Source organism: Mya arenaria, chromosome 4 (genome assembly GCF_026914265.1).
Source record: "Mya arenaria isolate MELC-2E11 chromosome 4, ASM2691426v1".
NCBI classification, from domain to species: Eukaryota; Metazoa; Mollusca; class Bivalvia; order Myida; family Myidae; genus Mya; species Mya arenaria.
This window is the reverse complement of record NC_069125.1, coordinates 71,715,936-71,860,114: the sequence shown is the minus strand read 5'-3', so window position 1 is coordinate 71,860,114 and position 144,179 is coordinate 71,715,936. Positions and strand designations below refer to the sequence as shown.

Genomic DNA, 144,179 nt, shown 5'->3' with positions numbered 1-144,179 from the left:
TTGTGGCCGTTCTCCATCACAAATTAATTTGATGCCATGTTCCATTTGACTACATATGTGCAGACTGAGTGCCCATAACGTTTCAGTTTCAGGCTTGAGTGTGATTCCTATTATTCCACCGGCTCCATGTGCATACCTCATAAAGGTCGTTTATATCGCTCCATATCGCGTTCCCTGTTTCGGGTATGTGACGCATTATGTGTTCACCTTTTAAGATTTTTTCTCGGACTGGTTTCAGACGCGATTCCATCGATTTCAAATAATAGTGACCACAGCGGGCATAATTAACGTTACCCGCCGCAAAAATAGTTTAGAATCATACACTTGATCCTAGCTTGATGTAAGCACCAATCACATTCCCTTTCAGCACGGATACACATTGTCATGATCAGTACAACTTTTACATGACAGTCGACCCATAACTGTTGCACGCTGTTTTGCTTTCTCGCACTGCAAAGAATTTCGCCTACGAAATATAATCACTTGCTTTATAATACATGGGCACCCTTTTTTAACTTTTAATATCCATTTCAAAGAAAACCATTTTATGTCAAAATTTTGAAGAAGGGTAGTGATAATGGATTAATAATTATGAACTTTTAGTATTTCCCATAAAATAGCATGTCAATCATATGTAATCATGTCCTACTGTTTTAATGTATAAATTGTCCGTTGGCGGCCATCTTGGACGCCATCTTGAATTCAAAGGGTTGCCCACCGATGCCAGAGTAGCATTATTCAGATTCTGTTATAGTAAGTCACGCTATTAAGAAAATATATTGTGTATAGACGCCAATGCACTGTTCACACCGGGTACAAATTGTCCGTTGGCGCCCATCTTGGACGCCATTTTGAATTCCAAGAGTTGCATCCTGATGCCAGAGTGGCATCATTTAGATCCTGTTATGGTACAGTCATGCCATTAAGAAAATGCAAAAACAGTTTGTATATATGCCAATGCACTGATCACTCCGGGTACAAATTGTCCGTTGGCGGCCATTTTGGACGCCATCTTGAATTCCAAGATATGACCACCGATGCCAGAGTGGCATTATTTAGATTCTGTTATGGTGCAGTCATGCCATTAAGAAAATTCAAAAACATTTTGTATATATGCCAATGCACTGATCACTCCGGGTACAAATTGTCCGTTGGCGGCCATCTTGGACGCCATCTTGAATTCCAAGATATGCCCACCGATGCCAGAGTGGCATCATTTAGATTCTGTTATGGTGCAGTCATGCCAGTAAGAAAATGCAAAAACATTTTGTATATACGCCAATGCACGGTTCACTCCGGGTTCTGCTGGACTATTAGCTATGAGGTGACCATTTTTCTGGAAAAGATTACGAGTGGATTGAGATAAGGGAGGTTGAACTTTGGTTTCACCAAATGACTTTGGATTGGGTGTATTTGTCTGACACACAGTGCTTGCAAAAGGCAAATGACCAGAAGTAGCTTTGGACTGAACCTGTGAGGTAGGGGTTCTAATTTATTTATGATGGAAACCTTGTTGGACAATGAATAGTCATCGGCCAGACGAGCAGCTTCTTCCAAAAGTTTTAGTTGCTTCTCATCCAAGAATGACATAACATCTGAATGTACGCCACGCTTGAATTAATTAACTTACATAAGTTTTGTCAATTGTCTTAAACGAAAAGCATGTGCCAAATAACTGTTCTTTAACTCAAGCAAATTACACACGGATCTGGCCAATACCCTTCCCATTATTTCTGAATTTCTGCCGATTACATGTGCAGGGTGGTCAAATACATAGTAATAAAGAAGAGAAGTTGGAGTATGAACGCCATTACAAATTTGCAAAATCTGAGGTATATATTGATGGATAATGATAAAGGATATATGTTCTTCTATCTAACATACAATGCTACTGGGTATATTTTAATTATTTAACTAATTTCACTGCTAGATCAGTGCAGGCATAAGGGAGAAAAACGCACTGAATTATTTATGTATTGTATACATGTGTTGTATCTAAATTCCCTCCCCTGTAGTATATTATGTATATAATTATTATGCTATATTGTTCCAAGGATGTCAAACCCGGACTGCGTGGAGTTTTCCAGTTTATAGGAGTTTTACTTTCATATCCGTATTTTATACGTGTTTTTCTGCTAATATACCCAAAATATTACATACTCTTACATGAACTTATTTCGGAAAAAATGAACACGAGTGTACGACAAGTACAAACAGAAGCTCGTGTGAGCTTATTAACCGACTAAACATACAGTTTATAGTTTAAGAATTGTATAAGAGTTGCAATGGCAAAAAATAGTGGTGACTACAAATAATAATATTATACTTCTATAAAATTATACATTAGATTCATAAAAAAGTGTTTATGATAAAACGGACAGATTAAAAACAACAACCAAACAAACAAGAGCATTTTAGTAGCACAGCTATATGAAATATTTCTTAAATAAAATATATAAGAGGAGCATGCATGATATTAAAGTACCAATCAAAGATGACAATTAAAAAGAAAGAAAGAAAACAAATGTCAAAAGTGCTATTACAATTATTACAAAAATATTCAAAATATGGTTCATTCTAAAAAGGCCACGTTCTGGGTATAATGATATATACTAGATTGGCACAAACCATTGATTAATATACCATTGCAACACATATTGAGTTCTACTTACAACAGACGTGCGGAAACAAAATAAAGGCAAAACTAGTAAAGAATCCGTCGATTGCAAGTTTCAGCCAAACATAAACAACGACATGAATTAAGAACATACAGCAGTAGCATCTCAATCGTGCAAGAATAAGCAACTAGCTACATACAATTAATCACAAGATGATACACAATGGCACAAGAGGATGGACAATGAAACGCACATGATCACTATACAAGAACAACAAAGAAACAAACAAACAAAAGAAAAGGACGCACAGAGTGATAAAACCACATATCAAGATTCTAGAGCCATAGTATTCATTCTACGAACATGTAAGGTATGCATATTTGCTTTAACAAGTAATTCAGTGGAATTGGATGAATAATCATTATACACAAATATAATAGCTCTCTCCTGAATCTTCTCCATTTTCTTAGTATTTTCCTCAGTCCATAATTGCCAAGCTAGTGAACAGAAGTTTAAATTTGACAGTACAATAGTATAACATATAGTAAGCCTATTTAATCTATTTTGGTTGTGAACAATTCTCTTAAGAATGTTGACTTGCTGCGCAGCCTTCTTACAAATATTACCTTTGTAAGTATCCAACTTCAACTTCCACTTCTAACGGTTTGACAACTTCATGACAAGTGATATGTGTGCTTCCAAGATTGAAAACAGAAGACCTGCTGGTAGTTTTCTTGCCCACATCAATAACCTGAAATTTGTCAGTGTTGGCCTGCATACAGTTAAATTGGAACCAGTCAACAAGAATCATCTTGTCATCCTGTAGCACATTGACAAGTTCGTAAAACAGAGGAGAGTGGAAAGAGATGGTGTTATCATCTGCATAGTTAAATAGGGTGCAGCTATGAATAAAATAGAAAATAGCATTGATAAAAACATTTAAAAGCAATGGTCCCAAGGTAGATACTTGGGGAACACCCTTTTGAATGTCAGAACATGAACTAACTATATTTCCTATCTTATTGTTTTTTGTTTTCTATCAGTCAAGTAAGTCTCTAATAATTTGGTTGAGTTGTTAAACATTCCGAATGCAGTCAGTTTATGATGTAAAATATTATGAGGTAGGCAGTCAAATGCTTTAGACAAGTCCATGAGGTTGGCAGCAACAAATTAATTACTTTCTAGAGCAATTTAAGTTCCCTGTTTTCAACGAGTCTTAACAATGTAGCTTGGCAACAAAAATTCTGCTCTCATCCTGTAGCACATTGAAAAGTTCGTCGAACCGAAGAGAGTCGAGGGAGATGTTGTTATCATCTGTATAGTTGAAAAGGGTGCCTCTATGGATAAAATAGAAAACAGCATTGATAATACCAAAAAAGCAATGGGGACACCCTTTTTAATGTCAGCCCATGAACTAACTATATTTCCTATCTTAATTTGTTGTTTTTTATCAGATAAGTAAAAGCTTTATAATTTGGTTGAGTTGTCAGAAAATCCGTATACAGTCAGTTTACGGTGCAAAATTTTATGAGGTAGGCAGTCAAATGCTTTAGAAAAGTTCTTGAGGATGGCAGCAACAAATGCATTATTTTCTAAAGCAATTTAAGTTCCCTGTTTTCAATGAGTCTTAACAATGTAGTTTGGCAACCATGGTTCTTTCTAAAAGCACATAAAAATTCATGAAAATATTACTAAAGTATGCAGACAGTTGCTCACTTCATACTTTCTCAAATATTTTGGAAGGAATAGGCAAGATGTTGACCGGTCTGAAGTTATATTTATCCAGAGGGGTCTTTGTTCTTATAAATTGGAGTAATTTGTATGTGTTTAAGTTTTTCAGGGAAGATACCAGTACTTATGGATGTGTAAATGAGACAGGTCAAGTGTTGGACAATAGCCTCTTTACCAGCTCTCAACTGTTATCTTATCTACCTCAGTGGCCTTCTTCGAGTCAAATTTGTTATTTATTTTTTAAATGGTGTTATCATCTGTAGGTTTTAAAATCAAATTGTGGCAGAGCTATAGCATTTATCTTGTCTTGTATTTTAGACAAACTATGGCTATTACCAGAGTTAAAAACAAAATCATCTAATTATTTGAATTATTAAAAATCATTAAACATCTCTGCAACATCAATATTTAGTAACAATGTTTTCTTATTCATTTAACATGATTTTGTTTTGGTTGCCCTTCGATTATTTTTGGATAAGTAGGGTTTGGTAGTTCCTTTATACTCGATGTCTGAAAACTATACTGGCCACCAACTGTAGTCCTGTTTTAGTTGCGCTTCATAGAATACCCTTGTCAAATCGATATAATAGAAATAAACAAGATCAAGGAGTTTAAAGCTTGCACGTGTATTGTGCGCATCTGTGTTCTGTCGCAAACCACCGTGCCTCTGTTACTTATGAGTACGATTCTAGTGCTGAGACGGGGTTATTCATGAAAAGTATTATGATGAAGTCAAATATGAAAATAAGTGATAGAAGTGGGTGAATAATTGAAAAATGAAAGGATACTTATACAATGTGAAATAAAAAAATAAAAACAAATGTCTACATAGACAATAGACATGGCGACATATATACAAAATATGTTACGCACTAGTCAACTTCATGGTGCGCAGTTTTCAGAACAATCCGCGTAAATCTGTGGAGGAGTTCGCTCCACAAACTCACATATATATATTTAGAGTCGTTGAAGAGTTATGCGTTGTTATATTCAACTCTTCAACGACTTAGCCATTGTATACGAACGATATGAGGGCAATTAGAACCCTTGATGGCTGTAATGTGTACCAATATCTAAGAAAACCCCGTCTAAATCATTGTAGAAATTGTACTTCGCTCCATATTCGCAACGGCCGCTCGCTCGACTCTCTAACCAGCTGGCCGCCCGTGCGACAATATGTTTTCTATCGAATTTTAATTGCGGAGGTAAAATAATAGTTATAAAAGTGGTTTTCACTAATATCTCCCAATCCTCCCACCCCTACCCCCTCCAAAAAATAAATAAGAATTTGGGTAATATACGTAGGTACAAAGTAGATGATTTTCTCTCTATCACGAAATGTACTGATAAAGCCAAGATTAAAGTTGAAAACGAAAACAAAGATTAACTTTTTGCAAACTGTGACTGCTTATGAAGTTACGAATAATAAATCCTTTATTAAAACATGGCCCAGCGTGTTATAATGTATAATAATATTATACATAGAGTATTCAGTAAAAAAACATATATAATTGAAATCATCCCTTGGTAGCAAAATTATGTTTAAAAAACATGTAAGAGCTCAATTATATAAATTATATAAATTTCCTATTTTCGTTTTCTTTGTGACATTGTTTGCTAGTAACTGCGATGGGGACATACTGAGGTGATATTTTAAATTGATACTGATAAAATTGCCATTCTTATTTCCTATTGATTAAAAACAATTTGAAGGAGGTTTACCAACGTTTTATTAACATACATTTTTAAATGCTCCATTAAGTATGCTGCAGATGCATCTCGTAATGCCAAGGCTGGGCTGTTTGCAATATTTTGTATATTATTGTATGCTTCATCATAGTTTATATATTGTTTTGAAAAGTATAATAATAATAATAATAATAATAATAATAATAATAATAATAATAATAATAAAAATAATAATAATAATAATAACGATGATGATGATGATAATAAACAGTTCATAAATCATCTTTAAAGGTTTCCTACATATTTTTGAAAATAATGAAAACCGATGAAATCTATGAAATATTTTCATAAAAATATTGTTTTGTACAATATTTTTATTTTTTGATAAAGGCGTGTCACACGGTGTCTTACTTATGCTCATGTAATCATTATCATGTCAGGGCACATTACGTTGTTTATCAGTACAGATAGAGTATCAAAATCCAAAATATCATGTCATGTCATGTGTGCTTTGTGCATTGTTAGCAAAACATTTGCTTAAGCAATTACACATTTTTTCGCAGTATATTCAAATACTTTTTTATTGATAAGAGAACGTACGAATGTTTTAAAACGATATATATATATACAATTTATTTATCATGTCATGTCTTCATTGTTAAATATTACCAAAATGTTTACTTGTGTAACTTACATATTTCAACGCAGTATGTTCAAATCCTCTTTTTTTGATAATATACATATAAATACTTTAGCCTTGGTATTGTCAAGCCAGATTTTCAGCATGTTACTAGTAGTATAGGGGCTGTCGGATCTGCTTCTGCCAAACCCGGTGTTCATATACATAGTATCTTATTCAAGAAAACGTTTTTAATACATTTGGTAAAAAAGCACACACAAATTTTACATTATAACGATCCAGAATCTCTGCCAAATCATAAAATTATGGCACGCATAGTATAAAATTTCGCTTTGGACAAATATATTATAAACGAAAGCTGGTTGGTACCTAATGGTGTCTACAGATAATCTTAGGATCACTTTCATTCCTAGGACAGATTTTCAAGAGTGCATTACTACAGATGAAAATCTCTCCTAGGTACGAAACCGCTCCCAGGAATCTGTATGAGCCGGTTCAAAGGTATTAAGAGAGTATGTTCGTCTAACGTAGTATTGCTGTTAGAAATCTGTTATGAGTAAGAAGCAGATGCAAAATATAAACATATATTTTTGCAAATTTTCTTTTCATTAAGAAATAACTATTGCATTAAAAGCTGAAACAGCAAGAATCAATGCCTGAACAATGCATGGTATATTACGGAACACAGCATAACGTGACATTTTATAACATGAAATATGGATTGGTTTGTAATCAGTAACCAATACGAGACCTGGTGTACCACGTGCGTGAGTGATCCAATCAACGCTCGACTAGCTGTCCGCGTAGGTATATCGATTTACGGGAATGGCCGACAGAAAATCGCAGCTCTGATGCGCGCTGGAGTCCATCGACGAAAAATATTGATAAAAATTAGCGACATTTCCTGATAGACTTGGAAAATATTTATTAAGGATATTCAAATACATCAGGTATGTGCTTTTCATAGTTAATTGTTCACAAGAATCGAAAATTTAGCGAAAAAACAACAGAAAATAGTATTTTGTCAACGCAATAATGTTTTATGATTAAAGTAAATTGGAATCGATTTGTTCAGGTACAGAGAGAAAGATAAGAAGAAATCAATGTCTTAATTAGCTCACAGTCACATGTTGTCATTTTAAAAAAGCTTCAGTTTTGTCCACGCTTGTGGTGGGGTTCGCTCCAAAATACCCTGAACCCGACTGAATGCCTTAAAAATCTGGTTAACATTGTTCATCCGGCATTGTTTTAACTGGCACCTATAGCATGTCATTTTTATTCAGGGTTATTAGCATACTCTTCTGTGAAATAAATTAAACAACATTTAGTTTAAACAAAACAAAACGAACCGTATATTTTTATGTGTTTTGGTTGTTGTTGTTGGTTCAATCATGTAAAGCAGGATGTTGATAGTAAGAACATTGCATCTAAATTATTAAATGAAACTAATTGTATGTTGTTTTTTTATATAAATTAAGCATGTTTTGCCAAAGTATACTCCATTATGTATCGCATTCTCGCATATGCGTTGAAGATGTGGTAATCTGTAAGTGAGTTTGATTCATCGCTTAAACAAACCTCCGTTACCACATGTATATACACTTAAAGCAAGTATAATTAGAAAATAATTACAGTTATGTGAGGCTGCTCATAACCACTCGTTCAGGCTGTCAGCAGCCGTTGATTAGTGAGCTCTTCATCTTGGTGACACCACGTCCGACCTTTGTTATCTAGCAATTATAAACCAGGACCTAGCTGCTCTAAAATGAAACTAAAACATGAAATAATTGTAACTTGTTTATTCGTTTGTTTTTCTTAATTTCCTAGTGTGTGTTTTTTTTTCTCAACAATCAATACAAGGACAGTTGCGACAGTTTGTTTCCGTTCGATTGTGATAGTGAAACAAGGTAACAAAATGTGCGTTGGTTCACATGATTTAAATGAAGAATCCGAGTAAAATAAATAATAAGCACATGCATTTTACATCTCTGGATTGTCCATCATCTACTGGGCTTATCAGCTGGTGAAATTCACTCTACTCCGTCAAATCATCTTTAGAGATTTCTTGATTTTATGTAAAATCGAGATCCATTGACAGATATTTTAACGTGTGTCTATGTGGTATCAGTAGGTTATTATTTACAATACAAATATTCATGTTTCATACGTGACTTCAGCAGCTGAGTGCGGACGGAAACCATGTACTTGTAATACATGTCATAAACTGAAAATCGTTTTATTGTACACAAGTTATGTTTGTGTTTCTATTATTTATAAAAAAAATCAGTATTTACTGTATGCAAACATCACTGCCATTGTTCATAGCAGTTTTATGACCGAGTGTAAGTGCCAACACATGGCATCATTCAGTCCAAAGCTCAAAAGTCAATATATACTTCGTATATTTACCTTGCAGTAAAAATATTCATTAAGATGTTAATTGCAAGAGAACGTGTTAGACTATTTTTGATAGTTTAATCATATAGCAATGGTACGTGTGGTACTGTTCATATTTTAGTAAAAATATTGGTTCAACTTTAAATGGGTCTCTTTCAAATAATAAAAATCAATAAAATAGTCCCTGCTTAATTGCCGTAAAAAAAATTTTTCTGTAATTTAATAGTTTATCAAAACGCTGCTAAACGGTGTTTTGTGTTTCTTCTTGTGGCTCAGTGAATATGTTTAATGTATTTTTGCACTTCATTTACTTTCGATTTTCATATCGTAAAATCTCTAACAAACCATACCAAATTATTCGAGCTGTTTTGGCCCCGAAGCAGCAATGACAAGCTAGTATACAAATTGGATTGTACAGTACTGTTTGTACATAGATTTATTTCCTGATGTCTATACCAAACGATCTACTGATATCGAAGATAAAATTCTCACTGTTTGAAGATTCATATTTTTTTAAAGTCGTTCGAGGCTTTCATAACTGAGGAAGGAATGACCTATTATTATTCATCATATATATTTTGCTGTTTATGACATGGTATATTAAGTCGGCTATATTTTGCTGGTATATTTAGTCGGTCACATTTTGCTGGTATATTTAGTCGGCCATATTTTGCTGGTATATTTAGTTGGCCATATTTTGCTGGTATATTTAGTCGGCCATATTTTGCTGTTATATTTAGTCGGCCATATTTTGCTGGTATATTTAGTCAGCCATATTTTGCTGTTATATTTAGACGGTCACATTTTGCTGGTATATTTAGATGGACATACTTTGCTGGTATATTTAGTCGGCCATACATATTTTGCTGGTATATTTAGTCGGTCACATTTTGCTGGTATATTTATTTGGCCATATTTTGCTGGTATATTTAGATGGACATATTTTACTGGTATATTTAGTCGGCCATATTTTGCTGGTATATTTAGATGGACATATTTTGCTGGTATATGACATGGTATATTTACATGGACATAATTATTTTGCTGGTATATAACATGGTATATTAAGATGAAAAAAAATGCTGATCTAATATGACAGGGTATATTTAGATGGACATAATTTGCTGGTATATGCCGATGATATGGCATGGTATCAGCAAAGGTAGATTTTGAAGAGGCCACTTTAAATTGTAAATCCACTTATGGCCTATTAACTTACGGACTATTTGCCATAGAATTACAATGACATTCTCGATAATAGGCCATGAATATTTATGTACAAACTAATTGAACACTTGGGCTTATTGGTTTCGATCTTTTCGTGGCATGATAAATACCTCTGATCATCGGAGACACTGAACCATGTCGCAGTCACTTAATTCAACTTCGGTTGGCACACACACACTTTAACAAATCATTTCTGCACGAATGTGTACGTGTTTATAAGATCACTCTTGTATAGTTTGCAGATGTGAATGTTCTTCTCATATTATTCTACATGAAGGCAATCATCAAAGTTCCGAAGGTTTATAAGCAACTAATAAAGATAGAGGAGTCACTTTAATCATACTTTACCTGGATTCCTGAAAGACACGCACAACTGTCGATTTCGACGAAAACGTTCTTTTGATTACGGAAACATTCCAGCGAAATGAAACCCAGTTCCATGTAATGACTATAGACATATTTCCGCAGTCTCAGTTTGATTTTACGCTTATCAAAACGTTTTTGACATACATTGAGTCAATGCAGGATATTTAATTTGTTCATTTTTCTCTCTCTGTTTTTTAACGGTATGTGCTTGCGGGTATGTTTTCAAATGGACACTTGACTCTTAAATGGTAAAATGCTTCTTACATCAGACCAATGTGTTCACATTTAAAGACCGAATTTCCTTCTAAACAACATTAATACTTTTTTCGCCTGAGAAAACCGAGATGCGTGATCTGCATAACCAGGGTTTGATTGGCAGGAATCTCGAGTGAGGCTGACAGGCGGGCGGTATTAGGAGGGGGAGAATGTGATTACATCGTCCAGGGAAGCTCCACAGAGACACAATGAGATATTATCGCCAAATAATGACTACGCATTGATTTTTGTCAATGTTAGGTGCATTTATAATGGGATATCTAAGAGCATGCCTGCGCATATGTTTAAATTATGAATAACATCATATTTGCCCACTTGATGTGCATGATCGTTTATGGAACCATACATGACGTTGCTGTATCGAAGACTTGAGGAGATATTGTGAAAACACAATGCCACAAACCACCTCAGTGCTATTATAAGCCTTCACAATTGTCCACATGCGCTGGTATACGTTGAAAAGGCTGGAACAAAAAGCTCTTTGTATGCATTTGTACCAACAATGATTAATCATGTATCTTAAATTATGTTGAGGACAATTGATTCTCCTATATCTGTTCTAATGTTAGCACGATTCATCCGGCGGCTTTGAATGGGGTTCTAAAGAAATAAAAACGCTTACAATATATGTAAAAAGGTTTGTCAATTTGTCTTTCAAACGAGTGTTTTTGGCATTGGATGAAAAAACGCAATTAACATTATCCTTTTCAGTCAAATTGAGTCTCATTGTTAAACTATAAATGCATTTAAACAAATGCAAATAGTCCCTTCGAAACAGACTTTAAAAACATTCTATTGCAAAACAATGCAAACCGAGCCTTGTCTGGTACTAGAGCGATGCCAGTCATTCCCCGGTCGGCAGGGAATAATAAAGGAATTTTCTGGTTGATTAAAGTAGCGGAAAACTGATCCCGACATTGATAATGTCATGTGGGAAATGATGGAAAACAACTCATTTAAGCATGAGTGATGGTGCTGGCAGAACAACTTGTTCGGACAGCTTCATAAGGAAATAGGAAAGTTTGCATGGTGTCTTTTGAAAAAACAAATAAAGATTTTTTCAAACAAAATATACAACTGAAGATGAAACACATCATTTAGGTATGGCATGACTGTATTTCTCTATTGAATCCTCCCTGGGCTGATCTTTGCATACTTATCCACCTAGACGGTGACCATTTGTTCCAAGTATTCGGTAAACAATAGCATTCTTCCGATAAATTAGAGATAAACAATCAATCCGCCCTTATAAATAATCAAAGATGCACGAACGTTCAATATAATAGACCGCTGAATCTGAGAGCAGGTTCAGAATATATACACGCAATATAGGGAATGCATTTTGTGGCTAATGTAATTAAAAAACACACGAAAAACACGAATTCTAGGTTTGCGATAGCCGTTCAAGCAAAGTAAACCTCTAATCCATTTATCACTACTTACTAACAACGCTCTGTACATCAATTAATCATGTCGGAAACGATAACTACAAAAGTACCGGTTTGAAACATTGTGTTTACATAAATGTTACATTGCTTTCTCACGCTACGTTGTGTATATTTACAGGGTACGGAAAATGGCGAACGTTACGGATCTGGAAGAAGTGGTGAAGACCTGGGCGTGGACGGCCTTTGTGCGCACCCGCAGCGACCAGTATAAAAAACTGAAGCTGGACGACATTAGCATGGACGTCAACTGGGCTCGCGTCCGCTTCACACCGACCACGCCGGAGTACGCGGACAGCCGGATGGTGGACAGCCCGACCTCAAAGGTTGTGTTCACTTCGACGTTCGTGAACAATACTAATAAGGAGCAGGAGCACTCGTTCACCACGGAGCGGACCACCGTCTGCACCGCAACCACCAGCATTACTAAGGGCTACAGCAAGGGCTTCAACATGGAGCTCAAATTGGGGCTTCCGGAGGAAGTGGCGGCGGCAACTGTCGGCTTCGGGCGCGAGCTGAACGTGGAGAACACGGAGGAGCAAACTGTGGAGAAAACCATCTCGTGGTCTGTGAACAGCAACATCAGCGTGGCGGAGATGAGCAAGGCGATCGCCAGAATGGAAGTGAAGGAGAAGGAATACACCGGGGAGTTTAAGCTGACAGTGCGTGTAAAGGGTGTAGTTGTTGTGTCCATTTTGAACGTGCGAGATAACAACAGTTTCATCCACTCGTGTGAGGGAGACATATCGCAGATACTCGCGGACGCCAAGCGCGGCGGCTACACGATCAGCGGACGGGCGGCGGTGTTCGAGGTGGCAGGCAAGACCAAGTTCCGGTTTGGGGTGGAGCAGCAGGTCAGCCTTGACCAGGAACCGCTTTGATGTGGTTTTTACCACAAGCTGGTAAATGCTGTTATTCCACACGGTAAATGGTGTGGCTGATGTGTGATACTGAAAGTTTTAACTGTTTAATACGTTGTGTGCCTATACATTGTTTTGTAGACATTGACTTGACACTTATGCCATAAACCGCAGAGCACAGAGACAATACTTTTATGCTGTGATAATTTAAATCTACTAAAGGGACATAATCTACGCATGTGAAGCATACCGGTGTCTGTGAATTCTTACTGGGTTATTCCGTCTACATTTATAGACCACTTTCTTCTTTCTTGAAATTGGTGCAACATAATTCAATATATTTTTTGTAATCTTATATCAAACGATAAACTCGTTGATTTTTTTATTGATAAAATTGATATAATAGTATAAAATCATATACACTGCTAACAATTTAATACAGAAAGGGCAATTGATAAGGGTAAACTACTCGAATATAACAATGGATTCCAATACTTGAGTTGTCTCCTTTGAGAGAAGAACACTTAACATTTTATCAAGTTGAACGAATCATGTGTAAGCAAATATAAATCTGCTAATCAATAAAGAAGACAGACATAATGATGTGAATAAAAGACACATAAAATACAAAGCTACCTTGATATAGACATTCAGCAGTAACAGTACCACACCATTTCAACTTATGATAGAATAAACAAAGGTAATTAGTCAATAAAATGTCTATAAAAAAAGATGTGTTGATTGTTCAACCTAACCTATACACACTCGAGCTGAAAAAAATGAAAGATTATTATTACTAAACACAAACAAGTAATATACATTGCACATATTGTAAAATCACACAGGTAATTTAACTCGGAAATTGATATGAGAAAAAAAGAAACTTACTATGTTGAGTAACTGTATTTCTTTAACAAGTAACTGACAATTTGATCTTAAATATGTGTTTGAAATGGATTATTGCTAGTGTTTTCTAAAGAATATAAGCTTAAAAACATGTTCAAGAGAAAGCATTAATTAATCCATATGTCTTAATCCGTACTGTTTACATTTCACTTTTAACATTTTACAATAATTTTGAGGGTTATAAAATATCAAAATTTATTAGATAAACTCAGTAATAAACATCAACAATTGATTCAGAAAGTATAGAATATTTAAAAAAAAGACTACTGAAACATATCAGTCAAATATAAAATAATTAGCTCTATTAAAAATAACAATAATACAGATCATCATGTTTCCTGTATTGTGATTTCAAGGTAATCAAGACTAAATACAAATGTGATGACTCCAATTGGTCAGTTTTCAGGACTGTCATCCGGGGCTTGGTCAAGCCCGTTTCTCAGCATCACCGCCCACGAAGTCAGGTCACGCTTTACCATCTTCAGTATTATCATCCCCTTCTTGTACTTTTCAAATGGAAATATATATATATAGGATTTTACATGAGTTGCTAGTGTGATTCTATATAATGAACATATAAAACAAGTTTAGGAAAAGTTATAAAGGGTGCCTTTGGCGGTTATGTTATTATTCCGTATTAAGTTCCACAACATATTGTATTAAATGGCAAGGAATGTAAGATTCTTTTATAAAGATATAATTCAGTTTTTGTTAAAAAAAATGATACTAAATTAGTAGAGTAAAATGATGTCAATGTCAGCATATATTACTAATACACTAGTGGAATATAAGAAAATATGTAATGGTTTATTACACTTAAAGCAAGGAACGTCATGTGATAAAAAATGTTATGTATCAATTTTATTAGTTTTTAGAGAAAAACAGTAGACAAACAATAATTAGGATTTATTTTTGTATTATTAATTCTACAAATGTAAAAAAAAACTATTATGGTCACAAGCCAAATGACACCTGAAAATAGCCATTATAATATTTGACCTGCTCATTTAATGAATTAAGATTTACAATCAATAGATACAAGTGTTGACTAAGACTAAAGGATGCAAACCTCAACTGTGGACTTATCAGGGTCTATCTCTCCAGGTAGTTTGTTCACCTTGTAGAAATACTTGGTGGTCTTGCTGCCTGCAGTCACATCAGCTGATAGTTCCAAACTCCTTTAAAAGTCATTCACAGTTTAAACACAACTTAACTTTAAGTTAATCAAGAATAACCATAAACAACACTACAGTTAGTGTATGATATTTAAAGTTAAAAGAAATAACAGCGTTTAGATGCTATTACTTTTATACTTTTCAAAGATTTCTCTTACCAAAATAAATCAACAAGTAGTGTGGTTTTTGTATGCAATTTAGAGAAAGATTAAAGAATATTTATTTACACATTGTTTGTACAAGTGTTTAAAGGCATACAGGTTGATGTCAAAATTTATATATTTTTTTATAAATATGATGCATTTTCATACTTAGCTCATATGATTTGAATGACCAAAACAAACAAAGCATTTGATTATGGTACCGATATTTTTTATTAACCTTTATAAATTATTATTTTTTATTATTAGCTGTGTGGGCACAAATTACCAGTTAAAAAAAGCACCAAAATATTGATAATATTTTTTATCTGTACCCAAATCATATGCTCTCTTTATAACATGTATGTCTTTACATTTTATGCTATTATGAGTTTGTGATATAATTATCATTATTATTATTATTATACATGTATGTACAGTGTACAAGATATTTTACATTAAATGACTTACATGGACTCATATTTCACATCTGCATTTGACTTGCCAGCCTTCGGCTTTGGTTTGGCAAAGATCCCTGACTGAACTTGGAAGCCTGGAATCTCCATCTTAACTGTTGCTGTGGTCAGATCATCTGCCTCTTCAGTGTTCACTAAATATTACAGCAAAAACATTTACTGATGTGTCATAGAGATAACATAAGGATTACAAATTATTGGATGCCCTTATTGACTTAAATGTTGTTGTTTTTCATACTACTGTTTGCAAATGGACTAAGCATTTTAAGGTTTTGAAAGCATGAATGATCATGTTTTTAACGCTGCCAGAATCAAACAAGTGAATTTATATATTGTGAATCATTTATAGCCATTCAATCGAATCAGCAAATCAAAGAACTACCATCATCAGCATCTGTAAGTTTAAGTGCCTGAGGATAATATTTTGCTAAGTTCTTTTGCAAATAGATACTAAGTAGGACAATGTAAAGACTATGTTGCAATGATACCTGTTAAATTTCAAGAGCATCATGATCAATTGAAGTGATAGAAACGGATATAAATGTACACCTAAGTAACCCTGACAGTCATGACTTCATTGACTAGTATGGCAAAACAGTTTAAGGCACACCATGACATTTCAATTATTCAAATGCGTTTGACATGCTGTTGTATATACTATGGTAATGATCTGAACAAGTCAATAGACCTGTCAAAATATACAGGGAATTATATCAGGTATATTAAAACTGTTGTGTGCTCTCGTTGTATACATCTGTCATAACTCAACCTAATACTAAATTATGACGAAAAGACAGAAAAATGTTGAAAAGGCTATTTGCCGTGTTTTTAATATATTTCTGTATACTAATTAAAACAGTAATTTCTTGTTGATTGTCAAAATACCTGAAGAAGGAGTTTTCATTTCCGCATCTTCCGCCATCTTGAAAGGGAGCATACAACAGTTTTATCTGCATAACTGGTATTATCATTTTTATAATATATAATTATAATTTGCGCATCATAGCCTCTAAAGTTTCATTTATGTCATGAGAAATACGTAAGACAGATTCGATACAATACATGTACAATATGCAAGATCAACGCACATTGATAAACGAGTAGAAGCTGTTTATTTCAAAAGGCTAACATAAGGCTATGACAAATATAAGTAATTCCTCACACACCGTCGCCACATGTACTGTATTCGTTTAAGAAAAAGCAATATTATTCTTATTTTTTTTAATTTCAGGAAACGGTTTCGTCGTTTTCTCCACGCGTTGTCTTATTTAAAAAAAAAAAAAAAAAAATAAATACTTTGGTAACTAAATACTCCTGCTCTCATGAAAGAGAAAGGATAAGGACGGATGCGTAAAGGAGAGTATATAAAAGATGGGTAGAGAGAGAGAGTGGGGGAGGGGGAGAGGGTGGGGGAGAGAGAGAGAGAGAGAGAGAGAGAGGGAGAGAGAGAGAGAGAGAGAGAGAGAGGGTGGGGGAGAGAGAGAGAGAGAGAGAGAGGGTGGGGGAGAGAGAGAGAGAGAGAGAGAGAGAGAGAGGGAGAGGGAGAGGGAGAGGGAGAGAGAGAGAGAGAGAGAGAGAGAGAGAGAGGAGGGGGGGGGGGGGTCACAGCGTATGTGAGTGCATGCGTGTGTCCGTTTTTTGCATCAGTCTATTTTATTCAATGACAATGAAAACCACATGTAAACTCGATGTTATTTAAACGTTTCATAACTTTTGAAACAAGGAAAGTGCATGGTAAATTTAGAAAACAAAAAGTGTACTTGTTATTCACACTTCTTGATTATGTTGTTTGTTTTCCTTTACAATAAAGCAAATAATGTTACGTTTCGTGCACCGCCGCGCATTCGTATCAAGTTTTCTTTTCTTCTTTCAGCATTAAATATAATTTCTCACGGTACTGTTTAAAGTATTTTTTAAAAATATTATGAGATGGGCGGATGGATGAATGAATGGATAGATATTTTTATTTCTCCATAAATTAAGTGATTAACGTATACAATAATAGTTAACACAACAATTTATCTTCAAACATCGTTATGATATTTGTGTAACACATACTGTATAACCAAATACAGTAATAGCTGAATACAGCAACAACACGTAATGGCTATATGATATGTTAATGCAGACATGACAACGACTTTGACATGCACATGGAACATTAAGTCATTAATATATAAAACCAAAGTTCAAAACAAGTCAATATAGAGGAAAATATAATTAATTCAAACGTACAGACAAATAAACACAAGTATGAACTCAAGTATGAACTCAAGTATGAACACTAGTATGAACACAAGTATGAACACAAGAATGACCACAAGTATGACCATAAGAATGACCACAAGTGTGAACACTAGTATGACCACAAGTATGAACAAAAGTATGAACACAAGTATGAACACAAGTATGAACACAAGTATGAACACTAGTATGAACACAAGTATGAACACAAGTATGAACACTAGTATGAACTCAAGTATGAACTCAAGTATGAACTCAAGTATGAACTCAAGTATGTCCTCAAGTATGAACACAAGTATGAACACAAGTATGAACACAAGTATGAACTCAAGTATGAACACATGTATGAACTCAAGTATGAACACAAGTATGAACACAAGTATGAACTCAAGTATGAACACAAGTATGAACACTAGTATGAACACAAGTATGAACACAAGTATGAACACAAGTATGAACACAAGTATGAACACAAGTATGAGCACAAGTATGAACACTAGTATGAACACTAGTACGAACACAAGTATGAACACAAGAATGAACACAAGTATGAACACATGAATGAACTCTAGTATGAACACAAGTACGAACACAAGTATGAATACAAGTATGAACACAAGTATGAACACAGGTATGAACACAAGTATGAACACAAGTATGAACACAAGTATGAACTCAAGTATGAACGCAAGAATGAACTCAAGTATGAACACAAGTATGTACACATGAATGAACACAAGTATGAACACAAGTATGAACTATAGTATGAACACAAGTTTGAACACAAGTATGAACACAAGAATGACTCAAGTATGAACACAAGTATGTACACATGAATGAACTCAAGTATGAACACAAGTATGAACACATGAATGAACACAAGTGTGAACATAAGTATGAACTGAAGTATGAACACAAGTATGAACACAAGTATGAACTCAAGCATGAACACAAGTATGAACACAAGTATGAACTCAATTATGAACACAAGTATGAACTCAAGTATGAACTCAAGTATGAACACAAGTACGAACTCAAGTATGAACACAAGTATGAACACAAGTATGAACACAAGTATGAACACAGGTATGAACACAAGTATGAACACAAGTATGAACACTAGTATGAATTCAAGTATGAACACTAGTATGAACACTAGTATGAACTCAAGTATGAACACAAGTATGAACACAAGTATGAACACAAGTATGAACTCAAGTATGAACACAAGTATGAACACAAGTATGACCACAAGTATGAACTCAAGTATGAACACAAGTACGAACTCAAGTATGAACACAAGTATGAACACAAGTATGAACACAAGTATGAACACAAGTATGAACACAGGTATGAACACAAGTATGAACACAAGTATGAACACTAGTATGAACTCAAGTATGAACACAAGTATGAACACATGTATGAACACAAGTATGAACACAAGTATAAACACATGTATGAACACAAGTATGAACACAAGTATGAACACAAGTATGAACACAAGTATGAACTCAAGTATGAACACAAGTATGAACACAAGTATAAACACAAGTATGAACTCAAGTATGAACACAAGTATGAACACAAGTATGAACACTAGTATGAACACAAGTATGAACACAAGTATGAACACAAGTATGAACTCAAGTATGAACTCAAGTATGAACACAAGTATGAACACAAGTATGAACACCAGTATGAACTCAAGTATGAACACAAGTATGAACACATGAATGAACACAAGTGTGAACACAAGTATGAACTCAAGTATGAACACAAGTATGAACACAAGTATGAACACAAGTATGAACTCAAGCATGAACACAAGTATGAACACAAGTATGAACTCAATTATGAACACAAGTATGAACTCAAGTATGAACTCAAGTATGAACACAAGTACGAACTCAAGTATGAACACAAGTATGAACACAAGTATGAACACAAGTATGAACACAGGTATGAACACAAGTATGAACACAAGTATGAACACTAGTATGAACTCAAGTATGAACACTAGTATGAACACTAGTATGAACACAAGTATGAACACAAGTATGAACACAAGTATGAACTCAAGTATGAACACAAGTATGAACACAAGTATGACCACAAGTATGAACTCAAGTATGAACACAAGTACGAACTCAAGTATGAACACAAGTATGAACACAAGTATGAACACAAGTATGAACACAGGTATGAACACAAGTATGAACACAAGTATGAACACTAGTATGAACTCAAGTATGAACACAAGTATGAACACATGTATGAACACAAGTATGAACACAAGTATAAACACATGTATGAACACAAGTATGAACACAAGTATGAACACAAGTATGAACACAAGTATGAACTCAAGTATGAACACAAGTATGAACACAAGTATAAACACAAGTATGAACTCAAGTATGAACACAAGTATGAACACAAGTATGAACACTAGTATGAAAACAAGTATGAACACAAGTATGAACACTAGTATGACCTCAAGTATGAACTCAAGTATGAACACAAGTAAGAACACAAGTATGAACACCAGTATGAACTCAAGTATGAACACAAGTATGAACACAAGTATGAACACAAGTATGAGCACAAGTATGAACACTATTATGAACACAAGTACGAACACTAGTATGAACTTAAGTATGTCCTCAAGTATGAACACAAGTATGAACACTAGTATGAACTCAAGTATGAACTCAAGTATGAACACAAGTATGAACACAAGTATGAACACCAGTATGAACTCAAGTATGAACACAAGTATGAACACAAGTATGAACACAAGTATGAGCACAAGTATGAACACTAGTATGAACACAAGTACGAACACTAGTATGAACTCAAGTATGTCCTCAAGTATGAACACAAGTATGAACACAAGTATGAACACAAGTATGAACTCAAGTATGAACACAAGTATGAACACAAGTATGAACTCAAGTATGAACTCAAGTATGAACACAAGTATGAACACAAGTATGAACACCAGTATGAACTCAAGTATGAACACAAGTATGAACACAAGTATGAACACAAGTATGAGCACAAGTATGAACACTAGTATGAACACAAGTACGAACACTAGTATGAACTCAAGTATGTCCTCAAGTATGAACACAAGTATGAACACTAGTATGAACTCAAGTATGAACTCAAGTATGAACACAAGTATGAACACAAGTATGAACACCAGTATGAACACAAGTATGAACACATGAATGAACTCAAGTATGAACTCAATTATGAACACAAGTATGAACACAAGTATGAACACATAAATGAACACAAGTATGAACACAAGTATGAACACAAGTATGAACACAAGTATGAACACAAGTATGAACACATGAATGAACTCAAGTATGAACTCAATTATGAACACAAGTATGAACACAAGTATGAACACAAGCATGAACACAAGTATGAACACAAGTATGAACACAAGAATGAACACAAGTATGAACACAAGTACGAACACAAGCATGAACACAAGTATGAACACATGGATGAACTCAAGTATGAACTCAATTATGAACACAAGTATGAACACAAGCATGAACACAAGTATGAACACAAGCATGAACACAAGAATGAACACTTGAACACAAGCATGAACACAAACATGCATGAACACAAGTATGAACACAGGTATGAACACAAGTATGAACACACGTATGAACACAAAAACCGACGCAAATACGGACACAAAAATAAACACATGCATGAACACAAGTATGAACACAAGTATGAACACAACGCACAGAGTACTTCGACCAAGATTTTGTTCCAAATCACCCCCCTGATTCTTCATTGCCCAGGGTCCGGCACTATAGAGAATAAATTCGAGTATTCGATATTTTTTTTCATATTATTCACCAAGTGTTATATAATGTCTGTCTGTGGGGTCATCATTATATGAAATTCTAAATGAACTAAACGATATATAACGATCTTCTTTAAAGTAAGCGTTGACCGTGTATACGAATACATATTTCAAATTGTACACACGTTCATACTGATCCTCCTGCAACTTTGCTCCGGTGACTATGGCCGCGACTACATGGGCTAGGCTCAGGTGGGCCATACTGTGCCCTATAACTATTGAAGCGTCATTGTGTCAGAGTCTTTAACACATTTAAGAGATAATATCACCTGACAAGGGGATACTGAGTCCCAGTTACGAGATTGGAAAATATATATGTATAAGTCCAGGGGCGTAGCTAGGCCTATATACGTTGTAGGCCCGATGCTTCTTTGTGTGTTTGGAGACTTTAAAATGCTTATCACACATACTTAATTAAATTTGCAATGATTGCAATATAATCAAGCACTACACTCTAGTTTAAATAAACATCAAACTTGCTTTGGTTAAAAAAACACACACTTTTGAGTTGTTCAAAGTGTTTGAGTAGCTTTTATAGCGTATTTGGGATCATGACAGCAGTTCAATTTTGTCATGTTTCAAAAAAGTTGCAGGCTCAGGCCAACAAGGCCTATACGTAGCTACGCCACTGAAGTCATACCATAATGTATGGCAAATGAGGTATATAAAATATGCATATATTTAAACATTGTTTGATTGGTGAATTGAAGAGTTATAATAATAACTCCTTATTAGGACAAACTTAGTCCTAATTTTGAGCTAATTTCTCCTTATAACAAGATATTATATTATAACTAGGAGACACCAAGACATAATTAGCAGATACTTCCTCGCAATTAGGAGATACCTACACCTTATTAGGAGGAACTATCTCGAATTTAAGAGATATTTAATTCTTTTTAGGAGATACGAAGTTTAAAGTTGGAGATAATGCTAGTAGGTCCTAGTAGCGAGATAGATGATTCAGGGCTCAATATCTGCTGATTACGAGATAAAATTTCGTAATTAGAACTTAGACTATTGAAATTAGGAGATAGTTTCACGTAATTAGGAGATGAAACCTCTCAATATGGAGTAAGAATCCCCAATCTTATAATTAGGACTAAGTATCTACCTATTAAGTGATAATTCATTAAAAAATATTATAGACTGACACGAGGATTAAACCTATATTGATGTTCAAAATAGTTCTTTTGTTCTTCATGTACCTATTTATAGGTGGTGATATTCCGTTACAATATTTGCTTAAAATAATTAAGCATTAACTTAAATAATACATTAAGTACGGATTTACTTTGACAAATGGTGACTATTATATATTTGATGGTCAGATGAATGGTGTGGGTGGGGCACGATGAGCAAATACATGTGACCATATACGTAATTGACGAGGGACTGTGGACAAATACTCATGTTTGCTTACATTGTACCTTGTTCCAACAAAGATTTGGACCAAATAACAAGCTAATTGTCACAACTACGGGTGGAATTTATTAACGATATCTAAAATACCAAATGCTTTTGATATATTTAATATTGAAGGGTAATTGACGCTATTGAACTATTAGGCGTAGTGCCGACTGCATTGATACCATTGACTATGGGAATATAGCTGGTGGAAAATATTAGAGTGCAACATGTTTAAACACTCTTTCTAAATATTATTTTTTCATTCCTTCTGTGAAGGTTTTCACGGTCAAACTAAACGCAAGGTTTGAATATGTCTAGATCAGTTTTTGCGAGCATATATTACATCAAGATACCACCGTTTATATACTAAGTATTGTATGACCGACGAATACAAAAGTTCAATCGTTAGGGCTTCAAAGGAACGAGTGTCACGCCTCTTTTCGCCAGTTTCAAAAGGTTAATGAATAATGAGTCAGCCAGTCTCGGATGAGGCGTGCTGGTGATACAATCGAATAGCGATGTACGGACAATCGGACGGACGGATTTTTGTTCGCACATTTATAAAGTTTTTCAATTAAATATCAAAGTATGTAATTTTTGGCATATAAAGATGATTTTAAGCACACTGATTTTCTTTAAAATATGTTCCACAAATTAAAAGGAGTTTCGATCATTTGACAAACATGACTCAGTGTTGTTTTGCAGTAAAGACATTATTTTGTGTTTCAAATTCAGACTCAAATTGTATTGCTCAGCCGCACAGTCAGCTACTTATTTTAATAGCAGCGATATGGTCGCTACACATCACAGGCCACAGTAAGGAGGTTTGGTTCTAATGTCTTATCGAAGCTTAAACTTTTGTTGCTTCAAAAACTTTTAAATTGCTTTCTAATCTATATAAATAGTCATACTTTTACAGGTTACATTCTGTATTCGTGAGTATTACGGCAACAGTATCATAACTATAGTAAGATATAAATAATAAAACTGATGTGAGAACAACACTTAACGTATCCATGCACCAGGAATTGGGACTCTTTAAATAAACGCAAAACATCTATACAAATGAAATTGACAGCGTTTTAAAACAAATACATGTTATTTCTTTATTAACTATACATACATTATTTTGAAACATACTATTTGCCAACATTTTGCTAATAGACGCTGTGTTATTTTACTTGGCCTTAGTGATGAAACGATGGCGGGTTATGTTGTTTTGTAAAAGTGGGGACATATTTGTGAATTTATTTGAATTTAACAATATGAGTAATGGACTATAATGGTTATAAAGCCGCGGCAACTACAAAAACGCAAGGGTAAACATTATTGGCAAAGGAGAATAGAAAGTACTTTTGGCAAAGGTTAGCACAGGAGTCTTATAAAGGGTAACAGTTATAACATTTATCTACATTTGAAAAGAGATATTGACATTTTGCCTGTATTTCAAACAGGAGGGAGTCTTCAGATGAGCATTCTTTTGACAGCGGAGCACAGCGGTTGACCGATCACTTGCAAGTGACACGCGAGGGAGTAAAACACTTCACACTCATTAATGAGTATTGTTTTCCTATGAATATCAATAAGTGATTTATGTAATATCAATCACAAGTGACACTACAATTACAAGGACTGTTTTGTTTCAAGCTGGAGTTGGTTGCCCTAGGAAAGTTTAAACTGTGTCCAGTTCAATGATTGAGCGATGATTGGTTGAGCACATGTGCACCATGGGGACCAGAAAGGATGGACAAAGTACGTAAATAAACTGGAAAGTAAATAAACTAAAGAGGACTTAATATCATCTAGGGCATCGTTAGGGTATCGTTATCTCAATAACCTGGACAATAATTGTTGATTGTAAGATGATCTGACTAATATCAATATCAGTGGCTGGTTAATAAAGATATGAGGACATCTGTGGCGCTGAAAAACCTTCAAGTGTTAGCCCTCAACTACAAGTGACGGGTCACCGTCGTGTCGAAGTGAAGAAAAAAATTCTCAGTCTGACCTGTCTTACATGTTTATATTCAGTGTTTAAAAGAGGTGGGAAAGTTTGGCGTTTAGCTCTATTGCTAGTATTTTCTATCCACCCGAGGCCAGGTGGATATGATGCCGCCGACGACTCGCCCGGCACGCGCTCACGTCCACGACGTGGAAGGCGACTACGTATTTCTGAGTGCTGACGGCGGCCTGGCGGACACGGAGTCTGACACTTGCCAGCAACATGATAGGCAGGTTCGTACCACTTCTGTAGTTGGTTCAACTCGTATATTAGCCATATTATAATATTTAAATGCAGTACAGTTGTTGAACATCTTCTCGCGTGCATGCTGATTAACTATTTGTCACATAATTCATGAATTATGATGTGACTGTAAAATAATATATTGTTCTTAACTGAACACTTTCCCACGAACAAAACTAAACCTGTTGAAGCTTGTGCTCACAAAGGAACCCCGGGAGCGACCGCAGATATGTTAATGTTCCATTGTTCCTAGGCTGTTAGGTACCAATATAGGTTGAAGTTAATTGCCAGAAAATGACATAAAATTACATGGATCAGGAGTTTAAAGCACTTTAAAACTTTGACTCTATGTATAATTGAAATTATTATGAAACTTTCCTTTGCAAAAGTCTTTACTTTGTACATAATGCTTTAAAATTAAGTTGTGGTATTTTAAAATTAAGTATTGAATATTAATTAGTCGATTTATGAACACTTTGGCCTTTCTTTCGGTTATTGTCGGAGTTTAAATACATTGAATGATTTCGAATTAATGTTGTAAAATAGCGGGCGGCTGAAACTTCATATTTGTTTGGTGCATTTAATCAAATATTAATATAATTATTGATACATGGCATGTTCGCAAACAGGAAAAGTTGGAATAAGTTTTGCTTTGATAAATTTTCTTTATACTACAAAAACCAACGTTCGATTGTGTGTTTGTTAATAGGCCGAGATCTTTGTTATTATAAGTCCCAATTGCTTCAGAGTGAAGATGCAAAACAAATATTTACCCACTTAATCGCTCAAATAATGAAAGTTAAAAAGTTACTTCCCACGAGAATAGTAAGTCTTCAAATTTCGATTGTCTCCCTTAGGGCGACAACATTGCTTTACTCCCATGGTACCAGTTCAATGCTTTTATAGATATTACATGTACTTTAATTTGAGACTTTTCCCTCCTTTATGGATTTTCACCTGCGTACGTGCATAAATAAACAAATGTTATTTAAAGTGCTGACAATAATAAATCAATTACTAACTAGACTCGTGTCATGGGTCGGTTTGCTGTCGTTTAGGGCAATTTTCATGACGTTTACATACATAAAATATAATAACATAATACGAATAAATTGCATAACTAGATAAAAAGTCAATACTCTTTTCTTTGTAGTTAAAACAAATGCGAAGATTGCCAATACGTATATGTCCATAATACATCATGATAGTTTTGGTTAGATTTCATCTGCAGCCGCGGCGTTTGTAGAAACATACTGGTTACTGAGTCAGAACTGTCACCTCAAAATGAATATTATGTTAAATGGACTTAAGAATAAAAAAGTCATGACTTTGTATAACATGAACATATTTCGAATAACTAAAATAACCGGATAAACCCTACCCTGGATAGCTTGTTTGACGGTGGCCTCAGCCTGAGGCCCGGGTATTTCAAAACACAATGATTATATCGCAATAATATCTCATATAAAACCACATAAATAGAAATAAAAGTATAGTAAACTATAAAGAAAGTTATTTTTATAGTTTCTACAAGTACAAATGTTTGGCATTTATAGGCTGTTTACATACGTATACTGATGCTTGTAAATAACATTAGATGACACATAGAACTTTTATGTGTTTGTTTTTGAATTCTTATCATATGTCTTACATTTTCGGCATTTCTTATTTTACAAGATAACCTGTGAGACTATATTATAAGAGAAAGAATTTTTTACCGGGCGACAACTAGTAACACTTAAAAAAGATAGGCGTAGGAAAGGTTGAGTTCTCAGCAAACAGCTGAATGTGGGATAACTTGTTTTTTTAGGCCAGTTCCAATCCAAGAGTCATTCAGTCCCATATGTACGTAGACTAGTCAACGTTCTTGTGACCACGGCCTATGTGCATTAAATTAATGACATTCTCTGGCCTTTGCAAACTCTTTCATTTCAATAAAAGTTCTAAATGTGTTTAAGCCCACTTAGCAAAATCGGCACTTGAAATAAATAATTTGACACATATTGTTACTGTCATCAAATGGTTCTCCTCAAGCTAAAGGACATGGCGACCCAGGAGAGCATTTCGGAATATAATTGAAGATCCCATTGATAATCGCTGTGACCTGTCACACTGAAAAGTCGTACATTTAATTGGAAATTGAAAGTATACTGACCGACACCGATAAAATGAAATCTTTAGAAAATCCGTCGTTTAAGTAATTACTATAATAAGTGTTTCTTTTCCCTAAATTAAATCAATATACTGGGTGACGTTATAGTAAAGGCGTAGGTCGTACTTTCTAATTTCAACATCTAAATATAGTGACCAAATATTTGTATCTGGTTTATGCGTTATTTGATCATATCTTGTCAAGTCTGTATAAATAGTGCACTACTATAGTATTGCCTTACTAATGTCGCCCATCTCTATTCCCATTGGCTAACACGTAAGCACAAACACTGATTTATAGGATAATGCGGTATTAATCACAATTGTAAACATATTCTGTTTTCCTAATTTTAACATCATGTCAAGACCTGATATAATTATATAAACTATTTTTGGTATGCCTTAAACAAATAAATGTTTAAAACAGAAAAATAACGCTTCTCAATTGCCATGGCCTGAATTCATTGAATATAGACAGAGCTATTAAGACATTTATTACTATAACAATACAACTGTTTTGGTCGTTGTAAGGCTGATCAAGTCTTGTATACATTCATTCTCACCAACAGATATTTGTCAAATGCAGTTTATCAAACCAGTCACCAGACGTCTTCCCCCTGCCAGACTCCTTTATAAACATTGTCAGAACTGATGCAGAATTTACCTTTGTCTATTGGAATCAGACGCTTGTTTCAGGAGCAATTAGCACACAGGTGGCTTAATGGAAATTCCATCAGACCGAACGTGTATCAGTCATTCGCCTTTTTACCACTACCGTGATACGATATAATATTTTTATAATTGCTCAACTGGTATTTGTTGGAATAAGAATGAAGCAGAATAATTTTCATTTGTCAAATTAGTTCATGATATTCGAAGTATTTGGAGCATGTATTGAACATGTATTGACGACCATTATATCGCAATTAGGGGCCATGAGTCAGAGCCCGGCGTTCAATAGCCAGTGGTTTTCTAAATCGACAAATCTGAGCATTGTGATTTCTGAATGAGTCAAGTAATCCCGTTGGCTTAAACCATCGGTTTATCTTTCTTTACGCATTTCTGAATATTGGACTGAAATTTTTCATTAAACACTTTAAAGTCCGTTTTTACTCTGCTTAACAAACATTCATCATATAAATTACCAGATTACAACTCTGTTACCAGGATACTATCGGCAGTTTTCACAGGGAATATTAGGGAATTCAAATAATTTTCGTAAATTTAAAAATAGATGCTTAATTTATATTGAAAAAAAAAGAGAAGAAAACACTTGAGAAAAACGAAACTGGACAAGAAGAGCGGAACTTGTATCTCTGAGCGATTTACCTGTGTACAGGTTTTCAAAATCTATGTAGTAAATCATTTCTGGATTTGGAGTAGCAGGGAACAGGTGTATGGGTTTGAACACTGTGATAGCGCCCTTGATTGAGGAATTTAACTGGGTATCAGTCTTTACAGGAATTTATTTCAAAGTGTTTCCTTAAAACCTGGAATTTGGCTGTAAAACGTTTCAGGTATGTATATTTTCACTTTAGTGATTGACAATATCATGCAACGCAATATATATATTACCTCTACTGAGAAAAATAGTTTTAACTTAATTGACTGTTGTAACAAATATTTTTGTGTTATAAATTTTAGAAAACAAATTACTTCTATACATCAGCTAACTCACCATCTACTTCAGATTGCCTTTGAATTAAAGTACTTTCTACAAGTTTTGAAAAATCTGCGTCACTTGTTATAAGGTCTTAAGCATTTGTTTGTGGCCTTTTACGTTTGGACATTTTGGAAATATATATTCTGAATCAACTAAATCAGTGTGTTTTCAAGTGATGTCGGCAGTTGGTTCACATGTTAGTCCACCTTAATGGCCGCCAAGGAGTCTTTTGATGTGTTTTGACTCTGGCAGTCTCGAGGCAGGGATACATATGAACTATCAAAATAATAAAACAAGTATCACTGTTGCTGGGTCACATGTGTTCCCCATAACTCTGATTAAAGCTACCATCTGACGAACCCTTTTTAACTATCAGAATCTCTCCCCATAACTCTGATTAAAGCTACCATCTGACGAACCCTTTTTAACTATCAGAATCTCTCCCCATAACTCTGATTAAAGCTACCATCTGACGAACCCTTTTTAATTGGCTTATGTGCTAAAACTGTTGTACTATGGAGCTGAATCTGTCCACATACTGACCGTGTAACATTCTTCTTCTAATCATTGTAATCAATCAAATGATTGAACGCAATAGTAATCAATATGAAATAGCCAAATATTTATCAGGAACATTATAAAAGTCAATATTTATATTTTTCCTCTCTGATTAAACCTTCGATAATTGAAATTACCGTGCCAAAGTAGTTCTAATACATCCATTATGACTGACAGTGTTATTTAGCTGGTAAGATTCAACTATTAATTTAAAATCTCTTTACAATGTATGCAATTTTATTCAAATTTTGTTTTTGATATAAATGACTTGGATTTTATTTCCTTGCATGGTGTCTTATTGTAAACCCGTTAGTTACGTGAATGGATTTACAAATCAGTCTCTATGGAAACACATCCATTCAACAAAATTTAAACTCAATTAATTTTTAGCACGTCTTTTGACATGGATACAAAAGGATTCAACAGAGGCGCAAAATTTAAGGAGGTACTGTCAGTTTTATGCTCATCCGTTTGTGATTTATTGAGATATGCAGCAATGAACGCCGTAAAAGCAGGACCTTTCCTCAAGAGCTGGGGGCTTGTTTCATTTAAGGGTCTCAGTCGTTACTTCGATAGTCTTAAATCTGAATAAACTGCACAAATGGCAACAAGTTGATTTTATTATTTCCATAACTTTGAATTCATTTTAAATAGTGGCTAAAGTTCATTTCACACCAGTGTGTGGAACAATAATGAAAATATGTCAGTAAGATAATATTCTTTTACAACTAAAATCAGGTTTAAAAGACCTTTATTGAAGAGGGTTCCTAGTTCCTTTGCTGCGAGTGGCTGTTGCAGTGTGACAGTGTTCAAGGCTTGGTGTGAGTGTCCACCCTGTATTGTTCAGTTTTCTCGTCCCTTTGTCTGTTTCTTTTGTCTGGTATAAATGCACTATAGTTCGTCATACTAGGGAAACGATTAATGTTACACCGCATTGTATCAGCCGTAAAGTTAATGGTTTCATTAAAGCGATCTTTCATATTAGCTGTTATCAGATTTATTATCAAGTAGGCCTTGAAAGGAAGGGATAAACTTGGGCTATAATATACCCGACTCTATCTTCAACATAATCTTTCAATCTTGATGAAACTTCATTTATCATTGTCTCATATTATGTCTCCGATTTTGACAGATATTGCAGAAAATGTTCACCTTTTTGTATAATACTTAACTCAATGTTAACGGTGTTTTTCAAATCATATTATAAACGTTTAGATAATTAAATACGAATGATTTCCTCCTTTAATAAGCATGTTTATACGAGATAAAAGAATCGAATTGCGACGGGAATGAAATTCAGGCGGATCTTAGTCAACAAACAACGACCTCCCAATGCAAACACGGCTGTTCTTTTCCCTATTTTTGTCTGCTTTTGAGTATTGGTGTCAAGTTGAACTCATATTATTATGAAAGATAAGCGTCTTATTAAAAAATTCTTGCCTTTAATTTTGGTATAATGGCGTAGGAGTGCCTGATATTTTGGAATTGACTTTCGCACTTCAGAAGACTTTGCGGTCTCGAAAATGTACTCATTAAAGTAATGAGAAGTGAACTTCATTCCGTATTTTAGGCTATATAAATGTATTGGTATTTTATTTCAGTTTTTGTTCTAAAGGATATCACATCATTCTTCGAAAAATAGGTCTATGATGTGATCGTTAACCTTTGCTTTGACGACAGTAACTGGACCCTTTTCAACCAGTTGATCCATCATGAGACTGTAATCTCCCGAGATTTACCAGACTTGTGACATTGACTGACCTTCTTGTATTTGTCTCCATGACCATTTTTTCACGAACACATTTTTATCTCATTTCTCATCAAGTCTTTAAATGGTCTGATATGATGTCCAACTTCGATTGCGATCTGAGAACATTTCCTACAATCGGACAATTTATCATCCCGAGCTAGCCTTTGGTAAATGAAACAGTGTTAGATTACAAGAAATGCCGAGAACCTTGATTCTTTGTGGGCTTTTTGTGAGCCATTGTGCAATTCCAATGTAATTTTGTTCCGCTTACGTCTATTGTTATTAGCATAAGATATCAGAGCTACAGAGGTCTTTGTTGATTTATGGTACAGAATCACGACATTCTGCAAGCAAATCAAGCATCTCCATTTCTTGAATAAACTTGAATAAAACTGCATAACACAAACACGCAGCATTCTATTAAATAACACGTAGGTGGTCAACAAATAATGCTCCAGTCAATTGTAACCAAGATCCCCCCCCCCCCCTATGGAGGAAATGGACCGTGTTTTTACCTTTCAGGTGGCCCCGCAGTGCCGTGTTAATGCAGTAGTTTTGTCGTCGCGCAAAAACAGTGGGGAATAGGGCCTAACCTAGGGCCCCTGGGTGCGGGGGGCATATGACGGTAATTTTACCAGCAGTTTGTCCCCACAGGACGGGGATTTTACCCGGGCTTGGCTGGACCGAAAGTCAATGTCCCCGCTATTCCCCGGACCTGGGGGCGGGGAGGCGTGGTTACAATTGACTGGTGCATAAAGGGTAGTTTGCAAATTTAAATGATTTTAAAGGGTTATGGTACTTATTCGAAACATATCAACAAAGCAATATTTGTTTGATTACTTTGAACAAAACAAAAAAGTCACTAGTTTTATGCACTAGGCTGATGGAAATTGTTCTTCAGAAATAAGTTCGAACACTGCGAACGTAAATCATGAATGGCTTCAGTTTATCTTGTCACGCATATTGCAATTATGTGGAAGTGTGTGTGGCTGTGAGGTGGGTGTCGTGTGTGCCATGGTTGACCGGATAGGAAACCCGAGTAGGTCCCCGGCATCCTGCAGGCGATGTAGTGTGGTAGGCATGGCGGGTATCGGGTGATAAGGGGGCTAACAGAACGGACACAAGATAGTGTGACATTTCCTCCCTCGGTATGCATTTCTACCAGTGATGAAGTATCAGAGAGAGACGTGTTCCGTGTTGTGCGGTGTCAACACGCGTGTCTTTGTTATCATACAGACTACCATGGTTGTTGTTTCGGCTTTGTTGGCTAAGCGATTGTCCCATGACTTTTGTGACATATACATTAATCAAATCTGACAACATAATGACATCGGTAAACAAAGTTACAGAAACAATAGCAATAAAAATCTAACAATTAACGTTTTACAATAAGTTGAAATGACTTGGCTCATGTTGGTTATTGTTTTATTGACTGTCCAGCGGTAATGGAAGTGATTTGCATCCCGATAACGACATCGGACGAGGAAAACAAATTACATTTACTATCCAATATTGTTTTTACAAGACAGATAAGGATCGGGTCATCCCGCGTATAATGCTATGGCCTCAACTGGTGACAAGGTCCGGGGTGGGTGACGCACTTAACAATACGGCCAGCAAAGAGCGCGCCCGCGGGCCACTTAGTAGTCACTTAGTTTGAAAACTTTTATGAGTTTACGCCAAACGTTTGAAGTCACGCATTTTAAATTGTTCAAATGCTTTATTGGCAATGTCATAACTGGTCAAGTGTAGTTGGTCAGTTGGCTGATTCTCATGGTCATTTTCATCGTTTGAAGTGCCCACAATGGAATGTAGATAAATCAGTTGGGTTAATCAGCCGCGGAACTGTAATTGAACTTCTATTATTTACGTGAACAACTGGAATTAAAGATTCATAGTGTGGACCTTATCTGTAGCGTACATGTGTTAGTCAACCAGGGACACCTTCCCCGGTGCCCGGGCTTAGCACCTAAGTATATTGTTTACCAAAGTTTGACATGGCTTATTCAAAACTTAAAAGGAGACGAAGCGAGAGGGTGAGTGTTTTGCAGTTATCTGAAAGTGTACTGTTTAACTTGTTTTCATATGTTCACTTATCCTTGAGATAGTTGGTAACATTTATATCTCGATGTTAATATAGCTATCAGTTAATGTGTGCCATTTAAGTCAGTGAGCTGTGTATGTTTGTTGCGACCTCTTCTGTGTCCAGGTGTAGGGACACAAAACTTGGCCACATTTTATCTAGTAAGAAATCTCTTACTTTTGTACATATATCCCGCCATATACGTACGAGTATTGATACAGTGACTGTCACGCACACGGGGTGACAGGTGTAGTTCAGTGTTCAGTTTATCACTTGAACTGTTGGATTAAATTCGCAGGTATGATGTAAGTTTTTAATGGTATTACACTACCAAATAGTGCTACAGTTACTAACACCTGACACCAGTGGGTTCACCGGGTGGTCTAACGTCTCTGATGCAATAACTTGTACATCGCATAATAGGTCAGAAGTGTTTTCCGCGGTGGTTACTTGCGTATCTGCTACGTATTGCTTTCATGATAAGCGCAGACTGTATATCCTAAGCAATGGCTTCAGAATATATTATAGTTGATAACATAAAAAATATAACCATCATTTTATGAGAGCGGAATGTTTCTTTTTTCTCATTGCGATATGAAGATGATGTTAACAGTGTACGAATGCCAATTTTTCATCAACAGCAATGTGAGATCTACTGTTTATATCCAATAATGCGAGTGCTTTAGGGATGCAGAACCTGTTGTGTACACCAGAATGTTGATGTGCGTCATTGGCACGAATGTTCGGGTGTCAGGCTGCTAAAGTACCTGCACCGCCATGGGCACTTACCGCTGTATCAGACGTATAGATTGATTCTCTAATACACCTTGTATGTTTAACATCTCAATAAAGTTTGGAATTAGTTCAAAATCGCGTTCATGTCGATTTACATTTCATGGTTTGTTTGCAGTGTATACCGAGCATTATTCTCGTACGCGCGTTCACCGTATCATTTAAATCGATTTTACCAAAGATTTATTGCCTCATTTACATAAAGGCTCCAAGATAAAGGTTTGCGTTCGCAGGACCTCTTGGTTTGTTTAGAAATTCATTTAATCTTTATGATATGCTTTCTATTTATAACGCTTAATCAGTTTTGGAGGAAACCTGACATATTTCCGTTTCGCATTTTAATTACGTAGGCGTTTGACCACAGTTCTATTGCATTATTATCAAATAGAATCTATATATGTAATGGAAATGGTTTCAAAACCACAACTTTCTAAACTTAATGCCTCATCTGATGTTGGTTCTTTGTGGCGGTCTATTAGAATCCACATGAACATTTCGGACATGTTCCAGTAACTAGTAAAACATATTAAAAGAAAAATGCAACGGCAAGAGACTTGGAATCATGACAACATATCCATATACATGTATTACAATGTAGTTTGCAGTTTGTTACATTTTGGGACATGATATGTCGATAGTATTTACATTTGAAAACTACTCCTGTATAATTGTTGGCAAGATTTGGACGTTATCGTGGGAATCAACACCCCTGACCTGACAGGTATGGGAGAGAGGTATCAGGCGACGGTAAACAGCGGAGGGGAACATTGTTCTGGTGGAATAAGCTGCTCGTACAAGATCAACTCCGTAATATAGATTAGCCACTGAGCTGCTAAACTGATTAATAATAATGTTCAATGGAATTTAATCATTGGGCAATCGTCGATGGGTCGATGAGCCTTTTTAAAGGTCAATAAAAAATCCTCGAGTGATTACTCAAAATACACTAATCTCTATTTGCTCGCGAAACAAAAGGCTACCGGATTAACAATAGAGAAGATTACCATCTGCAAAATCGTAAATAAGTTCAGTTTTGATGAAGAGATAGGATTGTTTTTGAAATCAGTTCTTTCGCAGATCGCCCCATTGTTTGCTGGTTTAGTTGTTAGTTGTATGAGGTATCTGGATGTGGCGGGTGCTAAACTTGGTGATCTGCCTTATCGTAGATATACTTCTGAACGTTATAGTACATGACCTAAGTGAAGTTAGGTTGGTCACCAAAATGTACCATTGTGTTTAATTTGGTTATATCTAATGTTAATGGAAGCTGAAATTAGTTTTAATATCCCCTATGACGATTTTGGATTTTTGATTTAATGTCTTGGAATACCAGCACAAATCAATATAGTTTGGACCTTTCCGGACATTGTTTCTGACTGGATCCCAGGTACATTATTTGTTATATTCACATTTTCATGGTTTCAAGTGTTACAAGTGAGGTTTATTAATTAAGTTCGTCATCAAAAGTGTCGCTTGGATATGAATGCATTTAGACATATTCCAGAAACTAGGTTGGCCAGAAGCCAGGAAGAGATTAGTTTGGTCAGCCGCTCACAGATCAAAACGGATTATCTCCTCAAATCAAAACTTGCCTTTGTCTTTAACTTAATCTTCTTTGGATTACTTATATAATCTTTTAATATTTACATACTTAAATACGTAAACTCGTATTTGACAAGTTGACATTCGAAAATAATAATTTGCAAATTGTAAGTCTTTAGGACAGAGTGTCTAGGCTATAGCGCATGCTATGCCATTCATTTTCCAGAAACTGCATTACCGATATTGGATCTTGGATGCTGGTAACATTATAATATAAAGGACGCCCAGTGGCAACAGGTTTCTCGGCTTAATTAATAAGGACAGAACAGAGAGAGTGAGACACGCATAAGCATCAGAACAAACGATTGAGCATGATAACAGATGGGGTTGTTAGCTCTTTAGGGGTGGAGATGTACCGATGGGACTCGGGCCTCCTGCATAATTGATGCGGAGCTGTCACAACCGGATGAGACATCGGGCCTTTTGGAAGCGTTCAGGTCTGCTGGCATTATATGGAGTTTGCAGTCTGCTTGTCTTGTATATCAAAATTTCAAATGTCTGTGGATGAGTCAGGTGGTTATGGGCTTTTTCCACTGTCTGAGACTGATGGTCAAATACTTATGTTATTGTGTTGAAGGTGATGGACAGTGCATAGGCCGGGAACAGGCCATTTTAGTTCCTGTTGTTGTTGATGGTAACGCTTTTGTTAGAAGCCTCTTGTGTTTGGAACTCTAGACGAACGTATAAATGGCTGCTCTATATTCCAAAGAGGACATATTGTCAAAGGATTGTAAAACTAAAACTAGAAGGAGAAGAGACAGGCGATTAAAATCTGGAGCGACAGATGTAAGTTTAAGTGATACTTCACACCATTTTTTTTTTATCTAGTTCAGTGAAACGGTCCTAATTTAAATCTGCATAAAATGATATCATTACGTTATGAATCTTTATTTATTTATGGAAACCATCGAATTTAAGAAAGAAACTCTAAACCATTGCACATGAATCCTTTAGACTAATATTCATGAAGTTAAATTGGCGAATATCTTCTTACCAGTTTATGAGAGTCCCATTTTAATATTGTTATTCAACAATTATTTACATAACAAGTGTGGTTTCAAAGTTAAGTCTTATTTTTTAAGACTTAAACCATATTGCAGCCGTATTTTGAAACGCCGCATTTTTGATTTTTCAGAAACTACATGTATATGTTACTTATCCACGATTAATAATACCAAAAAATGTTAAATATTTCCTAATTGAAAATCCAACTCTTCCATTCATGTTTGATCGCTTTAATGTATTAACATTAGCAATGCATAGGATCATTAATAATGTTTATTTTAACATTGACGGGCTACTTTAAGTCCCCAAACGTAAAAAATAGACCAATTGAGATTCGAATATAGCTACAATTAATAAATGGGCCATCGGTTTTCGATCTCTAGTAAAAGACGGGGTTGTCCCGGGTTAGCTGTGCCATGTTTGTACGAGGTTTTCATTCCCGTTCAAAGGATGTGTTTAAATCAGGTCTAGCTTTAGAATATTACTTCAATATTTATATAGAGAACGATACAAACATGGAAGTTTCTCACACTTGAAGTGCAGTTGAAGTCTGTAGAGTTGTGAAGTACCATAAGTTCTAGAAGATGGATGGAGTTCCTGCATGTGTTTGTGGAGAACTAATTCCTGAGCTAATTCATTAGCAGTACGTGGATCAGTTTGTCTAATGTTGGGAACAGCTGACTGTTTCTAAACAAATGAGGTAATTCTGTTTTACGTGATGGATGTGAAATGATTCAAGGCAGAAGTCGGTATTTTGCCATTTTTATGCAGCGTTTTGTTGACGTGTATGTCGGTAATTCCATGAGTATGAGTTCCAGTTAAGTGAACAGAAGCACTATAGTGGTTTATGTATTGTTTAAGTATAGCTTTGTTTCCTTTAACCAACATGTATAAACGTTATTATGTGCCTCTTTCAATCGCATGTGTCCTTTTAAGTGTATTTTTTAATTACACTCAGGTCGAAGAAAGAGTTTATTGTAACAATATTTTATATGAAACACAATTCCTTATCTGTAACACTTTCAATGAAATGCCTTAATTGGCAATTACCCGGAGAAAATGAGATTGTATTGTATGTTACCACTTCACAAAAACTTTAAAGATTGCAAAAATGGTAACTAATTCCTTTCTTACACGCAAATTCATCATTATGAAGCAATTTAGCTGCGGACAGGTCCAGATAGAAGGTGTTTAAGAAAACGACCTACTAGGCTTCATCGACAATCGATTAATTCATGTGTATTGTATAACGTTTATGGTGACCATATGTTTATTTACGGGAATGGATAGCTTCGTCATGATCAATGTTTCTAAAGATTTAGGTTATTTCATTTAAATTTTAATTAACACATATTTAAGAAAATGTGTGTACATAGCTTGGTCCTGTGAAATCCATGGTCACAGTGACGTTGGCAGTTTCTGTTAGGGTTTAGCATCACGATAAGTGAATATTTGAAGTCATCCGGGGTTATCTCTGTGGCTGGGTGACGGACTTACTCCACAAGAAGTAGTTACCGGGTATTGCCTCCACTAAGGCACGGGGCGCAATTGCCAGAACGGCACACCGGGCTCCGTCCACGCTGTTAACATTTGATATGAGGAGGAATTTGTCATGATAGTCGGCTCTTAGCTTATGGCTCAACCGAAGACAAAACTTCTGAATTATTGACTTCTGAATAATCTATGTCTTGACAGCACGCAGTCACAGTGGTTTGGGGATAGGTGAGCGGTTCATGAAATTTAATTTTAGGTTTTACTAAGATACCATAAATCGCCCAACTATCTTCTTACCTCTGCGTACTCAGTAGGTATTCCTCAAGAGGTTTGAAACTCTGTAAACAATACACATTTCAAATAACACTGTTCGGCTCCGGTCAAATTTCACATTTTGAAAGGGACACACGACTGGTAACAACTGGGCTTTGCTGTTACTTCATAAAACTTTTAACCCTCAATTAGCCCCATTGCTTAAAATTGATGATTCAGCTGGCAACTTCCCGAGACCAAAGGTAACCCGCAGATATGTCCATTTATAAAGACAATGGCTGAAACAATCGGGCAGAATGTACATGGCCTTATTGGGTAGCAGGTCATCAATACCAGTCAATGTTAAAGTGACCGAGACTGGAACTTATTCAGATCAAGTATGATGTCTCATGCAATAAATCATTGGTGTTCAGGTAATTTGAGTTTCATTTCGTGATCTTTAAAGGCGCACAATATAAGATGCTGCAATTTTTATTATAAGGCATTATAACGTTGAACTCATTTGACTTTCATGATAACAAACCCCATATGATTTGTGTACTGGTATTTTTTTTATCTATACACAAATCATGCTTTTTGTTTTGATCATAAAGTTAATGGGTTAAACATACATTATAATGCAAAAAAAGACAACTTGTGTTGTGCGTAATTGCTTAAATGGTTTTTGATATTTTAGGAATTGCGTGTATATTTACAGACTGGCGGTATGAATCAGCGGTTACATATTTGAGATCACCACTGGTCAAATGTTTGCTTTTTGAATTATTCTCTTTGATTGACTTTTATGAGCACCTATTGAACACGTTCAAAGCTTGTTTCCGTCCCGATCAAACACTCGGCATTCTTGTGTGTACTACTAATTATATTCGTTAAACATCTGTTCCTCTTCGATCATGTAAAATATTACATTTATATCGATTTCATTCTAACGATTAATTAAGGGAGTTAAAAGAGCAATAATGCCTCTGTTTGTTTCATGTTATAACAAACAATTCTATTTTGATGGTATATGATGTACAGGGTTGAAAAGCTTTAAGATGGATTTTTCACGATAAAATGTAAAAAATGAATCTTGTCTACCGAAATTGGCAAACCAACAGATGGAATAGAAGCAAATTATCTTTGTGTACCTGATTTATCACATAGAAGTAGTTGATATCTTTCGGAATCAAACTAACGTTACCTATCAGTCTATGACGTTTGCAATTCTCAGTTTTGCTGGCCGGGATAGTAGAAACTACAGATTTAGATACTTGAACATAAGGGTATTCATGTTCTTCATGTTCTTGAGAAACTACTCAATGTTTGTTTATCAGCAGGCAAACGTTTTGGAAGGAGTTTGAGAGTACATTCACGACATTATCACATGAAAGGATTGTATATCTTTATGATCTTGTGACGAGTTTTTGCCTGTACAATGCACTTTGAACGCTATCGCAGGCATAGAAAGATTGACAAATAGTTTTATAGACCATCTTTAAGGGTTTATCTGCTGTAATGGTGACATAAAGACACTTACAGCGACTATTAAGACATTTGACTTACAGATAACGCCGTCAAATCCCAATTTTGAATGCATTGTTAAACTTTGTTCGTTATTGACTACATAAATGATTCATGAAATTTCGAGGTGATGGTTTGGACAGGCTACCTTTAAACTATTAGTTTATTGACACCATGTTAAAACGTTTCGAACAAAATAACTCAGGTAAATTTCATCTGTTCATTCATATACCTGTGTAAGTGCAGTTTTTATTTATTAATAGCATCATGTTTTTTATTTTCAGATGGCGGGCGAGTCGGTTGCAGACATTGAGATACCGATCTGGGTCCGGGGGACGCAGAAGTGGGTGACGGGTCTTACCAAGAGGACCACGTGTGACGACGTCATATACGCCCTCCTCTACCAGGACGGACTCCACGAACACGTCAACACGTCGGCGTACGCAATCTTTGAAAAATGGCGAGAAGTTGAGCGCCCGCTGCAAGGTCGGACGAAAATTGTGAAAGTGTGGCGCACATGGGGCGCCGACCAAGCCAATGTGTATCTGACCATGAGAAAGTTTGATGAACTGGAATACAGTGGTGAATTTTCCCTCACTCGACGGAGAAAAAAGTCCCGGCATCGAACACGCGAACGTGAACGTACTCGGGACCGTGAAAAAGAACGTCGATCACGCGACCACCATCATCGTCATGGTTACTGTCAAAACGCGAGCGAGCGACTCCGCTCGATGGAGACGCTTGTCAAACTAGTCATTTCACAGGAACGCAAATTGAAAGATATGATTGAACATGGAGATGACACGGAGAAATTAATCGATAAATATGAGTCAAGATTGCATAAACATCGATTAAAAAATAACGGCGAAGAGTATGTAAAAGATGCATATCTCGACGATAACGGTGATGAAATGGACGAACTTTTCTCTAATGCAAATGTGGAAGAGCTAGAATTGTATGTCAGTTTTTGTGATAAGATTTTAGCGCTCGAGGACATGATACAAAATGAACATGCAAAGATTGAAGATTTAGCATACCAAATACAAACGTGTTCAAATCAACAGGAATGTAGCTCAGGATCTCCAACTATTACCGAGGATATTTCAAGAGTGCAAGTGGAACTTACTCGTGCAAAATCATGCGCAATTATGCAGCATTACAAAGACCAGGATTTACAACGTGAACTTCAGTTTTATGACGAAAAGATGGCACATAAAAGTGACATGTGTAAACGGCTGCAGCAAGAACTTGATGAGATTGAATCCATTGCTCATATTCATTCAAGTGGATCTCTGGACAATTGTGGGGAAGCGGGAAGCCAGAACCCGCTGCCACTTCCGGAACGCACAAGCCGCGTTCAATCGGCCCCTTGTAGCCCGTGTTCCCCGCCTCCGCCATTGCCGGAGCGGTTACGGCCCCGGACACTTCAGCTCCCGCCACCCTCATCATCTAAACCGCCAGTGACTTCCGTGCAGCAACCAAAGTGCCAAATTGAACATGCCCCGGAGCGCAAACCAATCCTGAAACAGAGCGCTCCAGAACGCAAAAACGGATATAATACTCAACATAAATCAAACTCAAACAGTGAAACCAAAGTGAGATTCAAAACTGATGATATAATAGACAAGTATTACTGGGAGGACTCGAGCCTCTCGGAAGGAATCAGCATGGATCACTCAGATCTCTCAGATTGTAAGGACTTGTTCGAGTACCCGAGTCGGCGAGACGAGTACTCGAATGTAAAGTCCGGTACTCCCAACCGGCCCTACCTCACAGTGAAAGTGGAGGATCAAGATTCGAACTCGGATACCGGCCTCAGCAGTATGCACAGTGATGACTCCGCAGTGTACCATTTAGAAACATTGGTGTAATATCGTAAATAAAGGGATATAACTCCAGTTTATACATGTGTGTACACTACTTCAGATTTACTGTTCTTGGTCTTATCTAGTGCTAAATGACCAAAATATATAAAACATTTGAAATCCTATACATACAAAAATGTTTTGTTTTACTGTGTTGAATCAATAATAAGATAAACTATTATCTCGAGAGATTCTCACCAACATAATACTAGTATAGCATTATGATAAAGTCTATTTTGTAAAATAACTTTGGCGCACACCCGATGTTCCATCAAACTTGAGTATTAATTTATAATAGCTTTTATAATAAAGCTGGACTAAAACCGGATGTTTCCCAATACTTAACAGTTTCAACTTCTGAAACTGTAGTAAAAACAAGAGCATTGTGAGTACCTAACTGTCAATGTTCATATGTGTTACAGAGTTGGGAAATGGAATCATCTCTAACATCATTAAAGCTATAGAGAGGAGCCTTGAATTGAACATTGTTTTAGGTACATGTAGCATGTGTACTAAGGTTCATGTGAATATCTTCCAAGACTCGAGCGCTTAAAGCATAATCAAAATACCTTAACCTTTTTTCTTTAAATACATAGGTAGGCAAAAACTAACTATGCAACAATAACCTGGCAGAACAACTGAAAACATTATTTACATTATGTTTATATAAATCAATTTAAAATTCAAATGTAAAAGCACCATATAAAATGAGAACCAGTATTAGGCAGTACCACGGGGGACAGATGAAACATAACAACCATCTAATTGCACTAATTCTTACAGTATGAATAATTACAATACCAGATGAAGAACAACCCAACATTGGAGCAGTATCACTACATTGAGTCTCATAGAAAAATGTGCAACACCGATACATATACTAGTAGACTAGTTAGGAAAACTGCAACTGATTTCAATGACAAATATAGCAGGCACAACACGTAGTCTTTCTAATCCATGCTACTGTAAGCAAGGAGGCTGTCACAGAGAAGTTTTACTAACATGGATCCTAGCGTGATGAAGTATTTCAAGTCAGTTAATTCTGTGAATGGCAACATAAATTTTTTATGATAACCTGATACTACTAATTCTTTATGGCTGCTCTTAGTTTAGCAGATCGACTCCTTGGATTGCTTGCCATTTCATCTTCACTTGGCAGTCTCACTTTCTTGAACAAAGGTTGCCATCTTTTCAAGGTTAACTCCTGTAACTCATCAGCACTATCAGCCGGCCTAGCTAACCTGACCTTCTGCTTTAAAGATAAACTTTTCTCTTCATCCAAGTCAATCTCATGGAAGTGTCGTTTCACAATGCGGTCCTCCAGGGAGTGGAATGAGATGGCCACACACACGCCGCCCAGCTTCAGGAAGTGGTGAGCCATCTCAAGTGCACAGTTCAGCTCATTAAGCTCGTTATTGACAAAGATTCTAAGCGCCTGGAAGATTCGTGTGGCTGGATGGCTGTACCGGCCCAGCTTGTCCAAGCCACTGGACCTACAACACACAAAATACAATCAGGTCAACCGAACAAAATATACACTTTTTAAAATCATTATCACCTAGTCTTTCAAGGTAGAACTAGAGCTATCACAGTAGTGATGGCTATCCCCCACATGCTGCCTTTATACAGGATGTTTATGACTGACTCTTGAAATAAAAGTCTTAATAATAATGTGAGATGTTTAAAGAATATATGTATATTGTGATTTGCCACAAGACAAACCTCAAAAATTAATATATCCACTGTGTTAAACTGAGGTTCAAGGGCATATAACTCAAAAGAGAAGGCCGGGGTCAATGAAAAATATAACTAAGTAAAGTCAAGAATATAAACGAGGCCCTACTACCCATCATGGTGGTAATGTACACCAAGTTTCAGAAACACTCGACCAACTCCAATATACAAGAATCTTTGTTTTTTAAATTCGGGTATATGATAACAATAAACATAAGCTCAACGAACTATTTTGAATTTTTCGAATTTTTCCAACATGCTTTAGTAAAGAAAAATCACCAGGCACTTCTACACTAATACGAGTTTATAAACTTGTATTCTCGTACATAATGATGGTTATGTGCATCAAGTATCACAGTGATCATTCTTAAACTGTGGATGTAATTTACTCCACAAACTTATGCTAACAGACCAACCGACCAAGCAACCCCTACAAACAAATTAACTCTGTTCGTAAGGGTAGAAATATGTTTCTGCTTGAACTTTGGTGTAAGGTATTCATCTTATCATTCAGAAGATATCAACAAACTTATGGACTTTGAAAAAAGACAAAGAGCTCATTAATTCCTGTAAAGACACCATACACATGAACCTTGATAGCTCTGCCTCACCCAAGGTTTTCCACAATGTCTGCAAGTTGTTTGGTGGTGTTGATGCGGCCATATGCAGCCCGGGCCTGGATAATCCCGTGGGCTATCCTGTGGGCACGTGGTTCTTCCGCATACTTTCTGAAGATGGCCGCCAGGTCACTTTCGTCGAGACTGTTCACAACATCTGCTGCACTAGGCTGGTCTGGTAACCTGCAGCCACATTAGGTATTAGAACTGAAGCTCACTTTAACATTCAATGTTGACTTCCAAATGAATGTTAAGACCTGGCCACAATAGGTATTTGGTTACTTAATGATAATCTCTACATTGTTCTAATAAAGATGTGTTATTGACCTTGGTTAAAGGGGTCAAAATTAAAATTAAAATGATCGCTCTCTTGAAAAAGCACTGATTCTAAATAACTGTTCGAGTGTATGCCCAATTGACAAGTAAAAGGTCATTAGCTAGCACCCTGGGAGAACACCCATCCCGGGGTGCCAACCATATTTGATATTGTCAAAGATAGCTTAACTTACGACAAGTTAATGATTTGCTGATGGATGCTGTTGATATTTTCCACTTTGCACGATTAAATATGATAGACTGTGTGTTTCAAATGTATAACTGTATTGATAACAAACTGTATCCGCCCTGTATATCCTTGCCTTAAAATATTTATTTTTAATGAATAGCTGACAGTTACAATTTTAAAAGAGATTGACTTCTGAATAATTGTCTACTTCATTGGAAAAGTCTGATTATAAAATTTCATATTAAAAAACCCCAATGTAATTCTCAAGCTTATAAATAAAATAAAGATATTTACTTTTACCTGTAAAGTTTAAAAACCCCAACCATGTTTATTACCTCAGAAGTGACTAATTAGAAGAATTACATTCATAAAGTATCAAATCAAATCTTTTTCCTTGTATTAAATCAAGAATGAACAAAAATAATATTGACTTACACAATGTAGCAAAGTTTGCTCCCCTTGTTTCAAGCATATAGATATTTTAGTTAAGATATTGTAACAATATGAAATTTTTCACTCAGCAATAATCTGCCATTTTTGTTGTTGTAGGTGGAAAAGACACCTTAATGTATTTTTATAGAGGGTCACCAGAAGCTTCCTGTGATGCAAAACAAGAAATCATTCCCATTTTCATGTTGTTGTTGTATGTCAATCAAGATGTCTTGTTGTATGTCAATCAAGATGTCTTGTTGAATGTCTTGTTGTATTATTGTCGAAGGTGGCCCTGGGAAGCTCCCTGTGAAGTTTCATTGAAATTGGCCTTATGGTTTCAGAGACTATATCTCTTAGGGCTATTCCAGTTAAACATATGTCCCACCCCAGGACGGCAAAATAAAGAAATTCTGTAGGGGGTAGGTCTTTTTCTTAATTTGCTACTGTAGGGGGTGGTGATAAGTCCAATTTCGCTTCTATAGGGGGGCGTCATTTTCTTTTTTGCTTCTGACCGTATCTGCTCATTTATATTCACTGCCTGATGGTGAAATACCGGTTTTTTTTATCCATATAACATATTTTACCGAACGTCGTGTACAGAATTGGTTTGGATACAAATTTTCGCGATATTACGAGTCGGTTCCGCGGTACCGGAAATCAGAAGAAGTTGCGTCCCTTGACAACAAGATGGCGGAGGCGCCAGAATTTGTAAAGTCGTGGTCGAAGACCAACCTACAAAATTGGCTAGAAACCAATAGTTGCGCCGCATGTGTGGATACGTTTCGTGGTAAGTATACCAAATTACAGTGTTCGACACTAACGGGGTCCCGGGATCCCGAGGACACCAGTTTTTCAGGAGGGACACCTGAACTTCGAAGTCCGGTATTCCGTCGGGACACTTAAATTTCTGACTGATAAACGCTAAATATCAATAAATAAGTAGCATTTAATTAAAACGCTAAATATCAATAAATAAGTAGCATTTAATTAATTTATTACTTAAATTCGGGCTCCCTAAATTTCTTGACAGCACATGTCAAAACAATATTATTAATTATCATTATCGGACTCATCAAAGCGAAAGTATAGCTGACTATTTGACTATAGTTACGTCATGAATCTATAAATAAACAGGTCATTTCACAGACGCATGCAGGTTAACGCTTCCGTTTTGTTGTTTACATTTTAAACAAGGTCAGAGCTGACAGAGATTTATTGCGACCTTTGAGTATTTACAGTAACATTTACGACACAAAAGAACTGCATCCTACATTCAGCATTCTTTGTTAATTGGCATTCAACTTATCAATATTCTTTGTTAATTTTAAAGACATATATTTTATGCCTTGATAAAAAATAATAGAAATAAAATTTGCAGGGTTTTATTCATTAATTCAATAAATTTATAAAATTTTATGACTTTTTGGCGCGAAAATTAACATGTATACACAACTTTTGGTCGTCTGCTCTTCCAGTATGCACTACGACTGTTGGGCAGTCTGATTGATTTATCAACAGCTCTACTAAATATTGATTGGAGTTTTCACAAGCCAGATGTAATATTCCTACAGTTTCTTAATGAAAAGCACCGACATTTGACAAGACCCTGAACCATGATGTATTTTATGCGTATTTTCCAAAAATCTAAAAATAGTAACAACATCAAGTTTTTGTTTACATTGTATCCATCTCTGTTTTTGACTGAAAACAAAAGGGACTTAGACATTCTCCCGCTTTTGAACCCAATCTACCAACTTAGAGACTAAAATATACCTCACTGCCATTCAGTGCTACTAACCTGTCATTACATGCTGCTGAAAACATGTATAATAATTATGGTGGTTTATACTTGCATTACAAATTGAAAAGTAAAAGGATGTTGAATTTAATATTAAAACAGGCTCAACAATGAAAAAATGTAAAAAGTGGAAGTGACTCCTAATTTCAGGAAGGGACACCTGATTTCAAATGTTGGTGTCCCTTCGGGATCCCTTGGAAAAATGGTTAGTGTCGACCCCTGAAATTGACAACAGTTGTCTAGAATTTTATTAGAAATCATAATTTGTACGTATTGCGTAAATGTTATAAATCCGAATGTTTCGTCCCCTTAACATTTCGACCACAAGGTATTTTTAGGTTGTATATAATTACATGGGTGAAAGTTTCAGCCTCATGTGGCTTAATATGCACTTATAGCAACATATGAAGATACAAGAGAACCGTGGTGTGTAGGTTATAGTCCATATAATGGAAAATAACCAAATTTATTAATGGAAAATAACAAAATTTATTACAAGCAAAGCCCAGTAATAAGTTTTGTTATTTTCCATTACATGAGCTGTAACCGACTTATAGTTCACCCTAGTTTCTAAGCCAATCATCGAACAAGGCCGTATACATCGTGCCCATTGGCTGCTCGAAGTTCATTTGGCGCGCGCCATGTCTGTTGACCTAGTTATAATAATTAACTTATTGGGTGCAGATGTGATCTTATATGAAACCTATTCGAGCAAAGATTTGAAAATCTCTGGGTGATGATTGGCTTAGAAACTAGGGTGAGCTATAAGGTCCTATATAGCTCACCTGATCAAAGAGTTACAAAAGAGTAATTGCAAATAATCTTTGCATATAGACGTATAAAAAATAAACTTCTCAAGGGGGTCCGAATTTGCTCAGAAAATATTCTAAAGGGGGTTCTTTTCTCATCAAATAAACTTCTGAAGGGGGATGGTCCATTTTGAAAGTGCCTTCCTGGGGTGGGACATATGTTTTACTGGAATAGCCCTTAAGCAATTGAAGTTGGACAAAGACCAATTCTTAAAACTCAGCTTGTGCACTTTGTGCTCAAGTGAATTAAAAAAAATAGGCCATTGTTTGATAAAATTAGTACAGTATAAGGGTTCTGTAACATTACTTATCAGCGTCCATGCGCATGTCCAGGGGCCCATCAAGACTGAGGGCGAATCCCCGCTGCCCTGTGTCCATCTGCATTGAGGAGGCGCCTAAGTCCATGAGGAGGCCATCCAGGGATCCCCCTTCCACACCCTGGGACTCAAGAAGCCTTGGCAGGTCTGAAAACCGACCCTCTAGTGCTGTCAACCGATCTGGGCTAAACAAACCATAAAGCTTAAATGACATGGTGTTTGCAAAAAGCATATTTTCGTATTTTAGACCACTATGAAAAAATAGAACCAATAGAGAAAAACAAATATTTTCCTAACCAACTGGAATAGACACATACATCTGATCTATTAAATTAAGATAGTTAAGTAAAACATTTAACTTTTAGTACAATAAAAACTGATTTCGAAATACATGTATACTAAGTGCATGTATAAAGAAGACCTTTTGTCTACCGGTACACAGGAATAATACTGTATTACAATACTACTACTACAATCATTGTTTTATATCTACTACATCAGATCCCTAATGTACATGCAATGTGTATTTACAAATGCTGTTGAAGTTGGGAGGCAAGCTGGTATGCCAGTGGGTCCCGGTCCAGAGCCAGGATGCTGGAGCCCTCAAGCCCCTCGAGAATGGCCCGACTATGTCCACCGGCTCCAAATGTCAAGTCTGCTATACGCTGAAGTTAATATGAAAATATCAGTGAATAATACAGCTATCATAATTTATACTTACATTGTATATAAATATCTTATTGTGAAATTAAAAATGAGTTCAAAGGCTTTAATCATTTACAAACCTGTCAAACGAATATAATAGTTTCAAAGTTAGTTATGTAATATTTACTTCATTTTATCACATGACATCAAACAAAGTCTGACTAAGACATGTTTATTCTTCATGAATTGATCAACAAGCAGTTTGTTTTATAATTGGTTGTACTTTCACTTTATGTATAACTAACTGTGTGCCATGCAATAAGGATTACACAACACAAGTATTTGCCTTGGAACCTCACACACTGCCACACATATAAGACTATTACCCTGCAGCCATGTTGAAGGAAAATCTGGACCACCTCTGTCTTCATGACTGGCATATGAAATGCTCCTCGAACATCAGGTCTGCTCCTGGTGTCTGTACAAACATAAATACAGGGAGTATGTTTTTTGTATACTAAACAACGTAACACACACATATACATACTCAAAAATCAAGTTGAAAACCTACACAAGGTGTCAGGAATGAGATGTTCAAGAAAAAAAAGCAGGTTATCAAAATCATAAAACAGAGATAAAACAGCATAGGTTAACTAGTTAAAACAGAAACTAAAGTGCTGAAGAGAGAAAACCAACGTCACTCTGCTTTTATTGGGCCATAATTCAACAACCTCTTAAGCCAAAGTTATGGTCTTTGCTGCATAACACACATTGTTTCTATGAACAAGTTTTATACAATAAAGCATATCTTCAATGTATTTTCATATTAAAATGGCACAGCTATGACATATATGATAATACAGTAATACATCAATGTTTTTTTTCAACAATTAAGGAAGCTGTTAAGACTAGAGATTGCTTCTTTGAAAAAGCGCTTGTCTCCCCTATTGTGTGGTCATAGCTGAGAAAAAATAAATGATGGACATGAAATTTGTAATTTTGGACTGGAGACGAACCAACAGTGAAGTTTGGTTTATTCACCTGTATTAAACAGTGAAGAGAAAAGTGTTGTTGATTAATCTTGGAAAATGCAAACGAAGTTTGCATTGTATGAAGTTCCTGGGCGCAAGCGTAATTCAATTATTGATCAGTAACCATTTTTCAGCTGAAGGTCATCATGACCTTGACCTTTGACCTCACAACATCAATAGGGATCATCTACATAACCAACTTGCATACCAAGTATAAAGTTCTTGGGTGCAAGTGTTCTTTAGTTACTGAGCGGTAACCGTTTCTTCACCTCAAGGTCACGGCAACCTTGACCTTTGACCTACTGATCCCAAAATCAATAGAGGTCATCTACTAGTCATGACCAACTAGCATACCAAGTATGAAGTTCCTGGGTGAAAGCGTTCTTTATTTATTGAGAGGAAACAAAGTGTGACGTACACACTGACGGACTGACTGACTGACTAACAGACTGATAAAAAAATCACTAGGGGTCATCTACTAGTCATGACCAACTTGCATTACAAGTATGAAGTTCCTGGGTGCAAGCGTTCTTTAGTTACTGAGCGTTAACCGTTTCTTTACCTCAAGGTGACGGCGACCTTGACCTTTGACCTAGTGATCTCAAAATCAATAAGGTTCATCTACTAGTCATGACCAACTAGCAAAAAAAGTATGAAGTTCCTGGGTGCAAGTATTCTTTAGATATTGAGCGGAAACCGTTTCTTCACCTCAAGGTCACGGTGACCTTGACCTTTGACCTTGTGATCTCAAAATCAATAGGAGTCATCTACTAGTCATGACCAACTAGCATACCAAGTATTAAGTTCCTGGGTACAAGCGTTCATTAGTTATTGAGCAGAAACCATTTTTAAACTTAAGGTCACCGCCAACATATCGTTTTTTACCTGAAGGTAGCCTTGACCTTTTCATCTCAAAATCAATAGGGGTCATCTTCTAGTCATAAAAAACTAGCATACCAAGTATAAAGTTCCTGGACCCAAAGGATCTTTAGTTATTGAGTGGAAATCATTTCTTCACCTCAGGCGACCTTGACCTTTGACCTAGTGACCCCAAAATCAATAGGGGTCATCTACTAGTCACGACCAACAAGCATACCAAGTATGAAGTTCCTGGGTCTAAGCGTTCTATAGTTATTGAGCGGAAACAAAGTGTGACATACTGACTGACTGACGGACTGACTGACTGACGGACATGGCAAAAACAATTTGTCTACCCATGAATGGGGGAGACATAATTAATAAGAAATTAATATTACTACAGTTGAACACCATTAATCTGAAGTCGTATGGGGCCAACAAATTACTTCGGATAGCGGTGTTTCGGATTGACGGTGTTCAACTGTACTTACTGTGGAGATCGTTCATTTGGACTGCTGTCTGACAGATGAAATGCTTTTGGAGATGTTGAAAGTGTCTGGAACACAATTTCTTCACCAACAACCTTTGGATGAACTCTGATCTCATTACTACAGGATCTCTGAAAAAGGTATGTTGAGGCGTGTTACCTGGCAGGCTGGGACCAGTAACAAATCCTACTCCCAGGTGTTACTGAGTATTTATGACACAATTTTTATACATTCACATATAATTTTAATAAATAGACCTCCACTGGCATTTTTTTTCTAAATTAAAATTTCTGTTTGAGGTGATACTGTCTATTGATTGTAATTTAAAATGCCTTTTTCATAACCTGTACAACCTGTCATCAACAGTTGAATTTGAAAATAGGTGAGCTATTTAGGTTATATTGGAAAATCTCATTTTGTTCAACATGCATTTGGCATTTGGTGAAATGGAATAGATTATAGATGTTGTGTCAATGAGATTAACATTAGAAACAAGTGTTATGAAAATCATTGAAGGCATGTGTTCTGATATTTAATGTTTAGCTTAAGTAATATGATACTCCCGCCTTTAGAGTTTAACTATACTGGTATACTGCTAGGCACACAGTTGTCTTGCTGTGTTCTTGGTGTACATATGTAGATGAATATATGGAATACAAAATTAAGTTGTATTGTATCTTCCATAAACACCAAACATTAAAACAGCATGTAACAGAAATAGAGTGGATATGACAGTGTAACAGACAGACATTGAGGGGAAAGACAGGCCTAAGGGGCCAAACAGTTTTCCTTAAAAAAATGTGCCTGGTTTGGGGCTCAAACCCACAACTGCCTGAACACTAGAACAGGGCTCGAACAAACTGAGCAAACCAGGCATCTGGTTCTTACCAACACACACTGCATATTTCCCCTTTTAACCTTTTAGGTCGATCAAGGCAATCTTGCCTTTACTTCCGACACCAGTAAAATATTCCTGGGAGAAAAAGTGCACACAGTGTGGGACTCCAACCTACAACTGATGGAACACTAGCACATCACTCTAACCAACTGAGCTAACCGGATGGCTGGTTCTTACCCACACACGCTACCCACTTTTAGAATCAGTAACAACCAGGTAGGTGGTGCTTGGCGATACAGGATCCCAGTGGATTAGATGTGAATTCCACATGAAAAGTAAAATCCACTCAAAACTCCTTTTAATGAGTTCTGGATTTTAATTCACCTAAATTTTATTTTATTTTGATTATCCTACATTCTTCAAGAGTTTCTATAACTTTGTCACTTTTTGATCAATTTCATTACAGTATGAAATTTCAAATTTTAATGAAGCATATTCACAATGTTTTTTGTAAAGTTTCTTTAGCTTTGTCAATGTTTTTGATTATCTTTTTTATAGGTCTGAGATTTTATAAAAAACCTTTATAAAGAAAATTCTTATGTGAACGAAAAAATAGATGTAAAAAAGAATTATGACTGGAGCACACTTTCAAGTAGATTTCAAGTATATTCATGGTTCAGTACCAGTCAATTGTAACCACGCCCCCCCCCCAGGTCCAGGGAATAGCGGAGACGTTTACTTTCGGTCCAGCCAAGCCTGGGTAAAATCTCCGTACTGGGGGGACGAAATGCTGGTAAAATCCCCGCCAAATGCCCCCGCACGCAAGGGACCCTAGGTAGGAACCATTCCCCGCTATTTTTGATGCAAAGACAAAACCACCGCATTCAACTGGCACTGCGGGGCTACCTGGAAGGTAACAACACGGCCCATTTTGCCGGCTATCAGTATCATACCCATCAAAGAGGTAGGGGTTAAAAAGTCTTTAAAGTATGGATTAAAAAGTCTTTGGGTTGAAAAGTCTTCGTATCGAGAAGGGGTTAAAAAATCTTGGGGTTGGAAAGTCCTGCTCCAGGTAGTAGCCCCTGTGGTTGCTTATTTTAATATAAGTAGTGTGTAACCGCATGTAGGACTTATTACGCGAGCATCACGATACATTCTTAATTTCATGAAGCGGACAGTTCAGTCAAGACTGCAAATGAAAAGGTAGGACGAAAAATGGATTAAGAATAATGTTGAGAACGATATGTACGAAATGCAAGGTATAAGTCACCAGGATGAGGAAAGTTCATTCCTCATGAGCGCCCGTTAAGTTCTTGTTTATATTGACACCGGCTCAGCGCCACCTTGCGGCAACGGAAGCAAATCGATTGTCTCGAAAATTCATTGTTTTGTAAATAAAAATTTCATTGGAAATGAGTCATATGCAATAATATTCCTTGTCTACAATGGCTTCATCAAAACTGTGTTTTTGCTTTCGCGTTCTCACCATCATAACAGCCTGTTTGCTATGGGTAAGATTTCTTCTAAGTGAAATTTATGTTAAAATATGTGACTGTCCTTGTACAGGTTTATTGTCTGTGCCTTTGCAAGTGTGATCGTTTTGGGTGTGTATCCCCCTACCTCATTGAGTACCAAAGACTCCATCATTTCCTACCTGAATCAGTGATCAACAATAATGGCGTCCCGAGGATCCCAAATTTTAAGTAGGGACTCTTCCTCTCAGGCAAAACATGAAGTCCAAATAATTGTACGTTGACAGATTTTTTTTTTAAAGATTATTGATACGGCAAATCCTTCATGTATAAATTGTTTGGTACCAAAAATGGGTAGTTATTCCGATCAAGATTCCGGGATTAAGCATATTGCGTCTATAAAATATCATAAAAACAATGAATATTACCAAATAATGTTATTTTGTATTAGTTCAGTACACAAAAAATAAATATCTAACATATAATTATGAGTTTGTCAAATCATAATAAAATACACATGAAGGACACGTGCAAGGCTACAGTTCAGTTTTACAACAATCAGAAACCTTGGCCATACAATTGTGTTTACAAGGTCTATCTCGAAGCTTGTTGAAGGTGGCTGAGTTATTACGATTTGGTCGAGTTGTTCCGCTTGGCATAATTGTTGTCTGTGCAGGGGTGTAGAGATGGGCAGGAAGCCGGTAAAATAAACCGGTTACTTTAGCATCTTCAGCTGCTATTTTCCCCGCATCAACGAAAATAAAATCTGTTATTTTTGTCATGTTTTTATGTCCACATCTGTTTAAAACCCCAATTGTTGGTATTGTTTTTATTTTGGTTTCTGCGTTCGGACAACAAAACAGCAATAGCTTGATACGTGATGTCATTAGTCGCATCCCCCTCTGGGATGTTTTCAAGTGCTAGGTTTGGGTTTCCCAGCGTTCCCAATACAATAACATTACCTCGATACATCACCTCATTTAGTCATTAGTCGCATCCCCCTCTGGGGATATTGTGAAATTAATGATTCGTGAAGCAATGGAGGGTGAAAAAACATTCATTTTTTTTCCAGACACCAAAAAGCGTAGTAAGTTTGCAACGTGAGCATGTCTGGCCATCTGCTAGTCTTATTACCATTATTACGCAACATTCTTTTTTGTATATGCGTGTTACCCGGGTGTAAACAAAATGAAACAAGGTTGCGGTGATGTCACTGCTAAAAATAATCCTTAATTGATGAATTTTACATGTACCTTAGGTGAAATTTTGTACGCTTTAAACGTAGATATTTCTTTTGGTTGTTAAAATGGAATAAGTTAGCTGCAGGTGAAATAACTAGAACCACAGAAAATGAAGTTAGATGTTTAATTTTCAGAGGATCAGAGTGATTCAGTGGCTGAAAGTATATATAAATATATATATATATATATATATAATTGGTAGAGAAGAAATTACATATACGATTTGGAGGGAATTGCTAGCAAATGGCAAAGCCTGGAATGTTATAATATTATCCTGAATCTGAATTTGACAGTTATTTGTTTTATTAGTTAGCCCTCAATGGTGTAGGGGGGGGGGGGGGGGGGGATAGTACTCAGATTCAGTATCATATGCAAGTACATTTATGTTAAGGTTCCCTGTTATAAAATAAACATACACCAGAAGACTAGATATTTTGATTAAAAAAGACTTAAATTCATCCCACAAGGGGCATTGCCCCTTAATCCTAACTGGGGGAGGACACCCAGAGCCCCCGCCTACTTTTGGGATATTCCCTTTTGGGATACATTGCCATAAACATAAAATCAGATTTGAAAAAAATAAAAAAATACCCTATACTGTTTCATATTACAGTATAGGGTATTTTTTATTTTTTTAAAATCTCATTTTATGTTTATGGCAATGTATTATATTGATAATATACATGTTCAAGTATGTATAAATTATAATTTTGGCTAGTTGAAATTATTTATTGTGACTTTAATGAGCCTTTGTCATCAAGCCACTGTGGTCAAAACAGCAAAGCAAGTTGCCAAAGTTTACCATGACAATTTGGTATATTGAGTAAATAATTAATTCTTTATGTTTTTCACTGTAATTGACACAATTTGATTTCATTATCTGGAGTTGAAAAAACCCTCTAGTGTCGAAGGTCTTGGCCAGGTATGGTTGTGTTGCCCTAAACACAGGTATATTTTTTAGGCCCAATTTGATTTTACAAATTATACAACTTTGGCATACTGATTATGCTTACTATATGGGTTTATTCCATGGAGAAAGGCATTATATTGCCAGCTATTTAATGACCCCCCCCCCCCCCCCCCCCCCCCTCAGTATTTGCTGGTATCAGAATCTCTTATGCCACAGTGGTGTAGGGAAAACAGTCATAAACAGTCATACCAGTGGTTTACATGTATAACAATTTGTCAGCTGATTTTCAGCATGTCTGTAACATGTATTTATTATAAATTGCTAACATTATGAATTATTTCTTTTCAGTTGATAGGCGTTGCCATCCTAGGACTTTCGATATATCTTCGTGTGGATTACTGGATCAACCAGTATGTTTTGGCAGATGATGCCCTACAGGCATACACAACATCTGTGTATGTGTTTATTGGCGTGGGAGTCCTCATCTTCATCTTCACCATAGTGGGCATCTTTGCTGCAGCTAGGCCTGACAAGATGGCTCTCATTGTGGTAAGATACATGTTGTATGTACATGTATAATCATGATAATGTATGCAAAAGTCAATAATGGTTAAAAGAAAGTTGCATATAACTACTGTTCTTCCTTAACAATACATAAAAGGGAATACAGGCTTGCTAATCAAGGCAACTGTGTCAGTAAAAAGAAAAGATAAATGGATTTTCCTGCAACTGTTATACCTGATTCAATTATGTATCCCCTTCAGACCCTTTTGTCTGAAGTGAGATATATTGCTTTTGGCATGATTGTCTGTCATTCTGTCGGCCCATAACAGAATATTGTATTGTGGACCAAAACATTTTAGCCAGTTATAAAACTACAGGAATGTTGAGCATCATATGAAGTGTGCACCTGTTTGTGTGTGGCTGCACCCAGTAACTTATTATTAAGTTTTTGGGGCTTGACTTAGTTAAAAATTGGCCAACAGAGCATGGAGTCTAGCGTCACATGTAACTCGAAAAGTAAACTGGCCAGAGTGAATACAATTTACAGGAATTCTAACCAGCAATCAAAGTTTTGCCGCTTGGGTTTGTGTTTAGCTTCCCTCAAATGGTGCAGAGTTATGTGAAACATGGCATAAAGAGCATACATGTACAATCTTGAGGCACTTTATGACATGTAGAGCATGAACTCTTATGTTGTGCATAGCTCAAAAGTATGACAGCCAGAGTCATGAAAGTTGACAGGATTGTTAACCAGCATGTGAAAATGTCTGGAGTGCTGTTTATGGTCATGCATGACAGAGTTATGGTCCTTGATATATGAAAAAAGTGTATCTAAATGATATTTGAGGTCAAGTCATACGCATTCACAAAGAACTTAGTACCGTAAATGACTGGGTATTAGACGCACTTTTTTCCCTCAGATTTTGATGCAAAAAAATGCCTGCGTATAATACCCAGTAACAATTTTTTGAACTTTTTTTCTGAGGTCAATTTCAAGCCGAGAGTTTGTTTAGATTTATGTAGAAAGGGATGTTACTCGCGTCATATTGATCGAGTATATACGGGTTAAAACGGCAGTTGAAGATCGGGATACGGTATATCGTAAGACGTTTATAATTTCAACAAAAATATTTTTCGATTAAAGTTACCGTAATTCACCTAAGAGTTCGGACACTCTAAATATTTGGACACCCATAATTATTTCCCAAAATAATTTATTTTTGCGTACCTAATTTTCGGACACCCAAAGGACATTAATCATAACTTTCATAGTTACCAAGTTTCACAGACGAAGATTATTGATTTTTATCTTTACAATGCCTGGCTAGATTACCTAACCGTATACACCTCTGTGTCAATTTAATTAGTTACTACCCATCCTAAACGATGTATTGCCTGTTGAAAAGGAAGTGTGATATATTAATTTGAGGATTAAACAAACAACAAGGGCAATCAAGGGATTAAGAAAACATCGACATGGCATGTTTGTAAAACGATCTGCCAATAAGCTTTCAAACTTGTACCACACTTATAGACTCTATGAAGCAATAATCGTACAGTTATACATTAATCCTGCATAGCAATGTCCATGCTCTCCACGAGATCCTCGTGGGTATAACTGTAAGTTATGTGACGTCACACAGTGTGACTCTTTGATCTGAAGCCGATAGAATGTGTTTATTCAGTTCAGTGCATGTATAAAATGGTGTTTTAATTAACTTCATGAAGGATTTACACTTATAGGCGTAATAAATAAGTTTATGACCATTGATTACTACGGATAAATTAATAAGTGGTAAAAAGCAAACATGAAGAAAAAAGGCAGGTTAAACAAACATGGAAATAAAATGTAAAAATGATAATTTTCTATGTATTCAGAGAGCGAAAAAAATAATTAATTTATGGTGTCCGAACTCTTGTGAATTACGGTATTCAATATTATTTTGAATAATAAATTGAATTAAACAATAATCAAACTTACATATAAAAAAGCAAAGATGGGCACCGTCAAAATATTTTTTTGCATAACATAACTTTTCATTCTCGACAGTATGGTTGTATGGTTTTAAAGATAACCATCGCCATTTTCACGAATTTTTTTTTTTTTGTCACTATCAACAAACATGGTGGCTGAAAATGCCGGACGATTTTGACATTTTTTCTATGCGTTTTTTAACCAAAAACATAGATTAAAAGTTTTTTTCTCGGATTTTTCACAGATTTTTTTCCCTGCGTCTAATACCCCCTATCGTCTTATACCCAGTCATTTACGGTATGTCTGTTATGTTAGTTTGCTTGTGAGGTTGCACACTGTTTCTTAAACATCATTTTTTTACTTCAAATCTTTAGTTCACATAAAACTATTGCAAAATAATGGATTTCTTTTTATATTTGAAGGGTGAAAGTCTGATATTACCCTTTTTATAACCCCTTTTTTTCATTGTACAACTGGTTATTTAAAATCACATTCATTTACTATGGACAGAATAATTACCCTTTATTTATGACAAATGCGGGTACATTCCTGTTTCTAATGCTTTCACTTTAAGATAACATTTCTTCAAAAGAGTCTGGGGTTTTCCCAAGCATTTCAAACTGAGGTTGTCAAAATAGGGATGTCTTGAACTAAATGAATGTTTATTTTGAGAGTCCTAGGATTGCCCAGCATGTTCTAGTAAAACAAGGCTGAAAACTTCCCAATTAAAAAAAAATGTATGTTGTTTGTTGAACAGTACCTAGGATTTCTACCATTGTTGCTGGCTGGGATGCTGTCTGGAGGTGTGCTGGCTTACGTCTACAGGGAGGAGGTCAGATATTTACTAGTAATATTAAATTGTTCAGCGGGATTGGGGTTCACTGGTATGATTGACAGTCATTTTCTCTTTTTGTGGTTTCGAGTTTCAGAAAATTAGGAATTGTAAACAATCTAAAATCATAAACAATCATCTGTCAAGCAATTTCAATCAATTTTCCATTTCATATGTAATCAAAATCAACAGTATATCGAAATGTTCAAACTTAGGTGGTGCAAAAGAATAATAAGCTGCATTTAAATTTATTAAGAGTACTTAAAAAATGAATGATTTTTTTTATTCTGTATAAAATATTTTTTGAATAACCTAGAACCATATTTAATTAATCTTTGAGAGAATACAGCCACATAGCAATAACTGATCATGAAATCTGTTATCGTGTATCTTAATCATACATGATGGATTTTGGAGAATTCTTGGTCATTGTTTTATCCCGACAGTACATCATGGTTTAATGTGCAGTTACATGTATGTTCATAGATGTGCTCACAACTTTCAGATAGAGAACACAGTGAAGAACTCTGACCTGCTGCCCACACTTATCAAGGAAAAGTACAGTGTAGTGTCACGTGTCACACACTCCATTGACTACATGCAGAAAGAGGTTAATACTAACATGTATACATTATATATGACAACATACACACTTGAAAATGCGCTCACTAATATGTAGTGTTGTATGACTAATAATAATCATGAGTCTTGTATTACTTTGAGTACATAAGAACTAGCTAAAATACGAAATTTTCTCCCTTGTTATAACACATTTATGTAATTATGTATTAATCTTTAAATAAATGTACTTAGAAAAGACATTTCTCCATATGCATTGTAAAATACAAGGGGACATCCTTGAGCGCCATATGACTTCTGGATTGATGGTCTGTGTTAATTGACTTCGCTGTTTTAATTACATCAAAGAGATGTTGAATTCGCTTCTCATGTAAACAATAATTATTGTCACACACTTGCTTCGAACAGCCATTATCATTGTTAATCTGCAAAAGCCATATGAAACTTAGAATAAATGAACCTAGTCATGCCCTAATTATAGGATATCAACAGTGACCTGCTCGATTAACTGCAGAGACTGACTTCTGAGTTCGCTGCTTTCGTCATTTTAAGAAAATGTGATGAAAAAATTGTTATCGTCTTTTGTCGCAATTGTCACAATGGTGATTGCCACACTGTACATTCTTAGTGTGAGACCCTTTTTTGTGACCAAAACAATGATTCATCAGACTGCTTTCCGCCAGGTATCAGTCAGCAGAGGAATTACGATCGCAGTGTTCCTTGTAAGAACCGCTGCAAAAACTCTATATGAAGCTTAGGACTGGGACTGATAGAGATTTCAAACTTTTAGAAGCCCTGATTGTTATATAGAGCTGTTTCTACCATAATGATTATTTACCAGTTATATCTCTGGCTATTTTACTGTATTTCTTTTAGACAATATTTTCATATGCAAAAGTTTCTGTACAGCAATCATACACAGTACTTTCAAAGTCACTTAATTTACTTGAATTATTAACTCATCTGTTTGTCTAAGAAAAGGTATTGTCATAGCCTTTGTGGCATTGTTGGCGATATTCAAATGAACACATGTTGCCAGAGACAAAAAACACAAATACGAGGGTTGTCCGGAAAGTTTTGAGACTGTGTCTATATTTCAAAATGTTTTTACTATAAATCAACAAATGATTAACAGCTATATAGACTATTCACGAGTTTCCTTTTGAAAAATAAAATTAAATAATCTCATAATAAGGAAGGAAATGGTTGTCAAGACAACCCAGCTAGCGCTTCACGGAGCACTTTAAAATTGATGTTTTCTGAAAATTGTTCACAATTTATATATACTACTCCGTCTGAATAATAGACGTCAAAACCTCACGTCAAAACATATGATGACAGTATGACGTCAACTGCATCACTGCGCAACTTATTGACGCAATCTAATTGTAGACATGGTTGAAACGATCAGCTGAAGTAGAGAGGTTTTTCGAAGATGTCGGAAAAAAATCCAACGTTAACGTCACGCGCTGTGATCGAACACTGTGTTCGCAGCGGGATAACTCCTACAAATACTTATATGATTCTAATACGGGATAAATCAAAGCCAACATGTTCAAGGCCATTGGTATTTCGCTGGAATGGACGTTTCAGTGACGGGCATGGAAATGTGTGCGATTTAAAGTGGAGCGGCAGACGTTCAGTTGTGAGTGAAAGTGACGTAAATTCAGTGCGGGACATGTTACAAGAAGACCGGCAGAGGACAGTGAGGGAAATTGGCGAATCCGTTCAGCTAAAAAGGACAGTTGTTCATAATATCATAAAAAAGTGGTACGGACAGATATTCAAGCAATGGGTTGATTGTCACTGTAAGTGTGTACGTGCAAAAGGAGCGTATTTTGAAGAACTGTAAATGACGTGTTGCAATGAGACACAAAGTGCTCCGTGGCTTGTAACCTGTACTTTTTTTTAATGTTTGTTGTATTTGTTCACTTTGTAGCATATTGTTGAAACTTTCAGGATTTGTTTATATTAGATACAATTGACAGCTGATAAAATTTTGAATGCATTCTATGAGTGGTAAGTTTTTTATGAATGCAGTCTCAAAACTTTCTGGACAATCCTCGTAAAACAACCATAACTCTGGCTATAATAATTTTAGTTACGCCCCTTGTTTTACTGAGAGTGAAAACACCAGACAAGCTATGGCTTTAGCTCCATTGCACTTTTGTTAATTGAAGTAATGGACAGTAATACTTGTCTTCACAATTCATGTTTTCCTTGTACACAGTTGGTGTGTTGTGGAGGCTACTCATACACAGACTATGTGGAGTCGGTGTGGGCCAACGACTACCAGTCAGAGAAGCCTGGCGAGCGCAAGGACATGGCACCACTCACCTGCTGTGCAGACTACAAGCGATATGAGGACATCTCATACTCTGAATACAAGTACTTATATTTTGCATTATACACTAGTGATAGCACAGTCTCATTTATTGATGAAAGATGTTCATGTATTCCATCTGAATGAAATCATGTTCACAATATGATCTCCATTAGGATCTGAAACTCAGCCAATCACCTTCTGATGAATGTCAGTCAGCGAATCAGATGCCTTCTTTCACTTTGTTGAAAATCAGAGGAGAAGTTAAATTTATCTGATATTCAGCATGGATTCCAATGTCATTACTAGTGTAACTTGATAAAAGAAACCTGTCCCATTTCTTGTAGGTACTGCCGAATGTACGTAAGTGATCCTGAGGAGACAGCAAACCAGCTACAAACACCCAACCCAAACATTAATAAAAAGGTATGACTTTTCTGATAACGACATTGTACAACATTTATATACAAATAAATAATATACTTTTGACAGAATTGCTTTGATAGAGCTTACAATGGCTTCATCTTTATTGACAGGAATAACAACGCTTGAAAAAATATTTCTTAGAGTGTAGACTTTGTACCTCTTCAATGCCAAACCACTCCAATATGTACCATTCTTGGAGACATCATACCACGTATGCACTATATTAGGTTTTTAAAAGGTGATAAGTAGATGCTAACTTGGTCGTTAAAGAAGACAATTGGGGTACTTGAGGTTTAGAATGGTGTGATAAACAGTTCTCAACCACAACAAGTGTTATACAATAATATATATTTATGCCAGTTATTTTTATTTTTAATTTTATTAAATTATAGCACTAACAAATCGTACAAATCATATAATCATACAAAGCAGACATTAATACAGCACTTAACATATACCATATTCAAATGCAAATTCAAAAATAATATTTCTTGTAATTCCAAGTTTATTTTGTTGTACACATTATTAAAACTGTTACCAATAAACAAACATTGTTCAGAACCACAGGAACTTGACAGAACTTGAACCTGTGTTCAGAACCAGCATCCTTAATTTTGTATTTATATCTACTGTTGTTTGGTTTAAAACATTTCAGGACACATTCACCATATTTCATGTTGGCTACAAAAACCCAATAACTATACAATATATATAACTGGTATGATTTCCCCAGCAGTAGTTATGAAGTCTCCTGGTACAATATCATATTGGTACGAAGTCTCCGATATTCATGCAGACAACTTGAAATGCGTACCATTGGTACTGTTCAATGTCACCCTCTTTTTTCTTTAGTTTTAAGTACGTTATTTTTTACATTTTCAACAGTAATATGTGTATATCAAGGATGGGATTTGATTGCAATTTCTATTTTTAATGTGAAAAATATCAATATCGTAACCTTTTTTTACAAAATGGTATATACCAGTTATTTTTTAAATGACTATTTGGTACTGTACCAATACCGGGTACTGCAACCCTATTACAGTAGGTTTAAAAGTTAAATTTGCGATAAATGGCATAATGTTATGGTAGTATAGCCGATAGCATACTTGACAAACAATCAAGAGACTTGGATAAGATTCCGTGCTGCCCAAGAAAGACTTCAACTGCTTACTAATTAGGCAAGCCAGTAGAGCACAGGTCTTCATGGGCCTCTTGTTATCAGGCTGAAGTCTCTTTGTTTCAAGTCGCAGAATTAGAGAATAGATCCTTAAAAAGACCGAATGTGCGCAAATTTAAGTGGTCAATTACGGCATCCTTTAAGTAACAACAGTATTTATCTTCCAGAAAACTAATCTAAAAATTAATTCTATTACATGTATGTTCAAAATCAGACCTGGCTGAAATTTAGGCATGAGGCTGTTGAGTTTTGCCATGGATTGTCTAAGACTCCATCTGAAAGGAGGGGGGGTCTATCTTAGACTCCATTTGAAAGGGGAGTCTATCTAAAACTCCAAGTGAAAGGGGTGGTCTATCTTATACTCTATGTGAAAGGGGGGTTCTATTTTACACTCCCTGTTAAGGGGGTGGTCTATCTTAGACTCCCTGTGAAAGGGGAGGGGTTCTAAGAAGATTTTGACTATCAGTTGCCTACAGACTGTTTGTTAACTACTTGTCTTATTATGACATAGGAGCTTAAAATAGGACACCAAAGAACATTTTCATTAAATAACAACCCCTTTGACTTTCATCAGTGTAATTTGTCTTTAATTCCAGTCTATGGATAAAAACCATTAAACAGCAGTTTAATGTGTATTTGTCTTCGGGATTATAATCGTATGCCCTTGCTTAAAACGGAATCATTTTATTTCATATTTTTATATCAACATGTTTCAAATTTATACAGGGTTGTGGTCAGGCATTTGTAGACTTTATCCAAGAGAACATCACCTATCCAGCAATCATTGCCTTCGTCATAGTTGGACTTCAGGTAAGAAAAAACAGAATAAGTTTATTTTGAAAATATTGCCAATTTCTCAGTATAATTTCATATCTTTATATTAAATATATATTTCAATCACAAAGATGTTGAAAAAACATTGAAAAACATTTACACATTAACATTTTGAATTTGATAAAAATTTAGATAAGAGAGCATTCAGTCTCTTTGATGCATATGAGGAATAGGCAATTGTGTTAGTTTTTGTTTGAAGTATGTTCTATTTAGTCGAAACAATCAATCACAGCTCTTTCTAAAAACATTTTTGCCTTGTATCAATTATATGATTAGAAAATTTGAGTTGTGAACATTCAGTCATTGTTTGTTGGGTGAACTCTGACTTCAACAAGCAAGGCCTGAATAAGCTAAGAAATGAAAAAAACTTAAAGAGTTAAATCACTGGTAGACTAATCTCATTCTATGTAATATTATGAAATTGATTAATAATTTTGGCTGTGTGATGAAGAAATGTTCCCTTTATTACTTCTAGATCCTGTGTATAGTATTTACGGCGCTGACACTGTATCACTTAAAAAAGAGTCCAGAGCCACGGGAGGATGACGTCGTGTATGAGATGGCCCGCACGCAGGAGAAATCCCCGTACCCCGCCCGTGGTGGACCATACGCCAACCTCTACCAGTCTTGAACATTGCCTTCCAAGGGACCAAAACCACTTATTATCCACCTACCAGATATTAGACCAAATCAGTTGGTTAAGCCATTCTTGTTTCGACCAGATTGTGCTTACCAATATATTTTGCAGAGCTTAAAATTGTTTTCTGTTGAATGGACACATAATTAACTTTTCTTGGTTAATCTTGGTTTAGCCTGACACCTTTGGTTATTTTTGTTTTCTCTCAGGTCTTAATCCTATATATCTTCATAATTATTTTGTTGTTCTGGTTAAGGACACGTTTTCATCCAGAAATGGAGTGGGTTTTTTTAAATACTGAATATTTTCAAATGAATTCTCACAGGGAAAAAGGAACATGTATTTTTAAAGCAATTTGATAAGATTTATAGTGAATGATTATTTTAAGAACCACATTCAATGAAATGAAAGTATACTGTACCAAATAATTGTCCACTTTAGAAAATTGTTATTATTTAAAAATAGTTCAAAAAATTGTTCCTGACATTTTAATATTGCATTTTTTTCCTTTCTATATTATTGAATATATTGCTCTGTTTAAAAGAGTATTTTGGGGTGAAATATTTCAGCACTATTGAGTAGTAAAAAATCGATATTCCCTCCGCTGGAAGAAACATGGCACAACCTTGTGCATTTTCAATATTGGTGATATATAAAATGCCACAGCAGAAAATATTAAGTTTTCATATTTTGAAGCTACTATTTTGAAGAACACAAAACCATAATATGTAAGAAAAGCAATGATAATTGAATTGCTAAACAAGGTGGGCAATTAATTGGTACTGGCGATAAAATGGGTCCTTACCAGAAATTAGTTGCAAGTAGTGTCAGCGAATTCTTAGAAAAGTCAGTTCAATGTCTTTTGATATTAAATTGAAAATCAAATCAGAACGATCTACCAAAAAGATCTTCCATTGATATCACTTGCTCATGTCATTTCTCATTCTGTTAACAGAATATACACAGAGTTTTTAGCATAATAGTTAAAATTGGAAATGAAACGGAACAGAATTTCAAGCAGTTTCTGAAAATGACTTTTAATCATATTTCTTGGACCAACTCATGTTCATTTCATTGGACACATACAGAAAATGTGTTAGTTATTTAAGAGGAGTATTCTATCAGTTAAACAGGCCCCAATTTCTCGAAACATCATAAGTCCTCGCTAACAGGATCAAGCTCAACACATAATTCTTGATTTGGTATATTTTTTTTATTTCTTTCTTTTGAAGATGTTTGAGGCTTTTAATGAAAATCGTATTTGAGATAAATAAGATAAACAACCTTTTGTTTTTCTTAGAATCATATTTAGGTAAGTAATTTTGCTAAATGAAATAAGATACTCAAGTATTAAGAATTTTTGAGAAATTGGGGCCAGCTGTAAATTTGCGTATATGTTGAGGTCCACCTTACATCAACATGCATTTTTCACTTTTTTGAATCATGCCAACATTTAATGTTGATATTGTATTTATGTCGAAATTCTGTCATCATAGGAATCATTTATTAGAATATGTGAACAAAACCTTCTATTAGTCTGGAACATAGAGATTACCATGTAATGATATCATCTATAAGTCTGGAACATGGAGATTACGGTGTAATGATGTCCTCTGAATGATCAGTGTCCCATTATGTGCAATTCTATTTTTTGATACGCATCATACTGTAGTGTATTTAGATCACTTTCATTCTCAACTGATCCTCGCCACTCGTAGTACAAAAGTGCATTTAGTGTGTTACCTATTTTCTTCTCAACTTATCTCTTTTCTTAGTCCCATCAATTACATACATGTAAGCAATACAAATAGTTACGAGTTGAACCTTTTGAAAAGGAGCTATTTATCTAACGGTGTGTCAGTTTTCCCTGTCATTGTATTCATTCATTGTTTTCGTACATACATTGTAACTAATCATGTATTCATTTCGTTGTCATTTTGAACATATGTTAGGTATTCATTGGTTGTAAATTTTGAAAGTTTAGTCTAAAGTAAGACGTCATAGATTTTTAGTATGTACAGTTTATGTACAGTTTATGCTTGTTGTAGAGAAAGTGATATTGTTTACATGCATTTAAAGATTAACTTGATGTCTGCAAAGCTTTGTACATGATGTCCTCAAAGCTGAGATGTGCATGCTGCTTTAATTTTGTACATGATATCTGCAAAACAAGACCCTAGAAAATGTTTTTAGTTATAAAGATTGAGTTATTTCAGTTTTGTTTAGTTTTAATTTGGATGTGTTTTTTAAGAAAGAAGTCAAGTTACCATCTTAGTGCTTGTGTTGTGTTTTAGCAGTATAGTCATGAACAAACTTTACTTTTTGCCATAGCAAGAACACTTTTTAAAAAAATAAAAATTAAACTTAGCATACATGCTATTGTTAACAAATACATTATTAGTTTATGTATGATAACTGTTCCGTTTAAAATGACTTGAACCGATACTTGTTCATGGAGGAAACATGTTTGGTTGCCAAAGTGTTTAACATGTATTAATAATAACACTTCAAACCTGAAACGATCACGATGTAACAAACAGGTAAATTAATATATAAATATTTGATTGGTTGTGTTTGTTTTCAGTATTGACTCTTGATTGTATTTGATGAGTTATTTATAGATGTGATTAACACCATTTACACGTGCCATATTGCCCATGGAAACCCATCAAAGGTATTTAATAATGGGTTTGCTGCTGAGAATGCATGCTATATTCCTAATTAATTTAACATAATACAGTTTATTTATTAATAGTTAGAATTTATAATTCAAATAATTGAAAGCTTATAAGCATTACATATTTACACTATACACATTATTTTAGAATTTTAAAAGTGGAGAATTCTCTCAAGCCAATTCAAAACTGTTGAGCTGACATCTCAAACATTTCATGATGTCATGGTTATAATATTCTAAATGATATTTTGTGTAAGTTTTGTTTGCCAACTGTAAATGTTGAGAACTTCATTTGAATCCTACATTCCGATCATCATGGAGAAATTGATAAATGGTGCTAATCTTGCTTCTTCAAGCACTTTGAACGATGAACAGAATGTGTTTTCCTCTCTGATATTTCAGTTGGCCTAACTTGAATCCAATGTATCAATAAACGATTAAAATTGCTATTCACTGGAATAAAGATATTAAATATTTATGTTTTAGTCATTTCAAGGAATGACCAGGGTCGCTAAGACATTTTATACTAGTTAGTTGCAATTTTTGCATAAGGATTGAGATTGTTTTAACTTTTTGTGTAGAATCTAGTCCATTAAAAGTTTTCAATGCACAAGATCTAATGTTCACATTCGTCTTAATTGAAATTGATGTCTATGAATATCTACTAATGAAAGGTTTTTGAAAACTGTTGCTATGTGTCTGTTTGCTAGAAGTATATTTTGCCTCTGTGGTTGCTTTTCTTAACTTAATTCGGTCAGAAGTTTAGATTGACATCTTATTTTAGTAATTTTAACCAAAGTTAAACACACTGTTCTAATTTTCACGCTCAAACCTCTTTTCATCTTTTAATCCATTATGTTTTGTGATATATTTTTGCATTTTCAATGTTTATTGTATTGTTGGCGTACTTTCATCTTCATAATCATTGTAATGTTGATATGTAAAGCACATTTTTATTTAATTTTACATTGAGATGTATTATTATTTAATTGTACAAATATACATGTGAGCATTTATATCTATTATCCTTATAGATAGAGGGATAAATGTATTATACTTTTAATAGAAGTTTTCCTTATTGACAGAGGGTTTGTATTGTATTTTTAACATTTTAGGAATTGTACTGTTCTTTCAGATATGCATGTTTTTCATGTTTGTATATTTGTTTTGTGAAGATATTGTGATCTGTATATGATTGAAGACGATTAAAAAATACAAAATACCTGTATTTCTTGGACTTAACATTATTTAATTACACATTTTCAGCAAACACAAAAGAGGCTATTACTTAAATTCCCGGGTGTACAATGAATGAGTTGAACTGTTTAATTAAAGAATTTTTATGTTCAACATATTTTTGCAGAAAGGGGTAGGTTCTCTGAGACTCATTTTTGGACTGGCAGCATGGCAACATCTCACATTGTGGTGTTTGAAACATATCTTAAACTATCAATCTTAAAAATGCAAAGATGGATATTATTACCGGGTAGATAAGTATTGTAAAAGCAGTGGGGTTTACTATTTTTGATAAATTTGAGACTTTTTCAAATTGGGCGTATCTTTTAAAAACGTTCATATTTTGCCTGCGTTTGGCGTTTGTGGTTGAATTGTTTGGTGAGAATAGAACACAGCTTATATATATAGTTTATTTCAAATGCATAATGGCCATAGGCCCAAGAGCATACAAGAATTTTGCATATATACATATATCATGACAATTCATAGATCAGTGGTCAAATACAATTTCATAGTTACATTATTGTTTATTTATTTTTTTACAATAACTAACACTATATTATTATATAATTCAAACTATTATATATATAATACTATAATATTATTGCAGTGAGGAGACAGTGGCTGTTATACAGATATAAACAAAAGTATTTCTTAATTCAAAAGCTTTATGTATTACATCGATAATTTTCTACATGTAGCTTTCCTATCACTAGCAATAAGTTCAACAAATTTCAGTACATTTGGTCTTTTCCAATAATATTTACTGATGTATTGTTTTCTTAAATCATTATACAATGTACATTCTAACAAAAAATGAAACTCATCTTCGAGGATATTACAAATTTGACATTTTCGTTCACTAACAGGTATAGATTCAGGTTTATGCCATCTACCGGCCTCGATTTCTAGTACATCTCAGTCAATATCGCAGCAAATACATTATCTATTCATTATTGCATTGTAACTTTAGACATGTGTTCCCAACTATCCAACATACTTGATTAATCTAGTATGATCATTCCTTCTTGCATATAATGCAAATTATTGCCATTTATAATACGACTTCGAAATTCTGGGTAAGGTTTTGCATGAAGGCATATATAGGTTGATATCTCAGCTACTACGGGATGTATTGCATTGAGACTTTATACAGTGGTACTCAGCCATCCAACCTACATGTGTACTTGAATAAGCAAGTGAAATAACTCTATGTTGCATACAGTGCTAATTATGACCCTTGATCCTGGTTAAGGTTTTGCATATTACCACATTTAAGTCGATATCTCAGCAAATACATCATGTATTGCATTGTTACTTTTAACAAGGGCTCCCAATCATCCCACATTTTTAAATATCAAGTTAGATAAATCTTGCATATAATATACAGTTTGCTCCTTTATTATTCGACTTAGTATTATAACCCTTTCTTGCATATAATGACAATTTTGCCCTTTTATTATTTTTTTTCAATAAACTTTTCAATCCTTAAACTTAAAAGCGGCAGAATAGTCGAGCACGCTGTCTCTGTGACAGCTTTTTATGGCCTTCGTAAATGTGTATAGAGAACAAAGAATATTTTTATTGCGTACCGTAAAAGTGGTGCCAGTCAAGTAACAAGTCCTGAAAAATCGAACTTCCAACCCATGGAAGATAAGTCAAGCGTGCAACAACGCGCCTGTTCAAAATATTCTGATTTTTATTTAAATACTATTTAATAAATTACGTTTAATGAGCAAAATGAAATAAATAATTATATTAAAAGAGAACGTTACAAAAATAATCAAACTCTATAGAAATAATGTTCTTTAGAACTATTTGCCGTCAACTGTTAAAACATTTGGAAATCCTTGGCTATTTTCTCTTGATGGGAAATAGCCGAGGAGTTCCGATTATTTCAAATTACTGCGCGTCACGACGTCAGTAAACAACGACGAATGTTCGCTTTAGGGAAATGAACAAAACATATGTTTTATATAATATCTGATGAAATTTGTTTTAAAGGTATGCAAGAGAAAGTATATCATTCATGTATTTCAGGTTCTGATGGAAAAATCAGACCCTTAGGCACGCTACGTCACCGGATTCCGGACGTGCCCTCCCGTGTTTTTCCCGTCCGCACCGGAAGCACATTATCTATACTTATAGCCTTCTTGGAATTTCTCTCTACTATCAGGGATTGTACAAACATGGATACTATGTATGCAACCATGGACTCTTCCAGATGACTTGGTGTTAAGTTACTTATACTGTGTAGGTCAGGAACCAAATAGTTACTGAAGTCAACCTAATGATTTGTCAACGTAAATGGCATTAATGAAATCCGCGCACGCACATTCCGCTCGGATAAATTCTGACAAACAGCTGCTGCTTGAGCCGTTTCTTTGTTTTTTAAAGGCGCTTGTTGGAGGCTCATGTCCGGTCTAATGCCGTATTTAAAAACACTAGATCACCACATGTTTAACGTTTATAAACAAATATTTAATGTTTAAAATGTAAAATTATTCAAATTAAATTCATTAATCTTTATTTCATCATCAAAAGAACATGTTTATGTTTTAATACAAATTTTATACGTTTGTGTGTTTTCCAATGAAAAGTTTTATATTTAATATTCTTTATCGTCGTAATATAACATTTAGACTGGTACTGTTTTCGTTACAAAACATATTTATGTATATATATTTCAAACAGTCCAAATTACTCATCCCACCCATATTTCCAGGTTTGGTAACCGATAATATTGCGTTGGCCTCCGATTCTGCGCAACCGGCCTTTAAATGTTAAACACATTGTTTGTGGGACCATAAGAGTTTTAGCGCAATAAATCAACAAGGCACACAAGCAATGTGGTATGCGGATCCTGCCCGTTTGGGGCTTTATTTGGGAATATTTGTTATCATCATTGGTAAGACTATATATTAAAAGATTTAACAACATAACATACAATCTCATACTGCTTTGGCGTTAATTTTCGTTAAATAGTGAAAAGAAATAATTGATAAACTTATTTTTAACCATTATTTAAATCGTTAGCTGTTTTTGTATGTTTTTTTCACGTTGCGTATTTCATTCACTACAGGTTCTTGTTTTGAAGTGGCCGAGGGCTCGTCATTTTCATTGACAAAATCGAAACTCAAAGCCAGGTAGTATATATGATGGGTAATGGTGTTGACTGTATTTATTGATGAAACGAAAATGGACGCGGAACCAGTTGTTGCTGGTTTGGCCATTTAACGCTGAAGAAAAATGTTTTTGGCAACGTAAAAGAAGCGTATTATTAAGTTGAAATTTCGAACTGAATTCAACCGTTTCTCATTGACTTGAACACTAATTAAACTAAAGTCTTGCTAATCACTTAAGACTCCTCTGCTTTGATAAATGGTAAATTTCACTGCACGACAGCTGTTTCAAATAATTGATGTGTTTCAAAGGAGAGACAATACCAAAAAGAACAAGAACAAGAAGTCATCATCTTTCTCCCTGTCGAGTCATAACAGCAACAAGAAGAAGTCTTCCAAGGGCGGGCCCAAGTTTAGCCTGACGAACCAAAATTATGGCAAGAGTGTCAAACACGGACCATCTTCAAACCACAAGTGCTCTCACTGTGTCCATACTCAGATTAACATACAAAACCCCTTCTACAAAAAGCCAGAACCGGTAGGTTACAAAACTGTATAACAAGACTATCAAATGTAACCGAATATTTTCGCTGGATGTGGAACTAGATACTAGATGTGCGCACTCGCCTCAACATATAGGTATAATCGACGTACGAGTTTTTATTGTCTGAGCAACATGCGACATTCTCTTAACATTCAGAATATAGAGGACAATTACAACATTCACAAAATTCACAACATTCACAGCATTCGCGACATTATTAATATTCAAGACATTAACACAATTCTTTACATTTTCGACATTTGCGAAATTCACAACATTCGCGATATACAAAACATTCGCAACATTCACAACATTTAATATCATTCGCAACAATCACAACATTTAATATCATTCGCAACATTCACAACATTTAATATCATTCACGACATTCATGTCATTCATGACAGTCAAGCATTCAAAACATTCACAATATTCACTACAGTTAACAATATCCACGACATTCTAAAGCATTCAAAACATTTACAACATTTACAACATTTACGACATTCAAAACATTCAATAACACTCGCGACATTTGCAATACTCACGACATTTGCAAACTCACGACATTTTCAATATACACGACATTCACTAACGACGTTCACTATGTTAAAGACATTCTTGACACTCACAACATTCGCATGATTTACAACATTCAAGACATCATTCGCGATATCATTTCATTGGGAAGAATCTTGACATTCGCAGCATTCACGATATTTGCAGCATTCACAATATTCACGGCATTTACAACATTCGTTTCATTCTTGACATTCCAGGCATCAACAAAATCAATGTTTTTGTTGTGGTTGGTGGGGGCACATTTAGGGAATTTAGACAGACTGCAAATATGTTGTCTTAATACCATCAGAATAAAATTTGATTAAACCCTGGGTCGTGGGCGTTCCAGACATCAAAAGTTCATTTACTCATTGTTCGAATATCGAATGTCCAACGCACGACATTTTCTTTGAATGTCTAGTGTCGTGCCAGTACGACATTTCTATATTAAATGTCGAATTTCCAATGTGGTGCTGGTACGTGAATGTTGCGAATGTCGTGAATTGTGGGATTGTCGTGACTCTTGCGAATGTCGTGAATTGTGGGATTGTCGTGGCTCTTGCGAATGTCGTGAATGTCACCAATATCGTGAATGTTATGGATGTCGCTTATGCTGCTTACAGCATTTCGGGAATGTCGTTTATACCCTTATTTTAATATTGAATGTCGAATGTCGTTTGTTCAACTTAACACAGCTCTAGCTTCTTATACTTTATACGTTTGCATACTATTCATGTACGTGCATACTCAACTGTCATTGGCATTGTGGCATTCATTGAAGTGGGTCGAGAATACAGCCACCATTGATGTGACGATATAAATGTAAATTGATCGTGACTGTCGTGGCCGATACTGATGCTTACAGAAGATTGGCTTTGATGTGTGAACCTACTTATGGCCAATGACAGCACTTTTATCTTCTGAAATACATCAAATCAACGCTTCAAAAATGTGTAAATTGCTTTCCGGCAGGAGACTTATTTTCGTCTAGGCCGACTTTGATACTATTATATCCAGCCAATGTTTATTTCCCGCCACAGGAGTTCCGATGTCCCGGTGAATCAGTAGAGATGAACTGCCTCAGCTGTACCCGCAAGGTCTACCGGGAGTGCTCCGTGGCTGGGGCCATCAAAATCACAGAGGTGAAACACGCATATGCAAGGCTAACGGTTCTGTAATAGTAAATGCCATAATACTATGGCATCCATGTTTTATTCTTGACTCGTCCATGTGTAATATGTATGACTTATTTCTTGTAGACTTTCATGTGTTTCATGTAGGCCTCTGAAAGTGGCGATCAGAGCCATAGTTTTGTGTTTATATACACATCTGGATAACGATAGAGTTAACCAATCACTTAAGTAGAAGAACTGTTCCTGTGTTTGTCTCTCAACCAGGACTAAACCTACCCCGTCATTTTCTGACACAGGTACGGGTGAAGACTGAGTATCCCACCTCCAAGAACAAGTGTAATGTTGGTGCCAAGGAGAATTTCGGCATTATTGGAGGATCCGAGATCTGGGTGAACTATGGCTGCAGGGCCAAATTCCTCGTCTGCTACGAGAAAGGTAACGCCCGACTGAATTAATTTGACATGGTCGACACTACGTGCCCATCAACATGCATGGTTGTACCTTAGTCGTATTTAAGGTATACACTGTACAAATAAGCTCTTCGTTTAACTGTGCCGCCATTGGCTGTAATGTAACATGTGTTACGCCTGGTTAATATTGGTATCATTTGAAAACGTGTTTCTTACTGATAATTAATACGTTACATATAATAGATAAAGATTTGTTCTCATTTATTTTTTAAATTCTCAACCTATACAACAATTCTATGCATTTTGATACGATACACGTATATACAAAAACAATAATGCTCACGCACACATTATGCACCAATCAATTGTAACCACGGCCCCCCAGGTCCGGGGGTATACCGGGGATAGCCGGGGAAAAGGGCCGTGTTTTGACCTTCCAGGTGCCCCCGCAGGGCCGGGTGACCGCGGTGGTTTTGTCATAGCGCCAAATATAGCGGAGATTGGGCCTTATATAGAGTCTCTGGGATGCGGGGGCATTTGGCCGGGGTTTAACCATCAGTTCGTCCCCGCAGGGCGGGGATTTTACCTGGGGTTGGTTGGACCGAAAGTCAAAGTCCCGGCTATTCCCCGGACCTTTACAATTAACTGGTGCATTACAGATACAGTTATTGCACTTTATTTGTTTGTTCTTTATTTGAGCTGAAAACCTTTTTTGTAATATTTTAAGGCTAAAAAATCAAGTATGCTATATAATTGTTTCTGTTTAAGTTTTACATATTATCATTCTACTTCTACTTAAAGAAGAACTTTCGAAAGATGCCAACATAATTTAGAGTTACCAGGCACCTAAAATTAACATCATTACAAAAATATGATATGAATAAAATACATGAGTTAATGTAAGTGTATTGGCTATTATCGAGTACGTTCCTGGTAAGGTTTTATAATATACGCTGAAATTTAAGGCATGAATTCATTTCTATGGCCACCAATTTGGTATCTTTTGTGAATAACATTGACATATTTTTCCACTGACAGTGTACTTCTGAATGTGTGTGCATTATAAGCGCAGCAAATATGATTGTATTTTTATAGTATATCAATAAATATTTATCGTGCGATTTTAGTGCTGGTTTTACATGCGTATTATTCGTATTTTATAGCTAGCAACATGTGTGGGGCGTTAGTTTTAAGGCCAAATCGTGATAAATACCGTCCTTTAGAGACGGACTTAACGTTTGCTGTTACTTTGGACACTGATTAAATAGTATCCGTGCTTACATGTGTCCATTTTCTAGAGTTCACATAAATTTGTATTGAATTTGAATTCAATATGTTTTCATTGGAAACACTCCCTTAAAATACGTTATCTGACCAATTTTCGCGTGACGTCATGAAGAAATAAAAACTAGTGAATTGTAGATAGCTAGATCTATCTTAACAAAACTATCTCGAGCGTCCTGATTACGAGCAGCGCACTAACAGTTTAATTCCCCTAAAATCTATCTCTACACTGGCAAAAGTCTGATCTGCAAGAATAAGTTATACCACAGGTCTACTACCAATAACGATTTAAAACTTAAAAACCATGAGCCGTATACTCCTCTTAGTTTTCAGTAACTTTTAGTGACGTATTTTCTAGGAGAAACGGAACCCATGACTATGAACTGCATGTCGACGTCACGACGTCATGAATGCCCGTACCAGCTACGAGGGGTTCACGTTATCATCAAAGTTACCATGCTCTGGAGCTACGGCACAGGCAGGTCAGGCAAACACTTCCAATAATCTCACTCCGAAAATGGTTTTAAAACAAATACAATTATTCATCATGATGTTAAGAAATGTCAATAAATTAACGTCGAGTTTAACGTCTGAAATGTGATCGATTGTACTGATTATTTAAAGTTTTTTTTCTTTTTAACGTCTCTGTTTTTAAACAGACTCGCACCGATTTTTTCCCGGTTATGCATCTGACCATACTTATTAATATTTCACTCTTTGTTCCGAAATTGCTGAACAAAATTCACTTAAAGCATAACAAGATATTCTGGTTTTATTGGAATGCGAACCCCCGCAGGTACAGTCAATGAACACTGACAACAAAACCTAACGCCCACAATGACTCGTAAACACACACTAGGATAACTTAACGTTTCAGCTTTTTGTTGAATTGCGTTACTAACGCTATTCAAAATCGTGGACTTCAAAGACGTGTTTGAGCATTTTTCAGCATTTGTTGAATGATTCCAGCCGTCAGTATTTTAGTTTTAACACTTCTAATGATTTGCCACACTTTATTTCGTCATACAAAAAACGCATTTTACAAAAAAAAAAAAAAATGAGGCTGGAAAAGGTGTTTAACAATAATAACCCACCTACACATTATATCATTTGTTCTTGTGTTTTCCTTAACAATCATCGCAGAAAATAAATGTCCTCTAACGTATGGCATTCGCGTGCATGAGTAATCACCACAAGTGTTTGATACAACGCTGTTATAGGCACGGATTTCGGGAAGCACACATCTTAGTCAATGATTGTCATTAGATGAAACAATCAGCCATTCCTCTGTTGTATTCTTCGAGTGTCAGACGAATACCCCGGGGCTTCCACACTAACAACATATTGTCATCAGTTGGGCTCTCCACGGAGGTTGACTGTTGTTTTGTCATCATTAGGTTTTACATAGACATTCGAGATAGGGGCGAATTAGATACGCATTTGAAAGAGGAGACATGTGATATACATATATTTTCCGAAATCCAGTTAGCAATAATTACAAAAGTATCATGTGCTGATCTTTGCTAACAATGTAACACCAAGTCACATTTACCACTGTCTTCAATTTTCAGTAATTCCTAGAATTTGTAACCGTTCTCAAAGTAAAGAAATTAAACATCTTTAAAAGGACACTTCTGCCTGCAAATGAAATTAAAGCTTTCAAATCCTTGTATTATTTGTCAAATATTTAGAATTGAACTAGACAAGACTGAAAGCTAACTCAACATAATAAAGCTCTATGACGGAGTTTAGAGATTTGTAAATTGTGTTGCTATACAGCCGAAATTTCCTGATAGGTTTATTGCAAGTATCATTATATCCAATACAAGGTACTATAAAATGTTATCAAATGTCTTAAATTATGAACTTTTCAGTTTTCATATGTTATCATTTTTTTCTGAGAAATTTTAATATTTGTTTATGAACAACATTGGAATATAAATTAAGCTGTCCTTCATGGCATTATGGACGTGTCCGTGTTACATAACTTTACTATTAATTTGGAATGAAAAAGAAGCATTGGTTCAAAGCTTTGCATATATATTAATATGTGTGCCATCTTTAACAAAATTCAAAACAAAAACAGTCGAAATAACTTCTGTACTTTTGTATACCTAATATGGATTCAAGATCAAGCATATTACCAACGTACCTGGCCCCAATATCACGAAAATACTCAAGTTAAGTCTCAATCTCAACTCATTTGACAACATAAAAGTATTGTATTGTTCAAAATCTTGTATGTTTTTATACTTTTTGAAAATGTATTTTCTCATAGAATATGTTATTGAAAGATTTTGACAATATTTCAAAGAAAACTAATTCAAGAGCAAAAATATACTTGAGTAATTGTTAAAAGGCAATGAATTGTACTCAAGTACATTTTTGGCTGAAGAATATTTTTCCCTTGGAATCTAGACCAAAGATTTAAATCAACATATTCAATGATAGAATGCGGTTTTCTAATGTGTAAAATCATAATTTTTTTTAATAAATTTTGATGTTTTATGGTAAAATGAGTTAAGATTGAGTTTGAGATTTGATAATATAAAGACATTGCCACACTTATCAGACCGCTGTCCTTCACTGGTAATACATGACATCATACACTCAAGTGCAGCTGAGTTCTGCCAAATCATTATGGAAACAATCTCCAGAACCTGGCCGCTGTAATGCCCAATGGTTAAACCTATAAACCTTGCGAAACCGAAGATGGATTAAGAAAACACATATTTGGCAAATTTAAGGATGTAAATTACAAAGCATGTCATAAGAAAGATTCCAAACCTATGGCGACGGGGTGTCGTATAATATTATTGAACACGATTAATTTTCGGAAGTAGTGTTATACGTGATAGTAAAGCTCCGTTGTCATCAGCGCTGGTGTCTTTGTTTGCGTCTAAATCCATCTGAAAGCATCCATTCATCGTCGTTTTGAATATTATAGTGGTTTATGTGCGTACAGGCGACCAGTGTTTACCAATCAATCTGTACCATGTCATCTAAATTGCAACTGTATCTGTTTCGTCTTCGTTCCAGGTGCACGGAGAACAAGTCCTGGGGTCGGGACAAGAAGGGTATCTGGGTAACGGACAACTGTAGCGCCACCTTTAGGGTATTCTACACCTAAAACAGGGTCACACTGGTGATACCAACACAATTGTCTTTACTTCAGTCACATACTTTGAAAATAAATGTATAATTAAATACATGTATTGAAATATCTTTAAGAATTAAGTTCAGCATGTAATTAATGTGATGAATAAATGCAATATAGCTGGAATCCTATTGTTGTGCTTTTCGCATAATCGTGTGACCATGTGATCATCTCCTGTAAATATTGGGTGTATCATTCACTTTAATTCCAAGGTCGGATACACGTGAATGCTGTTTTCATGCATACATTTGTGTCATGAAAATCGAATTCCTTTATCGAATGATGGCTCAATTCTAAAGAAAAAAAACCTGGTTCTACAGTATGTGAAACATACAATGGTTTGAATTAAATTGTTCGAATTGGATGAATATTGACATCGACGTTAACGTATAACATGATTCGAGTTCTTCCCTGTTATTGTAGGGAAACCTGCTGATTGTAATTGATGGTAAAATACTAGGTCTGTTTACTTTCCAAATTGCAGAAGGCATCAAGTAATGTAATGGCTGATATAAAAATGTTAAACAAACTGCTATATAGAAAATTAATTACAGTGTATACTTAAAATGAAAAATGTTTTATTACCTGAATGCAGACTTTACCAATGAAAATCACATAATTATCTGGGTCGGGTAAGCGTCGTTGAACCATTTCTGTTCTGCTATCATTGTTGTTTATACTAGGCTGTAAAACAGTTGCAATTATTCACAAACTTTCCAAGAATACATAAGGGCTTTTTAAAAGGTCGAATTGAGCTGGTACCTGTTTTTAGTGTTTTATATCAGCGAATGCTGTCTATTCTGTAATTAAAATTAATGCACATTTCATTACGGAACCGAGTCAGGTATTTCTGACAATGAATTCCTTTTTTATTGACGAAAAATGCCAGATGCTAGGGCGGTGCAACATTATTTATACAACATTATTTATACAATTTGTATGTTTATGCACATAAAACGCGACTGGTTAAATTAACGACAATTTCTTGAAAGTTAAACAATAAATTAGAACTCCACAAACAAGATGTTGTGTAAAGATGTTTGCTATAAATGGGAAACATGTTTAAATATTAACAGCGCAAGCGGAAAACTAAACCAAAAATGGAATTTGAAATAATCTTTATCACTCATACATCAGTTCCATTACCATCCATCTGGCTCAAACCTTTGAAAGATTCTAAGGATTAGTTTCGTCTAATTTAATTGAAAAATGATTTTTTTCAATATGTATGTTTTATAAAGTATTTGTTTTTACATTTTGAATAGTCTAGAAATCGGTCTATATTGGTGAAAAAGTGGCACTTTTTTCGCAAAACGAAATGGCAAATTGATGGCAATGGATATTATTTGAACATGTACACTATGCAGTCAGGGGTGGTTCCAGCGCGCTACAGAACCCTTTTATGAGCTACAAGCGTATAAGATAAAGATGAATATATGTTAGTTAACAGATAAAAACACCATCAGGGGATAACATTAGATTTTCAGAGACCTCTATTGCGCTTCAAATGAAGTTGCAATATATCACAATACAAAATTATCACACACCATTATACAGTATATGACTGCATTTTACATGGTCATGGCTAACATCTGACACATGCGTCAATTTGACGGCGAAACATACGTTATATTTCCTTGCTGCCGATTTGATTATTCGGAGAAAGATTGTCTCAGCGGAATAAACACTGATAATATATGTAGCTATGGGCTAGGCTATCAGATCAAGAATGTAGACTTTTCACACTCTTTGTTGGATTGTGTAAAGTCTGGAAAAGGGACTCCGTACGTGGCACCATCGGACGTCGAATAAAAACAACCTACGAATGTATTAGCCTCCCAGCAATCAATTATGTGTTGAACGTTATACAGAAGCGCGAAAAAAACAAACCCAATTTGTATGTGTTGTGATCCTTGGACTTCAAAACTCTTGACAAAAAAGAAAAAATGTTCTACCTGATCGAAAGTTTCCTAACTGGACTTTCGAGCTATCTATTAATGTTTTAATCTATTTCTTATGTATTATAATTTAGCGGTTTTGTTTTAAAAACAATTCTGTTATTTCTTGTGTGGTTGCTTTTTTGTATCTAAATCTGTCTTGAATGGCGTCGCCGTCGTGTACCACTCAATGTTCCATAATCAAAGTAGATACAAGCTGCCGTAGAAGACCCTGACTTTGACATTTGTGTGAACTGTTGTCTGCTGGTTAATGATCTTGTGTGCACGTTAATTCTAATGTCCGAAAATATGCAGATTAGAAAATGATTTGACCGAGTAAGCACTTTCAAATTAGTTTTACACACATGCATCTCAACCTTCTGCTAGGCGGTACAGAATAGATCTAGATCCTTCTTCTTGGTTTCAAAGTTTAAAGTGTGGACAATTAGAACATACATGTACTTTAATACAATTGTATAACGGTACCAGTATGCGCTTATATTGCAGACAGTTTCTCAAAATGTAGAAAATAGTTTCATCTCAAGCAAATTCAGTTTGTCATACGACAGTGCATGTTGGTATTATAGCAAGTACCATAATAGTGAAATCGTTAAATCGCGAATGCGTGAATTTGAAATTGTGAAATCGCGAATTTGTGTAGTTGAAATAGTTGAACTCGCGAATTGTTAAGTTCATGAAATGACCACGTTATACCGCCAAAAGAACCTGTTGGGTTTCAACTAGTTGCGGTACTGTTGAGTGTATCCTTTTTCTGATTACGTGTTTAATAATTGTCTTACCCTTAATTCCATTTTTGACTATGTGAATTATTTCGTAAAGCAAATTGTTTTAGCAAGACGGAGAGTGAGCAATAACATCGTCCTTTAATTGGTTTTATTGTTGTTAATCCTTATATTCACACATATTTCAGTTTAAGCAATTCAGAACATATCAACATCGACAGTAGGAATAGAGCGACAATTCGACATTAACTATTAGTTTGTTTTGAAATATCAATATGAATTTCTGCTTTTGTTTTACATTTTTAATAAATTTTAAACTATTGATAAAACTATTTAAAAAAGATTATTGCCATAATTATTACTATTATGATCAATAAATATAATCCCAAAATTCCAATGAACCTAACAAAAGTGAAGTTTGAACTTTCTATCAATACGTTGTTATTTTTTCACTAGAATAATTAGATTTGTGAAGGACCAAATAAATGCCAAATAATAAATACTGTATGCTCATACCTGCTGTAATATATAGTAATTAGTTGATGATATAATGATGCAAAGTCATACAAAGGCAATTGCAATTCAAAATTAATATATAATTAGAATTAATCAAACAGAAGACATGTTTATTAGTTAATTTATTCTGCCCCCGATGACATAAATGTTTTTACTTTCCTTGATTAAAACTCATTTATTTATAAGATATCGTTTTATATTCCCCGGTTCTACTATTATTTGTTTAAGCTGCACTCTCACAGAGTGAACGTTTTGAAAAGTTTTTATTTGCTTGTCTTGGAATGAGACAAATTGTGCATAAATGTCTGAAAACCGGTGGTATAAGACTGCTGATAAAAACTCAGGTCCCAGTTTTTAATATTTACGTTCAAAAATTGATGTTTTATGGCTTATAGCGTTACTATCGCTTTAAGAAAATGGAAAATTTCGACATATTTCCAACAATTGAGATCTATTTAACTGTAATTTATCTTATATGACTGAATTGAAATCATTGATGAAAAAATTAGCTGATTTTGAGACAAAAAGTTGTGAAATAGGTCAATCTGTGAGAGTGCAGCTTTAAGTTATATTTACTCAATATACAAACATAAACAACATATATATACAGACAAAATAATAATGAAACAAACGAGGTCCAACAGCATAAAATAAATATCCCAATAATTCATAACGTATTACACTTTGTTTAAAATAGACAAACTCATTCATTGAAGGTCAAGGTGCAAGGCATTGCATGACCGCTTCTTCTTACACTGAAAACACTTTATGTCATAGGACATTTTGTTCGACGAAATAATGCTAACATTGTAACTGAAAACGAACATTTGACGTGTGAAAAGTAGGTTGACCTCTGCGTACAAGTGTTTTGTAAATTGGATGTTGGATGCGTCCACATTGTCTGAACCAAAAATGTTGTACGTATTTTTTTAATCAATATTTTTGGCATTGAAAACAATGTTAGATGAAAAACTACTCCATTTAAAAGCATGTCCGTGCTTTCGAATAAGTATGTTCATCCACCAACTGTAAGTTTTGAATCTTCCACATGCACACTTGAAGTAAGATTCATTACCACATGTTTGTAATTCAGTTCCATATCACAAACACAAGTGTGCTATGTAGTGTCCATCATCACCTGTAGGAATAAGGTTTTGTGTATTTACTCAAGAAAAGGAAATACTGATACATCCACGACTAGTGTGTATTAAAGTCCATTCTCACTCCCATAGTCATCAAAGGTATCGCCCCATTCTCGTGAATCCTGAAAAAAAAACGTTGGCCCTGGTGAGAGTTATGTCTAACTTCATTTTATTTAATTACAATGTTACTTACGAGAACTAACTAATAAACTTTATTATGTCTTTCTTAAGATGCAGATTTACTCATCGTAATATCTATTGGGCTGTTTGGAAGACAGCTTTAGCGTGTATGTCTGAAAACAAGAAACGTCTACCAAGGGAATAAGTGTCCTTCAAAATTTATTCTTAAATGCTTCTTTAAGAAGCTACCTAAACTTACTACAAATCTGTCCCTTGTCGTGTCTGGTTTGACGCGTGAATTTGCAAATAATGTTGCTATGGTATCGAGCGCTGCATTCTTGCTGCCATACAGGACGGCCTCAGCGCTCGAGTCCAGCGAGTCACGCGGCGCCCGCCTGTGTAACGTCTCTTCCAGCACTCTGCAGACACAATCGGATTAGTATAATGGATGCGGTTTAGCCTTATTATGGAGATGAAGTCCAGTCTTGCATTGCCTGGTATTCACATTGAATTTCGTACTTGATTATGCAGCAAGAATGCAAGAACACTTATGTAAATCAGTCTTTATGTGGACGTACGTATTGTCTTATAAATAAATTGCAGCGATAGATAATGTTATAATTACGCGTATTGCAATCAGCGGTTGAATTTTGGAAGAGTAAACAGACAAGCAATTAACAATTTTAAGTAAAAAATCAGAGTCACATAATTGACCTTTATTATGAATGGCTATTCAAAAAAGGCGACATGTAAACGCTTCAATGGAGCAAAGACCGTGAAGCCACACTTGCTCCAGCTCAATGGAGCAAATACCGTGAATCCACACTTGCTTCATTTCAATGGAGCAAAGACCTTATAGCCACAATTGCATCAAGTCCAATGGAGCAAAGACTGTATAACCACACTTGACTCCAGTTCAATTATCAAAGACCTTATAGCCACACATGACTCCAGTGCAATGGAGTCAAAAGAACAAAGACCGTTTTGCCATACTCGACTACAGTTTAATGGAGCATAGACCGTGAAGCCATACTTTACCCCAGTTCAATGGAGCAAAGACCGTGTAGCCACAATTGCATCAAGTTCAATGAGCAAAGACCGTATCTCCATTTGAATGGATCACCTACATTAAAGCCTCACTTGATTCCAGTTCAATGAAACAAAAACCTTATAACCTCAATTGACTCCAGATCAATGGAGCAAAGACCGTGAAGCCATACTTTACTCAAGTTCAATGGAGCAAAGACCGTGTAACCACAATTGCATCAAGTTCAATGAGCAAAGACCGTATCTCCATTTGAATGGATCACCTACATTAAAGCCCCACTTGATTCCAGTTCAATGGAACAAAAACCTTAAAATCTCAATTGACTCCAGTTCAATGGAGCAAAGACCGTGAATCCACTCTTGCTCCAGCTCAATGGAGCAAAGACCGTAAAGCCACACTTACTCCAGCTCAATGGAGCAAAGACCGTAAAGCCACACTTGCTCCAGCTCAATGGAGAAAAGACCGTGAATCCACACTTGCTCCAGCTCAATGGAGCAAGGACCGTAAAGCCACACTTGCTCCAGCTCAATGGAGAAAAGACCGTGAATCCACACTTGCTCCAGCTCAATGGAGCAAAGACCGTAAAGCCACACTTGCCTCAAGTTATATGGAGCAAAGACCGTAAAGCCACACTTGCCTCAAGTTATATGGAGCAAAGACCGTTAAGCCACATTTGACTCCAGTTCAATGCAGCTAAGACCGTATAACCACAATAGACTCAAGTTTAAAGGGGCAAAGACCGTATAACCACAATAGACTCAAGTTTAAAGGGGCAAAGACCGTATAACCACAACAGACTCAAGTTTAAAGGAGCAAAGACCGTATAACCACAATAGACTCAAGTTTAAAGGGGCAAAGACCGTATAACCACAATAGACTCAAGTTTAAAGGGGCAAAGACCGTATAACCACAATAGACTCAAGTTTAAAGGGGCAAAGACCGTATAGCCACAATAGACTCAAGTTTAAAGGGGCAAAGACCGTATAACCACAACAGACTCAAATTTAAAGGAGCAAAGAACGTATAGCCACAACACACTCAAGTTTAAAGGGGCAAAGAACGTATAGCCACAACAGACTCAAGTTTAAAGGAGCAAAGACTGTAAAGCCACATTTGACTCCAGTTCAATGCAGCTAAGACCGTATAACCACAATAGACTCAAGTTTAAAGGGGCAAAGACCGTATAACCACAATAGACTCAAGTTTAAAGGGGCAAAGAACGTATAGCCACAACACACTCAAGTTTAAAGGGGCAAAGAACGTATAGCCACAACACACTCAAGTTTAAAGGGGCAAAGACCGTATAACCACAACAGACTCAAGTTTAAAGGGGCAAAGAACGTATAGCCACAACACACTCAAGTTTAAAGGGGCAAAGAACGTATAGCCACAACAGACTCAAGTTTAAAGGGGCAAAGAACGTATAGCCACAACACACTCAAGTTTAAAGGGGCAAAGAACGTATAGCCACAACAGACTCAAGTTTAAAGGGGCAAAGAACGTATAGCCACAACACACTCAAGTTTAAAGGGGCAAAGAACGTATAACCACAATAGACTCAAGTTTAAAGGGGCAAAGACCGTATAACCACAACAGACTCAAATTTAAAGGAGCAAAGACCGTATAGCCACAACACACTCAAGTTTAAAGGGGCAAAGAACGTATAGCCACAACACACTCAAGTTTAAAGGGGCAAAGAACGTATAACCACAACACACTCAAGTTTAAAGGGGCAAAGAACGTATAGCCACAACAGACTCAAATTTAAAGGAGCAAAGACCGTATAGCCACAACACACTCAAGTTTAAAGGAGCAAAGAACGTATAGCCACAACACACTCAAGTTTAAAGGGGCAAAGAACGTATAGCCACAACACACTCAAGTTTAAAGGGGCAAAGAACGTATAACCACACTTGACTCCAGTTCAATGGCGCAAAGACCGTGAAGTCACACTTGACTCCAGTTCAATGGGGCAAAGACCGTGAAGTCTTACTTGACTCCAGTTCAATGGAGCAACGACCGTATCATCACACTTGACTCCAGTTCAACGGAGCAAAGACCGTATCACCGCACTTAACAAAGACTTAAAAGGCCACGCACATGGTCTCGATAAGCCAATAATTCTTTGAAAAGTCTCAATAAGTCAATCTATGCATAAACAGATATTCTGCAAAGAAAAGCCAGTACTTCTAAACTGAATGCTATGCCTGAAGGATTCCGAGATCATTTGTTGGCAACTTTAAAATTCATGATTTTTGTCAATTCTAACAAAGATGCTTACATAAATTGATAAGGTCATTGAATCAACCTATAGGTATCTCAATCCAAGCACAAATATTTGTTTCCAGGAATGGAAGCCCGTTTTATTGGTTTAAACGGCCGAAACACGTGCTTACTTGTTTATTAAAGTTGAATAAATATCTGTTTTTGATGGACTTCTTTTCGCTGATACCCCCATACATCGCGGAGCAAACGGGTAATTTCTGAAAACAAAAAGAAAAGCAACATGAGTATAACGTTTTTTTTTAAAAATAATCAACCTTATTGGAGGTGAGTATCAAAGTTAGGCGAGTTCTGTCAGGGCTTGTAACGTCAGGTTCCTTGTGTATTTTAATTATTGTGCAGCCAGAGTGTTAACGGCTTTTCGGCTATGCCCATCGCAGCTGTAAGTGCAATATTTATCGTTTTGATGTATGTAAAGAAAATAACACGGACAGGCTCAGCAGCCTGGCCCGGTATTCATAAAAAATCTTAAGTCATTTCATTACTTAATTCTTTTTCCTAAATTGGATATCTCATGGTCATATGATACAGTAACTAAATAATATTTTAAATACTTTTTTTCACTAATTTTATGTAATGAATATACGTTCATGCTAAAGAACGTGTTCTTTTCTTTAAATCTGACTATGGACATATTAAGCTGCCTTATGAATACCGCCGAAAAGGGACCGTTTCAATAAACCTCTTTGTCGATTTTAGTCGCAATCTGAAATACTCTTAGTTCCTTTTTTTCGTTATTTTGTGCAAATCTAACATGTACCAGTTTAAAAATGCACGAGAAGTTCAACGTGTTTCCATTTCTAACGTTTATACACATTCAAAACTTAAATCATTTATTTAACGTGTCCAAGTTTGGTCACGCAATGACATAAGGGCTGAAAATGCAAACCTAAATAGATAAAAGCCCATACTGGAAGCACATACGACACACATTTCGCGACGACATTTTGTAGCAAATAATCATTTACAACTTCTTGTGATTCTAAAGTGTTTGGCATTTTGTACATGCATGCTAAGTCGAGATCATTTTATGAAATAAACGATTGATTTCTGAATTAATTTTTGATATTTATATGAACAGTGTTCGTTGTCTCGTGTGACATTTTTTGATCGGCTGTTAGGCTGTGACCTTTTTTGACTGCGCTATTAAGCAAGATCACCGTGGATATTAGACTGCCGGGCTTATCACTGAAGTTACCATCGTGTTATTACCAGTCTTACATTACCATACGACCAGAGCCAAAGGCTTTTCCGTTTTGCCTGATCTCCATTATTAATACGTTTCATATGACAGTTGTTCCCCATCATGTAAATGTTGCGTATTTTATTTTTTCTCTAAGACCACATACCGTTTATTATCTATGGCCTTGACCAATACAATTACTGCATTGGAACACCACTGTAAAAAGTCACATAAGTTTCTAAACCTACAGCATAACATTGTCCCTCAGCCTCTGTTTTAATTCATCCAGACACTGGTCACACATTGCACATGAGCTAAGAGGCTGTGGAATTCTAAATATATTCTCTCAAACTTAAGCTGCTGCTTCAAAGTTGAGTTTGTTGCATGCATTACAAGATATTTCCATTGCAATTCGCTGTTTTTTTTTATTCTCGATATTAAGCCATTTAAAAAGACGTCAAAGGCGAAAATGGCTTGATACCTTTATGGTAAATCACAATTAAGCAAATGAATTAATTCCACTTAAATTTCATACTAGAGAAGTTTCGCATCACTTATTCATGACGACAAGACTAAAATTCTTTTAATTGGGAAAGGATGATTCTCCTGGGGGCTTGTTAATACCCTGCCTAAACCTTGTAGCCCATTACAGACAAGTGTCATCCCGTTAATCACATTAATCCATTTCCCTTTAATTTATTACTCTAAGAGTAATTCAATCCTCGATGGATGGAACAAAACATTTTAATACTAACGCCTTCTCATTGTACTGAACAAATCATGAACTTCAGCTACAACACAGACGACGACCATGACAAACCTTAAAAACAGAACAAGAATGGCTCATGTCTTTTTAGACGGAGATATGTAAATTGTACTTTTTATACCACTGCACTACTTCTATCACTAATGTCGAAGGCCTATATTAACAAGCAAACCATTTCAAATGTATGGCACAGCTTTTTGGTACACTAACCCTTCTTACATAGCATAACGAGTTTTGCTGATAAGTGCATACGAATAATGAATGATAAGTAGTTGTGTTGTCTACATATGAGCGATAGGCAGGCACGGTGGACACGGACCAAGGAAAACCTGATGCCTCTATCTGGCGGGGCGGTTAACACCCTCCGCTGCTATGCCAGAATCATTGGCAGCAAGACGTTCTCACATAGATGGTTTCATCCGTATTGTAATAAAGAGGATTATAACGCTTTTGTAATGATTTAAGTTAAATAATAACTTTTATCTATAATGACTTGGGCGCAAAACGATTTCAACTATATTTATTCATATAGGTCGAAAACACCGGGTTTCTACGGAGTCCCTGATATGACATTAACATACATTTTCCGCAGAAATTTTCATTTTTTCCTTATTTTGAAATATATTTGAAAATGTTACTTCAGGGGTTCCGTAGGTTTCGAGAATTAAACGTCACACTGATGAAGGAAAGCTGAACTAAAATGTCTTATTCTGTCGTACATCACCGGAAAACTTAAGTAAGTACTTGAGCAACAGAGCATACCAATCCATTGATAACCTAAGTCGAAGCGACAGTAAATGTCTGAAGTTAACAAACGCAATATCTCATACCGAACTACAGAGTTGAAAGTATAGATATCTCCCACCGAACTACAGAGTTAAAAGTAAGGATATCTCCCACCGAACTACAGAGTTGAAAGTATTGATATCTCCCACCGAACTACAGAGTTAAAAGTAAGGATATCTCCCACCGAACTACATAGTTGAAGGTATGGATATCTCCCACCGAACTACATAGTTGAAGGTAAGGATATCTCCCACCGAACTACATAGTTGAAGGTATGGATATCTCCCACCGAACTTCATAGTTGAAGGTATGGATATCTCCCAACCGAACTACATAGTTGAAGGTAAGGATATCTCCCACCGAACTACATAGTTGAAGGTATGGATATCTCCCACCGAACTTCATAGTTGAAGGTATGGATATCTCCCAACCGAACTACATAGTTGAAGGTATGGATATCTCCCACCGAACTTCATAGTTGAAGGTATGGATATCTCCCAACCGAACTACATAGTTAAAAGTAAGGATATCTCCCACCAAACTACAGAGTTAAAAGTAAGGATATCTCCCACCGAACTACAGAGTTAAAAGTAAGGATATCTCCCACCGAACTACAGAGTTAAAAGTAAGGATATCTCCCACCGAACTACAGAGTTAAAAGTAAGGATATCTCCCACCGAACTAAAGAGTTGAAGGTATGGATATCTCCCACCGAACTACATAGTTGAAGGTATGGATATCTCCCACCGAACTACAGAGTTAAAAGTAAGGATATCTCCCACCAAACTACAGATTTAAAAGTATGGATATCTCCCACCGAACGACATAGTTGAAGGTATGGATATCTCCCACCGAACTACAGAGTTAAAAGTAAGGATATCTCCCACCGAACTAGAGTTAAAAGTAAGGATATCTCCCACCGAACTACATAGTTGAAGGTATGGATATCTCCCACCGAACTACATCGTTGAAGGTATGGATATCTCCCACCGAACTACAGAGTTAAAAGTAAGGACATCTCCCACCGAACTACAGAGTTAAAAGTATGGATATCTCCCACCGAACTACATAGTTGAAGGTATGGATATCTCCCACCGAACTACATAGTTGAAGGTATGGATATCTCCCATCGAACTACATAGTTGAAGGTATGGATATCTCCCACCGAACTACATAGTTGAAGGTATGGATATCTCCCAGCGAACTACATAGTTGAAGGTATGGATATCTCCCATCGAACTACATAGTTGAAGGTATTGATATCTCCAACCGAACTACAGAGTTGAAGGTATGGATATCTCCCACCGCACTACAGAGTTGAAGGTATGGATATGTCCAATCGAACTACATAGTTGAAGGTATGGATATGTCCAATCGAACTACATAGTTGAAGGTATGGATATCTCCCACCGAACTACATAGTTGAAGGTATGGATATCTCCCACCGAACTACATAGTTGAAGGTATGGATATCTCCCACCGAACTACAGAGTTGAAGGTATGGATATGTCCAATCGAACTACATAGTTGAAGGTATGGATATCTCCCATCGAACTACATAGTTGAAGGTATGGATATCTCCCACCGAACTACATAGTTGAAGGTATGGATATCTCCCACTGAACTACAAAGATGAAAGTATAAATAGGTTTAATTACAAAGCTACTATTTAATTTAATAAGTAAATGAATAGGGACGGTCCGCCTGAGATTGATGATTTTATCAGACAGGGCGAAAATTATGGGAATTTATTTAATAAGGCGATTGAGTTTGCTTAGCATGACAAATCAGTTGTCGGATACGTTTTTCGCAAGTATATAATAACAAGCTTAATTGATCAAACTGATAGACATAATAATTTGATTTAGGACATGACACTTTAATGTACAGGATTCGTCACATTATTTTATTCGTAACAAAGGATAGAAATGTCAAGGGATCTCGGGGCAGGCCATTACAAGACGTTGTACTTTTGTAAGAGTCTGAGCTGTTTTCATTGTGTTCAAACTGAAATAAAAATCTTAGCCAGATTGATTGCTACATTTAGGCGTTTATTGCATAAATACATAATATTCTAGCACGTGAATTATAACGTTCATAACTAGTTTTTAACCTGTTATTTGCCGCTTTATACGAGTAGAAAGTTTTATAGCGCAAAGTGCAGTTAATATTTGCAATATGAATTGAGTTGTTCTTATATTTTTTTCTATACACTGTGAATACACCAACGATCTTGATTTAGCAAACCAAGGTAATTTCTTAAAAAAAATGCGAGGACAACTAGTCTTGTGTGGTGCCAAACATCTTTGATGAAGGTTGTTTTGTTACATAAGAGTCGCCTTTTGGAGTTTAATTCCCAATCAGATCTTTAGAAACAAGCTTTCGGAAGACTGGACAAACCCGGACTACAGGACATCATTTTAAGAAACAATTTGTTATGAACAACAAGCCAGTTGTTAATGTCAAATGCCTTAGCCGTCCTAACAAACAGTCAACAGCGTCATTTATTTTGTAAAAAAAAACTAAAAAACCCCACATGTTTATTTGACTTAATGCGAATCTGCGAAAAGACAAATGCATTATATGAGATAGTTATCACCATTACATGTTTTGCATGTCCGAGAAAAAGATTGAAAAACGTTATAGCATCAATTACATTTTGTAGAACAAATGTGAAAATTGAAATGGTCAGAAAAACCGACAACTTGGACTTCTGGGTGAAGAAAAGATTTGGGCAATACATTTTTCTATTTAAGTACATATATAAACATATATATACAATATCTGATATTAACATCTGCGTCATTTAATCAAGCATCCATTATTATCTGGACGATATTATATACCAAACATTTAACATCATGCCTTCTGCTTTCAGAGAAGAAAACTGTTGAATTTTATAACCTAAAGTCAAGAATATAAGAACGTCTGAATGGTTCCAGGCTAGACATTTTTACAAGGTTGATAGATGGATAAGCAGGCTACAATCGAGAAGAAATAGTTTAAACATTGGACAAACGGTGCCAAGGGAGTTGTTGACGACGATGTACAGTGGGTTAAATATGATGATTGCCTAAATTTCAAGTTACCAAACTTTTAAGGATAAGGAAATTCTTTTATTTATGGACGTAATATGTTTGCAAATCTGGAGACAATTTGTGAGCAGTTATCAGATCAGGTTGAAAGCAAAATTGTAAGAAGTCCCATCTCGCATAGTTCTGCTAATTCTGACTGGCACTGATCTTTCTCGCTCTTAAAGAAGAAACAATATTGTCCATGAAACATAAATAATGCGCAAATTGTGACAGATGATGTATTAAATGTAAAAAAATCGTGGAATGATTGGTGGCACTTGCATAGCAATGATCACTGACAGCGCTCAAACAGATGGGCTCAAGCATTTTATAACATTATTATGGCTCTTGCTGTATTGTTCAAGCGTGAATTGCTTAAGCATTTTATAAAACCATCACCATTGTTATCATTTTCCAGTTGGTATATCTGGATATAGTCTTCTAAATTTAATAATTGAAAGAATCCTTTCAGTTGGTTCGCAAGCTGGAGAAAAGCATCTCAACTAGCGACTTTAGACCAATTGATTCGATCTAAAATACACATCAAAGAACTATTTGGGACGGGAATGATACAATTTTAACTTAAAGCTCATCAAAGGGCCCTTTTAATCCGAGCACACACAGTTCGCAAGATATTTTCACTAAAATCTATCTACTTTTGTATACATTTTAGCTCCTAAAACATGAAATCCGGAGCTCTGCTTATAAATAGCGTCCACCCCTAAAATGAAACTCTAGAGCTTTGAATTGAGGAGGCAAACAATTGTGGACACCAGCACTGCTATATCAAGGAAACTGACACTGCCTGGTCACTGGTATAATTCATGGATATCATTACCATCGAGCTACATTAAATCAGGTAAAACATTTACTAAAACTAAACAAACACATACTATCGTAAGCAGAAAGCAAAGGGAACTACTTATACAGTGATAAACCTATGATACAAGGGTCAAATGCCAAAGTCAAGCAGACAATCACCAAGGGACGCACACTGCAACAGTAGTCCATACACTATCAGAGCACCGTTAATCAATAAATGTTGAGGTAACCGCCGCTAAACGGACAGTAAAAAACAGTGGAGTTCATGGCGAGGTCTAAACCGATGAGAGAATCCCGATTGTTACACAGTCAACACACGACCACATAGCAAGGACATTTAAATGGAAGACATCAGAGTGTAGCAGATACAAAACAGCAAATGTTAGAAAGGAACACATGTTGGTTGGTCTATTAAACAAATTTTCTATATATAATTCATTGAGGGTTAAGCGTGTTTTTTTTAATGCTCAACCTCCGACTTATCGAAACTTTCATAGGCGGTGACTCAGTGAACTCCTGTTTTGCAGACCGACCGTTCAAAGACGGTAACCCCAACATTTATTAATTATGGTCCTAGTGCTTCAAGATAATCACTAAAACCAGGTTACTGTGTGTGTCACTGTAGTTGTCATTGTATTAATATAAACTAACGTCAAGTACTCAACGACCGAATACAATGAATGAATCCAAATGGAGCAGCATGAACTAACCAGAGACGGAGTGCCTGAGAATGATGGTTTTATCAGGCAGGGCGAGAATCAGGGGAATTTACCTAACAAGGCCATTGAGTTTGCTTAGCATGACAAATTATATTGTCCGATACATAATTAACAATTCTAAAATAACAAACTTAATTGATTAAACTGATATAGAACCTTAACATGATTTGATTTAGGACATGGCACTTTAATGTCAAATAATTGGTAACAAAGGATAGACATGTCAATTAATTAATCGTGTTGGATATGGGAGCAGGCAAATATAAAACTGTGTATTTCTGTCAGGGTCTTAACTGTTTTCATACTGATCTATATAACTGAAATGGGAATTTTTTAGAATGTGTACATAATGATTCATTATGATTTTAAAATTACAGCGTGGTTTTGTCTGTCGTGTAACTCAATGTTGCACTAAAATTACTGTTAATGAATATTAAAGGGACTAGACACCAGATCATGCCATTGCAAGAATAGAAGAAAATTGTCAAAAACTTACAAAAAATGATTTTTTTTGTGTACAACACATTAGATTTTATGTACTGATGTATCAAATCAAATCACTACACATGTATCTTTCGCAGTTTTTGCGTATATTTTAAATTCGAAACTTACTGGGGTTGTCTTCCACGGAAATACCAGCGCGTTTAAAAATAGCGTCGGTTAATGTATCTGTACTAATGACGTGACTTTCATATGCTAAATATACACACGAAAACTGGGAACCATTATGCGCTATTTTCAAAGGGTAAACTCAGCTGAGACAGCGAAAAGATATTCCTAAAAAATGTAAAGTGAATGAGTGATGTACAATCGGACCCTTACTTCCTCGTATTGACATTCTATGATTGTTTTTAGGAATAAAGTATTTGCCGATTTCGGTCAAATTTCATTTTATTTAGTTATATATATTTCAAAATTAAGCAAGAATTTGCAACATGTGAAGGTGAAATGAGGTTTCGAGAAAATCTAACGAAAGAAAGATTTTATAAGATTATTAGATAGATAAATAGATATGATTTTTATTTCGTTCGGTATTGAAGAGCAGAACATTTTTACACTTCATAGACTAACATGTTTCAATGATAAATAAAGCTTTTATGCAACAACCTAAAAATCAGGGTGTGCATGTCATAGAAAAATAATACATTCAACTGTATTCGTTATATCTTATAAACAGCATCATGTATGTATTGTAGTGAAACAGAGCAATACCTGCAACAGTTAATGCTCAGTAGACATAAAATATACAATGTCAGAGAATACATTATTTTATCTATAACACACTCGCAACGTTTATATTAAATGCTTTTTTCAGGGAAGATGCATATTTTGGAAAGGTCTTACTACAAAATAAATACGTTTCTGTTTCAAAATATTTAAGACTAATGCTTTGATAATGCTTTTTGAGCCAACATTTGATAAAATATCATTTCATTCTTCACTCAACTCCTTACTAAACCAAAAATATTGCAAAGGATGTTTTCCCTCAAAACTAAATCAAATATGAACTTCTGAAACATTTTGATTTTGGGCCTCTCTCGACCACTTTAACATAAAACTAAAAAATGAAGGTTGATCTTTGACTAAAAGGTAGCATGTTTCCCAAGTGGATAATGTATTAGATTTCCCCCAAATTGTGAGTTCTGGAAATAGCAACACAATTAAGTGCATTAAGACCTAAAATACTGCGTATAGCAATTCTGTGAATACAGACACGACTGCCCAAACTACTATTTTTCGTACGAAATATATGTTTAGATTTGCAAAAATAAAATAAAACTCTTTCCTCCAGCATAAAGTTCTTGTTCGATGGATGAACTCGTTTTGATTATTGAAACTTGCGAATTAAGAATACGTCTTGGAGTTTAGAATTAGAGCATTTATAGTGCCGACAATGTTGTTGAATCATTTATTGTGCTTGGCAAATTGCTCGGATGATTTAAACCATGCAACCAGCATAACATTACTACTACATCTACACTTCTGCTTTGTTGTAAAATACAGTAATAACTACTTTGCATACAGCACAAAACTTTCAAGGAAAAGAAGATGCTTAACTTAATTTAAATGTGCATTCAAACTTTCCCGGTGTCTGGGGCATACCAAACTTTAAGCAATCATGCCATATAATCTGTCTCCTGTTTAGGCAATGACAGGATAATCAGTTTGTAATGACTCAAAGACTAGGACAAATTAATTTGGAATCAAACTTTGCTGTCGTTCAAAAACCACGATGCGGATAACATTTTTACAATGGAAACTAGCAGCCAAAATATGACGCGGATAACATGATTACAAAGGAAACCGGCATCATAAATATGACGCGGATAACATGATTACCATGGAAACTGGCAGCCAAAATATGACGCGGATAACATGATTACAAAGGAAACTGGCATCTCAAATATGACGCGGATAACATAATTACAAAGGAAACTGGCAGCCAAAATATGACGCGGATACCATGATTGCAAAGGAAACTGGCATCCAAAATATGACGTGGATAGCATGATTGCCATGGAATTGGCAGCCAAAATATGATTTGAAAGACATAAAAACAAAGGAGACTGCCAGCCAAGATATGATGCGGATAAAATCATTACAAAGGAAACTGGCAGCCAAAATATGATGCGAAAGACATGAACACAAAGGAAACTGCCAGCCAAGATGTGATGCGGATAACATCATTACAAAGGAAACTACGCCAAGATGTGATGCGGATACCATCATTACAAAGGAAACTACGCCAAGATGTGATGCGGATAATATCATTACAAAGGAAACTGGCAGCCAAAATATGATGCGGATAATATCATTACAAAGGAAACTGCCAGCCAAAATAGAACTGATTAAAAAAAGATTTAGATTAAAGGTGCAAGGACTGAGTGCAGAATTACAATGGATGTATAATGTTTCTAAAACAATGCCTGTATAGTGAATGTAATTCTACATTCGGTCCTTAGGCCTTTAATCTAAATATTATATATATATATATATATATATATATATATATATATATATATATATATATTTTTTTTTTTAATTCTCAATTCTCAAATTTTAATTCTCTTACTTATAGCCTAATCACCCTGTTTTTTTTGTGGCAATGTTGCTGTTGCTTACATACTACCAATCAATGAATTATTCTAGGAAATATACAAACAAGTCACGTGACTAGCGTCCGCCCTGGATATTTTGCTATTTAAATACTCTAATCAAATAAGTCAAGGCAGCAAATTATGAGTATCTTAGGATGAGAACAATATATGAACTGGTACTGCTGGCCTACATATTGTCACCATACCATCAAGCACACCATTTATCCGCGCGTTCCACGTAAAATGGGGGCAAACTGTACATATGTTTCCGTATCAACTTCTAAGAAGGAAATATTTTGGTAAAAATAAAACTTATTAATATGAAATGTCTGTCAAAAATAAATCAACAACCACAAAAACGCCATTAATATAAAAACATCTATACGAGTGAGTTGTTATGAAATAATTAAACATGGAATTTGGCATGTCTGCCTCTTCACGTCTGTGGCGGCCCTCGTAGAATGAAGAGTGTATTCCAGTTCCAACGTATATACACTCAGTACATGTAAAAACTATTTATTTTGCGATGAATAGATTTAAACATAATATGCAAAATCTATAGTATGCCTGAGGGGAGACTTGTATAGTGATCCGACATCATATTGAGTTTGAAAATGTCGTTATGTAGGCGAGGTTTCAACATAAAGTTAGCAAACATTTTCGAAAAAAGAAATTTATTTACTTTAACCAAAAACTATATGTCGGCAAATTCAATAACATATTTATTACCTCATTTTCTGCAATAATGCATGGCTTTGATCTGGCCTTAGCTGATGACATTTTCAATATGATTAGTTTCCATGCATACGCAATTGATGACCTTTCTGTTTTCGCTCAGAATGCTAGATATGTTTTTGAATGTTGCTCATTAGTAATTTTTAAATGGTTGATGCTCAAATTAAAATAAAGACCAACTAGATGTTCTTAAACAGTATCATTGTTTTGATAAGCACGTTTACAAAATAGCTTACACGTAATTTACGTAATGCCATAAAAGTTTGCATATTCACAAGTTAAAAAATCGCCAAAATATTGCTATATTTTTTGCATGAACCTATAGTTTACGCATTTAAATATTGGTACTATTTCATTCCAGATAACACCAATATTGACATTAATGTTTGTATCATATTGACAAGGTAATTTTTATAACAGACATGTTAACCGTCATTATTGTTCATTTGATTTATTTGTCATTTGGGTCGACTTACTCACAAAACCTTCGCCTCGGCCGGGTGTGGCAGGGCGTCGTTAACAGCAACAGTAGCACCATCGGAAACAACAGCAACAACCGCTCCCAGGTCAACCACGTCGGCATTGCCTGCAACCAACACCACCACTTTCAACAACAACAATATTGAAAATAAAACAAAATAATTTTTTATGACATACCTGCAGTGTGATCCATAGCCGAATCCGAGGCTAGGCAACATTAAGTAAAACAATAATATCGTGACATATGCGAACCTATACATGGTTTATAATTAACACCCTTCACTCTGCCGTATTGCGTTACTGAAAAGAACGAGCTTGGCGTTCTGCGACGCTTTTATGTGCTTTGCTATTGGCTGACAACTTATGTAATGTGAAAACAATCTATGCAAACTAGTTTCTAGTGATTCAATTCAATTTTCACGTCACAAATGGAGTCCCGCGCTCAAGTGCAAATTAGATTATCAAGACATTGTTGGTGGGTCTTTTATTTCTTTAGAGGAACGCCCGTGGTTGTTTATAATGATCCGTCTAAATTGATGTTGATGCACGGCCGGAGGACGCACTCAACACACCGGCCCTCAGTATAAAATTCCTCATTATCTTAAAAGCGCACACCAACATTCACTCCGGCAATTACCCTTATATGTTACAGATTTCAAACTAGCTCTTGATAACATACATAATTGAATACGTCTTACAGATATATATCAGGGCAAAGATAAGACCCATATTAATGATACGGAATTCATTTAGAAAGGGATAGGTACAGGAGAAGGTTTTAATATTTGGCCATTTGTTATTACCAGAGTCCGTACCGCATAATGTATGTGGAAATTATTTGTCATTAAGATCTGTTTGGAAAGTGTAACTACAGAAACCATACGATTCCAAATGTAAGCATACATAAAAAGAGTAATATGAAAATAATTTGGAGAATATGTAAATTTGTTACAAAAATGTGAGACAAAGAAGCTAGACTTAGTTTTTGTTTTTTACATCAGATCAGCTTCATACCACATAACAGTAGTGAGATTTTATACATGCAATAATGGTAAATTGTATGCATTTTGATTAGTCTTAAAAAAGGAAAGAGCTAAAACTATTAGATTATATCATAGAAAAAACATCTGGTGCGCGGCCACAGCCAGTTCAACTTAATGCAGTCAAGTACAGGGTTCCGTTTAAACAGATTATCATCATATTAAATGTGAATGAATCAAACCGGAAACTGCTACAATTCTGTCCACCTAGAAAAGGTGTCAGACTTCCTGAATGAAAACTTAACTTCTTGATGCTCTGCCCAAATATAGTCTATATCCACACCAAATGAATGTTTCGTGTGACGGAATTACCTTAACTGTTATTCTTAGACAATGTAAACAAAAACATAATGATTTTTTAATGAGACCGCACGCATTTTTTAAGGAAGCTATCATTTATCGATTAACATTTTCCTACCTTTACAATTTGATTATATATGTGTTTTAACAAACATCCTGAATACCTGATTAATTTCCCTAAAGTATGTTGTACATGTTATTTATAATTCTATAAATGTGGTTGGTCCTTTTTTGTTTCACTCACTACTATTGACTTTGGTGTGGTCTTACTGTAGATTGCTTATCTTTACTACACTTTACTATATCGACGGACCGGATATTTCAGATTGACTGACTGTGTTTGCGTCCGGACGGTAAATTTGTCTTTCATGGGTGCATGTATAAACAACTTGGCAGATACTCGCCCGTTGACGAAGACAGTGGATCATGTATACGGCGTAAAATGTTTTAGATCAACGTCATAAGTAGTTGTTTCTGGTTGTACTGTTACTACTTGGACAGGTTGAAGTATTTTAACACTGGGATGCACCGGACACTGTAAGAGCCGCGATGATTTACGAGCACAAGTTTCCTTATTTCCGGACAAGCCAGTTCCAAGGAGTCAGTCGCTATTTTTTCGTGTTATGCGTGATGATGGATACAAACGTATACATTATCATACCATCGCAGGAAATCAGAAGCCAATGTATCAATAAATCATATAACAAAACAGTTTCGTGTTCAACTAAAATAATCAATTAAGTTTAGCTCTCTATTTTACGTCCCTTTAACGATCAGAATGACGAAGCGGATTCATTAATAGTGTTGACTAACAGTTTTATGGTATACGACGGAGAATCGAGCCTCAGTATTCACGAATGAAACAGTGATTTGATGGGAATGAAATCCTGCTTTGGTGTCATTTGATCTAAATTTTGTACAGGTCAAATGTCACCAAAGCAGGAGTTCAATCAAATCACCGGGGAATGAAATGGAGCAGGTGTGCTCAAATTCGAGAATCATAATATGTATTTTAAAAATATTGTTTAATTATCTTTCCAAACATAATGTGCACGGTGTGCTTATTAATAAAACATTTAAATCCAATCATCTCCAAAATCCAAATCGTTTCTTTACTGTCGGTTCGTGATTGTACTCTATATCAAGCAAAAAAATGTAACGACTTTAAGACGTTATGACGTAATGATCAATTAACGCAAAGGGCCACCGATTGAAAGGTTTATTTAATGCAAATACCGTACACGTCATATACCGTACACGTCATGTACCGCACACGTTATATACCGTACACGTCATATACCGTACACGTCATGTACCGCACACGTTATATACCGTACAAGTCATATACCGTACACGTCAGGTACCGCACACGTCCTAATCCGTACACGTCATATACCGTACACGTCATATACTGCACACGTCATATACCGTACACGTCATGGACCGCACACGTCATGTATCGTACACGTCATATACCGTACACGTCATATACCGAACATGTCATATACCGTACACGTCATGTACCGCATACGTTATATACCGTACACGTCATGCACCGTACACGTCAGGTACCGCGCACGTCCTAATCCGTACATATCATATACCGTACACGTCATATACCGTACACGTCATATACCGTACACGTCAGGTACCGCGCACGTCCTAATCCATACACGTCATATACCTAACACGTCATATACCGCACACGTCATATACCGCACACGTCATGTACCGCACACGTCATGTATCGTACAAGTCATATACCGTACACGTCATATACCGAACATGTCATGTACCGTACACGTCATATACTGAACACGTCATGTACCGTACACGTCCTGTACCATATACGTCATATACCGTACACGTCATGTACCGAGCACCTCATGTACCGCACACGTCATGTACCGTACACGTCATATACTGTTCACGTCATGTACCGTACACGTCAAATACCGAACTCGTCATATTCTGTACACGTCATATACCGTACACACCATATACCGTACACACCATATACCGAACATGTCATGTACCGTTCACGTCATATACCGTACACGTCATGTACCGTACACGTCATGTACCGAACACCTCATGCACCGCACACGTCATATACCGTACACGTCATATACTGTACACGTCATATTCTGTACACGTCATATACCGTTCAAGTCATTAACCGTAAACGTCATATACCGTAAACGTCATATACCGTACAAGTCATATTCTGTACACGTCATATACCGCACAAGTCATAAACCGTAAACGTCATATACCGTACACGTCATAGACTGTACACGTCATGAACCGTACACGGCATACACCGAACACGTCATATAACGTACACGTCATATACACGTCATGGTTTCAAGAGAGAAAAAATGGATATTTTAAAAAAATGCACTTATTTTTTCCTCGAAGTTGAGCGCACTTGCTGCGTTATACCGTTTATACTATGGCTCGATTCTTCACCGTGTGTCTACTGGTCATTTGATAGTTGTTAACTTTAAAGGTCCAGTAGCCACGAACCGCACGCCGACAAATAAAATATAAAATCTTCTTAACTTCTTTGAACCCACGACCTCTATATTACAAAGCAAATTGTTGCTTTTTTATCGATGACCGCTTAACAGTGTTCCGACAGAAACCATGTACAGTCGAATCCCGTTGGCTCGAACATGCTTAACTCGAAATATTCGTTGCCTCGAACTGGATGTAAAGGTCCGATTTCTTTAAACTGAATGTAAGCATTCCCGCTTGGCTCTAATTTTCAGAGGCTCGAGGTATTTTCGCCGGTCCCTAGGTGTTCGAGCGAACGGGGTTCGGTTGTATGTACATACCATTGAAATCAGTAAACTCTTCAAAATGGGATATATTTTTAAACCAAACAAAATTGGATTATATATTGAAAGTTTCTGAACCTTTTCTTTAGAATTGCATGATTAAACATTCTTATACACCTGCGATAGACGTCGCGGGAAGTAATACAAAAGGCACGCATTGAGACATGCAGGCAGGGTTAGAACCTTGATCTGCTTTGTCAGATGTACGTGTGAAACGTTTTTACGGAAAGCAGGCCGTGTTCGACACAGAGTAATAGTGGAATCCTAACCCCAAGGTCATGCACAACACTCATTGATTTAATCAATAGTTTTAAACAATTGGGATTTTGACATTTTTTAATTGTTTTAAAAAATCAGAAGTTTACGGAACTATTGAAACTCTACAAATAGAGATATTTTAAGAAACTTTTTGACGTTGATTGTGATTGCATATTACTTCGCGTCATAGCGTCCCTTAATTACGCCACAAGCACGTTTTGATGAAATGCACACAAATATCCTTATAAAATAAACGCCAAATAATGAGTTTTGTAAGTTTAAGGTGCGCAAGTTTCGTTATGATCCAGAAAGACATGCTTTTTATAGGGTAATATAAGGATAGAAGTAAGCTGAAAATGACAATCACTGTCAGTTGTAAAAAGCAACATTTTCGGATGACATGCTGTCAATATATCTTTCTAAAACGATTATGCGCAAAATGGCTGAGCGAAAATTCGCCAAGTGGCGGGGCAAAAATACTCGAAGTTGTCGAGCATAGATGTGAAAAAATAATGCCGCGCCACTTCGCTCCGCCATTAGGTGCATTTTCTCACGCCACTTATCTATTTTTTTTGTATTCGCCTTCCGGAAGGCAATACAATGCAGCGGTATGACTTGGTTGATTCGTGCATGCTTACCGGAAGGCAGAAAGTCAAAATTCGCCGCATATTTTTTTCGCATTTTCGTCCTTTCACCTACCGGTAAGCATGTGCAGAATGGTGTCAGCACAAATCATAACGAGTGTCATAACTTTGATACGACCTAAACAATTTCGTTGAAAGAAGTAAAATGTTTGAAGCAAAGTTATTCTCATATACACATATCATATACCTTACATAAATGTGTCACTTCTTTGTGCATATAAAGTTGATCGGTCAGTATATCATTATATTATACCTCACATAAATTTGTCCCTTCTTTATATATATAATCTCGATCGGTCCGTATGTCACTGTATTTTCATGAAAATCCAGTTTTTTGACGTCAGCGGTCCATATTATATTTTTTGGCCGGTCCGGACCTCGCCAAAAATGTAATATGGACCGCTGACGTCATACAATTGCTTCGTGCGGCTTGCTATTTTCACAACGGCGAAAATTTGTCGCAAGTAAACATTATCAGGTTTGTTATATAAAACAAATATAAATCGCAAATATTGTCTTGTAATGAAAAGGGTTCGGTATAATATAAGAAATATAACACACCACTTCGGGCCAAATGGCATTATAAGGACCGGTCAGTCAGCCCCCGAAGGTGAATGGACCTCGGCTAACGCCTCGGTCCATATACACCTTTAGTGGCTGACTGGCCGGTCCTTATAATGTCATATGACCCTTATTGGTGTGTAATATTTCTTAAGTATTTTGATAAAAATCCAGTTTTTATGACGTCAGAGGTCCATACATTTTTTTGGATGGTCTAGACCTCACCAAAAATGTAATATGGACCGCTGACGTCCTACAACTTGTAAGTGCGGCATGTTATTTTCACAACGGCGACAATTTGTCGCAAGTAAACATTATTAGCTTAGTTCAATAAAACACATCTAAATCGCTTAAAAAATATTGAATGGTAATATAAAATGTTCGGTATAATATAAGAAATATACTACACCACTTCGGGCCATATGGCATTATAAGGACCAAAAAGTGAACGCTTACGCCTCGGTCCATATTCACTTTCGGTGGCTGACTGACCGGTCCCTATAATGTCATATGACCCTCAGTGTTGTGTTATATTTCTTTAATAACAGACAGAAACAGAATTACATTTGCTGCTTCGTGCATGTGGTCGACTAAGCTTTTGGAATAAAAACGCTATAATTAAATTTGGTCACGCGTTTTTTTTAAGTATTATTTCTGACAAAACTAAGAGAAATTAGAAACACAAAATAAATTTCATTTTGATTGATACTTGACGATATTTGAATGCATATTTGGTCAAACTCTTAGCCAGAAACGACCAATGTCAGCAAGTGATCTATTACAAGAAAATGTTTTTTATTATACTGTACAAAATGAGCCACTTATTCATTTTTACGGTTCAAAGCGGTATGCTGATTATCGTAATTATTTTCAATTTCAAATTCCGATAAAATGTATTCGAAACATTAAAGTTATTAATGAGAGAACAACAGCCTGTGTAATACACTCCCACGTGCACTATGACTTGATAGCACAGAAAGAAATATTACAAAACGTGAATGCCAGAAATATGCACATACAGACAGACGCTTTTAAATATGTACCTGACGTACACTAATGTTTGACATCTGGTGACCACATATCCATTTGCCAGGGTTTGGACGTTCAAATAGTCCGCGGTCTAAAGTATAATACCACCGAACTATAATATGTACAATGAAGACTAAAACTGTTATGGACCATTTTTAAAGTAGCGACCTGTATTCATTATTCTTAATTATCAAGACGCTTTTTACAAAAAAGAAAAATGCAGGTACATCAAGTATGAATATAATTTTAAATAGGATCATTTTTTATTAATATATGTGTGTGTGTTTTTTTTCTTTTCAGTAAGGTCAATCCTATAACAGCACGACTGATGCTCGAACTAAATTACTATTTCTAAAAAAACGTTTACTCTTTTTATATTCAGCATGCATTCTTGAATGGTTATTACCAGCCGTTTACGCTGAATCTGTATTATTTTTCATTAAAAAATTGCACTAAATAGTTTCCTGGATCATTGAAATAACATTTACATACTTCAGTTTCGATTTATTTTTTGGCCGAGGCTGTTTGATAATTAATACATCTTACAAATGTCTACTTAACTCGTTATGTTTCGAACCAAATTACTTTATATTATCACTTTATATTCAGTATGTCTTTAACTCGGGTTAAAAGAGACTTTACAAAAGTTACATATCATTATGTTGATAGAATAACATATTGAATTTAGAAATTAAAAACGGATTATTTGTATACTTCAGTTTTCACGATCACAGTTCTTCTACTTCCAATTTTACAATCGAATATTTGGAGATTTTCTTAAAACCTATTAAAATGTACCATGCATCTTCCTGCTCGGAAACGGGCGATGGAAATGTGTTTAAACGCAAAGAGAAATGTTTTACTGCTAAATAAAATAAATAACAACATCAATCAAAAAGAATGAACGTTTATGAACAATTTTGATGATGAAAAAAGGCATGGTTCCATTATTATTTTTCGTAAAACCGTTTTTTGAGTAACGCCCTCGATTAAAATTAATGTCCAATTAAGTTTTTTTCTATACTTTAAGAGAACGGAATGAACTAATGGCGAAAGCTCTCGTAAATTTGAAAACAGACTCACCGTATAAGTCCCTTTTGGAAAACGTAAATGTACAGTTTTCTGGCTTTAGTAAAGTCTTTTTGTTTCTATAATTATTGTCTTGCTCTGAACACGACAGAAATCCGAGAGAGTTTTGCTGCAGAATCAAGAATCGTTTGTTTGATGTTGTCTTTTGTACCTTATTTGGCTTATGTCCCGACGTAATTTAATTCATTATTTAAGTCAGATAGAGAGTCTCATTTGCTGGTCATGTCCCAAGAATGCACAATGAATCCGAACCTTCCCTAACACCGTCTTTAGACTTTCCTGGTTTTTTACTGAAACACTTGGCGCCGGACCTCTCTTAAAAAGCGTACGACAGTCTGCGACTATTAGAACAGATTTCAACCCACTTTCACTCTTGCCTTCTTGTGGTCGGCAATCTTTTAAAGACCTATTAAGATATTAAATGCAAATCTGATTTGTGAATTGATTTCTTATAAAACGCCAAGAGTATCAACTGGAGGTATCCGACTTCATTCTGAATTACAAAAAACAATCGCTCGGGAGGTGGGAGCAGGTATCGGTTCCAGATTACCTGTTTTAATTTGTCAGTATTACGCCGTGATTTCCCACCGCGTACAATTTCGTGCTGACCCTCTGGCTACCTCTCCATTATACTGGAACAAGACGCCAAGCAAGAAAAAAGAAATGCAACGGATATGTTGCTATATAATCTAGTAATAATTGCTTTCTTACGAACACTATTTGCCCGACGAAGAAAATACAATCTTACTGATCTAATATATGTTTCTCTATAGTATTTTTAATCAATTTTCTGTAAAATTGCCCTTTTACATGAAGTAAAAACAATGAAGATGATGAAGTAAGTAGAGAAACGAAATAGTCTTTAAAATAGGTTAGGCGTAGTTAGCTTAAGGTGAATAACTCCACTTTATGTTATATAAACTCATTTCAATTCGATTGCCCTTGATCGCCTTTGAGAACTTCTTGAGCTGTAAACACAAACTGTAAGAACGCTCACATATATAGATATATAGCATCCCACATCCACCAGTTGTGCTAATTCATCTAATCACATTGTACGTTTAAGTCTACTAGAACTGTCTCTGTAATTTTAATTACACTAGAACATGTTGCTAGTACATTGCGACACAAATCAATGACTAACACACACGTAACTAATGAGCATGGAGTCGTTAGTGCTCTCGGAAAGCGGTAGGTGGTGCTTTAATAGCCATCATTCATTGACCTCTTGTATGTGGTAGCATCGTGTCTACAAAAAGTGCACAATATGTGGCTTCCACTGAAGTGTATTCCTACACTCTGTGGTTCACATGAAATATAATTGCACTTCAAACTTTTATATGCGGAAATTATCACTAGAGAATGACAGAATCATTCATGAATTAACCAGAAAACCAACCATAATAGACTAGAAGAAATGAGCATCTTTAAAATAACTAAAACATTTCGTTACTTGCAAACATTATGAGACTGTTTGTTTTTAATTTAAAAATTAAAATCCATGGGAACTAATGATCTCTACAGACATGCACATATTTGTAACTATGTAGTGTTAACAGTGTCAAATGTTGACCAAATTGAACAAGACAGCTTAAGCTATGAACATGATATGAATAGTTTTTCAATTCAACTTTAATAACAACACACAAAACAAGAACAAATGAATTGTTCAGTCAACGGTGTTGACAAGGTTAGGTACTAAATGGCTAGATACTAAAACAGTGGCCTTACATGTAACCTGGCACTATTGCAAATCGTCGCGGAAGAAGCGAACATATAGTTTAACACCCTTTAATATAAATCGGAAATTTTCACGCGTGTCAGGCAATATAAGTCTTGTTCATATACAAATAATGTCGCTCATACAAATTAATATTTTATAAGAGTTTAACTATATTAGGCCTCTATTTATGTAAAAAAAAATTCATACGTCGTGCGAGTTTTGAAGAGATTTGTAAAAATCGTTGATCGAACCTTTTGTTTAATAAATTAAATTTCAATTGTCGCATTGACAATTTTCCGCAAGAGGTTTGTGTATGCAAAACGGGTGACTTAAGTAGAACAACCACATATTGTCTTAGAAAAATGTTTACATTTCTATGTCAACTCAGTCACAAATTAAATTCAACTAATTTGGATATTGAGTGATATATGTTGTGGGAAGAGGATCCATCATTTACCAGCACAAACACGTCTCACCTATTGCGACTGAGACCGTTCGTTGACATTAATGTTAAGTGAAACACCGGCAACTCCCACATATTATTCTAGTTTCAACAATCTTAAGTTATATTGATGTTGAAGGGTCACATAATGAATACGTCTCGACAGAAAGGCAATCAATTTATGCAGGAGTGCTTTCCTGTATGTGTAGTTCTATTGCGTCGTCATAGTTTTAGACCAACATTTTGAAATGAATTTACATTGACGACCTAGGCAATGTTATTTCACAAGTTAGCTATCCCAGAATTGCCAGTTTTCTTCGACAAATGTACAAAATTCCTTCTAGGCGTTGATATATAAACTATTGCAGAAACAGAAGAAAAACGATATTTTGGTACGATCCTTCACGAGTCTCTAGGGATTGTTGTGAGCCTTTTACAATTTAATACTCACACTATCACGACACTTCACCCATATGACCCGCTGTGATATATGTTGAGCGAAAAGCCTGGAGTAAAAGTGTGTCATATTTTTGGCTCTAGATAGGAGGTTTTTTTTACGAAATTACAAGTTGATCACAATTATTTTTTTTTTATTAATTCGACATCATTACAAACAAGATAGAATATGAAGGTTTTTTTAAGATACGGTGCGAGTTAGCTCGGGTTTGTAAAGGTGTATTCGTTTTGTACGGTACGGTTAGAGTTGCCTCGGGTTTGTGAAGGTGTATGGGTTTGGAACGATACGGTTCCAGTTGCCTCGGGTTTGTTTAGGTGTAGAGCATTTGTACGATTCGGTTCATAATGCTTCGAGTTTGTGAAGGTGTATGGGTTTGGCACGATACGGTTCCAGTTGCCTCGGGTTTGTGAAGGTGTATGGGTTTAGTAAGATACGGTTCCAGTTGCCTCGAGTTTGTGAAGGTGTGTCGGTTTAGTAAGATACGGTTCCAGCTGACTCGGGTTTGTGAAGGTGTATGGGTTTAGTAAGATACGGTCCCAGTTGCCTCGGGTTTGTGAAGGCATATGGGTTTGGTAAGATACGATTCCAGTTGCCTCGGGTTTGTGAAGGTGTATGGGTTTGGAACGATACGGTTCCAGTTGCCTAGAGTTTGTGAAGGTGTATGGGTTTAGTAAGATACGGTTCCAGTTGCCTCGGGCTTGTGAAGGTGTATGGGTTTGGTAAGATACGGTTCCAGTGCCTCGGGTTTGTGAAGGTGTATGGGTTTGGTAAGATACGGTTCCAGTTGCCTCGGGTTTGTGAAGGTGTATGGGTTTGGTAAGATACGGTTCCAGTTGCCTCGAGTTTGTGAAGCGGTATGGGTTTGGTAAGATACGGTTTCAGTTGCCTCGGGTTTGTGAAGGTGTATGAGTTTGGTAAGATACGGTTCCAGTTGCCTCGGGTTTGTGAAGGTGTATGGCTTGGTAAGATACGGTTCCAGTTGCCTCGGGTTTGTGAAGCGGTATGGGTTTGGTAAGATACGGATTCAGTTGCCTCGGGTTTGTTAAGGTGTGTGGATTTCGTAAGATACGGTTCCAGTTGCCTCGGGTTTGTGAAGGTGTATGGGTTTGGTAAGATACGGTTCCAGTTGCCTAGAGTTTGTGAAGGTGTATGGGTTTGGTAAGATACGGTTCCAGTTGCCTCGGGTTTGTAAAGGTGTATGGGATTGGTAAGATACGGTTCCAGTTACCTCGGGTTTGTGAAGGTGTATGGGTTTAGTTAGATACGGTTCCAGTTGCCTCGGGTTTGTGAAGGTGTATTGGTTTGGTAAGATACGGTTCCAGTTGCCTCGGATTGGTGAAGGTGTATGGGTTTGGTAAGATACGGTTCCAGTTGCCTCGGGTTTGTGAAGGTGTATTGGTTTGGTAAGATACGGTTCCAGTTGCCTCGGATTGGTGAAGGTGTATGGATTTGGTAAGATACGGTTCCAGTTGCCTCGGGTTTGTGAAGCGGTATGGGTTTGGTAAGATACGGTTTCAGTTGCCTCGGGTTTGTGAAGGTGTATGAGTTTGGTAAGGTACGGTTCCAGTTGGCTCGGGTTTGTGAAGGTGTATGGTTTGGTAAGATACGGTTCCAGTTGCCTCGGGTTTGTGAAGGTGTATGGGTTCGGTAAGATACAGTTCCAGTTGCCTCGGGTTTGTGAAGGTGTATGGGTTTGGTACGATACGGTTCCAATTGCCTCGGGTTTGTAAAGGTGTATGGGTATGGTAAGATACGGTTCCAGTTGCCTCGGGTTCGTGAAGGTGTATGGGTTTGGTAAGATACGGTTCCAGTTGCCTAGGGTATGTGAAGGTGTATTGGTTTGGTAGCACTTTGTACGATACGGTTCGAAGTGCCTTGGGTTTGTAAAGGCGTTGGGCTTTTGTACGATACGGTTCGAAGTGTCTTGGGTTTATCAAGGTGTAGCGCTTTAGGTCGATACTTTTCAAGTTGCCTTGGGTTTATACAGGTGCAGGGCTTTTGTACGATACGGTTCGAGTGGCCTGTGTTTGCAAAAGAATATCGCTTTAGTACGATACGGGTTGAGTTTCTTCGGGTTTGCTTTTAGGCAACAGTATATACAACACTTGACCGACAATGCACGAGGGAGTTGTGATATTGATATTCTGGACGACGAGAAATACAAAATTGTCGTAGGCTGTGCCTATCAATATGCGAGCAATGACAACATGTGTTGATTGAACAGTTTCCGGTTCATTGCCCGTAGAGTATGAATGCTAGGAAACGGCATGGCTTACCTTTAAGAGTGGGGACATGCAAATGACGAGCTAAAAAGTTGCTCTTAGAAAATGTGTGCACTGTTATAAGAACGCACGAATTTTCGTGTATGTTGCCGAGGAACTGAATACATACAGCTGTCTTAATTACTGGAAGGAATATCCAATGCACCCGTCATTAGTCAGTAAAGTGAGTCGCAGCAAACAGTTACCCATTTAGCATTGAAGTTTTCTGTCATGACACGGTTGGATGTTTCGGACTGTGAAAATAAGCGAATATATCCCATTCAAATCAAATCTAATACAGTTTTCAGCCAATAACTTGTTTTTTTGGTCCTTTTCGTTCAATATGTGATAATATTTATCAATAGAACCATTAAGCGAGTCGAAAAATATAATTATTCAATCACATTTCTGGGGCCCTTTGAAAAATCGTCTACACCGTGTCCAATCGTTACAAGGTAAAGTGGTGGAGGTAACGTTGGTTAGTGGTGGGATAACGCTGACTCTTGGTGGTTAACACGACCAGAGATAATACATTTCAATAAAGTAATGATAGAATTTGAAATGTTTCTTTACAGGGATATTTGCAAGATGACCTCCTGTTAATATGGGTTCCATGTATATAGTTGGGTTCATCTATAATGTCGCCGTTTCCCAAATAATTCGGGAAAACACGACACGGATATGGAAAGTGTGATCCGCGAGATTTTAAAAGTAAAACCAAACTCAAGAAACACGACCACATAATGACAAGACAGCTAATCTCTTATATGTATTTTGATTTTGTTTGGTATAATTAACATGTAATAATGCCATTAAAGGTGACTTTTTAAAACAAAATATTGTAACGCTGTATGATGTGGTGGACCTAACAAATTTGGCTGGGTAACGCTGGTTGGATAGTGCTTTTAAATTCTGTTGTTCTTTTTAAAGCAAATTCCCAACATTTTTCGTTCACAGTGACACAAAATCTGATCATTATTTCTGTATTCAAATTATAGCAGCTAGCTTATTGGTCAAGCATACATGATGTACGCATATTAATGTGATTTACCTTTCCAAATACAACATACACACCAGCATGAATTATTATATCATATTGACAGTGTTTGTTAACCATTTCTTGAGAAACATTCTCAAAGATTTTCTGAAGGCCTAGATTAACATACAAATATAAAACGTGGTTACTCTTTAAATTTAGATATAAGTAATGAAAGTAGAAAATACTTTTATAGAAAATTTAATACGTACAGGCGTGAGAAAATTGCAGATACTAAAAATAATATTATACAAGCAAGAAGCGTGTATAAGAAAAAAGGAAGATGTTTTTATTACAAAGGAAGTAGAATAAAAACTGACGAATAGTAAATGGTGCATTTTTGAATTAGTAAATTGTATTGGAATATGTTACGAGACTGTCACACATAAATCACCAAAGAATATTTCATTAGAAACATTTACTGAATGCTTTAAGGCTATAAACAATCCTGGGAGTAGATGCTTTAGGCTAATGGAGATGTATGGGTTTTCTAAGAAACGGTTCGAGTTGCCTCGATTATTATTTTTTAATAAGCAATAATTAGAAAGTGTAATGAAAACTATGCTTGCAGAATGAAACATACCTGTTACTACAGATGATAAAGCCTATAAGGCACACCAGAATTGAATTAGGGAAAAGTGGAGGCCCGGAAAGAATTAATAATGATTTTTGTGTTATGGTAAACATATATTTACTTTTGTATTAACAACTCAATTTAATAACAAATCAGAAGTAATATCAGAATCTTTGGGAGAAGGTCACATTGTGCCTATATACAAGAAAGTAAGTGTAAGTGAAGTTTTAGAAGAGTAACATTATAAAATGTTATAGGAAAACTGTACACAAATGTTTTTTTATAAATACTCGCCGCACGGACTGGGCTGAGAATTATAATATATATGTCGAAGCTCAAGCAGTTTTAAGACAAAGATGGGCACTGTTGACAATGCTTTTGTTTGATATGCATTGATAAACCATTGTTGAAATAATAATGACAAACTATACTGTTTATTTGTGGATTATTCCAAGGCATTCGATCATATTGTTAGACCAAATTTTTAGCAAAAGACATATTGACTAGGTATTAAGAAAAAAATATTTAAGGTCAATGTTAACTGTTACCTCACGTGTTGACTTACGAGGTAAAACAAGTGATGCATTGAAATGATTACTAAATGTCAGGCAATGTGAACGTTTAAGTGCATTTTCTATGCATCTAAATGATTAAGAATTAGAGCTTATGATAAAATGTGTGAATGGCATAGATGTAAACACACTCAAATATCTTTGGTGGTGTATGCAGATGATATAGTTATTTTTGCAACTACAGCAGACGATATGCAAACTATGTGGCATTGTTTTTTTTTTAAAATCGGTTATACATATTTTCAAAAGCACTAACCAACGAACGGAAGCATTTTACATTAACAATAACGCAAAAATCATCCCTTATGCACACGTAGAAGCCATGTTCATCACTGATCTATATGAACACATCTATTTGTTCTTCTTATAATTGTATGTACACGTGTACGTTTGTGGAGAAATTCTGATTGGACAACATATATCAGAGTATGAATATGTAAGCATCTCAAAGAACTTTCGTAGACGTGGAGTTCCTGTTTGTGTTTCTCTCTTTGTATAGCTATTTCCATATTGTAAGTACTATAAATGACATCTTAGCTATGACTTACATAGAGTTATGTGTTATACATGGTCAGCAAATGCCACTATCAAATAATGTGTTTTATTGACGTGTATTAATTTGATTCGGTAATAGTCATTCACGTAATAAACATTTCGGAAACGAAGCCTGGACAAATATACTAGTCCGTAGTAACCAAACAATGTTTTAATTATTGTATACCGAAAACGGGTTATATAAGGACACATGGTGACCGTCTAATACTTTCTGAAGACACAGTAATTGCACAATTCATTTCGCGAGTTCAGTAATGAATGTTTATAGAAAACCTATTTTATCTCTAACCTTGACTGGTTTTGTTTTATTTATGTTAAAATATTACCCAAGGAATGGTTGTGTTGGGTTGTGTTCCATGTGTTGATTTAAATTACACTCTACATAGTTTATAAACTATTATTGCTTTACATTGATGTTAAGCTTTATCTCTTTTATGTAACTTGTTATAATTAAATGAGTTACTTTAATTGTAATATTAACACTTAGAGCAATATATATCTTCATTTTCAATTCATTATTATGTTCTTTAGACTGCTCTAAATTCATTGTTGTTTTGATTTGGTAGTGTTGTATAATAACCCTTTGCCTTTAATCTCTATGTATGTAGGTTTAGCATGCCCAACTTTCATTTGTCATATTTTCCTCGGATATGTCTGTAATGCCATGTGTTTGTGCTGCTTTTTGTATTTTAATTTTGAAATCTATTTTTGTATCAAATATTTTGCATGTTTGGATTTAAGCTAAACATTTTGCAATATTACAATCAGACATGCGCATCGTCTGAATAATCTTGTAATTATAGTATTAATAAACAAATCTTCTTGTCAACAGTGGTATATTATTGTTCTCATATGTTTATAATGTCATATCTATTTAGAATCGATGTATTTATAATCATATTATTTGATTTGCATTTTGTCGGAAAACAGCTCTACGAGCTAGTCTTGTAATTTATGTATATCCGACGTGAAAATTATTTCCTTGTATTTTGTATCACTTGTTAAGTCTACAGAAAGGTTGACTTGTGTAAATTTAAGTATAGAAATGAATAATGTACAACTTTGGTTAAAAGTGGTTCGTGTTTTTTCCTAATGATTGGGTAAACGGCAACATTGTAAAGACCACCAAATACATACATGGAAGCAATATTAACAGGAGGTCATCTTGCGCATATCCCAGTAAAGAAATATTTCATTTTCTAGATAACTGTAATAAAATGTCTTACCTCTGGTCGCGTTTTCCACCACTAACCAACGTTACCTCCCACCACTTCCCCTCATAACGATTGAACACGGTGGTCATGGTTATATCCAAAACCCATGCTGACGTGAATTGACGTGCTAACGTTTTTGTATGATGGTAGATATTTCGAGGCGTTAAATCACTATCAAAGTATTCTATTCAACAGTGTTGATATTGTGAGGATTGACCTATATTGTTTTCCCGCGAAATCTTTGAAAGTTCTTTCTTCAAATCGGATGTAGCAATCTCCGAAACTTAGGTTAAAGAGAATCAGAAAACATCTACACTTGACTATGTATAACCTTGCTCCGACGAATCGACAAAGTGAACAAAAAAGTCAGCTGATGATTGTGGTGGTTTCCGCCACAAAGACCACCTATTGACATCAACATGATAGTTATGAATCGCAGGTCTAAAAAGAACTTAATCATGCTCAAAAATGAGTGTTGAATCCGACACGATTTAGTGAACTTTTAATGCTTGGCAGCCACATATTATTAAAAAGTAACGGTAGATAATACAGAAACTCATTACATTTGAGCCATTATACGCAACTTGGATTCATAAAATATTTATTTTGGCACTTAAAGTATGTAAAAATGACGATTATTCAGATTATGTTTCTTTTGTGATCAATAAGTGTGGTCGGTTAAAACAATAAAACTATATTTTCTTTGATGTGTTTTGTCTATCAAAATGAAGTCGATACAGCGTATTTAACGTGTTTTGTTCGCGAAACTTAGTTCGACAAATCTTTTTTGTTACATAAGTTAATAGTACTGTATCTCATTAATTTGCAGACATGCTAGGACGTTCCCATGCAAAAAAAAAAACGCATGGAAATTTCTTCTCCTTGCCTTGCGCTTCGCCTGATATCTTTACGAATAAATAGCATTTTATTGTTGTAGATATCATTAAATGCACATTCTTCCACTAATTTTGAGTTTTTAATACATGTGTCGAGGAAAATTATCAAATGTTACGGATTTCCTCTTAGTTACCTTTTGTAAAGCCTGAGCTCTTTGAACGAAACTTTTATCAGCAATTGAAAATGTAAGTAAAAATATGTTTGCTACTTTTTAAGACATTCATTGTTTTACATTATTTTGTATTCTACATTGTAATTTCTCTTTTGCAAATGATTTCGGTATTGCGTTGTATTCTATAAAGTTTAAATTTTTAATTCAGCATCAACACCGGAAATGAAACTGCAGGACAATTGACTACTATGGCGTCTAAGACCGTTCGCCAAAAATGGATTCCATATTATCATCTTTGATGTTAATTGCTACTATTGTTCATTTTGCCCCCCTCCCCCCACCCCTATACGTTTAGTAAACCATGTAAAAGTCATATTTAGATTTATTTGATCAACCTTCTCTTTTTACGTATCTTATAAATTTCATGGCTTCAGTAAAAGAACAATACCGTTCTTCAACCATGCACAATTCATGTTTAAAGCTGCACTCTCACAGATATACCATTTTTAAAACTTTTTTTAATGTTTTGTCTTGGAAAGAGGAAATTTTTGCGTAAATATCCGCAAACCAATGATATAAGATTGCTGACAAAATATCAGATCGTAGATTTTCATATTTCCGTTCGAAAATTGATGTTTTATGGCTTAAACCGTTACTACCGGTTTAAGAAAAATGCATAAAACATCAATTTTTGAACTTGAATATAAAAATCTGCGATCAAATTTTTTTTAGCAGTCTTATATAACTGGTTTCCATGGATTTTCGCAAAAATTGGCTCGTTCCAAGACAAAAAATAAAAAATGTTGTCAAAACGTTTAATCTGTGAGAGTGAGGCTTTAAACTACTGCATAACATCAAAAAACCTATTCCAATGAATTTCTCAGTAATTCCCCTTTGTAACTGCTCTTACCAAGTAGAAGATTATCATCACTTTCTCATTAATTGCCCGCATCTTACTCAATTTGGTCGAAGATTAATGACACCTTTGAACGTTGTCATATACATGAACAGATGAATAGCCTCCAAATACTTAAAAAAAATTTTACTATAAAATTGATTACAAAAAGTACAAGAAATATTTTGATGCTTACCATCAAGTCGGCGCAAAAAAACGTTTTCTGTGTATAGCAATTTGATGAAACCTTAGGTAGTTTAACAATCGCAGTACATCCACTGTCTAATGGATTTGAAACACAGCGAACATATCCATGACAAACATGAGCAATTTTGAATTGTAAATGTCTGTTAAGAATATAATTATTTGTATTATATTCTGTCCTGGATATGTAACATCAATGGATTCGAAGAGACCAACATTTGTTGGGTAGAGGAAGGTAAGACAAAACTGACATTAGAAAATGTTCTGTACCAGACAGAACCATGGGAAAAATATAATGACAAAACATATATGCAAAAATATTATGTATTTATAACAGTATAAAATGCATGTTATGACAAAAGGAAATCATTGCATACTATGACAAAAAGGAAAAACTATTATGATGATATCAACAGTGGACAGTTTTTTTGTGTAATTCAATGATAAAATGTCAAGTATACAAGCACTTGAGAAAAAGACATAATTGTCAATAAAACGGTGATAAATTTAAGGTTTTTGTTATAATGAACACGATGCACTTTAGTGAGTAAACGAATGAGAACAGATTTATGAACCTCATGAAATAATACCTTTGAATGATGTTGCAAAAGGAACATTTTAGCACTTGCAATATTAATTCACGAATGATATTGAAACAATTGACAATGTTTAGCAATTCTATTAATGAATTATGCATGCTGCAATTTTTATGATAGTACAAATAGGTTATAGGATATTAATGATATAACGAGAAAAACAATTGTCTAAACAATAATTGAGATCATCATATTACAAAGCATTTGTTATGGGCTGTACTGGCAATATGTATTTAGGTAAGAACATAAAAAGGTTCAACGAGGCTAGAGAAATGATCAACACATATGAAACAAAATAGCTATCTGGCACACGTAACCATTAATAGAATAACAACAAAATTATAGAACAAGGGAGAACTCTGCAAACATATATAAAAGTATTTGATGATGATCATTTGTTACTGAACACTGACTATCTTATCAGTATTAAAGCACAGTCGATATCAATGCAAGTATCAAGTGATGAACATGACATACTTGTGCTTATACTAACGGGGTAACTAACATTATTGCAGGTAACTGCAAGTGCAAACAGAAGCAATACAAGTACCAAAAGTAACATAATACATTGTGACAAGTACCAGCTGATGTACATCAAACATGTTCCCAAGTACCAGCTGATGTATTTAGGGTAAATTCCAAGTACTAGCTTATATAATATGTACTAGCTGACGCTCATTAAACATTATTGTGAGTACCAGCTCACATAAGCAAAACTATTATTGCAAGCATAAGCTGACACACAAAATACATTATTGCATGAAACAACTAACACAAAATACAATATTGCAAGCAACAGCTGACACATATAATTCAGTATTGCAAGCTACAGCTGATACACAGAATAAAATAGTGTAAGCACAATCTGACACAAATAATACATTATTGCAAGCAATAGCTGAAGCACAACATACTCTTAACTTACTCTTCAATTTTACCGTGTTTCGTGCATTGTTGTCCAAAAGACCCTATACTCTTTGGTCTGGTCTTGTAAGGATGTAATGGTACCGGGACACGTACTTTCTGGTCTTCTCATGTAAGGATATAATTGAAGTGGTACAGGGGCACTTACTCTCGGTTCTGGTCATGTAAAGATGCAATGGTGATGATACACCTACTCTCTTGTCTGGTCATGTAAGGTTGTAATGGGGATGGTACAGGGACACATATTCTCTAGTCTGGTCCAGTAAGGTTGTAATTCGGATGATACGGGGACACCTTCTCTCTGGTCTTGTCCTTTAAGGATGTTATGGGGATGGTACAGGGACACTTGCTTTCTAGTCTGGTCCTTTAAGATTGTAATGGGGATGGTACAGGGTCACCTACTCTCTGGTCTGGTCCTGTAGGAATGTAATGGGGGTCGTACAGGTACTCTCTGGTTTTGTCCTGTAAGGTTGTAAAGGGGAGGTACAGGTTCACCTAATCTCTGGCCTGGTCCTGTAAGGATGTAATTGGGATGGTACAGGGACACCTACCCTCTAGTCTGATCCTGAAAGGTTGTAATGGGGAAGGTATAGGGACACCTACCCTCTGGTATGATCCTGTAAGGTTGTAATGGGGATGGTACAGGGACACCTACCCCCTGGTCTGGTCCTGTAAGGTTGTAATGGGGATGGTACAGGGACACCTGCCCTCTGGTCTGATCCTGTAAGTTGGCAATGGGAATGGCGCAGGACACCTACAGGGACACCTGCTCTTTGGTCTGATCCAGTAAGGTTGTAATAGGGAAGGTACAAGGTCACCTACCCACTGGTCTGATCCTGTAGGGTTTTATTGGGGATGGTACAGGGACACCTACTCCTCTGGTCTGATCCTGTTAGGTTGTAATGGGGATGGTACAGGGACACCTACCCTCTAGTCTGATCCTGTTAGGTTGTAATGGGGAAGGTACAGGGACACCTACCCTCTGGTCTGGTCCTGTAAGGTTGTAATGGGGAGATACAGGGACACCTACTTTCTGGTCTGATCATGTAAGGATATAATGGTGATGGTTTAGGGACACCTACCCTCTAGTCTGGTCCAGTAAGGTTGTAATTGGGATGATACAGGGACACCTTCTCTCTGGTCTTGTCCTTTAAGGATGTTATGGGGATGGTACAGGGACACTTGCTTTCTGGTCTGGTCCTTTAAGGTTGTAATGGGGATGGTACAGGGTCACCTACTCTCTGGTCTGGTCCTGTAGGAATGTAATGGGGGTGGTACAGGGACTCTCTGGTTTTGTCCTGTAAGGTTGTAATGGGGAGGTACAAGGACACCTACTCTCTGATCTGGTTCTGTAATGTTGTAATTGGGATCGTACAGGTTCACCTAATCTCTGGCCAGGTCCTGTAAGGATGTAATTAAGATGGTACAGGGACACCTACCCTCTGGTCTGATTCTGAAAGGTTGTAATGGGGATTGTACAGGGACACCTACCCTCTGGTATGATCCTGTAAGGTTGTAATGGGGATGGTACAGGGACACCTACCCCCTGGTCTGGTCCTGTAAGGTTGTAATGGGGATGGTACAGGGACACCTGCCCTCTGGTCGATCCTGTAAGTTGGGAATGGGAATGGTGCAGGAAACCTACAGGGACACCTGCTCTCTGGTCTGATCCAGTAAGGTATTAATAGGGAAGGTACAAGGTCACCTACCCACTGGTCTGATCCTGTAGGGTTTTATTGGGGATGGTACAGGGACACCTACTCCTCTGGTCTGATCCTGTTAGGTTGTAATGGGGAAGGTACAGGGACACCTACCCTCTGGTCTGGTCCTGTAAGGTTGTAATGGGGAGGTACAGGGACACCTACTTTCTGGTCTGATCATGTAAGGATATAATGGTGATGGTTCAGGGACACCTACCCTCTAGTCTGGTCCAGTAAGGTTGTAATTGGGATGATACAGGGACACCTTCTCTCTGGTCTTGTCCTTTAAGGATGTTATGGGGATGGTACAGGGACACTTGCTTTCTGGTCTGGTCCTTTAAGGTTGCAATGGGGATGGTACAGGTCACCTACTCTCTGGTCTGGTCCTGTAGGAATGTAATGGGGGTGGTACAGGGACTCTCTGGTTTTGTCCTGTAAGGTTGTAATGGGGAGGTACAAGGACACCTACTCTCTGATCTGGTCCTGTAATGTTGTAATTGGGATCGTACAGGTTCACCTAATCTCTGGCCAGGTCCTGTAAGGATGTAATTAAGATGGTACAGGGACACCTACCCTCTGGTCTGATCCTGAAAGGTTGTAATGGGGATGGTACAGGGACACCTACCCTCTGGTATGATCCTGTAAGGTTGTAATGGGGATGGTACAGGGACACCTACCCCCTGGTCTGGTCCTGTAAGGTTGTAATGGGGATGGTACAGGGACACCTGCCCTCTGGTCTGATCCTGTAAGTTGGCAATGGGAATGGCGCAGGACACCTACAGGGACACCTGCTCTTTGGTCTGATCCAGTAAGGTTGTAATAGGGAAGGTACAAGGTCACCTACCCACTGGTCTGATCCTGTAGGGTTTTATTGGGGATGGTACAGGGACACCTACTCCTCTGGTCTGATCCTGTTAGGTTGTAATGGGGATGGTACAGGGACACCTACCCTCTAGTCTGATCCTGTTAGGTTGTAATGGGGAAGGTACAGGGACACCTACCCTCTGGTCTGGTCCTGTAAGGTTGTAATGGGGAGATACAGGGACACCTACTTTCTGGTCTGATCATGTAAGGATATAATGGTGATGGTTTAGGGACACCTACCCTCTAGTCTGGTCCAGTAAGGTTGTAATTGGGATGATACAGGGACACCTTCTCTCTGGTCTTGTCCTTTAAGGATGTTATGGGGATGGTACAGGGACACTTGCTTTCTGGTCTGGTCCTTTAAGGTTGTAATGGGGATGGTACAGGGTCACCTACTCTCTGGTCTGGTCCTGTAGGAATGTAATGGGGGTGGTACAGGGACTCTCTGGTTTTGTCCTGTAAGGTTGTAATGGGGAGGTACAAGGACACCTACTCTCTGATCTGGTTCTGTAATGTTGTAATTGGGATCGTACAGGTTCACCTAATCTCTGGCCAGGTCCTGTAAGGATGTAATTAAGATGGTACAGGGACACCTACCCTCTGGTCTGATTCTGAAAGGTTGTAATGGGGATTGTACAGGGACACCTACCCTCTGGTATGATCCTGTAAGGTTGTAATGGGGATGGTACAGGGACACCTACCCCCTGGTCTGGTCCTGTAAGGTTGTAATGGGGATGGTACAGGGACACCTGCCCTCTGGTCGATCCTGTAAGTTGGGAATGGGAATGGTGCAGGAAACCTACAGGGACACCTGCTCTCTGGTCTGATCCAGTAAGGTATTAATAGGGAAGGTACAAGGTCACCTACCCACTGGTCTGATCCTGTAGGGTTTTATTGGGGATGGTACAGGGACACCTACTCCTCTGGTCTGATCCTGTTAGGTTGTAATGGGGAAGGTACAGGGACACCTACCCTCTGGTCTGGTCCTGTAAGGTTGTAATGGGGAGGTACAGGGACACCTACTTTCTGGTCTGATCATGTAAGGATATAATGGTGATGGTTCAGGGACACCTACCCTCTAGTCTGGTCCAGTAAGGTTGTAATTGGGATGATACAGGGACACCTTCTCTCTGGTCTTGTCCTTTAAGGATGTTATGGGGATGGTACAGGGACACTTGCTTTCTGGTCTGGTCCTTTAAGGTTGCAATGGGGATGGTACAGGTCACCTACTCTCTGGTCTGGTCCTGTAGGAATGTAATGGGGGTGGTACAGGGACTCTCTGGTTTTGTCCTGTAAGGTTGTAATGGGGAGGTACAAGGACACCTACTCTCTGATCTGGTCCTGTAATGTTGTAATTGGGATCGTACAGGTTCACCTAATCTCTGGCCAGGTCCTGTAAGGATGTAATTAAGATGGTACAGGGACACCTACCCTCTGGTCTGATCCTGAAAGGTTGTAATGGGGATGGTACAGGGACACCTACCCTCTGGTATGATCCTGTAAGGTTGTAATGGGGATGGTACAGGGACACCTACCCCCTGGTCTGGTCCTGTAAGGTTGTAATGGGGATGGTACAGGGACACCTGCCCTCTGGTCGATCCTGTAAGTTGGGAATGGGAATGGTGCAGGAAGCCTACAGCGACACCTGCTCTCTGGTCTGATCCAGTAAGGTTGTAATAGGGAAGGTACAAGGTCACCTACCCACTGGTCTGATCCTGTAGGGTTTTATTGGGGATGGTACAGGGACACCTACTCCTCTGGTCTGATCCTGTTAGGTTGTAATGGGGAAGGTACAGGGACACCTACCCTCTGGTCTGGTCCTGTAAGGTTGTAATGGGGAGGTACAGGGACACCTACTTTCTGGTCTGATCATGTTAGGATATAATGGTGATGGTTCAGGGACAACCCACCCTCTAGTCTGGTCCAGTAAGGTTGTAATTGGGATGATACAGGGACACTTTCTCTCTGGTCTTGTCGTTTAAGGATGTTATGGGGATGGTACAGGGACACTTGCTTTCTGGTCTGGTCCTTTAAGGTTGTAATGGGGATGGTACAGGGTCACCTACTCTCTGGTCTGGTCCTATAGGAATGTAATGGGGGTGGTACAGGGACTCTCTGGTTTTGTCCTGTAAGGTTGTAATGGGGAGGTACAAGGACACCTGCTCTCTGGTCTAGTCCTGTAATGTTGTAATTGGGCTGGTACAGGTTCACCTAATCTCTGGCATGGTCCTGTGAGGATGTGATTGGGATGGTACAGGGACACCTACCCTCTGGTCTGATCCTGAAAGGTTGTAATGGGGATGGTACAGGGACACCTACCCTCTAGTATGATCATGTAAGGTTGTATTGGGGATGGTACAGGGACCCCTGCCATCTGGTCTGATCCTGTAAGTTGGCAATGGGAATGGTGCAGGACACATACAGGGACACCCGCTCTCTGGTCGGATCCAGTAAGGTATTAATAGGGAAGGTACAAGGTCACCTACCCACTGGTCTGATCCTGTAGGGTTTTATTGGGGATGGTACAGGGACACCTACTCCTCTGGTCTGATCCTGTTAGGTTGTAATGGGGAAGGTACAGGGACACCTACCCTCTGGTCTGGTCCTGTAAGGTTGTAATGGGGAGGTACAGGGACACCTACTTTCTGGTCTGATCATGTAAGGATATAATGGTGATGGTTCAGGGACACCTACCCTCTAGTCTGGTCCAGTAAGGTTGTAATTGGGATGATACAGGGACACCTTCTCTCTGGTCTTGTCCTTTAAGGATGTTATGGGGATGGTACAGGGACACTTGCTTTCTGGTCTGGTCCTTTAAGGTTGCAATGGGGATGGTACAGGTCACCTACTCTCTGGTCTGGTCCTGTAGGAATGTAATGGGGGTGGTACAGGGACTCTCTGGTTTTGTCCTGTAAGGTTGTAATGGGGAGGTACAAGGACACCTACTCTCTGATCTGGTCCTGTAATGTTGTAATTGGGATCGTACAGGTTCACCTAATCTCTGGCCAGGTCCTGTAAGGATGTAATTAAGATGGTACAGGGACACCTACCCTCTGGTCTGATCCTGAAAGGTTGTAATGGGGATGGTACAGGGACACCTACCCTCTGGTATGATCCTGTAAGGTTGTAATGGGGATGGTACAGGGACACCTACCCCCTGGTCTGGTCCTGTAAGGTTGTAATGGGGATGGTACAGGGACACCTGCCCTCTGGTCTGATCCTGTAAGTTGGCAATGGGAATGGCGCAGGACACCTACAGGGACACCTGCTCTTTGGTCTGATCCAGTAAGGTTGTAATAGGGAAGGTACAAGGTCACCTACCCACTGGTCTGATCCTGTAGGGTTTTATTGGGGATGGTACAGGGACACCTACTCCTCTGGTCTGATCCTGTTAGGTTGTAATGGGGATGGTACAGGGACACCTACCCTCTAGTCTGATCCTGTTAGGTTGTAATGGGGAAGGTACAGGGACACCTACCCTCTGGTCTGGTCCTGTAAGGTTGTAATGGGGAGATACAGGGACACCTACTTTCTGGTCTGATCATGTAAGGATATAATGGTGATGGTTTAGGGACACCTACCCTCTAGTCTGGTCCAGTAAGGTTGTAATTGGGATGATACAGGGACACCTTCTCTCTGGTCTTGTCCTTTAAGGATGTTATGGGGATGGTACAGGGACACTTGCTTTCTGGTCTGGTCCTTTAAGGTTGTAATGGGGATGGTACAGGGTCACCTACTCTCTGGTCTGGTCCTGTAGGAATGTAATGGGGGTGGTACAGGGACTCTCTGGTTTTGTCCTGTAAGGTTGTAATGGGGAGGTACAAGGACACCTACTCTCTGATCTGGTTCTGTAATGTTGTAATTGGGATCGTACAGGTTCACCTAATCTCTGGCCAGGTCCTGTAAGGATGTAATTAAGATGGTACAGGGACACCTACCCTCTGGTCTGATTCTGAAAGGTTGTAATGGGGATTGTACAGGGACACCTACCCTCTGGTATGATCCTGTAAGGTTGTAATGGGGATGGTACAGGGACACCTACCCCCTGGTCTGGTCCTGTAAGGTTGTAATGGGGATGGTACAGGGACACCTGCCCTCTGGTCGATCCTGTAAGTTGGGAATGGGAATGGTGCAGGAAACCTACAGGGACACCTGCTCTCTGGTCTGATCCAGTAAGGTATTAATAGGGAAGGTACAAGGTCACCTACCCACTGGTCTGATCCTGTAGGGTTTTATTGGGGATGGTACAGGGACACCTACTCCTCTGGTCTGATCCTGTTAGGTTGTAATGGGGAAGGTACAGGGACACCTACCCTCTGGTCTGGTCCTGTAAGGTTGTAATGGGGAGGTACAGGGACACCTACTTTCTGGTCTGATCATGTAAGGATATAATGGTGATGGTTCAGGGACACCTACCCTCTAGTCTGGTCCAGTAAGGTTGTAATTGGGATGATACAGGGACACCTTCTCTCTGGTCTTGTCCTTTAAGGATGTTATGGGGATGGTACAGGGACACTTGCTTTCTGGTCTGGTCCTTTAAGGTTGCAATGGGGATGGTACAGGTCACCTACTCTCTGGTCTGGTCCTGTAGGAATGTAATGGGGGTGGTACAGGGACTCTCTGGTTTTGTCCTGTAAGGTTGTAATGGGGAGGTACAAGGACACCTACTCTCTGATCTGGTCCTGTAATGTTGTAATTGGGATCGTACAGGTTCACCTAATCTCTGGCCAGGTCCTGTAAGGATGTAATTAAGATGGTACAGGGACACCTACCCTCTGGTCTGATCCTGAAAGGTTGTAATGGGGATGGTACAGGGACACCTACCCTCTGGTATGATCCTGTAAGGTTGTAATGGGGATGGTACAGGGACACCTACCCCCTGGTCTGGTCCTGTAAGGTTGTAATGGGGATGGTACAGGGACACCTGCCCTCTGGTCGATCCTGTAAGTTGGGAATGGGAATGGTGCAGGAAGCCTACAGCGACACCTGCTCTCTGGTCTGATCCAGTAAGGTTGTAATAGGGAAGGTACAAGGTCACCTACCCACTGGTCTGATCCTGTAGGGTTTTATTGGGGATGGTACAGGGACACCTACTCCTCTGGTCTGATCCTGTTAGGTTGTAATGGGGAAGGTACAGGGACACCTACCCTCTGGTCTGGTCCTGTAAGGTTGTAATGGGGAGGTACAGGGACACCTACTTTCTGGTCTGATCATGTTAGGATATAATGGTGATGGTTCAGGGACAACCCACCCTCTAGTCTGGTCCAGTAAGGTTGTAATTGGGATGATACAGGGACACTTTCTCTCTGGTCTTGTCGTTTAAGGATGTTATGGGGATGGTACAGGGACACTTGCTTTCTGGTCTGGTCCTTTAAGGTTGTAATGGGGATGGTACAGGGTCACCTACTCTCTGGTCTGGTCCTATAGGAATGTAATGGGGGTGGTACAGGGACTCTCTGGTTTTGTCCTGTAAGGTTGTAATGGGGAGGTACAAGGACACCTGCTCTCTGGTCTAGTCCTGTAATGTTGTAATTGGGCTGGTACAGGTTCACCTAATCTCTGGCATGGTCCTGTGAGGATGTGATTGGGATGGTACAGGGACACCTACCCTCTGGTCTGATCCTGAAAGGTTGTAATGGGGATGGTACAGGGACACCTACCCTCTAGTATGATCATGTAAGGTTGTATTGGGGATGGTACAGGGACCCCTGCCATCTGGTCTGATCCTGTAAGTTGGCAATGGGAATGGTGCAGGACACATACAGGGACACCCGCTCTCTGGTCGGATCCAGTTAGGTTGTAATAGGGAAGGTACAGTGTCACCTACCCACTGGTCTGATCCTGTAAGGTTTTAATGGGGAAGGTACAGGGACACCTACCCTCTGGTCTGGTCCTCTAAGGTTGTAATGGGGAGGTACAGGGACACCTACTTTCTGGTCTGATCCTGTAAGGATATAATAGTGATGGTTCAGGGACACCTACCCTCTGGTCTGGTCCTGTTAGGTTGTCATCGGGATGGTACAGGGACAACTACTCTCTGGTCTGGTCCTGTAAGGGTGTAATGGGGATGGTTCAGGGACACCTACCCTCTGGTCTGGTCCTGTAAGGTTGTCATGGGGATGGTACAGGGACAACTAATCTCTGGTCTGGTCCTGTAAGGATGTAATGGTGATGACAGAGACACCTACACTCTGGTCTGGTCCTGTAAGGTTTTAATGGGGATGGTACAGGTCACCTACAGAGACACATTTTCTCTGGCCTAGTTCTGTATGGATGTAAAGAGGATGGTACAGGGAACCTACAAGGACACCTACTCTCTGGTCTGGTTCTGTAAGGATGTGATGTGGTGGTACAGGAACACCTACTCTCTTGGCTGGTCCTATAAAGATGCAATGAGGATGGTACAGGTACACCTACTCTCTGATTCTGTAAGGATGTAACTGGGATCGTACAGGGACACATTTTCTTTCGTCTGGTCTTGTAAGGTTGTAATGGGAATGGTACAGGGACACCTACTCTCTGTTCTGGTCCTTTTAGGATGTAATGGGGATGGCACAGGAAAACCTACTCACTGGTTTGGTCCTGCAAAGATGTAATGGGGATGGTTCAGGGACACATATTTCCTGATTTGGTCTTGTAAGGTTGTAATTGAGGTGGTAAAGGGACACCTACTCTCTGGTTTTGTCCTGTAAGGACGTGTAAGGGATGATACAAGGGCACTTACTCTCTAGTCCTATCCTGTAAGAATGTAAATGGGATTAAACAAGAACACATTTTCTCTGGTCTGGTCCTGTAATGATGTAATGGGAAAGGTACAGGGACACATACTCTCAGATCTGCTGCTGTAATGATGTAATGGGGATGGTACAGGGACACCTACTCTCTGGTCTGGTTCTGTAAAGATGCAATGGGGAGGGGTGGTACAGAGACACCTACAGTCTAATCTGGTAATGTAAGGTTGTAATGGGGATGGAACAGGGACACATACTCTCTTTACTGGTTCCGTAAGGAAGTAATGGGGTTGGTTCGGGGACACCGACTTTCTGGTCTGGTTCCGTTAAGATGTAATGGGGTTGATTTGGGGACACCTACTTTCTGGTCTGGTCCTGTAATATTGTAATGGGTATGTTACAGGGACACCTACTCTCAGATCCTGTCCTGTAAAGGTGCAATGGGGATGGTACAGGGTCACCTACTCTTTGATTTGGCCCTGTAAGGATGTAATGGGGATGGTACACTGACACCTACTCTCTGGTCTGCTTCTCAAAGGATGTAATGGTAATGGTACGGGGAAACCTACTCTCTGATCTGATCCTGTAAAGATGCAATTGGGAAGGTACAGGGACACCTACTCTTTGATCTGGTCTTGTAAGGTTGTAATAGTGATTGTGCAGGGACACCTACTCTCTGGTCTCGTCATGTAAGGTTGTAATGGGGATGGAAAAGGGTCACTTACTCTCTAATCTGGTTTGTAAAGATGTAATGGGGATGGTACTGGGTCACTTACTCTCTAATCTGGGCCTGTAAGTTGGCAATGGGGATGGTACAAGGACACTTTCTCTCTGATCTGGTCCTGTAATGATGCAATGGTGATTGTACAGTGACACCTACCCCTGGTGTGGTCCTGTAATGCTGTAAGTATGATGATACATGAACACCTACTTGGACACCTTTTCTATAATCTGGTTCTGTATGGTTGTAATAGGATTATATATGGACACCTACATGGACACCTATTCTCGGTTCTGGTCCTGTAAGAATGTAATTGTGGTGGTACTGGGACACCTACTCTCTGGTCTGGTCCTTAACATATGTAATTGGGATGGTACAGGGACACCTACGCTCTGGTCTGGTCCTGTAAGGATGTAATTGGGATGGAACAGGGACAATTACTCTCTAGTCTGGTCCTATAAGGATGTAATGGGGATTGTATAGGGACACCTACTCTCTGATCTGGTCATGTAAATATTCAATGGGGATGGTACACGGACACCTACTCTCTGATCTGGTCCTGTAAGGATGTAATGGGGGTGGTACAGGGACACCTACTCTCTGATCTGGTCATGTAAATATTCAATGGGGATGGTACACGGACACCTACTCTCTGATCTGGTCCTGTAAGGATGTAAAGGGGATGGTACAGGGACACCTACTCTCTGGTCTGGTCCTGTAAGGTTGTAGTGGGGATGGTACAGGGACACCTACCCTTTGGTCTGGTCCTGTAAGGTGGCAATGGGAATGGTGAAGGGACACCAACAGTGACACTTACCCTCTGGTATGGTCCTGTAAGGTGGCAATGTCGATGGAACAGGGACACCTTCATGGACACCTACTCTCTGGTCTGATCCTGTAAGGATGTAATTAGGATGGAACAGGGTCACCTACAGGGACACTTACTCTCTGGTTTGGTCCTCTAAAGTGGCAATGGGGATGGTACAGGACACCTACATGGATACCTTCTCTCTGGTCTGGTCCTGTAAGGATGTAATTTGGATGGAACAGGGTCACTTACTCTCTAGTCTGGTCCTCTAAGGATGTAATGGGGATTGTACAAGGACACCTACTCTTTGGTCTGGTCCTATAAGGTTGTATTAGGGATGGTACAGGGACACCTACTCTCTGGTCTGGTCCTGTAAGGATGTAATGGGGATGGTACAGGGACACCTACTCTCTAGTATTGTCCTGTAAGGATGTAATGGGGTTGGTACAGTGACACTTACCACTGGTGTGGTCCTGTTATGCTGTAAGTATGATGATACATGAACACCTTCTTGGACACCTTTTCTCTAATCCGGTTCTGTATGGTTGTAATTAGGATTATATATGGACACCTACATGGACACCTACTCTCTGTTCCGGTCCTGTAAGAATGTAATTGGGATGGTACTGGGACACCTATTCTCTGGTCTGGTCCTTAAAATATGTAATTGGGATGGTACTGGGACACCTACTCTCTGGTCTGGTCTTTAAAATATGTAATTGGGATGGTACAGGGACACCTACACTCTGGTCTGGTCCTGTAAGGATGTAATTGGGATGGGACAGGGACACTTACTCTCTGGTCAGGTCCTGTAAGGATATAATTGGGATGGTACAGGGACACCTACTCTCTGACCTGATCATGTTAATATTCAATGGGGATGGTATACGGACACCTACTCTCTGACCTGGTCCTGTAAGGATGTAATGGGGGTGGTACAGGGACACCTACTCTCTGGTCTGGTCCTGTAAGGATGTAATTGTTATGGTCCATTGACACTTACTCTCTGGTCTGGTCCTGTAAGGTTTAATGTGAATGTTACAGGAACACCTTCTCTCTCTGATCTGGTCTTGTCAGGATGTAATGGTGATGGTACAGTGACAGATACTCTCTGGTCTGGTCCTGTAAGGATGTGAAAGTAATTTTACAGGAACACCTACTCTCTGGTCTGGTCCTGAAAAGATGCAATAAGGATGGTACAGGGACGCCTACTATCTGGTCTGGTTCTGTAAAGATGTAATGGGGATGTTACAGGGACACCTACTCTCTAATCTGGCCCTGTAAAGATATAATGGGGATGGTACAGGGTCACTTACTCTCTGGTCTGGTTCTGTATGGATGTAATTGGGATGGTACAGGACACCTACAGGGACACCGACTCTCTGGTATGGTCCTGTAAGGATGTAATTGGGATTGTACAGGGTCACCCACTCTCTGGTCTTGTCCTGTAAGGATGTAATTGGGATGGTACAAGGACACCTACATTATGGTCTGGTCATGTAAGGTTGTTGTGGGGATGGTACAGGGACACCTACCCTCTGGTCTGGTCCTGTAAGGTGACAATGGGTATGGTACAGGGACACCTACCCTCTGATCTGGTCCTGTAAGGTTGTAATGGGGAAGGTACAGGGACACCTACTCACTGGTGTGGTCCTGTTAGGTTGTAATGGGATGGTACAGGGACACCTACTCTCTGGTCTGGTCCTGTAAGGTTGTAGTGGGGATGGTACAGGGACACCTACCCTTTGGTCTGGTCCTGTAAGGTGGCAATGGGAATGGTACAGGGACACCAACAGTGACACTTACCCTCTGGTCTGGTCCTGTAAGGTGGCAATGTCGATGGAACAGGGACACCTACATGGACACCTACTCTCTGGTTTGATCCTGTAAGGATGTAATTAGGATGGAACAGGGTCACCTACAGGGACACTTATTCTCTAAATTGGTCCTCTAAAGTGGCAATGAGGATGGTACAGGACACCTACATGGATACCTTCTCTCTGGTCTGGTCCTGTAAGGATGTAATTTGGATGGAACAGGGTCACTTACTCTCTAGTTTGGTCCTATAAGGATGTAATGGGGATTGTACAGGGACACCTACTCTCTGGTCTGGTCCTGTAAGGATGTAATTGGGATGGTACAGGGACACCTACTCTCTATTCTGGTCCTATAAGGATGTATTGGGGATGATACAGGGACACCTACTCTCTGGTCTGGTCCTGTAAGGATGTATTGGGGATGGTACAGTGACACCTACTCTCTAGTCTAGTCCTATAAGGATGTATTGGGGATGGTACAGGGACACTTATTCTCTAGTCTAGTCCTGTAAGGATGTATTGGGGATGGTACAGTGACACCTACTCTCTAGTCTAATCCTATAAGGATGTATTGGGGATGGTACAGGGACACCTACTCTCTGGTCTAGTCCTGTAAGGATGTATTGGGGATGGTACAGGGACACCTACTCTCTAGTCTAGTCCTATAAGGATGTATTGGGGATGGTACAGGAACACCTACTCTCTAGTCTAGTCCTATAAGGATGTATTGGGGATGGTACAGGGACACCGACTCTCTGGTCTGGTCCAATAAGGATGTATTGGGGATGGTACAGGGACACCTACTCTCTAGTCTAGTCCTGTAAGGATGTAATGGAGTTGGTACAGTGACACCTACCTCTGGTGTGGTCCACTTATGCTGTAAGTAAGATAATACATTTACACCTTCTTGGACACCTTTTCTCTAATCCGGCTCTATATGGTTGTAATTAGGATTATATATGGACACCTACATGGACACCTACTCTCTGTTCTGGTCCTGTAAGAATGTAATTGGGATGGTACTGGAACACCTATTCTCTGGTCTGGTCCTTAAAATATGTAATTGGGATGGTACAGGGACACCTACACTCTGGTCCGGTCCTGTAAGGATGTAATTGGGATGGAACAGGGACATTTACTCTCTACTCTGTTCCTGTAAGGATGTAATGGGGATGGTACAGGGACACCTACTCTCTGATCTGGTCATGTAAATATTCAATGGGGATGGTACACGGACACCTACTCTCTGACCTGGTCCTGTAAGGATGTAATGGGGGTGGTACAGGGACACCTACTCTCTGGTCTGGTGCTATAAGGATGTAATTGGGATGGTCCATGGACACTTACTCTTTGGTCTGGTTCTGTAAGGTTTAATGTGAATGTTACAGGAACACCTTCTCTCTCTGATATGGTCTTGTCAGGATGTAATGGTGATGGTATAGTGACACATACTCTCTGGTCTGGTCCTGTAAGGATGTAATAGTGATGTTACAGGAACACCTACTCTCTGCTCTGGTCCTGAAAAGATGCAATAAGGATGGTACCGGGACACCTACTATCTGGTCTGGTTCTGTAAAGATGTAATGGGGATGTTACAGGGACACCTACTCTCTAATCTGGCCCTGTAAAGATATAATGGGGATGGTACAGGGTCACTTACTCTCTGGTCTGGTAATGTAAGGTTGTAATGGGGATGATACAGGGCCACCTTTTCTCTGGTTTGGCCCTGAAAAGATGCAATGAGGATGGTGCAAACATCTACTCTCTGGTCTGGTCCTGTAAAGATGCAATGGGGATGGTACAGGGACACCGTCTCTATGGTCTGGTCCTTTAAGGTTGTAATGGGGATGGTACAGGGACACATACTCTCTGGTCTGGTCCTGTAAGGTTGTAATGGGGATGGTACAGGGACACATACTCTCTGGTCTGGTCCTGTAAGGTTGTAATGGGGATGGTACAGGGACAGATACTCTCTGGTCTGGTCCTGTAAGGTTGTAATGGGGATGGTACAGGGACACATACACTCTGAACTGGTCCTGTAAGGTTGTAATGGGGATGGTACAGGGACACATACACTCTGGACTGGTCATGTAAGGTTGTAATGGGGATGGTACAGGGACACATACTCTCTGGTCTGGTCCTGTAAGGTTGTAATGGGGATGGTACAGGGACAGATACTCTCTGGTCTGGTCCTGTAAGGTTGTAATGGGGATGGTACAGGGACACATACACTCTGAACTGGTCCTGTAAGGTTGTAATGGGGATGGTACAGGGACACCTACTCTCTGGTATGGTCCTGTAATGATGTAATTGGGATGATACAGGGAAATCTATTATTTGATCTGTTCCTTTACGGATGTAATTGTGATGGTACATTTACCAGGTGCTCCTGGTACATGGTCAAATTCGTCATTTTATTGACTATTGTTAGAGAGATATCATTCGGTCAATAATTTAAGTTAGATATGTATAAAGTGTTACAAATAATGTTGAAAGTTTAACTCGTAAAATCAAATACACTTCGAAAACTGACCAAAAAAACTCTTGGTTTAGAACTAGATGTCATGAGGCACATCATGTGGTGATAACTTCTGATAAATATTCATTCGGAAATCGATCGCACGATACGAATGTTGATAAAAACCTCGACATAATTATTGTGTACAATTTTGAAAGCGATATGATGAAATAAATTGTTAGAAAATCAGCACAAAAGTACTGTTCAATTATTATGCGTGTAATGCTCTGTAGTAAATCAAAATCAATAATCGGGATGTTGCATTAAGTAGGCCATCCGGGTCGCTATTGTCAATCCATGTAGTACGTGCTGTTATATAATTTTTTATCGAAAGTTTTATTTCAATTCTTATATATCAAATGACTCTCATAGTGGTAGTTTCTGACCGATTGAATACACTCAGTTAGAAGTTGCATCATTGGAATATTGCCAGTAAAAGATCGAATGGGTGCATCCGAATTGAATTAGAGTGATTGAAAACAGGAACACGTAGGAAAAACATTTTGTTATAAAATACATAAAAATCTATAGAAAGAAAGTAGATTTTTACATTATGACTCACATATTTTCATATAGAGATTGTTCGAATTACAATTTCATGTGCTGGTCAGGACAAAGAACATGCATTTGTAATACAAATATTCCAACATCGATCTGGTCAAGGAACCAGCAGCGAAACGCGTAAACGGCAAAGAGATACATGATTTGTTTCCCTTTATGATACGCCCAGCAAAAGTCACGATTTTAAACATGATATAACAGATAATTGCACTTTGATAAAACGTGTTTTGTGCTGTTTAAACTTACGATAGAATGGGGCTGGCTACGCTATGTTCGATATCACGAAGTAAAATGCATCTACCACGCCTATTCATTTGGTTTGTGCATAGGTCGTTTGTGGATAGGTCAAAGTCGCTGCCTCCGGAAATAAAGTCAGTTCGCTGGGTAAACATATTTTAAGGAATTGCTTGTTTTTAGATATGTATGTATTTCATCCATACACATTTATTTCAGAAAAAAGCAATTTAAATATGTATAATATAAAATCATGTGTCCATTCAGCAATATATTAACAATAGACTAGACAAACTTAAAAATCAAATTTATTCCGGCATGCGAACAAGTCTGTAGATCATAGTTTTATTACAGATTATCATATTTTAATCAAAGCTATGAAAGCATTGTTGGAACACAAGTGATCATGCATTTAATGTAAGGCCGGTATTTCATATACACTCTTTCCGCATCTGTAGTCATAATCTGATTAACTCACTGTCTTCACTCTGACGGAAGCCGTATTCCACGTGTCAGCATAGAAAAAAATAATCGTATTTCCCGCTTGTAATGTCAACTGATTTTATTTCAATAGCCGCATTCGTTCCCACACCCCAGTTATAAATATTTAATATCCAATATAAAATAGGCTTGACTTGAATTGTTTATGTAGAACAAACGTTCCATCTGAACAAAGTCAGGTAAAAGGGGCATGCTTCACATGTTTTGCCGTACGACCAGGCATGCTTTTATACGTTTCACTTCATAACCTCTTTCGTAAAATGCAGGTTTATGCCACTGTTTCCACATGATGCATGCCGAGCGTTGGTTGATATCATGGAAAAAAACTTCACAAATGAACGAAGCTTAAAGCTAAAAAGCCAAAGATAGTTTAGCCCCCCCCTCCCCCCCAACACACACACCAAAAAAAGAAAGAAAAGAAAAGTCGTGGTCCGATGAAAGACATCTGAACCCGGAGAAGATCAGATAGAGAGGTCAGCGCCGTTAAAATGGATGTTGACCAGACCTGGTGCGCGTCGCCTAGGTTTGGTTGCAATGTTTCACCAGCACGGAGGGCTCAAGAGTGTTTCACAACACAACAAAGCTTCAGAGTGTTTCATCACCACGGTCGCCTCAGAGTGTTTCACCACCACGGAAGGCTCAAGAGTGTTTCACCACCACGGTAGCCTCAGAGTGTTCCACCACCACGGAAGGCTCAAGAATGTTTCACCACCACGGAAGAATCAGAGTGTTTCACCACCACGGAAGGCTCAGAGTGTTTCACCACCACGGTAGGCTCAGAGTGTTCCACCACCACGGAAGGCTCACAGTGTTTCACCATCACGGAAACCTCAGAGTGTTTCACCACCACGGTAGGCTCAGAGTGTTTTACCACCACAGAGGGCTCAGAGTGTTTCACGATCACGGAAACCTCAGAGTGTTTCACCACCACGGTAGCCTCAGAGTGTTCCACCAGCACGGAAGGCTCAAGAATGTTTCACCACCACGGAAGAATCAGAGTGTTTCACCACCACGGAAGGCTCAGAGTGTTTCACCACCACGGAAAAATTAGAGTGTTTCACCAGCACGGAGGGCTCAGAGTGTTTCACCACCACGAAGGGCTCAGAGTGTTTCACCAGCACGGAAGGTTTAGACTGTTCCACCACCACGGTTGGCTCCGAGTGTTTCACCAGCACGGATGGCTCAGAGTGTTTCACCACCACCACGGAGGGCTCAGAGTGTTTCACCACCACGGAAGGCTCAGAGTGTTTCACCACCACGGACGGCTCAGAGTGTTCCACTACCACGGTTGGCCCAGAGTGTTTCACCACCACGGTTGGCTCAGAGTGTTTCACCAGCACGGAAGGTTTAGACTGTTTCACCACCACGTTTGGCTCAGAGTGTTTCACCACCACGGTTGGCTCAGAGTGTTTCACCACCACGGATGGCTCAGAGTGTTTCACCAGCACGGAGGGCTCAGAGTGTTTCATCAGCACGGTGGGCTCAGAGTGTTTCACCAGCACGGTGGGATCAGAGTGTTTCCCCACCACGGTTGGCTCTGAGTGTTCCACCACCACGGTTGGCTCAGAGTGTTTCACCACCACGGAGGGCTCAGAGTGATTCACCACCACGGTTGGCTCAGAGTGTTTCACCACCACGGTTGGCTCAGAGTGTTTCACCACCACGGAAGGCTCAGGGTGTTTCACCACCACGGTTGGCTCAGAGTGTTTCACCACCACGGAAGGCTCAGGGTGTTTCACCACCACGGAAGGCTCAGAGTGTTTCACAACCACGAAGGGCTCAGAGCACGGAAGGCTCAGAGTGATTCACCACCACGGAAGGCTCAAAGCCTTAACGTAGACTTTCATTCTATTCGATGGTTATCAGAGCCGTATTTATTTTTGGTGTAGACCCAAAACGTCACTGAATAAACAGGGCGATGTCAACGAACCGTAAACTATTGCAGGCGAAGTTTTTTATTTTAGTAAAAAGCGACGTGACGTACATGATATTAGGTATTAGTTCAATTCGCATAGCGACAGTAAAACAAATTTAAATAACTGCTTCCGAACTTTTCTATTGAGATTCTGTCACCAGAATCGCTTTACTTTGCACTACTTTGTCCCGCGTATTAAAACGGTTGGCGGTAAAGTCTACTTTGATTACAAACGGTAGGAGGAACCGGTTAACCATGACACTAAGTGCTTAAGGCGCATTGGTTTGTGCTCTTAACAAGCTCAAGTAAGAAATAATTGAATTGATCATGTATCACAAATAAAGTATTTGCTTATCTCAAGAATACAAGTTGATTTGATATCAATGCGTAATTGAGGCAATTATTTGTTGTTTAAAGAGTTTTGTTTCTACCATCGCATATACCATATTAACTTTAAGGATTCACTCGTAAGGTCAAAAACAAAATAAACTCATTGCAATTACATTGAAACACTCCTCGTGTTGTCTTTAATTATATGAGATTGACAATGCGCCCTGAGTAAGTATCAACATGTAGCCAAATTGAACACTTCTCTTGACACAAGTAGCAGTCTTAATATTATGCAGATTGAGTTCGTGACTATCCAAATATTGTGGATCGTCTTTGGACCCAAAGGGTTACAATAGTCTCAAAACATAAATATCTAATTTGTAACTAACCACTAAATACTTCTAGTCCTGACATACTGCTCCAAAGGAGCTGCGCGGCTCTTAATGTGCATAAGCCTGAGGGCGCATATGGTGAGCGTTACTGGATAAAAGTGGCTCAATAGCGGTTGATATTGTCTTGTGATGGATCCGTGGTCTAGTGGTAACACACTTAACTCTCAATTCAGGAGTTGCAGATTCGATTCCCCGCCGCTTCTCTTAACAAAATATACAAATCGTCTTCCGGATGAGACGTTAATTGGTGGCCCGTGTAACAGTGCTATACACTGGAGCACGTTAAAATAATCAGGGTAGCACTAATCAGAGGTACATTACATATGTGCACTTTTCTCCAAAAAAACTTATATGACTGACAATCTTTTCCGAGCACTCGCCGAATGGGTCTTGCCCGAGTGCGAGTGTAAATAAACCGACACCCCCACCCATTTTGGTGTTATCATATCTCGTTACAAATGAAAGTTTCGTTCATCCATTCATGTACGTCATTAATTAAATGACAATGCATTTTGCTACCTGAAGGGTACGCCGAAAAGGGGAGACATCTTGATGTTGCCGCGACAATACCATAGCGGCGTCTGGGGTCGTTCATCTACGTCCTCCGATGTCGGATAAAATAAGATTATCCGGCAAACTTATACAAATAAGTAAAGTGAAATCTTGTGGTTCAGTGTCCGCCTTTCACCCAATGTGCTGTAGGTTCGAAAACATCCTGGTGTATTTATGTTATAATGGACTTCAGACATGTTCCTAGAAATCAGACTTCAAAGTGGCTTGCTTTTGAAATTCAGTTATCATCACAATTGAGCTACAATAATTTGATAGAACTATCCATTAAACAATGGAATAACACAACACAAGGGCGAAACGTTCTATGGATGTGACGCTAATGTAAACAATCAGTCAAGATCAAGTAAATTCAGCATGTTATTGGGTATAGTATTGAATGCAATTCCCACTCAAGTTCATTAATGTGCAGGTGGAACTGCGCTATCACCCCAACAACAACAATACTTACCGGATGCTATTTTGTACGTGCATTGCGGCCATGATTCTACCAGACAGAACAGCCAATTACATGACTTTACAGAACCAGATAGAAGAACCATTCAAAACTTCACAATTCAGATAGAATAGCCATACAAGACTGCACACAAACTCGAAAGAATAGCCATACAAGACTGCAGACATGCCAGATAGAAGAGCCATACAAGTCTGTACACAATCAAGATAGGAGAGCCATACAAGACTGCACACACACCAGATAGAAGAGCCATACAAGACTGTACACACACCAGATAGAAGAGCCATACAAGACTGCACACACACCAGATAGAAGAGCCATACAAGACTGCAGACATGCCAGATAGAAGAGCCATACAAGTCTGTACACAATCAAGATAGGAGAGCCATACAAGACTGCACACACACCAGATAGAAGAGCCATACCAGTATGTACACAAACCAGATAGGAGATCCATACAAAACTGTACACATGCCAGAAAGGAGAGGCATACACTATACTCAAAAGAATAGCTAGTCATACAAGACTGTACACATGTCGATAGAAAAGTCACACAAGTCTGTACACATGCCAGATAGAAGAGCCATACAAGTCTGTACACACACCAGATAGGAGAGCCATACAAGACTGCACTCAAACCAGTTAGAAGAGCCATTCAAGACTGTTCACAAACCAGGTTGGAGAGCCATACAAGACTGCACACAAACCAGATAGAAGAGCCATTCAAGACTGTTCACAAACCAGATAGGTGAGCCATACAAGACTGTTCACAAACCAGATAGGAGGGCCATACAAGACTGTTCACAAACCAGATAGAAGAGCCATTCAAGACTTACACAGACCAGGTAGAAGAGCCATACAAGACTGTGCACATGCCAGACAGAAGAGCCATACCAGTACGTACACAAACCAGATAGGAGATCCATACAAAACTGTACACATGCCAGAAAGGAGAGGCATACACTAATGTACACATGCCAGGTAGGAGAGCCATATTAGACTGTACACAGACTAGGTAGAAGAACAATACACGTATGTAAACACACCTGATAGGAGAGCCAAACAAGTATGTACAAAAACCAGATAGGAGAGCCATTCAAGACTGTTTACAAACCAGATAGGAGAGCCATTCAATACTGCACACAAACCAGATAGGAGAGCCATGGAAGACTGTACACATGCCAGATAGAAGAGCCAAACAAGATTACACACAAACCAGATAGGAGAGCCATACAAGACTGCCCACAAACCAAATAGGAGAGCCATGCAAGACTGTACACAAACCAGCTAGGATAGCCATACAAGACTGTACACATGCCAGATAGGAGAGCCATACAAGTATGTACACACACCAGATAGGAGAGTCATACAAGTATGTACACAAACGAGATAGGAGAGCCGTGCAAGACTGCACACAAACGAGATAGGGGAGGCATACAAGACTGTTGTCAAACCAGATAGGAGGGCCATACAAGACTGTTCACAAACCAGATAGGAGAGCCATACAAGACTGTAGTCAAACCAGATAGGAGGGCCATACAAGTATGTACACACACCAGATAGGAGGGCCATACAAGTATGTACACAAACCAGATAGGAGAGCCATACAAGACTGTACACAAACCAGTTAGGAGAGCCATACAAGACTGTTCACAAACCTGATAGGAGAGCTATACAATACTGCACACAAACCAACTAGGAGAGTCATACAAGACTGCACACAAACCAGATAGGTGAGCCATACAAAACTGCACACAAACCAGTTAGTAGCCATACAAGACTGCACACAAACCAGCTAGGAGAGCCATGCAAGATAGTACACAAACCAGCTAGGAGAGCCATACAAGTATGTACACACTCAAAAGGAGAGCCATACAAGACTGTACACACACCAGCTAGGAGAGCCATACAAGACTGTGCACAAACTAGATGGGAGAGCCATGCAAGACTGTACACAAACCAGCTAGGAGAGCCATACAAGTATGTACACACTCAAGATAGGAGAGCCATGCAAGACTGCACACAAACGAGATAGGGGAGCCATACAAGACTGTAGTCAAACCAGATAGGAGGGCCATACAAGTATGTACACAAACCAGATAGGAGAGCCATACAAGACTGTACACACACCAGCTAGGAAAGCCATATAAGACTGTGCACAAACTAGATAGAAGGGTCATACAAGACTGTGCACAAACTAGAAAGAAGGGCCATACAAGACTGTACACAAACTAGATAGAGCCATACAAGACTGTGCACAAACAAGAGAGAAGGGCCATACAAGACTGTACACAAACCAGCTAGGAGAGCCATACAAGACTGTGCACAAACCAGCTAGGAGAGCCATACAAGGCTGTGTACAAACTAGATAGAAGGGTCATACAAGACCGCGTACAAACTAGATAGAATGGCCATACAAGACTGTACACAAACTAGAAAGAAGGGTCATTCAACACTTCACACAAACTAGAAAAAAGGGCCACACAAGACTGTACACAAACTAAAATGAAGGAAGGGTCATACAAAACATTTCACAAACTGGATGGAAATACAAAGAAAAATACTACGTCTAGCAATACAGTATTAGGGATAAGAACAAAACACACGGATCCAACCATTCCATACTGCAAAACATAATTATAACCATCTGGTCTGGGCATATATGCTAGGGTTGGTAGAAGAACCTTTGTCTGATGTCCATCTGTTTTGAAGGATGCATTTTGTGATTTAAGGTTAACGTTTATTTCCTCAAACATTTGTAGATCATAATTATATACACAAGTGGTATTCATACAACTGTAATACTGAGACATTTAAGTTTCCTAAATTGGTTGCATGTAATTGCAAGAATGGTGGGTAATTAGTAGGAGAAGTGTCAGTGTGTGTTGAAGGAAGCAATTTTGTTTTAATTCAATTGCAGATTTCTTTTTTGCGTTGTGAATTTTTTTTATAATAGAAATATCTGCGTATTAAGAAAATTGCTCATAAAAGTATATATATAAAGCATATATGACATACGCATAAAAAATATTCGGCTAGTCCACAAGCATTCAACCCGGGATGCTTTCAAGTAAGACGCTTTACCATGGGTTGACCGGCCAAGATAACTCACGTACACTCTGACCTGTGTGTGTCAGACACTCTACCAGCTGAGTTAACTGGCCCGGATAAGTCACATTCTCTGTGACCTGTGTGTGTCAGACATTTTACCAGCTGAGTTAAACGGCCCTGGTAAGTCACATACTCTATGACCTGTGTGAGTCAGACACTCTACCAGCTCAGTTAACCGGCCCAGATAAGTCACATACTCTTTGACCTGTGTGAGTCAGACACTCTACCAGCTGAGTTAACCGGCCGAGATAAGTCATATACTCTGTTACCTGTGTGAGTCAGACACTCTACCAGCTGAGTTAACCGGCCCTGGTAAGTCACATACTCTGCGACCTGTGTGAATCAGACACTTTACCAGCTGAGTTAACCTGCCTGGATAACTCACACACACTCTGACCTGTGTGAGATGGACACTCTTCCAGCTGAGTTAACCGGCCCAGATAAGTCACACACTCTGTGACCTGTGTGAGACTGACGGTGTACCAGCTGAGTTAACCGGCCCTCATAAGTCACATACTCTGTGACCTGTGTGAGACTGACGCTGTACCAGCTGAGTTAACCTGCCTGGATAACTCACACACACTCTGACCTGTGCGAGTCACAAGCTCGAGCAGCTGGGTTAACCGGGCCGGATAACTCAAATTCTCTCTGAACATAGTTCCATCACCTGGGGAAACCGGCCCGGATAACTAACTTACACTCTTTACTGTGTGAGTGAGACGATCTACCAGCTAGGTAAGCCGGCCGGCCAGGTCATTTGGTAATTAAATGTCTCGTTTGGAGACAAACCTTGACATTGCAATAACATATTTTAGATTTAGCTACCTTCAGTTTTTTTCTATTTGTTTGAAGCTATATTTATGACGCTGAATACCAGAAGAACTTGTGTTGTATTGAATGTCTCCTTTAGTAGCAGTGCAAATGGATACATACCATTCAAGATAAGATTGCGAGCACCTAGCTGGGTATCCCCCCCGTACTTCTTCGCTTGTGTTTTGCTCTGATTTTGATTGGCAATGAGGTGTTGATAAGCTAGCTTGTACACACTTTCATCCGTGTACACTTTATATAAATGAAACAGCGATGGAGGTGCATTTTTGATTCAGTGACTGTAGGTCAACAATTAAAACGATTCAAAAGTTCACGTTTTATTTAGTTTAAAGGAACGATATGTTTGGGAGTAAAACATACATTCTTGGTGACATGCTTTGGGGTAGAAAAGAGTTTAACAGATATTACAAAAGAAGATTTTATCAGATTTAGGATAAAAACGCATTCACACTCGTTCGGAAACGTCTGTCGACATAATTATTTTGTTTATATGTCCAAATGCCCCAGACTACCTAAACAACAATGTCTTCAGAGTTCTTGATGATATATTTTCAAATACGAAAGTTACTCAAAAAAAAGTGGCAAATTGTTGATCATTTCCTGGTGCAAAAAATTTGCAAATATCTTTTATAAAATTACTACATCACCAAAAAAGCCTCAAGACATTGTTGGTTTCGATAATTTTGACTCATAAACATAGATTCATTTTGTATTGAGACATTTCAGGGAAAACGTAAATGTTTTTTTTTATTGGAAATCTGATAAAATATTCTTTGGTAAAAATGGTCAACTCCTTATAACAGCTCCACATGTTGCAATGGGTATATGAATTGCCAAATATTGAAC

General features: G+C 37.3%; 8 protein-coding genes across 15 annotated transcripts; 4 read left to right on the top strand and 4 right to left on the bottom strand.

Annotated features, from left to right (window-relative positions):
• Positions 1-7,469: 7,469 nt before the first annotated feature.
• Positions 7,470-15,946, top strand: LOC128230528 (uncharacterized). Its single transcript, XM_052942870.1, has 2 exons — positions 7,470-7,628; positions 12,511-15,946. The coding sequence occupies exon 2, from the start codon at positions 12,521-12,523 to the stop codon at positions 13,268-13,270; it is 750 nt and encodes a 249-aa protein (XP_052798830.1). The 5' UTR covers positions 7,470-7,628; positions 12,511-12,520; the 3' UTR covers positions 13,271-15,946.
• Positions 13,619-16,922, bottom strand: LOC128230529 (uncharacterized). Its single transcript, XM_052942871.1, has 4 exons — positions 16,832-16,922; positions 15,942-16,080; positions 15,225-15,333; positions 13,619-14,661 (listed from the first exon to the last, which is right to left on the bottom strand). The coding sequence occupies exons 1-4, from the start codon at positions 16,881-16,883 to the stop codon at positions 14,551-14,553; spliced, it is 411 nt and encodes a 136-aa protein (XP_052798831.1). The 5' UTR covers positions 16,884-16,922; the 3' UTR covers positions 13,619-14,550.
• An 8,598-nt stretch (positions 16,923-25,520) lies between these two features.
• LOC128230052 (ras association domain-containing protein 9-like) lies at positions 25,521-42,811 on the top strand. 6 transcript variants are annotated; one of them, XM_052942041.1, is made up of 3 exons: positions 35,862-36,130; positions 36,512-37,131; positions 40,905-42,811. In XM_052942041.1, the coding sequence occupies exons 2-3, from the start codon at positions 37,033-37,035 to the stop codon at positions 42,489-42,491; spliced, it is 1,686 nt and encodes a 561-aa protein (XP_052798001.1). In that variant the 5' UTR covers positions 35,862-36,130; positions 36,512-37,032; the 3' UTR covers positions 42,492-42,811. The 6 variants fall into 6 exon arrangements, with proteins under 6 accessions (XP_052798000.1, XP_052798003.1, XP_052798006.1 ...); XM_052942040.1 differs by lacking the exons at positions 35,862-36,130; positions 36,512-37,131 and adding an exon at positions 25,521-25,736; XM_052942043.1 differs by lacking the exons at positions 35,862-36,130; positions 36,512-37,131 and adding an exon at positions 28,668-29,414.
• A 436-nt stretch (positions 42,812-43,247) lies between these two features.
• LOC128230053 (12S rRNA N4-methylcytidine methyltransferase-like) lies at positions 43,248-53,914 on the bottom strand. 2 transcript variants are annotated; one of them, XM_052942049.1, is made up of 7 exons: positions 53,828-53,914; positions 51,723-51,850; positions 49,729-49,820; positions 49,229-49,362; positions 48,688-48,882; positions 44,831-45,019; positions 43,248-43,978 (listed from the first exon to the last, which is right to left on the bottom strand). In XM_052942049.1, the coding sequence occupies exons 2-7, from the start codon at positions 51,835-51,837 to the stop codon at positions 43,570-43,572; spliced, it is 1,134 nt and encodes a 377-aa protein (XP_052798009.1). In that variant the 5' UTR covers positions 51,838-51,850; positions 53,828-53,914; the 3' UTR covers positions 43,248-43,569. The 2 variants fall into 2 exon arrangements, with proteins under 2 accessions (XP_052798009.1, XP_052798008.1); XM_052942048.1 differs by having other exon boundaries at positions 53,807-53,898.
• On the top strand, positions 53,901-69,371 carry LOC128230054 (tetraspanin-36-like). Its single transcript, XM_052942050.1, has 8 exons — positions 53,901-54,068; positions 56,529-56,729; positions 59,417-59,491; positions 59,997-60,101; positions 62,301-62,458; positions 62,741-62,819; positions 64,726-64,809; positions 65,309-69,371. Exons 1-8 carry the CDS (start codon positions 54,003-54,005, stop codon positions 65,462-65,464), a joined length of 924 nt encoding a protein of 307 aa, XP_052798010.1. The 5' UTR covers positions 53,901-54,002; the 3' UTR covers positions 65,465-69,371.
• Positions 69,372-72,188: 2,817 nt separating this feature from the next.
• On the top strand, positions 72,189-79,590 carry LOC128230288 (uncharacterized). The gene is made up of 7 exons (XM_052942436.1): positions 72,189-72,291; positions 72,466-72,529; positions 72,818-73,043; positions 74,651-74,752; positions 75,040-75,178; positions 76,796-76,919; positions 79,477-79,590. Exons 1-7 carry the CDS (start codon positions 72,231-72,233, stop codon positions 79,565-79,567), a joined length of 807 nt encoding a protein of 268 aa, XP_052798396.1. The 5' UTR covers positions 72,189-72,230; the 3' UTR covers positions 79,568-79,590.
• A 2,820-nt stretch (positions 79,591-82,410) lies between these two features.
• Positions 82,411-107,298, bottom strand: LOC128231925 (uncharacterized). Of its 2 annotated transcripts, XM_052945179.1 has the most exons (5): positions 106,805-107,298; positions 99,043-99,152; positions 87,497-87,583; positions 84,312-84,471; positions 82,411-84,054 (listed from the first exon to the last, which is right to left on the bottom strand). In XM_052945179.1, the coding sequence occupies exons 2-5, from the start codon at positions 99,147-99,149 to the stop codon at positions 83,998-84,000; spliced, it is 411 nt and encodes a 136-aa protein (XP_052801139.1). In that variant the 5' UTR covers positions 99,150-99,152; positions 106,805-107,298; the 3' UTR covers positions 82,411-83,997. The 2 variants fall into 2 exon arrangements, with proteins under 2 accessions (XP_052801139.1, XP_052801140.1); XM_052945180.1 differs by lacking the exons at positions 99,043-99,152; positions 106,805-107,298 and adding an exon at positions 99,224-99,359.
• Positions 107,299-136,692: 29,394 nt separating this feature from the next.
• On the bottom strand, positions 136,693-138,796 carry LOC128231057 (balbiani ring protein 2-like). Its single transcript, XM_052943477.1, has 2 exons — positions 138,725-138,796; positions 136,693-137,505 (listed from the first exon to the last, which is right to left on the bottom strand). Exons 1-2 carry the CDS (start codon positions 138,794-138,796, stop codon positions 136,693-136,695), a joined length of 885 nt encoding a protein of 294 aa, XP_052799437.1.
• Between the last annotated feature and the right edge of the window lie 5,383 nt (positions 138,797-144,179).

What these genes read in the sequence shown, in the direction of transcription:
- LOC128230053 (XM_052942049.1), bottom strand. Translation starts at nt 51,837, where the DNA reads ATGAGATCAGAGTTCATCCAAAGGTTGTTGGTGAAGAAATTGTGTTCC. An exon ending in CCAAATGAACGATCTCCACA is followed by an intron (nt 49,821 to 51,722) that starts GTAAGTACAGTT and finishes ATGTTTGTACAG; the next exon opens with ACACCAGGAGCAGACCTGAT. An exon ending in GACATTGTGGAAAACCTTGG is followed by an intron (nt 43,979 to 44,830) that starts GTGAGGCAGAGC and finishes TGTGTGTTGTAG; the next exon opens with GTCCAGTGGCTTGGACAAGC.
- LOC128230288 (XM_052942436.1), top strand. Translation starts at nt 72,231, where the DNA reads ATGTGGTATGCGGATCCTGCCCGTTTGGGGCTTTATTTGGGAATATTT. An exon ending in AATATTTGTTATCATCATTG is followed by an intron (nt 72,292 to 72,465) that starts GTAAGACTATAT and finishes CATTCACTACAG; the next exon opens with GTTCTTGTTTTGAAGTGGCC. An exon ending in TCTACAAAAAGCCAGAACCG is followed by an intron (nt 73,044 to 74,650) that starts GTAGGTTACAAA and finishes TTCCCGCCACAG; the next exon opens with GAGTTCCGATGTCCCGGTGA.
- LOC128230054 (XM_052942050.1), top strand. Translation starts at nt 54,003, where the DNA reads ATGGCTTCATCAAAACTGTGTTTTTGCTTTCGCGTTCTCACCATCATA. An exon ending in TTGACTACATGCAGAAAGAG is followed by an intron (nt 60,102 to 62,300) that starts GTTAATACTAAC and finishes CCTTGTACACAG; the next exon opens with TTGGTGTGTTGTGGAGGCTA. An exon ending in ACCCAAACATTAATAAAAAG is followed by an intron (nt 62,820 to 64,725) that starts GTATGACTTTTC and finishes AAATTTATACAG; the next exon opens with GGTTGTGGTCAGGCATTTGT.
- LOC128230052 (XM_052942040.1), top strand. Translation starts at nt 25,608, where the DNA reads ATGATGCCGCCGACGACTCGCCCGGCACGCGCTCACGTCCACGACGTG. An exon ending in GCCAGCAACATGATAGGCAG is followed by an intron (nt 25,737 to 40,904) that starts GTTCGTACCACT and finishes TTTTATTTTCAG; the next exon opens with ATGGCGGGCGAGTCGGTTGC.
- LOC128231057 (XM_052943477.1), bottom strand. Translation starts at nt 138,796, where the DNA reads ATGGGTGGGGGTGTCGGTTTATTTACACTCGCACTCGGGCAAGACCCA. An exon ending in GCGAGTGCTCGGAAAAGATT is followed by an intron (nt 137,506 to 138,724) that starts GTCAGTCATATA and finishes CCGTGCTCTGAG; the next exon opens with CCCTTCGTGGTTGTGAAACA.
- LOC128231925 (XM_052945179.1), bottom strand. Translation starts at nt 99,149, where the DNA reads ATGCCGACGTGGTTGACCTGGGAGCGGTTGTTGCTGTTGTTTCCGATG. An exon ending in TATTCAACTTTAATAAACAA is followed by an intron (nt 84,472 to 87,496) that starts GTAAGCACGTGT and finishes TTGTGTCTGCAG; the next exon opens with AGTGCTGGAAGAGACGTTAC. An exon ending in CGACAAGGGACAGATTTGTA is followed by an intron (nt 84,055 to 84,311) that starts GTAAGTTTAGGT and finishes TTTTTTTTTCAG; the next exon opens with GATTCACGAGAATGGGGCGA.
- LOC128230529 (XM_052942871.1), bottom strand. Translation starts at nt 16,883, where the DNA reads ATGCTCCCTTTCAAGATGGCGGAAGATGCGGAAATGAAAACTCCTTCT. An exon ending in GATGTGAAATATGAGTCCAT is followed by an intron (nt 15,334 to 15,941) that starts GTAAGTCATTTA and finishes TGACTTTTAAAG; the next exon opens with GAGTTTGGAACTATCAGCTG. An exon ending in CTGATAAGTCCACAGTTGAG is followed by an intron (nt 14,662 to 15,224) that starts GTTTGCATCCTT and finishes CCATTTGAAAAG; the next exon opens with TACAAGAAGGGGATGATAAT.
- LOC128230528 (XM_052942870.1), top strand. Translation starts at nt 12,521, where the DNA reads ATGGCGAACGTTACGGATCTGGAAGAAGTGGTGAAGACCTGGGCGTGG.